Source organism: Ambystoma mexicanum, chromosome 9, assembly GCF_040938575.1.
Source record: "Ambystoma mexicanum isolate Mex_15411 chromosome 9, UKY_AmexF1_1, whole genome shotgun sequence".
Taxonomy (NCBI): domain Eukaryota; kingdom Metazoa; phylum Chordata; class Amphibia; order Caudata; family Ambystomatidae; genus Ambystoma; species Ambystoma mexicanum.
The window spans coordinates 398,922,431-399,066,609 of record NC_090931.1 but is presented as its reverse complement, the minus strand read 5'-3'; the positions used below and the strand labels follow the sequence as shown (position 1 = coordinate 399,066,609).

Sequence of the window (144,179 nt, the reverse complement as noted above, 5' to 3'; positions counted from 1 at the left end):
GCACATATCTCCTCCCACTCCTTCATCTTCAAGGGGGACTCTGCGCCACCTCCTGTGGCCATTGCCATGTTGCGGTTCACAGTTAAAATGTTGCGCACACGCACCCGGAGGTCGTCCCACCTTTTGCGGCATTCCCTGACACTCCGGGTGGTGGTGCCCACCGCACTGACTTTTTGCGCGACTTCGGCCCAGATGGCCTTCTTCTTAAGGAGGGCCTCCCGCCGCATATCGTTAACGAATACTACTCCTGCATTTGCAGCAAGTGTGGTGGTCAGCATCATTAGTTCCTCATTAGTGAACTTTTCTTTGCGCTGGCGATCAGCAGTTTTTTTAAGCGCCTTCGGCATCCTCGAGCTACCCGGTATGGTTCCTGGTCGGAGTTGGCTGGATATATGTCCTGGATGCAGAGGATGGCAATGGATTGTGTTTTTGAAGATGGCCGCTGTGCTCTTTCCCGTTCCTGTGCGACGACGTAATTTCCGGTTCCGCTTTTTAACGGTGTGCGGTAATGGCGGTGTCCGCTATTTACGGGTAGCGGGAGGGCGGAGGCGCTATCGGCGGTTTTGCGTGCGCCGGTAAGGGGCTTTTTGGGGTATTTAGCGGCAGGGCAGAACGGTCATTTACGGCATGGCGCTATGCTCGTGTCCGCGTACTCGTGATGGGACGCTATTAGCGGCCTCTTGCGAGGGCGGACGCGCTAATGCCGCCATGCCGTAAAATTGCGTTTTTTTCCGCCTACCGTGTAATGAGGCCCTGTGTGTAGTGAAGATGGCAGAAGTGGACAAAGTCAGGGTGTTGGTGCTCAGAGATATGTTTGTGCATGGATTACAGCAGTATGCTCAATGCAGGCATGTTGCAAAGAATTTTGATGTTAAAGGAGTGGAGGTGGTGTGGAGCACTGTTCCTGATTGCAATGTACAGGGAATTGTACAGGGAATTGTACAAGTGTGTGAAGATATGGGCAGGATCAACAGTCCCCATGTGGTAGTTTTGCACTATGGTGCTTTCCATTTGGGCTATGTCAGTGCCCCTACATTGTTGGCAGATTTGGAATACTTGGTTCAAGCAGTAATGAACATCCTTCCAATTGCCAAAGTAATTTGTTGACCAAAAAGTGTGAAGGATCATTTGAATAAATATCATGAGCTAATTAGTGCATTAAGCAATGCATTGATATAAATAGCATTCTATTATGAAGTTCTATCCAGTATACTAAGCAACTCATGCAGAAACTTAGGCAGTGTGTGCAGTATACATGATGAAGGTGCAATATTCATAATCTAACATGTAATAAGTAGCTAATAAAACCCACTTAATACATAATTATACTTAATACAGACAAAATACAATGAGACAACAACACATACAAATATGAGTATATACAGGGACAGAGAAGTAAGCAAAAAAGCAGAAGTAGTAGCAGAAAGAGTTCATAACCTAACTGATTATCTTTATGCAGAGAAATGATTTCTCTGTTTGAAAGCTGCTACTTACTGTATGTATGTGTATCAAATGATGTCAGTGAACCCTAAGGAAAAGAGTGTGAGTACAATGTATACAAATATGAGCATATACAGGGAAGGTATAGTAATAAAAATAAAACTATGAGAAAGTTCTGATAACTCTAATGATTATCTTCATGCACAGAAAGGATTGCTCTCTTTCAAGCCTGTGTCTTCCGCTATATATATGTTTCATATGATATGACTTGACCCTAAATCTACAAATATAGTACCTTTTCAATGTTTACTTCCTGACTGTTCTGAAGAAAACTATGTGGCTTAGATATGTCAGTCAAGGAAAAAAAAGGGAGAGCCAGCCATGTGATGTCATCAGTGATGTCATCAATGACATTTGTGATGTCATCTTTGATGTGCTGGGTGTTAGTGTTAGCAGTGCACGGTGGTGCGAGTTATGGTTGCTTATCTTACCATAACTGCCGAATTTCAGGAGTTTTTCGGTTTTACTTTGAACCATAACGTAAAAAAAGGACTGGAAACAAATCCGAGTTACATCGGCACTCCGGCTATGATAAAAGCGAAAGGCTGGATGTCTCCAATAAATCCACACACAGGCTTGTGTACCGTGCAGTCAAAGTGTCCTTTATTATTTAAAATACATGGACAAAGGAGGCAGCAGCGGTCTTGGATGCAAGAAAGGAACAACGCGTTTCACCCTACTCGGGCTTCGTCTGGTGTACCAGTGGAAACATACATCCTTTACTTGTCCATATGTATATATATATTGGCGCTTGCCACAATCTATTCACTATAAAGCTAGCCTCAAGATTACTTTGTCTGCTTGCATTTCTCTTGCATCTGTATATGTGTAAAATAGCTTGATATCTTCATCTGTTTCTGTGACATAAGTTACTTCACCTTGATCGCAAGATGTCACTTATCCTTGATACTTTCTTGATGCCTTATAGAATATTTGCATTCTCGGAGCTCTGCATCTCTTCTAGGTACGTCACTTCAACTCTGTGTGACGTCGCCATTCTTCCTTACCATTTATTTGCTTTACTTCTTCAGGATCTTATTTAAACAACCATCATATTTCCTCGTATGCAGATGTGGTTTCCTCAATGGGAATCTTCCCTCTAGGATTCCCTTTGTTCTTTGTTGTTTCAACTGCTCCGTGTATGTCACATACTCTGGCTTCCAACATACAGGCAATAGGAGTGGAAAGGTTGAGGTGGGCATACCTGGCTCCTCCTCTACACTCCCCCCTCTGGGGGATTCATCGACCACTCTCACATCATCCTTCACATCTAGGCATTCAGGTCTGAACAAAAGCTTCTTTGGGATCCATAGCTTTATGACACTCTTCAGGCATCCTGCTGTTTTCACATGCACATCCCTGTTCCACTTCATATGCATGCATTGTCCATTTGGACTGCAATAGATTCATCTTCCTACATACTTCTTATGATTCTTTGGATACAGGAACTTCATCCCCTCAGGTGCATGAATACTGGCATTCAAAAATTCTCTGATTTTTTCATCTGTCAGGTCTTTGGCTTTCCATCTTGGTTCGACATCAATCACGATCTTTATACCTATGGCTTTCTTTGCTATCTTCTTGCATTGTGAGATTATCAACCTGATCACACAAAATCCAAGTAATATCACTATGAGGGGTCCAAGCAACTTGGAAATGTCTGCCATCCATTGTGGAACCCATGAAAAGAGTGATCTAAACCAACTGTCATCAGCAATGTCTTCAACTTTGTCTATCATCTGGCCATGGAGCTTCATCAGCATGCCTGTGGCCTCTGTCAAGGTTCCATTCTCATCATCATGAGAAGGTATAAATGTGCAACATGATTCTCCAATTTTTGCACAAACACCTCCATAGCTGTAATCATATCCAAGACATATCTGTTCTGAAGAGTCATCAGTCGCGTGGCTCTCATCTTTTCTCTGATTACATTGAAAGCCTTTATAGTTGTGTTGATCATCTGTAGTAATTCCCATCTGGTAATCTGCAGCCATTTGTTATTTGCTCCAACCTGGATTCTCGGCATGAAAATTAAGGTGAATATTGATGAGGTCTGGCTGAACAGCCTGTGCTCATATGGAATAGCATCAAAAGCTTCTATGGATTTTGCTAAAAAAAGTTCTCTCTCTTCATCCTCTTCATCAGCTGCACAGATCTCTTCTTCCTTAGGTGAGCATCTGCTTTTGGAAAACTGTCAAGGTGTAGGTCACTTTTTGGAATCGCCAGTGCTGAAACACGAACATTCACTAATGAACATCGTACTCCCCAATCCTTGGGTAGCTTCATGTACGCCCTGGATCCACAAGCCCAATAATGATCCATGATTACAACTGTTGCATGTATCATTCCTGGTATATCAAAGTTTCAACCACAGTTGTGATTCTATCCAACTTTTCTTGTACCATCATTTCTGAAGCACAGCTTTGAACTTTCCAGAGGCACTATCTGCAAGGGTCCTCCTCTGTCTTCGACCCAAGTCAGTAGCTTAGCAAGTCTTGGCCATAATGGCTTACAGCCATTCTGTATGATGTCAATGGCAGGTGTGTAACAACCAATGACCAACCAGGCTCTGCAGATTACCACTCCTCACCATCCTTCTGGCGATAACACTGATTCTGCAGATTTTCCTGGATTCTCCAGTCTTTTGTTTACCTCTCATTTGATTCCAGCTCTTTTCACTCCAGGCTTCTCGTATCTGATCACATGATTCTTACTATGGGCTCTGTTTCTTGTATTTTTATCTTGGATGTAGTCATCTTCATCTGGATCTGTCCATTCACTTGCCCATTTGAGGTAGGCATCTCAGCCCATGAACTGGTCTCTCGTTTTGCAAAGTGCTATGTGCGACAGACAATGAGCAGTCTGGACATCTATTTTGATAGCTATGCAGATCTTGGATTTTCCCATACTATACGGCAGGAGTGCACACACAAAGCATTCCTCCTTCAAAGTTTTTCTTCCCACTTCCTTCATATGTTGATTCCATATGTTATTTCCCAGGTGAGCTGTACTGTCCAGGTAATCATTAAGTTTGAAATCATCCTCTTTGATGCTTTTTTTGGGCCTCATCTTCTCATGTGACCTTCCATAATCATTTCATGAAGTATGTTAGCATATTTCCTTCTAGCTGGATCAATTATAGGAACACTTATCAGTGCTCCCTGAGTAGGAGAAAGTTCAGAAAGTTTCATGCTCTCAACATACCACTAAGGCATACAAAATGTCTTGCAGAATCTCCATGTGTGACATTCTTTGCGGAATCACCCGTTGGTTATTTGACACAGCACCAGGTGTAATTGCATACATTACCTTTGTAGGTTCAACTTCTAACAGCCATTTTTCTTGCCTGTCTTGCCATGCCTATCTCTTGCGCCGAAAAAGAGTCTCTAAGACACTTCTTGCAGGTGAAGCATTGTTAGTGACATTTATCTCAAATTCAGGCAATTTTTCATCTTTCTTTGGAACAGCAATAACTACATAGGGTCTTGGCTGCCTAATAGTTGCCACGATTGTACCTTCCTTCTGATCAGGAAGATTCACAGAAGTCTTAGCTCCATGTACATCAACGTAGTACGATCTGTGTACTGTGAGTGAAAACAATATAATTATGAACAAAATGCAAGCAGAGACGTCTCTGTGCATCTGGCATTATGATGTTACTACTAACACTTCCCATCTTTATTGCCTAAGGAAGGAAAAAGTAACTTTAATTCAGCAGGATTATGTACTACTTCTGGAAGCTGCTGACTTGACTTGACAACTTGTCCTTGATCAGCTGTCTGCTTACTGGATAACAAGAACAAACTCTCGATGTATTCCTGGAACCAGTCTTTAACCAGATGAAATACGGATGCCTCTCCAGCAATAAGAAACCCGACTTCAGTAAGTCCAGATAACTTCAACGACATTCATCGGTTCCCAGTAGATTCCTCAAATCTGTCTTAGACCAGATGATATAATTAATTTCTTTCAGCATGAAACAAAAGTTCTGTCTGAACAGCAACCTCTCAATCTGTCCCTGGAAGGAAAGTTTCACTCTAACCTCGGAGTTCTCTTGGAATAGGTATTCACTTGTGATATGATACCTCTCAAGATTTCATTTAGTGCTGCATTGTTTCTCAGATCTCTTAGGAATGTCTGCACATCAGTGTGTCTCCCAACAAGATGAAGGTATTCTTCAATCAGACAATAGAAGACCAAACTGACCAGTCTGTGTGTGTCCTCAGCTGATAGGGGCATATGTCCTTTCCCCACTCACTCTAGTAGCTGCAGTACTTGCTCGATGATTTCTGTGAGCAACCGCCTTATGTTTGGACCAGTCTTAGGATCTTGAATAAAATCATAAACACTAGTAGTTCTCCCCACAATTGCAGGGTATGTGCGCAATATAAAGAGAAAGACTTTGAATATAACCCATGAAACGTTGTCATTGGGAACCACCATAAGCAAATCCAAACAGGAAGTCAATGAGACATGAATAAGGGTACTGCAGCATCTTCTAATTTTCGAAAATTAGCCCATGACTTGCCATTTTCTTCTTCTTATTAAGGCTTAAGCATGCCTCAGTCCAAAGTCAACAAACTCCTGTGGCTTTAAGAAAAAACGATCTTCCCTTAACCCTGAAATGACTACACAGAGTGTTCGAATCAGCTTTCCCTTAACTCTTTTATAAGTGGCTAAAAGAGTGTCCAGCACTAAGCCACAGTCCAACAAACTCTTTTCTTTTACTCGACAGCCTCTGCATCCTTCTTCCTCATCATAGACCTTGTCTGCATTTGCTGAGGTTCTTTCCTGATGCCTGCTTCTGAAGGGGCTGGGGGCAGAGGGGTTTCTCCAGGATAGATTTTTACGTCACCTAGAAAAGTCCAAGCGCGTCTGCCTTGCAATCTGACTGCAGACGGAGTGACATCTTCCACAATGAAAGGGCCGTTAAATCTGGGCTCATGCCACTTCCTTGTGAAATTGCGGATAAGGACTGCATCTCTGGAGAATAGTTTGGGAAGATGTAATTCTTGAACGCCACTTGTTGAAGCATCTCCTTCTGTGTTCTGTACTGCCCCACACCCTTCTTGCCATAGCTGAAGTGAAATGACAGAGATACTTGAAGTCATACACATAAGATAATCAAACTGGAGCTGTGCAAATTGCTTTTTCAACTCATCAAACCCTTCTTTCATTTCCTCAGTCCACACAATTTTTTTCCTGCATTACCTGTGCTTTCTTTAAAGCCTGCAATAAAGGCCTGATATATAAACTGTAGCTAAAGACCCATGCTCTGACATAATTACATAATCCCAGAAATCTCTGCATGTGTTTTTATCGAGTGCGGCTTTGTAGTTTTCAAAATGGCCTCAGCTCTCTCAGGAGTAACCTTTTTTCCTGCATGTGAAATCAATTGGCATATGTACAACACCTCATGTTGACAATACTGTAACTTCTCTTTGTCAACCTTATATCCTTTGTCAGCAAGTGTAATCATCAGCTGAACAGAATCATGTCTGCACTCTTCCTCTGAAGTGCTGCAAGCTAAAATGTCATCTACGTATTTCACCACAACACTTTCTAAATCAATGTTGGTTAAGTCTATCTGGAGAACTCTATTGAAAATCGATGGAGACTCACAATACCCTTGAGGTAATCTTGTGCTTTTTAACTTAGTCTATCTGAACGTATATTACGTCAAAATCTGCGAGTCTTTGTGCGATGGGATTGAAAAAAAACATTTTTCAAACCAATCACAGTGAGATATCGTGCTTCAACAGGTATATTACATAAGATAGTAGCAGGATTAGGAACTAGAGGGAACTCATCCTTTACAATCTGCTTTATCAGTCTTAAAACTTGAATTAGTCTCTACAACCCCTTTTTCCCCCTTTTCACAGTATACATTGCCGTATTACAGTGTAACTCTGACGTAACTAAGATACCCTGATCCATCGTGGTGGAAATTATCTTAAAAATACCTTCATCTGCCTCTGAAGACATAGGATATTGTCGTGCTTGTGGTAAAATTGCTCCTGGTTTTAATTTAATCTTTACTTCTCCAACCCACTTCAACAGGCCTATGTCATAAGGGCCTGTGGTCCATAATGAAGTTGCCACTTTCGCCATATCTTCATCAAAATTCTCAGGATGTTTTTGTGCTAACATCATTTTCTGAGGAACTTCTCATTTGATTGCTCTCACCCAATAAGTAATACTCATGTCAAATATCACTTTGTCATCAGATGGATGATCTCCAAATAGATCCTCATCAGTGATGTCAGTCAATCTGTAACCTTCCCAGATGGCAATTATTGCACACCATCATCTGCCCTCATGATCATTCCCATCAAGCAAAGCCATTTCACCTCACACTATGGCTGCTTGAAGCTCTAAGGGAAAACGTGTCCCTCTTCTTCAAGCATAGGTATTTTTGGTCTAATCAAAAATTCATCAGGTATTCTCCCAGTTCTGCCTAGTATGCCTGGTAGCCATGTCAACAGAATGTGTACTACATAATGAAACACCTCTGGTTCTAAAGGCATTGCCTGCATGGCCATTTCTCCTGCAAATGCCATAAAAAATGTGCTCATGTTTAAACAATGAATTCCTGGTGTTGAACACACTATACCTTCATCATTAAACAAAATTGTCATGTTCAATTTTGTCATTATATCTTGACCCAATATGTTGACAGGTGTCTGCCTTGAATATAGCAATGGCACGATATGTCACACTCTCCCATTGAGAGTGGTCATTCTTCAGTGAAAGGAACTCTGTAGCTCCTGTAAAACCTTGGGTATTCATGGCATTTCCAGACATCGAAAAGTTTCCCTCTTGTATACATGAGCGCGTTGCACCTGTGTCTACAAAAAACGAAAAAGATTTTCCTCTTATACTGACGTCTACCCTCGGTTCCTCGTGAGGCTTCAGCATCACAGATAGTATTGAACACATCAGGTCTCCCAGTGAGCTGTCTATTGCTGGTACAGCCTCATTCTGTTACCTGTAAAAGGATTCCCTTCATCAACAGTGATATCCCCTACTCTATGAGTCATTAGCTGTCCTGTGCTTGTACTCTGCTGAATCTGCATGGGAAAATGCTGCAACTGCCCATGTGGTGGATTGACTGCTACCTGCTGGGTTTGCAAGCCTTGCTGCATTCCTGGCACTTGTTGCTGCTGCATCGTTTGATTCTGAGCAACCCATCTCCTCTCTGCAGTGAATACGCATGTGGGTATGTAGTCCCCCCTCTTAAAAACTGGCTGTTTTGCATGAACCCTTGACTTCTACACATATGAGCAAAGTGCCCTGTCATACCACATATCTAACATGTAGGAGGTCTCCTAATCTGCCCATTCTGCATATTTCGACTCTCATTCTGCATATTTTGAAACCCACCTTGATTATTCTGGAAGCTTCCCTGATTATTCTGCCAAGTCCCTTGATTATTCTGAAAACCTCTTCCTCAAAATCCTCCCCTTCCTCGCGGAGCAAATCCATTATTACCCTGATCAAACTGCCTTTGGTTATTCACCTGAAGCATATTTGCGGTCTGCTGTGAATTCGATCTGTCTACTCTAGTCAACATTTCCCCTTCAATGGCATATTTGGACAATTTATTCTGTACTAACTTTGCCTCTTCGCTTTTCCTAGCATCATCTTTCTTGCGATTCTTTTCCTGCAAGAGTCTACAATAATGCACAATTGTCAGCTGAATCTATGACCACAGTTTGGCTTCTATACCCTAACCTCTTGAGCTGCTTCTGTACAGGGTCCAGCAGCCCTTGGCACAATACATGATAGAACACAGGTATAGATTTTCCCCAAGATTTGCGTGTCCCCAAGCTCCTCTGTTCTTGAAAATTCTGAATGTAAACAAGCGGATCATCCCAGTCTTGCATCTTTTTCGTCAATATAGCTCCCAAATCCGACGTGTCAGGATACAGTACTCTAAGCACTTTCCAGATTGCCGCTCTACAGTTATTGAATGGTGGTACATCCTGAGCAGTGTTAACTGTAGTATGACCAGCATATCCTGCCCTTGACCACATGTCATCAGCTCTCTCACCAAGTATGGTGATCAGGAGACCCTTAATGTCCCCTCTAGCCAATGTGTTTCCTCCTGTAATTTTCTCATGTATCCATTTCTCAGTGCCAGAAGTTAAACTCAGACGTTTACACCATAAATGATCCTTGTGCATCTGGGGTCATGGTATATACTGTGGTCTGGCCCCCCTTTCTCTAACAATAGAAACTGTGAAGCCCCAAACTCATTTTCATTTTTCATCATTTGTCTGTCCACCGCAGGGACAATATTCCCACATCGCCTTCTTCCTGGCAGCAATCTTAACCTGCTCACATTTGGTGGCGACACCCCCCTATCACCATGGAGTTGCCCTTTAGGTCGGTCTGACTGTGTCAATGGTTCTGACGCCCGAGGTATAGGTGTGTTTAACTATGACCATCTTAGTTCCTTATCCATTGAAAAACATCCATCAGGACCACATACATCCCCTCTCTCTTCTCCAGGGAAGGTGTCTCTGTCTTCGTCTGACATTTCTTGTGCCCAACTCGTGCAACTTCTCTCCTCTTTGTCTTTGTTCAGAGTCAGTCTACCTAAAGACAACTCCTTCTGTCTCGTACTGCATGAGGCTCCCTCTGTGTCATATAGCTGCGTACTCTCGAGTTGATCATTTTTTCCCTTGCCGTTTGATTCTTTCTGGGCTTTCATTTCATGGTATACTTTATCGATCGCTTCCCCAATGCTCCTAGAGTCAAACTCATCATCTAGATTTACTCTAGACATGCCTGGCAATGACTTGCATTCTGGAAAGAATTCCTCTTTGCCTTACAACCTCAATGCTTTTACGATTGAATTTAAGCAAAATCTGACCACCCATCCATTTGTTCTGTAGAAGTGCTAACTCATCAGCTGTATCTCTTTTTCCCATCCATCTCTTTATTTCTTTTCCTATATCTAGAGATGTGCTTGCTTGATTACTTCTCTCTTTAAGGTGTCTCTCCTTGTCCCTCGGGACCTTAGAGATGACATCTCTCTGAGTATTTTTCTCTGGACCCTCGTCACTGCTTTGCGTAGGCTACTCATATGCCAGGCTGCTATACCCTGTTGCTGCCTTAAGCTCCCTCAATGGGAATAACCCATTGTCTTTCTTGTTTTTGTCTTCTATTTCAGCTGGGGTGGGGGGATAAGAGGGCTCCTCATCCCCCTCTTTGCATACATTAAGTATCCAATCTACATGAGGCGGCTCATCTCGTTCCTTGTGGTACATTTTCCAAAGCTCTAAGCTTATTTGCTCCATGCAAATATGTCCTCATATGCTGCAGGACTGCCTTTGATAGTGACCCTCTTTGTGGCAATGGCATAAACATCTTGTCTGCGATTCCTTTAACCAATTCCTCAATATACTGTCTAAACTTGGGTGCATGTTTCAGTATTTACATGCAGAGGTGCTTAAATGGAGTAATATCCTCCATTCTCAACTCTTTACTCTTAACCTGTTTGACACTCACTTGCTTTAATCACAGATTTAAAAAGTACAATTCAGAAAAATAACACAATATGAGCATGCACCACTTGTTGCAGGCTCCAATCCATTTAATCACACTTTTTACTTTAATCTTACTAAAGAACAACCACCAAATTTAATTTAAAACAATCAATTTGTTTTTTCCGTTTATGATATTTTTTTTTCACATACAACAAACATATAGACTCGACCGGTCACATTTATTCTTCTCTACAGTCTTCTCTAAGATCTGTCTTGCCCTCTAAAATACTCCATACGGTGTTTAAATTAACCTCTTTAGATTCATCTTTAATCAAATCCGTCTTCTACGTCATCCGCTACGAGACTCTAGGTTAAAGTTATTTCTGATACGTTATTTAAAATGCAGGTCAGGGCGTACTCTCTTATTGTGGCCTCACTCACGATACCTCTATTGCTTGGCCACACTCAAGTCAATATCTACTCATTATATACATATAACACGCTTATTCTCATGTTATGTTTATCCCACCTCCCTCCACTACTCACTTTTTTCTTCAGTCATCACCCATATGTTTTGCCAACTCTCTCAGTTTTTACTCGCCACTCTCATTTTCGTTTTCCGACTCTCAGGATCATACGCCTCTTTTAGCGCCTCTTCAACCTTCTGTTCGATCAGCTTCTCGTAGGCTTGGGAGGGGATTCTGTGGAAACCAGGGGACCCGTCACACTGCGCTTGCAAGCTTTTTCAAATTACACTGACCATTATCTATGGGGAGCTTCACGTCCTTTAAGCCGAATGGCAAAAGTCGTTCGATATTGCCGGGACTCTAAAATGTACTTATGTCAATGGATCTGAACCATCATCTCTGCTACCAAGTGAACTGGATAACCCAGCCCTGTAAGATGAGTAGCAATTACCCTGGAGTTGGACAGGGATGCAGATTTTTATTCATACATCAATAATCAAAATGACTCAGGTAGTTGGCAAAAGGAAAACAGTTTTAATATCAATTATCTAAAACAGGGAGCATAATGAACATCAAAAAATATGTTCGACCCTCTTACTCAATGCATTCTAGAAAAAACTGAGATCTTATACACAAAACACGTCATCAATGACGTCATCCTACGTGGCAAACTACAATAACCTATGAGTATGGGGTATTGGATCTGGGTGAACATCTAAGTATACGATCCATACTAGTCTAAATAAGTGTGAATATGTGATTGGTTACTTAACATCAGGTGGGGCAAATAAGCACTCCCCTAAAAATGACCACTATGAACGTCACTAAATACACAGCGTTCCATTGGTTGACACAACTATTGGACCCCTAAATAGGCAGTCCTCTACAATTGGTTGGCACTTTAACCTCTGTCATTACTTTTCCATTTACGTCTAGCAGCATGCAAACTGGCCATCCAGGTGCTGGTGAGCTTGCTTTAACCGTTGCTTCCCACCAATTAGCATATCAATATATCATCACCTCAGTGGTCTACTGTCAATTAGATTTGAAGCTCGGCCTTGAGAGTGTTCTTAGCTCTGAGAAATTCAGGGAGGGAAAGCACGCTCTGCCCTCGTGCATAGGTGTGACCATCTCGTTCGTCCAACTCCATCCTTCCATGTGACTAGAGACCATGGAAACGAGCTTCTAGTGCATTTTAATACTATTTTTAGTAGACCTCTGACGTCTTCCTTGTTTTGTCCATGCCTTGTGAACAGGAGTTCTTTTCTTTCACATGATTTATATCCAATGTCAGTTTACTCTAGTTTGATAAGACCTTGGCTTCTTTGGCTCATACAGCCTTGTCGGCTGAGATTCACTTTGTAATTCAATTTGCTTTTTAACTGTGACACTCTGGAAATTAGGCTTTTCTGGCCTTTTTGCTGAAGTCCCGCACTGCTATAATGCGTAGTGGAAACGGTTCCATGTCATTTCATCACGGGATGAAACAACAATGTGTTTTTCTCCATTGATATTTCAAGGCGAAAAATCATCATTTTTTTTTTTTGGAGGGGGGTTCCCCCCAAACTCCATCCACTTTAATTATTTAACTATCCCCAAACACCCACACCCCATCTATATATTTTTTTAACCCCCCTACAAACAATGATTAGTTTTCGCGTTGAAATATCAACGGAGAAAAACCCATCGTTGTTTCATCCCACGATGAAAGGAGGGTGTACCAGTGGAAACATACATCCTTTACTTGTCCATATGTATATATATATTGGTGCTTGCAGCAATCTATTCAATATAAAGCCAGCCTCAAGATTACTTTGTCTGCTTGCATTTCTTTTGCATCTGTACACGTGTAAAATAGCTTGATATCTTCATGTGTTTCTGTGGCATAAATTTCTCCACCTTGATCCCAAGATGTCACTTATCCTTGATACTTTATTGATGTTTTATAGAATGTCTGCATTCTCTGGGCTCTGCATCTCTTCTAGGTATGTCAGTTCAACTCTGTGTGACGTCACCATTCTACCTTACCATTTTTTTGCCCTGCTTCTTCAGGAATCTTATTTAAACAACCATCATATTTCCTCGTATGCAGATATGGTTTACTCAATGGGAATCTTGCCTCTAGTATTCCCTTTGGCCTTTGTCATTTCAACTGCTCTGTGTATATCACATACTCTGGCTTCCAACATACAGGCAATAGGGGTGGAACGGTTGAGGTGGGGGCACTTGGCTCCTCCTTTACATGACACTAGAAAAGTTGGGTGTGGGTCCGAATATGATACGGTAGATTAAATTATTGTATACACAACCACTGGCTAAAGTGCTAGTTAACTCCTGTACATGTGAACAATTCCAAATGGGAAGAAGCACCCGACAGGGATGTCCCCATTCCCCTATCCTAGTTGCTCTCACCATTGAGCCTATGACGGATTTTATCAGGGAGATTCACAGCCGACGGAGAGTTCGACTGGCTGGCCCTTCTGAGATAATTTCCCTACATGCTGATGGCATGATGCAATATGTCAGAGACCCTCACATTAATCTGGACCCCATTCTGCAGGACATCCAACGAATCAGCAAATTCTCCGGTTTCACTATTAACTTTTCTAAATCTGAGATATTCCCACTTACGGATAACACCCATGATAGCCGAGGTGCTTTCCGTTTCCATTGGTCCCCTGACCACATTAAATATCTGGGGGTGATGGTTCACAGAAAAACTACCTAGTTACTCCATGACAATTATGATGCAGTCAGGACTCACATGGAAAACAAGCTTAATAGATGGGAAACTCTTGCGCTTTCTACTGCTGATAAACTCTCGCTTATTAAAATGACGTTACTACCTAAGATGCTATTCATATTTGTCATTGTCCCAATATGGCCAGGGAAACCCTTCTTCACCAAGATGCAGGGACGCCTCGCACAATTCCTATGGCATTGCCGAGCTGTCTGAAAGAAATGAGTAGAGGTTTCCCTTCCATACGAGAAGGGTGGATTCTCAGCATCACATCTGGATCTACTCTGAATAGCTGCACAAGCACAATTTGCCACACATTGGTACATCTTAAAGCAGACCCCTCCCAATGTTAAATTGGAAATGCTAGCTGCAGGACATACTGACTTAAAGACTCTGCTACTGGACCGACAATATAAAGATGACTGCCTGTACGACCTGGTTGCCTCAACACTGAGAGCATGTAGGGCAAAATTTATCCACACTAGGACTGATTGCCCATATTACAGGTGGCTTCCTCTTTGGAAATTTCCTGAAATTAGACCAACGTGGGATAGAACAGTACAGACGAGGTGGGAGGGATTGGGTTACAGAGCATTGGCAGACCTGTTCCCCGATGGGAAATTCATTACACCTTCCACATGGAGACCTGGGCATAGGGGTTCATGGTTGCAGCAGCTCCAGTACTACAGGATCCGTATGGCAGTGTCAACCAGATGGCCTGAATATCCCTGTGAACCCCCAGAGATACCAATACTGGCATACATTGCCAACTCTGGGGATTGCAGGCACATCCTATTTACTCTTTATAAAAAGGTATTAGAAATAATGTCTTCCCCCACCCCACGGCATGTGGGCGCTGGCCGAAGAAATGGCTGTAGACCTCATGAAACCCAGGCCATTGCAGACTAGGGCATGAAGAAACAGCAAGATATGATGAATGCTATATAGAAGATACTAACCAATACAAGGTTATGTGTAATCCACTTTGAGACACTGTTTTCAGTAGCTATGTATGAACTATATTTATGATGATGCTATGAACTCTCTGTTGTAATTTCTAAATTGCTAATTATAAATAAAGGTTTTAAAAAAAAAACGTAGGGAAGGTAGGCCAACGGCCTGAGCATCCTGACATATCATTTTGTGAACACTTCTTTCTTTTTCATAACATTGTTTCTCATATTATTTGATTTTTATAGGTAAGGATTGGCAATAGCTTTATTAGTATAGGCCCTTTTATTTTTACAAGACACCACTGGGACTGCGGTATTATTATTTGATGGTCGTAGCTTGCTCCCATCTGTAGATTTAGAAGTTCATAGGCATTTTTCAAACCCTTTTTGAAGTTCAATAAAAACCCTTGAACTGGGGTCACTTTTGTCTGTCTTACTGTTGATACCATGCCTTACTTACACCTCACAATCCTATTCCCCTTTGTATCATCAAGGATATTTGTCCTCATATTGTTCATTTACTGACTAATGCAATGAATGACTCATTTTTTATTGGGCTGATTTCTGCACCACTTAAACACATGACAGTTAATCCTCTTCTGACAGAGCCTTCTCTGGACCCGTTGAACACAGCTAACTTCCAGCCTATTTCTCTTCTCCATTTCCTTATGAGATTCTTGAAATCTTTGGAGAACTTCTCTTGAGGAATCTTCCTTCTTCCATGCATATCATTGTGGTTTCTGCCCAGGACGGGGGACCAAGAGTTTGCTGATCTCCTTTATGGACCATCTGGCACAGGCACATGACAAAGTTGGCATCAGCGCCTTGTTGCTACTTGGTCTGTCTGCAACCTTTGACACCATCAATCATGATGTCCTGCTGGATCACCTGGTGGGCCGGCCTCTCGGGTACCGTCCTGGCCTGATTTTCTTCTTTTCTGTTGGACCACCACCAGACCCTCTCTCTAACTCCATTTCATTCTCAGGCGCTGGCCCTCATTTGTGGTGTTGCCCAAGGGTCCGACATCTCCCCGGTCCTATCTAATGCCTATGTTCAACATCCGTCCTAACATATCTTCTCCCACTGCTTCCTTTGCTATTCATATGCTGAGGACACTAAGACCCTGGTCCGTCTTGACCTCTCTATTCCTGAGTCGGTGGCCAGGTTTCATGTCTGCTTGGAGGCTGTGGGGTAATGAATGTGTAACAACTGGCACACGTTGAATGGCAAGAAGCTTAAGGTGCTAGTGGTGGGAACCTCTCTGCATCTTCTTTTTGAACCCCCTGATTTCTGGCCATCCTCTCTTGGTCCCTTCCTTTCCTCTTTCTCAATTATTAAATATCTTGTGGTGAAACTTTCCTCCACTCTTTCTATGGAGCCACAGGTTGGCACAGTGTGTCAGCGGTGCTATTTTCAGCTGAAACTCATCAAATTATCCCTTTCATTCTGGCAAAGATCTCTACCCCTGTGGTCTCTGCTCTTGTCACTTCTTCTATTGACTATTGTAACTCTCTATTCCTAGCTCAACCAGACTACTTTATACAATGTTTACAGGTTCTTCAAACTTCCACAGCACGGCTGGCTTCCTCCACACCCCGCAGCACCTTTACATTTCTCTAGTCTTACAGAAACCCCATTGGCTCCTGGTAGCCCAACATATTAAATGTAAAGCTCTCTGTATGGTATATCGAGCCTTTTACAGCCAGGGAGCTGAATATCTACAGGAACCAAATTGCATCCTTATGTCACAGGCCAAGCTCTGCAGTCCGCAGCATGTTTAGTGTCCAATCAACAAGATTAAGCACAGTGAGATTGGGGGCTTCTCCTTCTTAGTGGTAGCTGCTGGACTATGGAATTTTCTACCTTGCCCTCTTCGGGCCACAGTTAACCATCTATCTTTCCGCCATGCCCTATAATCTTTACTGTTTTAGTTTAATTTGTCCACCCCTTGTTGAGGAGTTCCAAGATGCCTTCGGGGGAATATTGCGCTTAATAAATAATAATAACATAACATAACATAACATAACATAATGACTTCCCAGTTTACAGTTACTTCCACATTGTTGCCAATGTTTGTTGATAATCCAGTCAATGTATGGCTTGATTAAACCTTGTCTTCATATGAAGGGCTAAGGCAGCCATCAATTTCGACTGTAAAGAAAGTGTGAAATTCATATTTCCACTATCTTTTCTATAATGAGCCTATATGAGCTCATACTGGGCATTAGAATTACTTGCAGGCTAGGTGCATACACATCTGTCTCATTCACAAAGCCCTTAATCAGAAACCCTCTAATGTCTTTCAAACATTGTCAGCTCTTCCACTATACAGTCCTCTGGTATCTTCTTTAGCATTTCCCTGCTGAGCATACCACTGTGGGTAGCAGACCATTTTGCAGCTGACCAAGGAACCCATCTGCACCTGCACCTGCCCCCCCCTGAGCACCCTACTTCATCAAAGGAGCCCCCTGCAGCCTCTACAGCCACCAGGACCACACGCGCCAACATTTCCCAAAAATAAAATGTCGGGCGCGATGCGGCCCGTAAATGAGGCTAGGCGTCCAAACCGTTGCTAAGCAACGGCATCTAGCCTGCATTTGAGGCAAACATCCGCCGGCAGGCGGAAGCCGGCGGCCACCTTAGGCCAACATAAGGCCACTTGCCCTGTTTGCCCCTGTTCGCCACAGTTCAGCACAAGTTGACACTCCAATGCGAACTATACTGTATGAACTAACTTCTACTGATAGGTACCTGCACATCCGATGTAAGTAGCACATTATCTGTACCTTAACCCAGTATTGTGACCTAATGTATGCTCCTACTCTAGAGCAGCCAGCAATATTCCATCCTGTTTTAACAGTGTCCCACCTATGCTCAAGCCTACACGCCAGCCTAGTGCCTTCCTAAGCTCCTCCACTGTGCGCAGCTCAATACTATAATCTGCACCAGGCCGCACAAACAGGCCTTCTTATAAACCTCTTTCCTAACTTCCCACGCTGATATTCCCATGGCGCTAAAAGGTCTAAGCAGCTCCAGATCAGCACACTGATTGTTGCATTTAGCCTATTTTTGCCCAATACTTGACTGTTGCATTTAGCCTATTTTTGCCCAATACTTGACTGTTGCATTTAGCCTATTCTTGCCCAATACTTGATTGTTGCATTTAACCTATGCTGCCCAATACTTGACTGTTGCATTTAGCCTATTTTTGCCCAATACTTGATTGTTGCATTTGACCTATGATGCCCAATAATTGACTGTTGCATTTAGCCTATTTTTGCCCAATACTTGATTTTTGCATTTGTCCTATTTTTGCCCAATACTTGATTTTTGCATGTAGCCTATTTTTGCCCAATATTTGATTGTTGCATTTAGCCTATGCTGCCCAATAGTTGACTGTTGCATTTAGCCTATTTCTGCCCAATACTTGATTGCTGCATTTAGCCTATTTTTGCCCAATACTTGATTTTTGCATTTAGCCTATTTTTGCCCAATACTTGATTGTTGCATTTAGCCTATTTTTGCCCAATACTTGATTGTTGCACTTAGCCTAAGCTGCCCACACCCAGCCCACTCTGCCGAATATCTAGCCCTATGGTATCTATTATTCGATCGATGCATGTAATAGCAGGCCCCAGCTCAACTAGCCACAACACTATGTACTCTCATCTGCCAACACCAATCTCTCGAGCATCATTCTTTAATCTGATAGCTCTATTTATTACTATTATCTACATCTCCATGCCCTCCATACAGCCCCCAGAGGGCATAGGAGCCCCCATATGCAACCTATCCCCAAATCGCCGTACAATACAGCACAGAGAAACCTCAGACTCCGGGCACGACTACCCAAAATATTCGAACCGGTCAATAAATATAACATTAACCTGGATCACCTACAACCAAAACTACCTCCACCTCTGGAAACCACCGTTCCTCCTCGCCGCAAACCCCACCCTAAAAGAAACAAGCCCACGACTAACCAACCTACCACCGCCAACCTGTACAGTTAGAACCTGACCACAAAGGCGCATTAATCAATGCTAGATCCTTAGTTGCTCATGCTACAGACATAGCACACACTATCCTGGAAAATGACCTTGACTTCATCGCCATCACTGAATCCTGGCTCCATGAGGCAGCAGGCCCAGCACTAACATAAGCAGTCCCAGACAACTACACTATCCTTAGAGCTGATAGACTAGATGCACGAGGTGGTGGAATAGCGATCATCTCCAAAACTAATCTCTCCATGAGAATCACCTCTACACCCGAACCTTAAATCCTGCGAGTCTCTTTCCATTAAACTACCCACCGCCAACTCTCAAACACCAAATATCCATCTCCTCTACAGACCCCCAGGACCAATAAGCACCTTCAATGAAGATATCACTACTGTTATCTCTGAGAAGCTAAAAAACTCCTCACAAACCCTAGTGCTAGGAGACTTTAACCTAAGGTACAATGATATCAATGATCACCAGGCCACCTCCATAGCCAACATCCTGACAGAACTAGGTTTCACGCAGAAAGTGAATATGTCCATCGATACCAAAGGGAGAACTCTCGACTGGGTTGCCAGTCACAACTGCAACCTCTCCATTACATCCATCGCCCCCCAAATATGGACTGACCATCACTTAATTTCCTTTACTCTCAATACTAAAAGACCCACGGTTCTAGCACCCCCCACCGTACCCACATTAACCAGAAACAAGAAAAATATCACAGCGGATAATATCTTGCCCCATATCCTACCTAATCTCAACTCCTTACCAGACCATACCGACCCAGGTCTCCTAGTGGAGGAATTCAACAAAGCTATGACCAATGCTCTTGACAGCATTGCTACGCTTAAACTTAGGAACAGTAAACCAAAAAAGCATCTTAACTCCTGGTTTACACCTCACCTAAAAAACTTAAGACTACAGAAAAGAAAACTCAAAACGGTCTGGAACCGTTCTCCCACTGCAGAAAATAAAACTAATCTAATAAATATCTCAACACAATACAAAAAGGATATCATCCTGGCCAAACAAGAAACGTATAACAACCGGATTACCCATGCTAATTCTAGTATGAAGGAGCTCTTCTTCATTCTAAAAGAATTGGAAACCCCTATCGCAGTACAGGATGACTCTATTAAAGAAAAAACCTGGTGCACAGACATTCAGCTGGCACTAACCAACAAAGTAGCCAACCTCCAAACCAAAATGACTCTAAAGAAAGCTACGCTATCAGCCCAAACCCAATTTCCCCTGAACAAAACACCTGCACCAAAACCCAAAGAACTCACCCAATTTAACTTCTCTAAGGTCTCAGTGCTCGAGGTAGAGAAAACTATTCTTGCACTTAAACATCTAATTGCAAAGGAGACCAATGCCCAGCCAGCACAACTGATCAAGGACGCTGCTAAAGATCTAGCTCCCTTCATCACCAAACTTATCAATGCCTCCTTCACTACGGGCACAATCCCGTGGAACTTAAAGGAATCCTGGGTACTCCCCCTTCTGAAAAAACAAACACTGGACCCTAACATTCCCACAAACTACAGGCCCATCACCACGGTGCCTTTCTTATTAAAAATACTAGATAAGGTAGCATACACCCAAATTCAGAACTTCTTTAAGGTAAACCATCTCCTTGGCGCCCGCCAATCTGGTTTCCGACCTCAACATGGCACAGAGACTGCCCTTATTGATTTAAAGGCCCAAATAGACTCACTCAGAGATGAGGGTAAATTAGCACTCCTCCTCTTACTAGACCTATCAGCTGCCTTTGACCTGGTGGACCATAGTGTCCTTTGTAATCACTTGGACTCTGCGGCCCACTTTTCAGAGGAGGCCATAGTCTGGATACAGTTATTCCTTAGTGACAGGACTATGAGGGTGTTCTCCCCCTCAGCGGCAGCAGACCCGATACCTATCACCTGTGGAGTGCCTCAGGGATCTTGTGTCTCGCCAACACTCTACAATATCTTCACCAAGCCACTCTTTGACAATCTTGACAATCTGGGTATCACCTATACCAATTACGCAGACAATACCCAGATTCTCCTACCACTTACCGGGGATTATGTGGAAGATCTGGCTTTGGTGAACGGAGTCTATAGCATCGTTCAGGCATGGATGGCCAACCATGGCCTATGCCTGAATGATGATAAAACAGAGCTCATCATTCTGGGTACTACTGCTCGCATCTCTAAACTCAACCCCAATTATTCAGCATTCATCATCGATGGGAACACCATCAAGGTCGCAAGGGAAGTAAAAATACTAGGTGTCTATCTCGATCCGACCTTATTCTTTACCAAACAGGTAAACGCATTGGCCTCATCCACGGCCTACACATGTAAATTAATTCGACCCGGGAAACAATTCCTATCAGATGACAGTTGCCTAATTTTATCCAGAGCCCTTATCCTCTCAAAATTAGATTATTGTAATTCCCTCTACATAGGGGCATCTAAACAAACCATCAACAGAATTCAAGTGCTCCAAAATAATGCACTTAGAGCGGCCCTGCATATTCCGGGAAGAGTACATATCTCTGAAATAAGACGGAAACATAAATGGCTCTCTCCCCAAGAAAAAATCAACCTCAAATCTGCCTCCCTCATCCACAAATGTTTAAACAATAAAGCCCCTAGCTACCTAACAGAACGATTTACCAGAAAAAACTCTACTAGACCAACAAGAATAACCAGCCCTAACTGCCTTCTAGTGCCCAGATTTAAACTGTCCACTATTGGAGCGTCCAGCTTCCCAGTTAGGGCAGCTCAATTGTGGAACTCCCTACCTCAAGCACTTAGATCTGACCTTATGTTCAACAATTTCAGAAAAAACACAATAAAATGGCTCGCTGAGAATGCTATGTAACCCTCATTCTACCCATGCACTTACCGCATGTATTGTACCTGATATAGATCTGCTATCTTGTTACGTCAGCCTGCTGACTTGTCAGCTTACTGCTTTACTTGTTCTCTATTGCCTAACCCTCATACTGTGGAGCCAAGAAAACTGTTCTACCATGCTCTGTATACTTGTAACTTGTGTAAACTTGTAACTTCTGTAACCAAGCTGTAAGCCCTCTTGTCACATGCGCCCTGCTACCTCTGGGTCCGGCGCGCTCAATAAATAAACAAACAACAACAACAACAACCAAGAATCCTCTAGATGTCCAACAGCAGAGCAAGGAATTGCCATCTTTACTTCTGTAAAAATATGAAATTCTAAGTTGGCACAAAGTGTCCTGTTCGATAGCACTAATACATGGTTCATGCAAGGATGTTCACCGTTCAAATAGTCTTACTCACAAACCCACTCATCACACATAAGCTGCAGTTTAGTGCTCTATTCAATTTTTTGGACTGAATCGGATCCACAGAGCCACCAGAAAATTTCGATTTGACTGCTTTTTGAAAATAATGACTTGTAGCTGTTGTCAAACCCATTTTGAGCTTGACAGAAATGGCGGTCTGGGAGCTACCCATTCTTCATCCACTTACCATCAGCATTGTCCTAATCAACCAATCCCTCGGTGTCATTTGTGATTGGCTTTTCTTTCAGATAAATCCCATGCTGTCACCTACCATTTTGCCAATATCAAGGAGATTTTTTTTCCGCTGAAACATTTTATGAATTACCAAATATTGTGCCTAGGCTGGTAATTCTACTGGAATCACTGGCATACTCATTTACATATTTAGCACTGGTTGGGCTGGCAGATTCATTGCTGGATTTAGAATACACTGATGGCATTGCTAATGAACATTTTTGGAGCCATTAAGATTTCAAGGGGATTTTGGAGGATGAAGCTTGAGCTGTCAATCTGATCTAGTAAATCCTCCAATATTCGGATGCAATGTGGTGAACTTATCGTCCAGCAACACGCTCTTCCTCTTAAACTCTGGAAAAAAAGGGCATTAACAGAAATATCGCCAACAATGTATCACACCGCCCATGAAATTGGGTATGAGGCTCACTGTGTTCATCTTTCAGTTAGCTAAACGAAAGGCATGTTCTTACCCATCAATCGATGCAACTGTTTAAAATGAATTTGGTCCAATCACCTGCATGTTAACTTGAATGGCAAACACGTCTCAACACCATTGTAAGTTTATGAAGGTATATGTGTCAATAGCCAGTCTCATCAGGATGCATGTTGTTATTTTCAGCGTAGACAAGGCAGCTGTTTCATCCCATCACAATGTACCACAGAAGTGGTCGGCTAGGGGAGCGTGTGACAGTAAAAAGCAGTATGGGAGCCAGCCAATATTCTTGTCCTTGAGAAAAAATGTCCGATGAAGCAGTGGCAGAAACAGGTGGTAAGGGTGGTGGTAACCCTCCAGGGGCCCTACTCACTCCCCACTGTGCCCGTATCTGCCTCTCACATAGCTGACACTTTACAAACTTAATTCTAACGAGAAAATCCAGCATTTTGGCCCCAAAATGCTAAGCATCCAAGTTGATCAATAGACACCCAGTTCCTTGTGTGTTCAAGTCATTTTGGTGGATACCACCGCTCCCTAAAATATTTCCAACCCCCTCTCTCCTCACCCAAAGAGAAGATTCACCATTGCAGATGACCCAAACAGAAGAAGTGTCTGCAGTGTATGTGTGCGTGTATGTAACGCAGGCTAAGTGTGTGTGTCTGTGTGTGTTTATACATGCAATACACGCACATGTGTGTATGGTAGAGGTAGTAGCAATGCAGATATCTATTGTCGGTAAGCTGATTGAAAGGAATTTCCTGTGACCATACATCCTAACATTGATAGATTGTGTTCTGAGGTCCATGAAAGTGTTGTATTGAGATTACTATTATCATGGACAGGCAGGGGGCTCATCTGTATGAACGTGATTAGCAGCAACTATTAATAACAGATATAGATTGTGGTTGAAGATTCATGCAATTGACTTACAGTTAACATTACTGGATTGAATAGATTGTGGCCGCAGCTTCATACTAGCACTTTAAAGACTATTTACCGGCATTGATAAATTGTGGCTGCAGCTTCATGAAAATGTAGTCAAATACTCCTCCCTCTGTTCTGTTAGTGGCATGGCATTTACTCTAGGGAAAACTTTATACATAATATGGCTTTTTATTTAGTTTTTCTCAACAATTGTGCTGTAAAATGGTCAATTTGAACACATTGGCCGATTCATGGAATAAATGTGCGCCGAAAATCCCGGCGCAGAGGGGCCAATACGTGCGCTGCGCCGAAAATTAGCGAAAAGCGCAGGGAAACCAGCGCACGTCGATTCATGGAAGTCCGTGCGCAAGAAAAGCAGAGGACGTGCGCCGAAAAAGCGCGCGGCGCAGGCCGGCGCACAGGTCAACCAACGTCGTGCGCCACGGCCACTGCGCTATCACTGCGAGCGCAGCGCACAGCTCTAAAGTAGGCGGAACACAGGGCGGGACACTCGGAATGGGGAATAAAATGGGGCACAACACTCGGAATGGGGAAGAATGTGGGCGGCACGGGGAAAGTATAGGAGGCAAGTGCGCGGAACGCCCACACGCTCGCATACAACACGTATTCATGGAATAGAATAGGGCAAAAAAGCGCACGCTCAAAGCAGCGCACAGGCACAAACAGGAACAAACACGACCGCCACAAGAAAGCAGGCGGTAGCGTCTCTGCGCCTGCAAGAAATGTGCGCTAAAAGGTGCGCCAACAAATAGCACCTATATACAGACATGATCAATGTCCAATACTGTGGCCCTCCAGGACAAATGACGTACAAAGGGGTACCCACAAACACAGACACACGCTGAGAGAAAAAATAAACGTGTGCGTGCATACCGGGGTGCGCGGGAAGTTGCACACGCGATATGGCCGGGTACGTGGATTACAGGGGTGCGCGGGAAGTACCACACGCGATTAGTCAGGGTACGTGGATTGCAGGGGTGCGCGGGAAGTTCCACACGCGATATGGCCGGGTACGTGGATTTCAGGGGTGCGCGGGAAGTTCCACACGCGATATGGCCGGGTACGTGGATTTCAGGGGTGCGCGGGAAGTTCCACACGCGATATGGCCGTGTACGTGGATTTCAGGGGTGCGCGGGAAGTTCCACACGCGATATGGCCGGGTACGTGGATTGCAGGGGTGCGCGGGAAGTTCCACACGCGATATGGCAGGGTACGTGGATTTCAGGGGTGCGCGGGAAGTACCACACGCGATATGGCAGGGTACGTGGATTTCAGGGGTGCGCGGGAAGTCCCACACGCGATATGGCAGGGTACGTGGATTTCAGGGGTGCGCGGGAAGTACCACACGCGATATGGCAGGGTACGTGGATTTCAGGGGTGCGCGGGAAGTCCCACACGCGATATGGCCGGGTACGTGGATTTCAGGGGTGCGCGGGAAGTCCCACACGCGATATGGCTGTGTGCTCCCAGGCATTACCTGTACACCCTCCACGGCCCCTGCAGGCAGCACACACCACAGGGAACTACCCTGCACACCTGCTCATGTCTCCCACCACCCCCACCCCCCATCCACCAGGGACACCCTCCACCAGGCCCCCACCCATGTCTCCCACCACCCCCACCCCCCATCCACCAGGGACACCCTCCACCAGGCCCCCACCCATGTCTCCCACCACCCCCAGCACTGTGGGGAACCTGCCAGCAGGCCCCCACCCATGTCCAACCCATGTCTCCCACCACCCCCACCCCCAGCACTGTGGGGAACCTGCCAGCAGGCCCCCACCCATGTCCAACCCATGTCTCCCACCACCCCCACCCCCCATCCACCAGGGACACCCTCCACCAGGCCCCCACCCATGTCTCCCACCACCCCCAGCACTGTGGGGAACCTGCCAGCAGGCCCCCACCCATGTCCAACCCATGTCTCCCACCACCCCCACCCCCCATCCACCAGGGACACCCTCCACCAGGCCCCCACCCATGTCTCCCACCACCCCCAGCACTGTGGGGAACCTGCCAGCAGGCCCCCACCCATGTCCAACCCATGTCTCCCACCACCCCCACCCCCCATCCACCAGGGACACCCTCCACCAGGCCCCCACCCATGTCTCCCACCACCCCCAGCACTGTGGGGAACCTGCCAGCAGGCCCCCACCCATGTCCCCCTGGCCCCAGGTCCTGACGATACACAATCATGGCAGTAATGGCCAGCATACCCAGCACAAACACCCAGGCAAGGATTGCATGCACCCACATAGTGAATGCAATCACATGACACAACCCCAAAGGCAAGTATGCAAAAGAACACATGTCTGTCACACACACATACACAATGGGTGCAAGTGAATGTCAAAACCCATATCATGACATGTAAGAAACCAAAGAGAAAATAACACAAGTGTAAGATAATATAAAAATGTATTAAAAACACAAATCAAGTAAACCAATAAAACATACAACTATGTGGCAAAGTAAATAAAAGGTCCATGTCCGAGAACAAAAATGATAAACCAAAAAACAAAGGATTAAAAAATCAATATAATTTGTCCAAAGCAAAACCATGTAGTAGGAAATCAAAGAAAAACCATTACGTCATGGTGTAAACAATAAAAAAATTAAAAAATGTATCTCCCAAAATATATCAATATATACAGGAATGTTCCAGGGTCCATGAGCCCAACAGCACAAATGAAACCTAATACTAACTAATAAAATAAATATGTACAAAAAAGTGGCCATTGTCCGAGCGGTCCAAAATAATAAAAATAAATAAAGGAAACCTAGCACTAACTAACTAAAAAACTATATACAAAGGCAGCGGGCTAGTCCTGCGGCTCACTTGGTGATGCTGGCCAGGGCATCCTCGAACTCCATGTCAATGTCCTGGAGGCGGGACTCTGTCCTGGCCCCGAGGTCTCGCAGGGACAACCCCATGTGCTCACCAAAATCCCTGCGAGCCTCCTCGAGGCACTCAGCCCGCCTCAATGCCCGATGCATGGAGATCTCCGCCCTGGCCATGGAGAGCCGCTCCTCTTCCGCCCGCTGCCGCTCCGCACCTTTCCGCTGGCCAAACTCCTCCCACACGGAACACACCGCCATGCCAGGGTTGCCCTGCCCTCCGGCCGATGCCTGCCCCTCTGATCTTGATGGCCCTGAGCCATGATGCCTCCCACGTCGAGCCCGCTGCTGCCTCCGACGCCACTGCCTCTGCCAGCACGACGGCATCCAGGCTGATGGTAACCACCGACGCCGTCGTGCACGTGCCCTGCCCGATGATGCCGGCACATCTTCCATCTGCTGGGGTCCACTTGCTGTGTCGTCCACCCCTGCTGGACCTCCGACTCCCAACTGTGGCAGGGATGGGATCCCCACCGAGCTGGCTGCATTGGTCGGGGCAGGTCCACAGGGGGCCATGGTGGCATCTGGGCCGGAAGACGGCAAGGAGAACGACCGTTGGATAGCCTGCACAGAGGAGGAGAGGGCCGTCAGATTGGCCAACACATGCAGGAACCCCCCGAACATGGCCGATCCCAATTGGGCCACGTCGGCACGGTGGACTTCGTGATGACGTGCGTGCTCCTCCCGGGAAGCACGCACGTCATCACGAATCACAGCCGTGCGCATCGCGACCCCAATCAGGACCTGCTCCACGCGGCCAGGGGTTCCCACGGCCGCAGGTGGAGGGGAGTCAGTTGACATGGACATCCCCACTACCTGCGGACGGGCCTGGGACGGGGCATCCCTGCTGGTGCATGGTGGTGCACTCACAGGGTCAGGGACAGCGACATGCACAGGCACCTCCACGGTGACCTGTGCTGCCTCCTGCCCCTGGCCCTGGACTGCACCACTTGCACCAGCAGGGATGCTCCCACCAGGCCCCATGTGTGCACCAGTGTCGGCCTCCTCCTCCTCTGTGCAAACCACCAACCTGGATGGCTCCTCACCGTCTCCCGCCGTAGCAGGCCCCTGTGGGGGCTCACCCACCCCTTCCGCTGCAGCCGTGGGGGCATCCCCGCCGCCTTGCTCCACAGCGCCGTCTCCGCCCTCTTCTTCACTAGCCGCTGCGTAGAGGGAGACAAAGGACACAAGCATCAGGCTACTGTAAAATGGTCCCCTAGACAGGAAGCAATAGCAGATGAGCACCCCTGTCAAAGTACACTTCCATCATGTCCCTCCACAACACATGGGTCAGTCCAGGCAAAACACACACAGTAACAGGCATGGTGCATGCCATGCACATTTCCATGCATGTCCAATTGACTCTTGAAACATTCAATGATATGTGACTCACATGCATCATGGCTCATGCATATCACATGCACACACTTCACCTCAGTCACATCCATCTGGCCCCAAACACAACGAACACAGGCGAAACAAGGGTTAGTTGGGTGCGTCACAGAATCTGTGCATTGTCACACACATGTGTCATGCATCCATGGCATGCACAAGTCACAGACACGCAGGTCAGGCACACAGACATGGCTACCATATATGTACCTGGCATCAGCACCCATCCTTCACCCCCATCCATGTCCAGGTACAGAGACTGGCATGCTCTCATGTCCTAAATCTGCATAGGGCTCCCCATGCCACATTTCAACACATGCAACAACCATGTGGGTCACACATCACTGGTCGCACATGCATTACCATGATGTCCCTGCACACATACATGCATACATGGCCCATGGCACACATACAGGCAAGTATCATAGAACCAGCACACCGCAACATGCCCTGTCTCACACAGTAATGCTTGCACACTTACCGCTCAACTCCAGACGGGCCTCCCTCTCAAGGACCTGGGCGTGGAGCGCTGGGCGTACGCGTTCCAGGACCCTCTTCTGGATGGAACTCATGCGGCCCCGGCCCCCCTCCACGAGGCGCCGGGCCTTCACAAGGGTCCTGGACCTCAAGTCCTCCCAGCGCTTCTTGATCTTCTGGACGTTGCGGGTTGCCACCCCCTCCGCGTTGATGGCAACCACACAGTCGGCCCAGATCCTCTCCCGTCCTTCCTTGCTGGCGCGGGACGATCCAAAGAGGGCATCATACTGCCCCAGGACATGCTCCACCAGGACACCAACTTCGGTGGCAGTGAAGCTGGTGCCCCTCTGCCCCTCTGGCCTGGGGTTGCCACTGGTGCCAGATGTCGAAGTGCCCGACATGGCAACCCCAGAGGCAGGTGTGGGTGGGCAACTGGGTCCTGGGGCTGGGCTGTGGAGCGATGTAATCCCAGTTGGGAGTCTTCAGTTCCAGCAGGGGTGGACACAGCAACTGGACCCCTGCAGATGGCTGATGTGCAGGCACCAAATGGCAGGGCACGGTGGCAGCAGGCAGGCAGGCAGGCAGGCAGCAGCAGATAGCACGTGGGAGGCTGCTCAGGGCACTGGGGGGGCAGTAACTCGGCCTTCTGGGCAGGAGCGTGGTGTTCCGTGTGTTTTCGGGTGGCCAGCTTGATACGGAGTGATTTGGCACGTGAAATTCCTGCACGTCAGCGTGAAATCCGAGGAAAGGGCCTTAGCGCGTAAGTGCATCAGCACGCATACGCGATTCTATTGGACCAGAGTCCCTCACCGCGTAAGCGCGTCTGACGTGATCCGCACGGGCGTTCCCCACTCAGCACGTGATGACGGAGCACACGTGGAAATACTGCACGTCAGAGTGTCATCGCGTGTAATTGGCCAAAAGTGCGCGTACACGCGATTGGCCAATGTACGTGTATTACATCGCGTGTAATTGGCCAAAAGTGCGCGTACACACCATTGGCCTATGTACGTGTATTACAGGGGTGCGCGGGCACTTACACACGCAAGTACGTCAGCGCACCTGTATGCCTGCTGCGTGGGAATTTCCACACGCTATTGGAGTGGGAACTAGATTCCAGGGGTGCGAGGGTCACACGCTCGCCTAGAACACGCGCAAGGCATTAATTTGCGCACTTATCAATAAACAAGCCAGATGCCAGGATGAACATACCGTTCCTAGCAGCAGTGGCAGTGGGCTACCAAAGGAGGAGGAGGAGGAGAGTCAGGGCCAGAATATTCACACCCAGAACCAGCCTATTCGGGATGCCTGATGACCAGGTGTATGGGAGGTACAGGTTTCCAGCACACATCATACTGGACCTGGTCAGTGAGTGGGAGGATGACCTCACATCACCCACCCTGTGCTCCCAAGCACTCAGCCCCCTGCAGAAGGTCCTGAATGTACTGCACTTCTTGGCCACTGGATCCTTTCAGCGGACAAGTGCCATAGTGGGTGGTGTGTCACAGGCCACGCAGTCACGCTGCCTACACCAGGTCTTGAACATCATCACTGCACGGCCATCAGTCCGCAGGCACATATATCTCCCCAGGACTCATGCAGAAAGGCGGACGTGCATCCAGGAATTCTATGGTGTGGCTCAATTCCCCAAAGTGCTTGGTGCAATTGACTGCACACATGTGGCTCTACGTCCACCCAGGGCAACAGAGCACATCTATAGAAACCGCAAGCACTGGCATTCCATCAACGTGCAAGTTGTATGCAATGCCAAGGGAATAATCACATCAGTATATGCCAACTATCCCGGGTCCACCCACGACAGCTTCATCTACAGAATGTCTACACTATGCCGGGACCTGGAGGCTGGCCAGCATGGAGACACATGGCTGCTTGGTGAGCATGAATGCCACTGCACATGCATGCATGTCAGATACTGGGTCATGACACAACACCACTAATGATACCCATCACCACCTCCGCAGGGGACAGTGCCTACCCTATCAGCCCCCACATGATGACCCCAATCCGGAACCCCACCACGCCACCCGAGGTAAGGTACAACACAGCCCACATTGCAACACGGGGCATAGTGGAGCGCACATTCGGAGTGCTGAAGTCACGCTTTCGCTCCCTTGACCGTTCTGGCGGGCAGCTGTTATATGCTCCCCGAATAGTGTGCAGGATCATAGTGGCAGCATGTGTCCTGCACAACGTTGCAACACGCCGGGGCCTGCCCGTGGACATGGTGGTGCCCCCACATCCACAACCACATGCACGCCCGCTGCGCATGGGAGGGGAAAGGGCACGGGGGGTGGCAGCCCGTACGCAACTGGTGGCCAACTTCTTCACCTAGGAATCACAGTGCTGGCTAGTGCACACTGCTCTGGCACATACCATCTGACAATCAATGATGACACTACCTGACAATGTCACAAAATTACTCGACAATAAACTGTCAGATACACATCAGCCTGAGATTGTTAACATGGAAGTGTCACTATGTGTGCACCCCTACCTACACATACACCAGCAATGCATCACAACGAGAAGACACAACTCCATCAATCAAATATGCATTGCCACAGGCGATTCACTACATGACAACATTGCCATGTCACCCATTCCCTTCACAGTCCCGCCACTGAGGACACCATGTCATGGTATGTGAGAGCAAACAAACTGGCCATCACAACATGACACCGGTGTCACAAATAGCAGTGCCCCAAATGGAACATAGCCGCACTTGAACAGCTAACCGCGCTGGAGCCACTACTACACACCTGTGTAAGAGTAATTTCAATCAAATTACACACCAACCCACCCTGAAGCCCACCCAAACAAGACACAATGCATGTAATCAATGGTAGTCTCATTACCTGATTCTGCTGGTATGTCCTCACCGTCCAGATGTACAGTGATGGCGCCACGCAAAAGTGTCAGTGCACATCTACCGACATGTAGTCTGACTCCAGAGAGTATGCCCGTGTGAAGAACTGTGTGAAATACCTGCAAAACATGAGCAACATATGTAAGTAGAGGCACATATCAAACCATCATGCATAGTTAGGTGCAACAACAATGTACACTATGAATGTCTACACAGTATTGACTATGGACTGGCCAACAGCTCATGGGAGTCCAATGTCACCGTGTAATTTGCTGTCACTTGGGCACACCCTTTGCAAGCCCATGGAAACGGAAGCAGGAGGGGTGTGGATGTCTGCTACCCAAGCATCTAAACCAAACTCAGGACAAGCCTGCATGTGCCCAGCCACAATACAGTGTATGCCCAGGTACCCACACAAGGCAACACTCTTGGAAAAGAAAAAAGAAAATTGAGAAAAAATGGCCATGAAAGGGCCGGCGGGGGGGGGGGGGCACCTATGAGGTCCGAGGACAGGATGCACGCCACAATCCACCTGTGTGGATCATGGGAAACTAAAACACCCCATAGGCTCGTGGCCCACACGGCTACTCTGTTGTGGGAGATGAGTCGCTATCGCTCTGGCCAGACCCTGCAGCTGACTCAGGAGGTGGGGGAGCTGCCTCAGAAGATGGTGTGACAATGGGAGGCAGCCCACGCAAAGCACGAGTTTGCTCCTCCATGGCTGCAAGCAGGCGGGTCTGGTAGTTCTGGTTCTGGGTTATAATCATGCGGAGGTCCCCATGCAGTAACTCCCGGGATGACCTGACCTCCGCACGAGTTGCCTGCATCTCGGCCGAGAGCGTCCGTGTCAGACGCTCCAGCTGCTCCTCTGTCCTTCTATGGGATGAAGCCTCAAGCTCTAACAGGGTCGACCTGAGGTGACGGAATTCTTCCCTCAGGCCTTCCCTGTGGCGCTGGGACTCCATGGAAAGTGATTCCCGCAGAGTCGCCAGTGCCGCCCGCCTGTCCTTGTTGGACGCCAACATATCCTCCCTGTGTGCCTGGCTGATGGACTCTGTAGCCTGCTCCAGTCGCTCCATCAGCCTTTCTGGGGGGACAATGGAAGTGGCCACCCTATCCATGGCCTGTGCAATCATCTCGGATGATGCTGCCTGTTGGTTGGCCATACCGTAGATGGATTGCTCCCAAGCGGTATTGCCAGGTGGCATACGGCCACCACGTTGACGGGCACCACACCTGCCTGGGGCAAGGCGGACTGCGCCTTGCTGTGCCGGCAAGGCCTCAGGCTGCAGGACTGCATTCCCTCTCTGATCTGCAGCCCCAGGAACAGGATCAGAGATTGTGTGGTGTGGCCCTGCATCCGTAACCACCGGAGGCTGAGCTGCCGACACTGACATCCCCATTGAGGGCAATGGCCTAGCTGCAGGTGGGTCGGACAGAGGAGATTCTCTCCCAAGAACACTCACCTGCGACTGCACATAGGTGTCATCCTCCGAGTCTACACCTGAATACTGCTCGGGGGAGGAACCCCCAGAGACACCCCTCGACAGCACGACCTGCAGCACTTGTGGGTTTTCACCCACAAACACACCACGTCCCTCACTTGTGGAAGGTCGGCCCGGGTTGCCCTCCTGGGACGGCTCAACCACCACATCCCCAGCATCAACAAGTGCTTCGTCCCCTGCAAAGACATGAAAGAGAAAAATGGAAACAGGCATTAGCACCATGGCATGCAACAAGGGCTGATGAACAACAGAGGCAGTAGTTCTACGACACATGTCCCACATGACTGGGAGACCTCCTATGCATTCACCATCACTGGGTCTGTAGGGGAGGCTCAGGGCATACAATGTACAGATTGGAGAGCAACGCCTGCTCACCATGCTGCCTAGCACTGCCATCACACATTGGCCGGTGATTGCCATGTCAAAGGCACATGCCATCACACACATGGCATGTGACATAGCCACCAAGTGAAGAGGGAGAGGAGGGCAACTTTTTTGGATTTCTACCACTCTGGTCCTGACATTGCATCATCACATCAATAAGTTGACATGTTGTACATGGATCTGCTAGTCCAAATTGGCCACGATGCACAGTGCCTTGTCTACATCAACAAAATGCAGTAAACAATGAGATTCCACCTCCCCATCACCTGTAAAGGAATCATATAGCATTCGTGAAGCACCGGTCCAGAAATGTATGAAGGTACAGCGGAGCACTGAGGGGTGGTGGGGCAGTAGGGGATGCCAGTCAACAATCCTACTGGTGCTGGTGTCATTCATGTCACGCAAGTGCAGGGGTGGGTGGCACAATGATGTGCAAGGGGAAGTGGCGGCTGGAAGTGCTGTACAAGGTAAGTAGGACTTAACGTCAAGGGCAGATGGTGTTAGGCGCAGACAAGTGCTGGGGGGGGTGGCCTATAGGGGTACAGAGACAATCATGCAGTGCTGTGGGCTCGGAGGGGACAGGGGAGGTACACACTGCATCTGGCTCGGCAAGGTCCTTGCAGATTTCTATCTGTCCTGCAGAGTTGTCACATGCCGCAGATATGTGCCCTTGGATTGGGGATCTCATCTTGGTGAAAAGGGTGAGGCGCTATTGCCTTTGGAGCATGTGGCAGGCCAGTTTGCCAGAGGATGAGCATGATGCAGGACATTCCCTCTCTGCCACCCGGCACCTGTGGTCTGGGTTCACATGATCCGAGTCATGCCAGGACTCTGCATTGGCATGGGGCTTCAGACAGGTGGTCATGACCGTGGCAAAGACATCCAGTGTACCTGACATAGAGTGGAGCATGGAGTGGGCCCTGTCAGGATGGGAGTGAGCCTAAGGGGGAGCTGGATGGGGGGGAGATTTTGGCAGCATGAGCCTCGACTGACACACACTTCATGGGTTGGAATACCAAGAAGGTGTGTGACAGTGGTGAGGGTGGCTTTGCCTGTGGTGTGGTGAGGGTGAGCTGGGAGGAGAGGAGAATGTGATCACTCCAGGAGAGAGGAGTGCAGAGATGGACGGAGAGGGGAAAGTCAGATGAGATCAGAGCATCAAGAGTGTGCCCTGCAGAATGAGTAGGGACAGACGGGAGTCTAGAGGGTGAGAGGGAGTTGCTGAGGTCACAGAAAGGTCACGTGGGGGGGTCAACAAGCATGCAGGTGGATGCGTACAGCAACAAGGAAGAGGATTTCTGTGTCTGGGGACATGAGTGAGGAGGAGAGGTGAGGACACTCAGAAAGGAAGTAGTACATTTGACCAGTTTTCCCAGACACAGTACGCACAGTTTGTGAATGTCAAGGTGTGGTAGAGAGAGACGTCACACAAGCCATTCCAGAGTGGAGTAGGTCTAAGTAGGAGTGACAGTGGCAGGAATACCCTCAGGGAAGCCAAGGGCACACCCCCCCTGCACAGTAGTGGCGGGCAAAGGAGAGGGTCTCCTGAACATCAGGTAGGAGTGTGTGAAGGATGCAGACAGAGCTGGCCGTCAGACATGTTTCCATGAGGCCAAGGATGTCAAGGTGCATAACCTCATGTAAGTGACAGATATCGGAGGAATGCCTGATGCAGCCGCAGTGAAAGGAGTGTAATTGTGGAGGAGGTTGACAGCCTTGGAGGACTTACGGGGAGTGCTAGAGATCAGAGGTGCAGCATGTGTAGGAGTTGGAGTGGGAGGCGGAGAAGGATCATGGGAGGGTGCAGGGAGGCAGTGCAGGATTGATGAGGAGAGAGGAGGGGGGACAGCAGGAGAGGTAAGGAAGTTGATGAGATGTGGCTAGCATTTCTCAAGGAGAATGAGGTTGGCCTAAGGGCCTTGGACTGAGATGCTCCCATTACCATGCACATCAATTGTGGCCTCTGAGGATTGGAAGGAGGCCAGGAGTACACCCCAACGGGTCCCACCATTGATGGTGGAAGAGGAGCAAGGAGAGAGGACAGGGACCATGTGAAGGGTCTATGGGACAGGCAAAGGCATGTATGAGCAGATGTCAGTGAGAGTTGGCTTTGAGTAGGCTCAGATGCACTTGTCAGCAATAGGGTGGGTCGCATTGGAGGGCAGGGTGCCCTCATTTGACTGTTAGCAAGCAGGTGTCGTGAGTCGGGCACGATGGTCTGAACTGTAGAAGTCAGGGAAGATAGACCATGAAGAGCAGCATGGAGTGTGAGGGAATGGGGCTCGAAACCAGACGGTACCAAAGCACACAGGTAGGAGGTGGATGTCAAGGCAACATCCACAGTATGACAGCATGTTGGTTGGCATTTATATACAGAGGACGCATTAGCATGTGGTATCATTGCATGTCAGGCATGTGAAGATGAAACTTGATTGGCTGGGGGAAAGTATAGGAATGGTATGTAAGACATCAGATGAATAGACAGGGGAGTATGAGCAACAATGTAGTGACAAAATGACAATTCAAGGGCAACTTCCATGGTGTAGGGCCATATGTGCACTGTTGCCAGTTGGGATAGTGCTGTGGGCAGATGGTGTTGCACTGAACATACTGGATGAGGCACATGGGTGCCACTATCTACTCTGCCACACACCCCCTTGACAGGCACCCAACATGAATGCTTCACACACACACCATGCACATGGATAATACACACATGCATGTGCACTCACCGGATGATGCCTCGTAATCAGGGAGATCTCCCACACCTTGGAGTTGTCCCTCGGTGACGTAGGATCCAGCTACGGACTCGTGTGGTGTGAGTTCTATTTCCTGTGCTGGGGACCCACCTCCAGTCACCAAGGTTGCGGCATGACTTGAGGCCAGCTTATCCTTTGCCCTGCGCTTAAGGTCATTCCAGCGCTTCTGGCAATCACTAGCTGTGCGCCTCACTACTCCAAGGGCACTTATTCTGTCAGCAATGGTCTGCCAGTGTGCCTGGCGTCTGGCATGTGTGGTCTTGGACCCTGCAACGATGACCATTTCCCTATCATGATCTGACACATACTGAACAAGTGCATTCAGTTCGGCGTCTGTGAAGCTTGGCTTCCTTGATGGGCCGGACTGTGCAGCCGTGCCTGGGGAATCAGCCTGTGCCGGACGTGCACTCTTCCTCTTGCGCTTGGAAGGGGGTGGGGATCCAGAGTGTCCTACGCCGCTGTGGACACTAGGGGCAGGAGCCGTGGTGGACTCAGTACTGGGTGTGTGGGATTGCACACTCAGCATGGGAGTAGGTGCAGGCATTGGGGGTAGTGGGATGGGGTCAGGCCTGATCTGAGGTGCATGAACTAGGACCGACACAGTCTTGGCAGGGTGTATGAGAGGTGGGGTGGATGGAGCCACACCCTGGATACGGGGGCCAGCAGATGACCTATCTGGCATAGATGCGCGTGCCCTGATGACACCAATGTGCACCGGTGCACGTGCAGTGGACCTGCTGACCTGGATGTCAGCGATGGGATCACCCTCGGACAGGTCTGCTGCCACAATGGGCTGGTCCAACAAGGGCTGATCAGGGTTGGTATCAGCCACATGACCCTCAACTGGGGGGGGGGGGGCATGGGTGTCCCTGACTGGTCCTCCAGACTGGGGGGGACAGGGGCACCCTGCAAGTCACAACCACGTCCCCTAGTGGATCCTCCACGGCCACCACGTGTGGCTCGGCCACCTTTGCCACCCTTACGGCTTGCACGCCTCCCAACCATGGCACTGATGTTATTGTGCGTATGGGAGTCGGTGTGCACAATTGTCCTGGGCAATTGGGTGTCAAAGGGGTTGGGTACCAGATGGTATTCGTACCCTATTGCAGTGGCAAGGCTATATGACACCCCTGGGGAAAGATGACGGGTCACGCAACGCACAGGCACCCCAGAAAAGTTAAGGAACATGCACAATACTCCTCCTAGACCACGTGTGCTGATGGAAAACCCTGCACTACGCTGTGGCATCCAGTAACACAATGAACGTATGCGTGTCACACGCAGCCTAGAATGACCTCTGAAGGGGTAGGCTACACACGGGGCAAGCACAGAAGTTAGATACGTGCGTGACTCACCGTCTGCCAGGTAAAAGAGCGTGAAAAATGAGCGCGTTTGGTTGGCAACACCCCCGCCAAAAGAAGATGTGTACGCTGTCTGAGGAGACAGGACAACAGTAGAAGGGGACACTGTTTGAGGGAACAGGCCCAGGTAAACCAGTACAAGAGGAAAAAGAGAAAAAGCTGTCAGAGGTAACAGGGAGTACGAACTGGAAACGCCGTGAAGTAAATCGCGTGTGAAACGACAAGAAGTACAGAATTCACCCACTCGCTCTCCACGAAAAGCACGTACAAGGAAATGGTGTTCAACACTACCTTATATACAGGCCCACACGTACAGCGTCACTTACGGCGTGTACGTGCTTGGCCCATGTTCACCAATCACACGCTTTGTCACTCCTGCGTGTAGATCAATTTTCACCAATCACACGCTTTGTCACTCCTGCGTGTAGATCCATTTTCACCAATCACACGCTTTGACACTGCACGTGCAGGTAACTATAGACGCACATATGCTGGTGACGGGTTTTCGCGCGATTCGCTGAGTGTGGGGTTTTCACGTGCAAAATCACTCCCTATCAGGCTGTCCACGCGTCCAAACACGAAAGACCACGCTCCTGGCCAGGAGGCCGAATTACAGTCCCCCAGAGCCCTGAGCACGCTCCCACCTGCCATCTGCTGCTGCCTGACTGCCTGCTGGCCACGTGCCCCACAGTGCTGGTGGGTGGGGGTGGTGGGAGACATGGGTGGGGGCCTGGTGGAGGGTGCCCCTGGTGGATGGGGGGTGGGGGTGGTGGGAGACATGGGTGGGGGCCTGATGGCAGGTGCCCCTGCACTGCTGGGGGGTGGGGGTGGTGGGAGACATGGGTGGGGGCCTGGTGGAGGGTGCCCCTGGTGGATGGGGGTGCAGGGGGACATGATCAGGTGTGCAGGGTAGTCCCCTGTTTTGTGGGCTGCCTGCAGGGGCCGTGGAGGGTGTACAGGGTACGCCTGTGAGGGCCCACCCAGCCTATTCGCGTGTGATAATTCCCACGCACCCCTGTGATACACGTACCCTGGCCAATCGCGTGTTGAACTTCCCGCTACCCCTGTAATACACACACCCTGGCTGTTCGCGTGTGATAATTCCCGCGTACCCCTGTGATACACGTTCCCTGGCCTATCGCGTGTTCTACTTCACGCGTACCCCTGTAATACACGTTCCCTGGCCAATCGCGTGTTGAACTTCCCGCTACCCCTGTAATACACGCACCCTGGCTGTTCGCGTGTGATAATTCCCGCGTACCCCTGTAATACACGTTCCCTGGCCTATCGCGTGTTCTACTTCACGCGTACCCCTGTAATACACGTACCCTGGCCAATCGTGTGTTGAACTTCCCGCTACCCCTGTAATACACGCACCCTGGCTGTTCGCGTGTGATGATTCCCGCGTACCCCTGTAATACACGTTCCCTGGCCTATCGCGTGTTCTACTTCACGCGTACCCCTGTAATACACGTTCCCTGGCCTATCGCGTGTTCTACTTCACGCGTACCCCTGTAATACGCGTTCCCTGGCTGTTCGCGTGTGATAATTCCCGCGTACCCCTGTAATTCACGTTCCCTGCCTAGTCGCGTGTAGTACTTCCCGCGTACTCCTGATTTGAAGATTGCCCGCTTTGCTTTCCTTGTTTGCCTGCCCTGTGAAGTGGTCCAGGGTTAGCGCAGCCCTTAGCGATGATTTAGCGATTTTGATGGCTTTTCCTTGCGCGAGGGCGTTCTTGGGGGCGTTACTGGCGCTGCTGCAGGCTCGCTGCGATTCTCTGCGCCACGGCTGGTTTGGGAGCATGAAATCCATGAATACGCTGTGCGCGGAAATCAGTTTTAGCGCACGTGCCTGGCGCAGACTATCGCAGGCGCACGCTGTGCGCCAGCCGCGTGCGCTACTTGTGCGCTGGATTCTATGAATTACCCTGATTTTGGAAACATTTCTAGTGGGATAACCCTCCCAATTTCCTCTACTTCATTTTGGACTCCTTGGCTGAAATATGTAGGCCCCTATACTGAAAGTTTTCACCACCCATGTCTGACCATGAATCTCTTAGAACCCTGGAGCACACTAAGGAGCAGTATGTGTTCCCTGACATCAAAAGCTCCCTCTGCCACCGAGATAAAGAATAATGCGTGAGAACGGAATTACAACTGAGGAAAAGGAAGATCAAGAACAATTAAGCACATTCATGGGCACATAAAGATAGGAGAGGAATAGGAAAACACACTAACGACACTGGGCTTCTCTGTTGACTTATAGTGTATCCCATGTTCTGTGACCTGGATGTATTGAATCACAATAATGAATTCAGCAATGGAGAATGTATTCTGTGCCAAAGGTGTCAAGGGTTCCTGATGGTACACCAGTCAGTTCCATGTCACTGCTTTGTGGGCAGCTGTATCTGAAAGGACACTCTCAAAGGGCCAATGCCCCAGGACTCAACCTAGCCAAACCACTGGAAGAATTTGGTAAAATTAACTGTGCATCTATTGGAATCTCTCACTGTTACGAGATAGAGGGTCACCAGGGGTTTACAACAGGTATATAAACCAAACACATGTATATTGCACGGCCCGCAGCAGCAGCTGTTTAGTTATGTTTAAGTTGCTAAACCCATAGGAAGACCACTTTTTGGGCGGCTTATAACTTCGCTCCCCCTGGGCGGATCCTCAACAAACCTTTCAAAAAGAGTATATTGCCCGCTCTGAATTGTTTTGGCAAGTTTGGTGAGGTTTCATCAAGGAGGGGTAAAGCTATAGGGGCGGTCCCAATAAAATGTGTTTTCTCCATAGACTGAATGGAGAAAAACTGCGCACGCATACAGCCCAAACCGCTGGATGGATTTTCACCAAATTTGCGGCAGGAGCAGAGGCTGTAAATTTGGTGAAAATCCGTCCAGTAGTATTTTTAAAAACAGGTAAAATGTAGGTCCCAACAAATTTGTGATAACTGACTACGCTCTGCGGTCCCATTTCCCTGTTCTCTCATTGGCCAGAACTCTGATTGGCCCAGGGCGGGGCGTGATGTCTGCAGACATACAGCGTGCCCACTGATTGGTTGGAGGGAAGCGTGATGTGCATCATAATTTTCGGAAAACGCCCGCCATGTTGTATCTAAGGATAGTGCGGCAGCGAAAGGGGCTCCAAAACATGCTTTGAGGCATCTGGTTGTGGGAAGAGGTGCTGGAAAGGATGGGGGGAGAGAAAAATGGTTCATATGATGTATGTGATTAGGTGGAATAAGACGCTAGTGTGTGCGCAGTGTTCCTGAATACTACGGCAGTTTGCCGATAGTTTCTCGGGCGAGCAGCTTCTGTGGTGACTGCAGGCAGCTTTCATTAGGGTAGGATAGGTCATGAGGTGATCAGTTTATGTGGTGACTGCAGGCAGGCTTAATTAGGGAAGGGGATTGCAGATGATATGGGGATGTTTGTATAGGGTGTATTGTGCTGTGTTGTGTGTGGTAAGCCCCTAGACTCTTGGGTGCATGCCCATGCACCCAAGAGTCAGCCCACTGGTTGCAGGTACTGCAATAGTATGTGTACAGAAGTGGACAGGGCTTCAGGCGGCTGGCTTATTGGACCCAAGAGTGTGCCGATTGGTTGCAAGTACTGCAATAGTACGTGTACAGAAGTGTATAGGGCCTCTGGTGGCTGGTTTATGTGTGTGGGTTGTGGGCAGTGCACAGATTGTTGGGTGCATGGCTGGAGGCTGTATGCTGTAGGCCATGCACCCAAGAGTCTAGGCCCTGGCCACAACCACTGCAACATAATATAGCCATGTTGACAACATTGTGATAGTGGTGTACGGAATGCACAAATATATGTACAGAATGCAATTTGCAGATTACGAGGAAGTAAGATACCAATAATGGTATCCTTGCTGTTTGTATTGTTGAGGGTGTATAGTATTCTGGTTTATTGGAGTGAAGAGTGTGGTGACTGCTTGTATGTATGGGAATAATATTTGTATATAATTGGACAGGGTTTCAGCTTGTTGGTTTATGTGTGTGATTTGTGACCAGTGTACATATTGTTGGGTGCATGAGTGTGTTATGTTGTGGTGATTGTGACCAACTACTACAGTGTTGGGTGCATGGCTGGAGATGATGGACTCAACAGACCAGGAATGCGCCCACTGGGTGAAGTGTTGGAATACTATTTGTACAGAATTGGACAGCCTTTAGGTGGATGGTTTATGTGTTTGGGTTGTGGCTACTGGGCAGATTCTTGGGTAGTTTGCTGTAATATGATGTATTAGTTGTGGGCAGTTAATAGAGTTTTGAGTGAGTAGGGCCGCAGGTGGCTGTGTTATGTTTGGGGGTTGTGGTAACTGAGAAGATGTTTGCATGCGTGGGTGTATTTTGTTGCAGTGCTTGTTGCCAGGGCCTAGACTCTTGGGTGCATGGCCTGTAGGGTATTTTGTGGAGATTTGGGGCCTGACGGTTTTTTCTTACCGCCGAAAAATAACTTAGCAACAATCACTCCTTGTATTCAGATTGGGCCATGTACAACAATAATACAGTGGACATGCATTGTTTCAGCACCCAGACATGCGTATTTGGTATGCGTGGTTGGTATGCGTGGTTGGTGGTATTTTGGTGAGCATAATTCCCTTGTTTTATTTGTGGCCCCAATATCCAGAATCCCTTATTTTTGCTTAGATTTTTAGTGTAATCACTAGAGAGACCTCAGGCTTGCATTTCTGGAACACCACATTTTCATTTTTAGTGTGCCACCATGGGCAATTTCTCTCTGTCTTATCTACGGCAGCGAGCTATCATGTGGTATTTTCACTATCTTATATACGGTAGTGAACTATGTCCCGGGCCTCCCTTTTTGCCGACTCATAGACCTCCGACAAACTACAACACACACAGTTAGTTATAACTGCTCATACTGAATTACATTGTGCACACGGCTGCAACCAAATTTGATGTTTAGCTACCTTGAAAATGACAATTGCACTGTCAAAACATCTCCCCACATCATCAGCACTGTTTTGGTAAATATAAAACACACCACCCGTCTGCTTTCAAATATTTTTGTGTATTATAAAAGTTGCATTTAAACACGATCTCACTCTTTACAGAAATAAATAAAATAGCACAGTAACAGCATTGTCTGTGATACACTGAAAAGAGAGTGGCAGAGACAAGAACTCAATTTGCAACATTAACATGTGATTAAAGCACAGGAATCTCCTTTCCTACACTGACTGAATATTCTCGTACACACTCAGCCCCCACACTTCTGTATTTACCTTATCTGTTCAGCCTGAGTTTATTTCAGCTGTTCTCTTTCTGAATGTGGCTCCCTTGAAGATTAACCCCGGTGAAAACAAGCGTCTTTCGTTCTCAAACCGGGGTTATTGCCTGGAACTCTCAGCTTTTGCAGCAGGAATGCTCCAGCCAGGAAAACAGGTCCTTCTCCCAGCTCTCCAAATCCCGACTGTCCTCCCCCTCTCTTCAAACTCCCCCCAGCAAAACTCTCATCACTGCCTCTAGCATGATACTTGCTATGACGCTGCTCCAATCAGAAATTAATCATGCCATCTCCTCCCTCTCTACACAATGGCTCCTTTTTACAGTAACCATTTGTAACCAACTGATTTCCTGTACCTTCGAGTCCTTGGCTTCCTGTAGTTATGTGGACAGAGCAGCAGAGAAAAAGAAAAAAAAATGAATGTGCGTTTAAAAGTTCACTTTCAGAGTAGGCCTATTTCTGCATTGGAGACACATTTTTATTAGTGGGTTATGTTAAATGCAGTTTTATTAGTCAGGTTAGTTATTAAGAATGTTAGTTATTAATTTTCAAATGTGTCTCTTGCACCATAGGCATTTCAGGTGAAAATAGTGTGCATTTTTGAAAGTGCACGTGTGCTTTTAACTGTAAAAATAGATTTGCATCTTATATGTTAAAATCGTTTTTGACTGAATAGCCTGTCTTTACTTATATGTACATGTTAATCTGGTAACACATATAGCAATGCACCACACCCATGTGGTGGTGCTGCATAAAAAAAAATTGCTACCTGTGCAGTAGTGCTGTACTCTGTGCTGTAACACGCCAAATATCCTTACATACCCTCCTTTTGTTTTTAGAACTTGGCTACAATCCAAGCCAATTCCTAAAAACAACTTGTTCTTTTTTTTTCTTTTAAAATGCATGTGTATTGGGATATCTTTCTCTTCCTGACGTAGCTAGTAAAATCAGTAACATTTTCATTTTTACTGATAGCACAATCAACCATCCACCCATGATTAGCACCAGGACAGCCAAGCCCACTATTGAGCGTTCCCCCCAGGTTCCCCAATGAAGTCTTTCCACTTCTATTATCCCCAGATTACTAATTGTAATATTGTTTTTTTCTCAAATTCATTTTTATAACATGTCTTTCTTTGTGATTCAATAAATATTCCACATCCGGATCTATTGGAAAGGTATCCCTTTGAAAAAAATCGATATTTTCCACTTGTCTTTCCCAAACATCATTTGTTACATGAAACAATGTTAACCCCCCAATTGACACAATTGTATCCTTTGGAACCTGTAAATAAAAAACATTATATTTCACCTGTTTAACCACGTATGTTCCATGGTTTAAATGTACTACCGTCATGTTCTTTAAACAGGTGCTGATCAACCATTTACCTCTGATCACCTTAGCCTGTGCCATTTCTTCACTCCCCATATTGCTAATAATCACTTCACATCCCTCTGATATACTTGGGTCAGATTTCAAACCACAAATAGCATCTGTGGCATCAGGAACAAACGGTTTACCTGGACACATATAATTTTGTTCTTTAAACTTTACACATGTTTCCAGGTTTGGTATTAAATAAACTTCAGGTTCCCATGACTGAAATGCCACCACTTCTGGAGTCTTAATCTTAATAAATTTGTCCTCTTGCCAAAATCCCACGTTGTGTACCCACTTCGTTTGATAAATAAGTTCACGGGCTACATATGGGATGCATAGCAAAAATCCGATCTCTAGTCTTTCCAAGTCCACATATAACGGCATTGCATTACCCATTTCGAATGCAATTTTTACCTGTATTATATCAATTTCCCTCCTGGTCAATCTTTCCATCATTTGACGAATAATATCCTGCGAAACAAAATACAAGGGGATATGTCCTTGAATCAATTGTGAAACTGCAGTTTGAACTTCTCTCATATAATTCGTTAATAGTCTATCAACAGGACTCATTATGTTCAATATTTCATTTAAAGTTCTGTCATGCTTAAGTATTATTTTAGTCGCCCGTTGCATTACATCCGCTTGTTCATTTAGAATGATTGCAGTTTCATTTATGAATCTTACTTGTTCATCCAGTCCCCCTCTAATTCCATCTAATGTTTTTGTATTATTTCTAGGTCAATACTCAGTTGTTGCGCTTTAGTACTCAGTGTTCCTACCGAAATAGAATTGGCTGTTGATATTGTGGTACCTATTATGGCTCCAACTATAGACATTACCAATGATATCGCGAGCATCACCGCACCTCTCTTTCCTCTCTTCTTCTTAATGTCTGCTGAATTCACGAATGTTTTTTCCAATTGCATTAATATATCTCTTATTGACTGCTTAGTGTCCTCTTTTCTTATTTCCAGCCACTCTTTAGTCTGTTCAATCTTAATTCCGGTATTGTTCAAGTGTTTTTCAATCAAAATCTCAGGATTCAATGGTATGTATATATTTTGGAAAATCATCCTTCTATCACTCATGATGAATCCTGGTGTCTCTTCCACCGCGATACCAGATGCTGGTCCAGGTTCAATGACAACCTGTGCTTCTGAATTCTTGAAGATCCCTCCAAATATCATCATCATTAACCATATCATCGGTATCATCTTCAATGCTGATCGCTTTGCAGCCTTGGTCTTCACCCCTCTTTGGGGCTTTCCCGGAATCCGCCCACGTGGGCTCCAGGACTCCATCGTCTCCCGTGGGCTCTGATCCCGGAACCTCCGACCAAATAATGTTAATTTTCTAAATCAAATAGAAAATAAACAAATTAAGTACATAGCACAATACTAACTTCACCCTTTAGCCAAAAATAAAACATGCTTGGTAAAAATATTTCGTTTTTTTTTTTTTTCTGAAATTAAACACAAGTTAAAAGAAAACAAGCACATATAAAACAGCATTCAATATTTAATACATTTTCTCTCTGCACACCAACTATGAGCTTCCATTATATATATTTATTTATTTATTTATTTATTTTATATTATATATTTTTACATATATTATAGTGTTTATGTGCCATTATAACAATCAACTTTTTAACTTCTTTGTCACTGCCTCCTGATTGTACCCATTTATTTTCTCTTTTTGTGTTCAAGGGACTTTATCTGTTTCTACATGCTCAAGCTGCCTGATCTCATGTCTGGGATGGCATGGTTTGATTTGATTTACATGGACAAACTGCTCTATTGCCGTTTCACCTTCATTGTTCAAAATTTTATAAACTACAGGAGAGACCTCATCTATAATTCGAAATGGCCCCTGCCAGGCTGCTAGAAATTTATAATTTTTCTGTTTACTTTTTCCGAAATGAAACTTGTACACCTGATCCCCTACACTGTATTCCTTTACTGATGTCTTTTTGTCATAATAAGACGTTGCACTGTCAGCAGCTCTTTCCAGATTTCTCTGCACAAAAGCAAATGCATGTTGCAAATGCCTCCTCAGTTCATCAATATATTCATGAACTGTGGATGCACTCACAAGTGTCTGCTCATGTGTTCTGTATAGTAGGTGTTGTGGTAACACCATTTTCCTACCTGTCAAGACCTCATGGGGGCTAACACCTGTTGCTTTGGCAGGAGTTGATCTGATTGCCATCAAAACCAACGGTAAACGTAAATCCCAGCTGGAACCTGCTTCTGCCACAAATTTCTTTAAAATATCCATAACAGACCTATTGCTTCTTTCAACTGTACCTGAAGACGCCGCCCGATATGCGATATGTAGTTTCCTTTTCACACCTAGTATTTGCCATACCTTACTCATTAGAGTACTTGTGAAATGACTTCCTCTGTCTGACTCAATTCTTTGTGGCAACCCAAACCTTGAGAACACATGGTTCACCAGCAATGTGGCTGCTGTTTGCGCACTACAATCTGGTGCAGGAATGCATTCAATCCACTTCGACATCAAACATACCACACTCAAAATATAACTGTGTCCCCACCTCGACCTTTTTAAAGGACCTACATAGTCTATTTGCAAATCTGACCATGGGAGAGTTAGGCCTCTTTTCATCAATGGTGCTCCATGCATTGGTGAAGCAGGTTTAAATTGGGCGCATACTAGACATCCTCTAGTATATAATTCCACATCTTGGGACATATGTGGCCAGTAAGCATAACTCTTTTAGTATTTCTAATGTTTTTTGTGAACCTCTATGGCCTGCAGTTATGGCATCATGTGCATGGTGTAGCATTAGTCCTCTGAATAAAAGGGGTACTACCCACTGTATTTGTCCTGTTATGGACTCTCTAATCATGAGTCCATCCTGTAATCTAATTCGTGTTTTGTTCTTTAATAGCACCCTCAACTCTTCTTTTCCCATACAATCATTTTCTGTTAAAGAATTTTGTTCAGGATCTATCAAATGATTATAATAGATTCCCAAAATTTGATCATTCTTTTGTGCCTCAATCAAATCTTGGTCTGGCGTGTCATGACTCCACTGCACCACCGGTTGATCTACCTCCTTTGGTGCTTTAGAACGTGTGACTGCATCAATTTGTATTTCACCCATTAAATAATCAATAGGTAGCAATTCTCCCATCACAGCCCCAATCTTAGCCAGGTGGTCTGCCTTATCATTTCCCTCCTTATCCTCTCCTGGTGTTTTTAAATGCCCACGAATTTTTCTCCAGTATATTGTTAACTTATTCTCTGACACCAATTTGTCTATGGCTTGTATCATTTTTCCATGCTTAAGTGGCTTTTTGTTGTATGTAACCATGCCTCTTGCTTTCCAACCAGGCAAATACTCCACAAAGCTATTCCGTGCATAGTCAGAATCAGTCACCGGGACAATTTCACTGAACTTTTTATCAACTGCAGTAGCAATTGCTTTATAAATGGCTGCCAATTCCGCCACATGACTGCTCCTATCTCCAATCCTCATCCCTATACTGGGGACACCTTCACATTTCAACCAGACATTTTCTATTCCTGCCACTAACTGTTTATTACTGTCATTTTCAATGTGAAAAGCACAACCTTCCACATATACAGTTGGCAAATCCTTGCATGTTTTTTCATCAAAAGCTTTGTGTGGTGATTGTTCAAATTCCTGCAAACTAGTTTCCACTTCCATTTCATTTGGTATTTGTTCAGCTGCACAGTCATGTAAGTCAGCTAACCCTTGAGCAATTGGGTTCTTTTTATTTTGTCCATATCTCACTTCGACCGGAAAACCTTGTAATGCCAGCGTCCATGAAGTGATTCTGGATTGCGCTAGATTACCTGATCTAATTCTTTTACTCTCTAAAAATTGCAAAGGTTGGTGATTTGTTTCAATAATCACCTTTTCTCCCTGAACAATGGGGCGGAAATGTTGTAGCGCCCACACAGTGGTTAATAGGGCCTTTTCACATTGATTAAATTTCATTTCAACTTGGGAAAATGCCTTACTTGCATATGCAATGGTTTTCTGATTCAAATCGTGTTTTTGTGATAACACTGCTGACATACAATGTTCAGAAAAACCTATTTCTATAAAGAAATCCCTGTCCTTTATGGGGTATGCTAAACATGGTGCCTTTACAAGACATTCCTTTAATTTAGCCACTGCATCAGACTGCTCTTTTTCCCATTTCTGGGGAGTATTAAGTTTAAGCAGTTTAGTCAATGGTTGAGTGATTTCTGCATAATTTTCAATGAACTTTCTGTTATAGCCTGTCATCCCTAATAAACTTTTTACTCCTTTCACATTTTTAGGATCTTTTAATCTTTGTATGGCCTCTATTTTCTTCTTTTGTGGATTTAGCCCATGTTCAGTCACTTCATGCCCTAGAAAGTTCACTTTTTTCTTGCACCATTGTGCTTTTTGCAAAGATACTTTGGCGCCTGCTTTCTGCAATTGGCTAAGTACATGTCTTATTTCATCAAAATGGCTTTTCAGGCTTTTATTTTTTATCAGGATATCGTCCACATAAACTATTGTTCGTCTTTCCGCTGCATCCGGCATGGCCTTTCTCAAAAATATGCCAAATTCACTCCCACTATTGATGTACCCGAACGGAGCTCTAAGCCAGGCATATTGAGTCCTGTCAAATGTAAAGGAAAATAAATGTTGTATCTCCTCTGCCAATGGCACGCACCAATATCCAGAGGTGAGATCTAATGTGGTAAATACATTTGATCCATGTACCTGAGCTAGGCCCTGATCAATGAATGGCAGTGGCCATCTAGAGACTGGTACTCTTTTATTTAACTCTCTCAAGTCTGCACACAGCCGCCATTGACCATTTGGCTTTAACACACCTAAAATAGGTGTATTGGATGTGCTATGAATGGGCCTGATGATTACCCGCGATTCCAAATTTTTAATAATCTCTGCCAATGATTCTAAACATGCCAGCGGTAGTCTATACTGGCGTACAAACACTGGATTTCTGCTACACCCTTCTGGTAGTGTGGCCACATGTAAATCAGTTAAACCACAATCATAAGCATCTTTTGCAAATACATCCTTAAACTCCATAAATATCTCCCTCAGATTGTCCCTATCTTCATTGCTTTCAAACGCATTCGCTAAGGAGATCTGCTCTTCTACCATTTTGGAAAATTCTGGAAAATCTTCTGGTAAGGGAATCTCGGCGCTTTCCTCTAACTGTGTGGCTGTGTCTTTTTGTAAAGCTGCCACTTTTAAATATTTTGGCATATCAGCTTCCACTTCAATGGGCTGATTTTCTGTTTCATTTTCATTTAAATTAAATATTATGCAATCCTCTTGATGGCAGCACACTGTCTCATTTGAATCATAAGGATACACAGAATGAATTTTAAATATTCCTTTGGGCTGAGAGTCCAGGTGTCCTGGCAACTCACCCTTGGCATCTACATACTTTTCAGGAATATTTCCAATCACCATGTTATTTAAATCTGCCGTATAATGTGATTTTTGTATGGCCATTCCTAATGGGGAGTTTTCCTCTAAATGAATATCCTGACAACCTTTATTATTTACCATAATTTTTACAGATCCTTCACCAATATCTACCAATGGAATGTATTCATAATCCAGGCCTTGCTGTTTTATGGATTCATTCAGGCATACAAATGCATCAGAGCCTTTCATCTGCTGTCCATTTTTGCACTTCAGTGTTATTGCAAACTGTTTTGTAAATGCAGGAATAATAGTATATTTCCTCATTTGTAATTCGATTGCATAAGGAACCAGTTGTGCACAATGATAAGCCCTTCTTTTGTCTTCAAATTCAGGTGCCGGACCACCTAGGCGTGACCATATTTTTTGATTAAGGAAATCTAACACCATACACATTCTGTGCATGATGTCATTGCCCATGTAAAATTCATTTTGTGCTCCACTCACTATCCATACATTATGGTAAATTGTTTTCTGCCCAATGCTAATTTTAAGCATGCATCTGCCTGCAATTCGGTTTTCAAAGTCTGGACTGTCCAACCCAGAAACATATTGGTTTTTAATCCTAAATCTCGGGATTTCTTCCCTCTCCATTATTTTTTGCGACACTTTCTCATTAATGAAACTCCTTTCATGTTCAAGCGCTAAAGTTGCTTTTATTGTTTTAAAATAGTCATTTATACCAACATGAACCCATGGTTGCTCATCTTCCATGTGTATTTCTGCCAGAGTGGTAATGTGTTTTTCTGAATCTGTTTTAAGAGCAATATTCTGTTTGCATGTTTTCTCTTTTAAATAAAAACGTAATGTGTGCTCATCTATGGCAGTCTGCCAATTTTTCCTTGGGTCCAAGTATATTTGTACAGGTAGTTTTTCATTGTCGCTCTGCATTTTGTCTTGACACATTAATATAACAGTGACACTAGGTATGCAGCTATTCTGGAGATATACCTCCACAGCATCATTTGTTTTGGCAACGGTGTGACATTCATTTATATTGCTGTTTTGTGATTTTAGTTTCTTAGGCCTCAATGGTTTTTTGGTTAAGGACCACAGCACTCCATTCACCCCATCTATTAGAGGAGACAATCTTTTCAGACAATCTGTCCCCATCAGAAATGGAATTTCACAAATAGATGTGATCAATACCTCTTGTTTCATTCTGTGCTTTCCTATTTTTATGTCAACCTCAGTAACACCTATGATGGGCACCTCCTCCCCATTAAAGTTATGCACTGGGCCTTGATTTTCCTTCACTGTGATCTGACTCCGTGGGGGTCTCCCTTCATTGATACTCTTTACCAGCTCCTTGGACATAATTGTGGCCTGTGCGCCAGTGTCAATCATAGCAAAGGTGTGGCATTTTTCTTCTACATTGATGGGTGCATAATATCTGTCCTCAACTTCCTCTAATACACATAAGAAATGTGAATTCTTACTGATTTCAGGGCTCCCCTTTCTCAGGTCTTTTTCACTTTTGGCTAAACACGTTGGTAAATGGAAAGACATGTTTCCCTCCTTTTTACCCATTTCTGCGCGAGAGACTTTATTCATTTCTCCATGATCAGAGGTTTTTTGGAGTGTGGCCACTGTTCGCCCATCCATCTGGGTAACATCAGAGACCACATTACAACCTTCCAACTGAACATGTGTAACAACATCATTCAGCAATTTGTCATTTTTTAATTCTGTGCATTTGTGATCATTTAGTGTGATACCAGCCCTTTCAGCCTCTTCAAAAATATGTGTCTCAAAGAATTCTTCAGGTAATTGACTTGTACCCTCCTTGTGAGTATTTCCTTTTTCTGTCTGTGTTTGGTCATTGTTTTGCTTGCCCAGGGAAGGAGCTATAGCATCCCCACTTACTCCCTGTCCACTGGTATTCCCCATGCATGAGTCATTTTTCTTAAGTCTGTCCCTTTGTTCTTTTGGAATTCCTAATGTTTCTTTTTCATTTGTACAAATCTTTACTGTTTTATTTAGCTCTAGGTTAAACCGTACCTCTTTTTTAGAAGTATTTGCACTTTCTGTCACACGTTCATTTACTGGCACTTTCACATTTAATCCATTAGGCATCTCAGAGTCGTTATGCAAAATTATATCAGAGCAATCTGTCATTTTGCCACTGCAGTTATCATGAGTATTTAGTCACTTTTCGGAAGCCCCCCGGTCATTGCTATGGCCATCAGCCCCGTCTTTGGAAGGTTGTTTTTGCGCTGTACAGAGCTTTCCTATTTGCTCAGCTAACATTTTCACTTGGGCCTCAAGGCACTGGAACCTTTCCATCTCTCTATGATCCTCTTTCTGTGGTCTAGGTCGATATTGGTTGTTTTCCCCCTGATTGGATCTATTCTGATACCTCTCAGGTGAATGATGTCGGTTGGGATGGTTTCTGAACTCTTGATTCATTTGTGGAGGGGAGCGGGTTGCACCCATCCTTTGATTTTAGTCCCCTGGTGGGGAATCATTGTACTGGCGTGGATTGTAGTTCACGTTTTGCCTCATGTCCTGTCTCTCAGATTGTGGGTACTGGCCCCTAGGTTGATTTCCATTATCAGTAAATCGATCCACATATCGGGGCCTATCCTGATTACCATATATCATGGTGTTGGGATCAAATCTGCTCTGTGTCCCCAATGACTGGTAGGGACCATCATGTCTTTGATCTTGATTTTGTCTCTGGTTATTGTTCATACCTGCCATATCAGGCCGATATCCTACCCGGGGTCTGTCCCCTAAATACCTAGGGCTGATGTAGCTCTCTCTATTACGAGGATCATGTGATTGGAACATTGGTAAAGGAAATGGCGATCTTTGTTCAGGTGTCACATTATTTTTACCTTGGCTTTGAGCAGACTCAAGGGACATTTTGGCTGACCTGATCTCCATTACTGTGGCTGAGGGTTCTTTAGATTTAGGTCTAGTATCTTTCATTTTATCACTTTCTCTACCCTGACAATAGAGTACCTCATATAGTTTTGTGCTTTGATGTACAATCCATTCAAGGGACTTGTCACGGTCAAATTCACGGACCAATTGGGATATGATGTCTTTCTGTAGCCCATAGAAGTATGCAGTTTTAAACTCATTGGAATTTGAGTCAAAAGATACATCAAAGCGAGAAAATGCTCTTTTTAAGTCTTGTAAAAATTGGCGAGGGGATGTATTAGGTCCAGCAGTAATTGTGTAAGCGACTTTCTTTGCCTCCTGCAATGACTGAAAAGGAGAAAAATGACGCCTAATTTCTTTTTCAAACTCCAACCAGGTCATATTCTGCTGTTCATTTAATCCCCTTATGATGCTGGCCATCGGGGCATCTAAAGTTAAATGAAAATATTGTCTGTACTGTTCCTTAGGTATCTGGAGTGCTTTAAAAATGTCATGCACCGCTTCTAAGTGATCCTCAATGCAGCATTCACCTCCCTTTTTAAATGGTTTGATCAGGGCTTTAATGGATTTCATTATTTTTATGGGGCTACTTGTTGCAATGCATGGAATTGCACTATTTTGTGATTCAATCCTGTTTTCAGGTGTATGAGATTGGTGGCTGCCCCCAATGGGAGTATCAAATCCCCCAAGGGCGCTGCAACCAAGTTCAGTCACCGGCCCAGTCACTGGAGCACTAGCTCTTTGGGCAGAGCTAGAATTCACCTCCACTCCATTGAATGTGGTACCCTGCCGCCTCTCCTGGGACCTGGGAATGCACATTTGCTGTTCTAAGTCCTTACACTTTTTAAGGAATCTGTTGGCTTCATTTTGCAAATAGTTGTTTTCATCACTCATCTTATTAATCACCTCCTGCATGTCGCACATTTGCATTTGGCATTCATTGAACTCTTTATTTCTCTTGTCTCTTTCTTGAATCATTTTAATCATTTCTTGTTCTGCGCTCTGGAGATCACATTCTTTTTCACAATGTTCTTTTTGTAAAATCTGCATTTCTGAAACAACCTCATCTTTACCCTGTCTAATGTGGTCCACTAAGGCTTTTAAGTGTACCAATTCTTGCTCACTATCCTCAAATTGTTTCTTGCTTTTGGATAACTGAGTATCAAAGTCTCTGCATTTTAATTGCATGTCTTTTTGGCATACATCCAATTCTGCTCTCAACATTTCCTGATTTTTACTTGCCCCATCTAGTTCAGTCTTTAACCTGTTAATTAGCTGAGTATCATTCTCCTGCATTCGCAGGGACTTATTTAAAATAAACCATATTTTGCCGCGTAGCCGTATTAAACAGTCTTTCTCTGCACTTTTATCGGCTGCATTCAATAATCTTGTAAGGCAGACCTGAATTATGCTGCCTTCTGCAAAAATATTGTCTAGTTTTTCTTTCTGCACCTCACCCTGAATGCGTTCACGCCATTCTAACATGCTATTCGACGACCAATTTCCATGTGCAAACAACTTTGCCTCTAAATATTGCACTAGATCTGAGAATGTGGTTTCCCTTTGTGACATTCTGAAATTCGTTTTTAGTGGCACACTGCTATTATAAAATGGGTTCCCTTTAATGTGCAAATGGCAGTGTGAGACACGCTTGCCACGCCCAGTAGGTACTCTATGATCACTTTCCCGGCCTGCAACGCACCATAAATATGTAGGGTATTTTGTGGAGATTTGGGGCCTGACGGTATTTTCTTACCGCCGAAAAATAACTTAGCAACAATCACTCCTTGTATTCAGATTGGGCCATGTACAACAATAATACAGTGGACATGCATTGTTTCAGCACCCAGACATGCGTATTTGGTATGCGTGGTTGGTATGCGTGGTTGGTGGTATTTTGGTGAGCATAATTCCCTTGTTTTATTTGTGGCCCCAATATCCAGAATCCCTTATTTTTGCTTAGATTTTTCGTGTAATCACTAGAGAGACCTCAGGCTTGCATTTCTGGAACACCACATTTTCATTTTTAGTGTTCCACCATGGGCAATTTCTCTCTGTCTTATCTACGGCAGCGAGCTATCATGTGGTATTTTCACTATCTTATATACGGTAGTGAACTATGTCCCGGGCCTCCCTTTTTGCCGACTCATAGACCTCCGACAAACTACAACACACACAGTTAGTTATAACTGCTCATACTGAATTACATTGTGCACAGGGCTGCAACCAAATTTGATGTTTAGCTACCTTGAAAATGACAATTGCACTGTCTAAACATCTCCCCACATCATCAGCACAGTTTTGGTAAATATAAAACACACCACCCGTCTGCTTTCAAATATTTTTGTGTATTATAAAAGTTGCATTTAAACACGATCTCACTCTTTACAGAAATAAATAAAATAGCACAGTAACAGCATTGTCTGTGATACACTGAAAAGAGAGTGGCGGAGACAAGAACTCAATTTGCAACATTAACATGTGATTAAAGCACAGGAATCTCCTTTCCTACACTGACTGAATATTCTCGTACACACTCAGCCCCCACACTTCTGTAATTACCTTATCTGTTCAGCCTGAGTTTATTTCAGCTGTTCTCTTTCTGAATGTGGCTCCCTTGAAGATTAACCCCGGTGAAAACAAGCGTCTTTCGTTCTCAAACCGGGGTTATTGCCTGGAACTCTCAGCTTTTGCAGCAGGAAAGCTCCAGCCAGGAAAACAGGTCCTTCTCCCAGCTCTCCAAATCCCGACTGTCCTCCCCCTCTCTTCAAACTCCCCCCAGCAAAACTCTCATCACTGCCTCTAGCATGATACTTGCTATGACGCTGCTCCAATCAGAAATTAATCATGCCATCTCCTCCCTCTCTACACAATGGCTCCTTTTTACAGTAACCATTTGTAACCAACTGATTTCCTGTACTTCGAGTCCTTGGCTTCCTGTAGTAATGTGGACAGAGCAGCAGAGAAAAAGAAAAAAAAAATGAATGTGCGTTTAAAAGTTCACTTTCAGAGTAGGCCTATTTCTGCAGTGGAGACACATTTTTATTAGTGGGTTATGTTAAATGCAGTTTTATTAGTCAGGTTAGTTATTAAGAATGTTAGTTATTAATTTTCAAATGTGTCTCTTGCACCATAGGCATTTCAGGTGAAAATAGTGTGCATTTTTGAAAGTGCACGTGTGCTTTTAACTGTAAAAATAGATTTGGATCTTATATGTTAGAATCGTTTTTGACTGAATAGCCTGTCTTTACTTATATGTCCATGTTAATCTGGTAACACATGTAGCAATGCACCACACCCATGTGGTGGTGCTGCATTAAAAAAAATTGCTACCTGTGCAGTAGTGCTGTACTCTGTGCTGTAACACGCCAAATATCCTTATGTGGGCAGTTAATAGAGTTTTGAGTGAGTAGGGCCGCAGGTGGCTGTGTTATGTTTGGGGGTTGTGGTAACTGAGAAGATGTTTGCATGCGTGGGTGTATTATGTTGCAGTGCTTGTTGCCAGGGCCTAGACTCTTGGGTGCATGGCCGAAGGCCGTAGGCCATAGCAGACTAAGCACAGGGAGTTTCTGGCACCTCCCTCACATCCTGTCCACCTCAGACACTCACGCGCAAGAGGGGGTCTTCAGTGCTGAAGCCTGCCAAAGGCAAATGAACAAAGGGACCAAACCTGGTTTGGCGCACAGAGACAAACACTAGAAGGAACTTTCCAAAAAGAAATGGCGAAAAAAGTCAATCGGAACCTGTTTTTACAGAGGAGGCTCAGACGCCATCTCGAAAAACATGGCTCTGGTAGATTTTAGCTACCGGAGGGTTTAAACAGGTTGTGGTCGGAAAAATCATGGTAATACCACTGCCACCAGCATTCTGAGAGGAATGGGTAGCTTTTGAGTGCTACATGAGTTTTCTAGGTAATCGGTACTAGGCATTCCCTCCAGCACGCTGCTGTAAGGCAGTGTGTGCTGGGTCTAGCAATTTAAAAAGACTAGCAAAGTCAATTTAACTTTGCATGCACTGGGAGACAGTAGTCAGTCCCAGAGAAGATGTTTAAACCTTGGGAAGTCTGAGAGCATCAATGTGCCACTGCACTGAGGGTGCTGTGTGACACACAAGAAAAAGATGATGCCTATGGCGTTGTCTAAAACTCCATATCCAAAGAACACAAAAGTAAAACACACATCAAAATACATGAAAGAGTGGGTAAAAAGGCTCATACTCTTTCCAGGTAAAAATTACATTCTTAGCAATCCAGCAAAGTTCCTGGGGGTCCCAAAAGGTAAGGGAAATTAGCATATTTATGTGAATTCTCCCTAACAGCCCAACTTGCCACATCATCGCCCACGCCCGCGCAAACAGGAATATAAACAAAAGATAAAACAGACCTGCTCACACAGAGAGTACCTTCTCTGTCTTGCCATAAATAGTATTTTGTAGGTGAATATTTCAATAATACATAAAAAATAGTGCGCAATGTTTCAAGTGCTTTTATTTTTCAAAGAATGTTCACAGTAAATTGTAAGCTCCATGAAACAAACAATTTTTTAATTTTGCGTGTAACTTGGAGCTGACAATGTTTTATTGTCCTTTTGTGTCCTTGTCTTGCCGTATGGCAAATTAGCTAAACAATTCAATAATGGTCCTTGGTGTGAGAGAACACAAGTCTTTTTTGCATTTTGAAAGGTGAAAGTTCTTGTTTCTATGGCTTCTTGCATCATGAATGCTAACATGTTGCTCCTTATTGCCGGAAACACAAATGGACATGTAGGGCCATATTGATCGTCCCAAATAACGGTGAGCAAAAAAGCACTGCTCATGGAAATCCTGCACTGTTGGTTCCAGAATCCGTCTGTTGACTCTTGGAAGCTGTTACAGGGGCAGTACGGTACAAAGTATCTGCGAACGAAACAGAATAACAATACATTTAAGTAACCATTGTTTATTTTAATATAATAAGTTAGCGTATAACTCATAACTGTTCGAAACCTAATCAAAGGCACAACACAGCCAATCTTTAACACACAAATCAAAACAAGGTGAACTGTTTAGAACACGGGTTGCGTACAATTTGAGCCCTGTAAATTAGGCATAGCTCCCATCGGGATGGTGAACCACATGGAGAAAACGAAGCACAATCATGGCAATCATTCAGCTTGAACCCCGAAGAGATGTCATTGTAACGAAGCATGCAAGATTTCTGTTTGAAAATCGAGCACGGTGCAAACAGACAGCATTTATGCCACAGTCCATAAATAATTATGCATACTGCACTCTAGCCTACTCATTTTTAATCCCAATAAAAATGTTATGTAATCTTCAACTTAACATAATTTCAGGAATGTCCATGGTTAGATTGTTCCCACAGGAAATCGCTCTGTACGATGTGATAATACTTGTGTTTTTCTTGCATTGGTATGGGCATTCTTAGACAGTTGTTGCCTTATTCTAGTAGTTGGTGTACCATGTAGGAAACAATATTTGTGTGTCTTTTCAACACTTATTGTTTTTGTGACTCTAATCATTGGGTCATTGGGGAAACAATTGTATAGCAGGCAAACTGATGTATTTGTTGGATGGTTGCTGTATGCTAAGTTGTTCCAGTTCCACAGAGTAGAAGGTATTTTTTTGTGCAATTATATATGTACTGGTGGGTGTTGGGGAGTAGGTTATTCTAATTTTGTAGAGTACATTTTAGGTTCAAGAATATTAAGTAGGCATTTGCAAGATTTGCTGGTAATATCTGCTTTAGAGTAATGGAAGTATCATTGCATTCAAACCACACACATTGCTTTTTAATGTATGCAGTATAGTGACCTGCGCTAGTTGTGGCACCTGTGTGGTAGATTATGGCTACTGTTGTGAAGGCTTTCTTGCCAAATGATACTTGTCCATGTGTGAAGCTAGTAAGCTTGCAGTTGTTTTTGGTTCCATCTGATAGGATAGCATATCTCCAAATTCAGCAGTATTTGGAACAAAACCATCTCCTGGGAGTTCATGCCCTAGAAAATTCACTTTTTTCTTGCACCATTGTGCTTTTTGCAAAGATACTTTGGCGCCTGCTTTCTGCAATTGGCTAAGTACATGTCTTATTTCATCAAAATGGCTTTTCAGGCTTTTATTTTTTATCAGGATATCGTCCACATAAACTATTGTTCGTCTTTCCGCTGCATCCGGCATGGCCTTTCTCAAAAATATGCCAAATTCACTCCCACTATTGATGTACCCGAACGGAGCTCTAAGCCAGGCATATTGAGTCCTGTCAAATGTAAAGGAAAATAAATGTTGTATCTCCTCTGCCAATGGCACGCACCAATATCCAGAGGTGAGATCTAATGTGGTAAATACATTTGATCCATGTACCTGAGCTAGGCCCTGATCAATGAATGGCAGTGGCCATCTAGATACTGGTACTCTTTTATTTAACTCTCTCAAGTCTGCACACAGCCGCCATTGACCATTTGGCTTTAACACGCCTAAAATAGGTGTATTGGATGTGCTATGAATGGGCCTGATGATTCCCCGCGATTCCAAATTATTAATAATCTCTGCCAATGATTCTAAACATGCCAGCGGTAGTCTATACTGGCGTACAAACACTGGATTTCTGCTACACCCTTCTGGTAGTGTGGCCACATGTAAATCAGTTAAACCACAATCATAAGCATCTTTTGCAAATACATCCTTAAACTCCATAAATATCTCCCTCAGATTGTCCCTATCTTCATTGCTTTCACACGCATTCGCTAAGGAGATCTGCTCTTCTACCATTTTGGAAAATTCTGGAAAATCTTCTGGTAAGGGAATCTCGGCGCTTTCCTCTAACTGTGTGGCTGTGTCTTTTTGTAAAGCTGCCACTTTTAAATATTTTGGCATATCAGCTTCCACTTCAATGGGCTGATTTTCTGTTTCATTTTCATTTAAATTAAATATTATGCAATCCTCTTGATGGCAGCACACTGTCTCATTTGAATCATAAGGATACACAGAATGAATTTTAAATATTCCTTTGGGCTGAGAGTCCAGGTGTCCTGGCAACTCACCCTTGGCATCTACATACTTTTCAGGAATATTTCCAATCACCATGTTATTTAAATCTGCCGTATAATGTGATTTTTGTATGGCCATTCCTAATGGGGAGTTTTCCTCTAAATGAATATCCTGACAACCTTTATTATTTACCATAATTTTTACAGATCCTTCACCAATATCTACCAATGGAATGTATTCATAATCCAGGCCTTGCTGTTTTATGGATTCATTCAGGCATACAAATGCATCAGAGCCTTTCATCTGCTGTCCATTTTTGCACTTCAGTGTTATTGCAAAGTGTTTTGGAAATGCAGGAATAATAGTATATTTCCTCATTTGTAATTCGATTGCATAAGGAACCAGTTGTGCACAATGATAAGCCCTTCTTTTGTCTTCAAATTCAGGTGCCGGACCACCTAGGCGTGACCATATTTTTTGATTAAGGAAATCTAACACCATACACATTCTGTGCATGATGTCATTGCCCATGTAAAATTCATTTTGTGCTCCACTCACTATCCATACATTATGGTAAATTGTTTTCTGCCCAATGCTAATTTTAAGCATGCATCTGCCTGCAATTCGGTTTTCAAAGTCTGGACTGTCCAACCCAGAAACATATTGGTTTTTAATCCTAAATCTCGGGATTTCTTCCCTCTCCATTATTTTTTGCAACACTTTCTCATTAATGAAACTCCTTTCATGTTCAAGCGCTAAAGTTGCTTTTATTGTTTTAAAATAGTCATTTATACCAACATGAACCCATGGTTGCTCATCTTCCATGTGTATTTCTGCCAGAGTGGTAATGTGTTTTTCTGAATCTGTTTTAAGAGCAATATTCTGTTTGCATGTTTTCTCTTTTAAATAAAAACGTAATGTGTGCTCATCTATGGCAGTCTGCCAATTTTTCCTTGGGTCCAAGTATATTTGTACAGGTAGTTTTTCATTGTCGCTCTGCATTTTGTCTTGACACATTAATATAACAGTGACACTAGGTATGCAGCTATTCTGGAGATATACCTCCACAGCATCATTTGTTTTGGCAACGGTGTGACATTCATTTATATTGCTGTTTTGTGATTTTAGTTTCTTAGGCCTCAATGGTTTTTTGGTTAAGGACCACAGCACTCCATTCACCCCATCTATTAGAGGAGACAATCTTTTCAGACAATCTGTCCCCATCAGAAATGGAATTTCACAAATAGATGTGATCAATACCTCTTGTTTCATTCTGTGCTTTCCTATGTTTATGTCAACCTCAGTAACACCTATAATGGGCACCTCCTCCCCATTAAAGTTATGCACTGGGCCTTGATTTTCCTTCACTGTGATCTGACTCCGTGGGGGTCTCCCTTCATTGATACTCTTTACCAGCTCCTTGGACATAATTGTGGCCTGTGCGCCAGTGTCAATCATAGCAAAGGTGTGGCATTTTTCTTCTACATTGATGGGTGCATAATATCTGTCCTCAACTTCCTCTAATACACATAAGAAATGTGAATTCTTACTGATTTCAGGGCTCCCCTTTCTCAGGTCTTTTTCACTTTTGGCTAAACACGTTGGTAAATGGAAAGACATGTTTCCCTCCTTTTTACCCATTTCTGCGCGAGAGACTTTATTCATTTCTCCATGATCAGAGTTTTTTTGGAGTGTGGCCACTGTTCGCCCATCCATCTGGGTAACATCAGAGACCACATTACAACCTTCCAACTGAACATGTGTAACAACATCATTCAGCAATTTGTCATTTTTTAATTCTGTGCATTTGTGATCATTTAGTGTGATACCAGCCCTTTCAGCCTCTTCAAAAATATGTGCCTCAAAGAATTCTTCAGGTGATTGACTTGTACCCTCCTTGTGAGTATTTCCTTTTTCTGTCTGTGTTTGGTCATTGTTTTGCTTGCCCAGGGAAGGAGCTATAGCATCCCCACTTACTCCCTGTCCACTGGTATTCCCCATGCATGAGTCATTTTTCTTAAGTCTGTCCCTTTGTTCTTTTGGAATTCCTAATGTTTCTTTTTCATTTGTACAAATCTTTACTGTTTTATTTAGCTCTAGGTTAAACCGTACCTCTTTTTTAGAAGTATTTGCACTTTCTGTCACACGTTCATTTACTGGCACTTTCACATTTAATCCATTAGGCATCTCAGAGTCGTTATGCAAAATGATATCAGAGCAATCTGTCATTTTGCCACTGCAGTTATCATGAGTATTTAGTCACTTTTCGGAAGCCCCCCGGTCATTGCTATGGCCATCAGCCCCGTCTTTGGAAGGTTGTTTTTGCGCTGTACAGAGCGTTCCTATTTGCTCAGCTAACATTTTCACTTGGGCCTCAAGGCACTGGAACCTTTCCATCTCTCTATGATCCTCTTTCTGTGGTCTAGGTCGATATTGGTTGTTTTCCCCCTGATTGGATCTATTCTGATACCTCTCAGGTGAATGATGTCGGTTGGGATGGTTTCTGAACTCTTGATTCATTTGTGGAGGGGAGCGGGTTGCACCCATCCTTTGATTATAGTCCCCTGGTGGGGAATCATTGTACTGGCGTGGATTGTAGTTCACGTTTTGCCTCATGTCCTGTCTCTCAGATTGTGGGTACTGGCCCCTAGGTTGATTTCCATTATCAGTAAATCGATCCACATATCGGGGCCTATCCTGATTACCATATATCATGGTGTTGGGATCAAATCTGCTCTGTGTCCCCAATGACTGGTAGGGACCATCATTTCTTTGATCTTGATTTTGTCTCTGGTTATTGTTCATACCTGCCATATCAGGCCGATATCCTACCCGGGGTCTGTCCCCTAAATACCTAGGGCTGATGTAGCTCTCTCTATTACGAGGATCATGTGATTGGAACATTGGTAAAGGAAATGGCGATCTTTGTTCAGGTGTCACATTATTTTTACCTTGGCTTTGAGCAGACTCAAGGGACATTTTGGCTGACCTGATCTCCATTACTGTGGCTGAGGGTTCTTTAGATTTAGGTCTAGTATCTTTCATTTTATCACTTTCTCTACCCTGACAATAGAGTACCTCATATAGTTTTGTGCTTTGATGTACAATCCATTCAAGGGACTTGTCACGGTCAAATTCACGGACCAATTGGGATATGATGTCTTTCTGTAGCCCATAGAAGTATGCAGTTTTAAACTCATTGGAATTTGAGTCAAAAGATACATCAAAGCGAGAAAATGCTCTTTTTAAGTCTTGTAAAAATTGGCGAGGGGATGTATTAGGTCCAGCAGTAATTGTGTAAGCGACTTTCTTTGCCTCCTGCAATGACTGAAAAGGAGAAAAATGACGCCTAATTTCTTTTTCAAACTCCAACCAGGTCATATTCTGCTGTTCATTTAATCCCCTTATGATGCTGGCCATCGGGGCATCTAAAGTTAAATGAAAATATTGTCTGTACTGTTCCTTAGGTATCTGGAGTGCTTTAAAAATGTCATGCACCGCTTCTAAGTGATCCTCAATGCAGCATTCACCTCCCTTTTTAAATGGTTTGATCAGGGCTTTAATGGATTTCATTATTTTTATGGGGCTACTTGTTGCAATGCATGGAATTGCACTATTTTGTGATTCAATCCTGTTTTCAGGTGTATGAGATTGGTGGCTGCCCCCAATGGGAGTATCAAATCCCCCAAGGGCGCTGCAACCAAGTTCAGTCACCGGCCAAGTCACTGGAGCACTAGCTCTTTGGGCAGAGCTAGAATTCACCTCCACTCCATTGAATGTGGTACCCTGCCGCCTCTCCTGGGACCTGGGAATGCACATTTGCTGTTCTAAGTCCTTACACTTTTTAAGGAATCTGTTGGCTTCATTTTGCAAATAGTTGTTTTCATCACTCATCTTATTAATCACCTCCTGCATGTCGCACATTTGCATTTGGCATTCATTGAACTCTTTATTTCTCTTGTCTCTTTCTTGAATCATTTTAATAATTTCTTGTTCTGCGCTCTGGAGATCACATTCTTTTTCACAATGTTCTTTTTGTAAAATCTGCATTTCTGAAACAACCTCATCTTTACCCTGTCTAATGTGGTCCACTAAGGCTTTTAAGTGTACCAATTCTTGCTCACTATCCTCAAATTGTTTCTTGCTTTTGGATAACTGAGTATCAAAGTCTCTGCATTTTAATTGCATGTCTTTTTGGCATACATCCAATTCTGCTCTCAACATTTCCTGATTTTTACTTGCCCCATCTAGTTCAGTCTTTAACCTGTTAATTAGCTGAGTATCATTCTCCTGCATTCGCAGGGACTTATTTAAAATAAACCATATTTTGCCGCGTAGCCGTATTAAACAGTCTTTCTCTGCACTTTTATCGGCTGCATTCAATAATCTTGTAAGGCAGACCTGAATTATGCTGCCTTCTGCAAAAATATTGTCTAGTTTTTCTTTCTGCACCTCACCCTGAATGCGTTCACGCCATTCTAACATGCTATTCGACGACCAATTTCCATGTGCAAACAACTTTGCCTCTAAATATTGCACTAGATCTGAGAATGTGGTTTCCCTTTGTGACATTCTGAAATTCGTTTTTAGTGGCACACTGCTATTATAAAATGGGTTCCCTTTAATGTGCAAATGGCAGTGTGAGACACGCTTGCCACGCCCAGTAGGTACTCTATGATCACTTTCCCGGCCTGCAACGCACCATAAATATGTAGGGTATTTTGTGGAGATTTGGGGCCTGACGGTATTTTCTTACCGCCGAAAAATAACTTAGCAACAATCACTCCTTGTATTCAGATTGGGCCATGTACAACAATAATACAGTGGACATGCATTGTTTCAGCACCCAGACATGCGTATTTGGTATGCGTGGTTGGTATGCGTGGTTGGTGGTATTTTGGTGAGCATAATTCCCTTGTTTTATTTGTGGCCCCAATATCCAGAATCCCTTATTTTTGCTTAGATTTTTCGTGTAATCACTAGAGAGACCTCAGGCTTGCATTTCTGGAACACCACATTTTCATTTTTAGTGTTCCACCATGGGCAATTTCTCTCTGTCTTATCTACGGCAGCGAGCCATCATGCGGTATTTTCACTATCTTATATACGGTAGTGAACTATGTCCCGGGCCTCCCTTTTTGCCGACTCATAGACCTCCGACAAACTACAACACACACAGTTAGTTATAACTGCTCATACTGAATTACATTGTGCACAGGGCTGCAACCAAATTTGATGTTTAGCTACCTTGAAAATGACAATTGCACTGTCTAAACATCTCCCCACATCATCAGCACAGTTTTGGTAAATATAAAACACACCACCCGTCTGCTTTCAAATATTTTTGTGTATTATAAAAGTTGCATTTAAACACGATCTCACTCTTTACAGAAATAAATAAAATAGCACAGTAACAGCATTGTCTGTGATACACTGAAAAGAGAGTGGCGGAGACAAGAACTCAATTTGCAACATTAACATGTGATTAAAGCACAGGAATCTCCTTTCCTACACTGACTGAATATTCTCGTACACACTCAGCCCCCACACTTCTGTAATTACCTTATCTGTTCAGCCTGAGTTTATTTCAGCTGTTCTCTTTCTGAATGTGGCTCCCTTGAAGATTAACCCCGGTGAAAACAAGCGTCTTTCGTTCTCAAACCGGGGTTATTGCCTGGAACTCTCAGCTTTTGCAGCAGGAAAGCTCCAGCCAGGAAAACAGGTCCTTCTCCCAGCTCTCCAAATCCCGACTGTCCTCCCCCTCTCTTCAAACTCCCCCCAGCAAAACTCTCATCACTGCCTCTAGCATGATACTTGCTATGACGCTGCTCCAATCAGAAATTAATCATGCCATCTCCTCCCTCTCTACACAATGGCTCCTTTTTACAGTAACCATTTGTAACCAACTGATTTCCTGTACTTCGAGTCCTTGGCTTCCTGTAGTTATGTGGACAGAGCAGCAGAGAAAAAGAAAAAAAAAATGAATGTGCGTTTAAAAGTTCACTTTCAGAGTAGGCCTATTTCTGCAGTGGAGACACATTTTTATTAGTGGGTTATGTTAAATGCAGTTTTATTAGTCAGGTTAGTTATTAAGAATGTTAGTTATTAATTTTCAAATGTGTCTCTTGCACCATAGGCATTTCAGGTGAAAATAGTGTGCATTTTTGAAAGTGCACGTGTGCTTTTAACTGTAAAAATAGATTTGCATCTTATATGTTAGAATCGTTTTTGACTGAATAGCCTGTCTTTACTTATATGTCCATGTTAATCTGGTAACACATGTAGCAATGCACCACACCCATGTGGTGGTGCTGCATTAAAAAAAATTGCTACCTGTGCAGTAGTGCTGTACTCTGTGCTGTAACACGCCAAACATCCTTATGTGGGCAGTTAATAGAGTTTTGAGTGAGTAGGGCCGCAGGTGGCTGTGTTATGTTTGGGGGTTGTGGTAACTGAGAAGATGTTTGCATGCGTGGGTGTATTATGTTGCAGTGCTTGTTGCCAGGGCCTAGACTCTTGGGTGCATGGCCGAAGGCCGTAGGCCATAGCAGACTAAGCACAGGGAGTTTCTGGCACCTCCCTCACATCCTGTCCACCTCAGACACTCACGCGCAAGAGGGGGTCTTCAGTGCTGAAGCCTGCCAAAGGCAAATGAACAAAGGGACCAAACCTGGTTTGGCGCACAGAGACAAACACTAGAAGGAACTTTCCAAAAAGAAATGGCGAAAAAAGTCAATCGGAACCTGTTTTTACAGAGGAGGCTCAGACGCCATCTCGAAAAACATGGCTCTGGTAGATTTTAGCTACCGGAGGGTTTAAACAGGTTGTGGTCGGAAAAATCATGGTAATACCACTGCCACCAGCATTCTGAGAGGAATGGGTAGCTTTTGAGTGCTACATGAGTTTTCTAGGTAATCGGTACTAGGCATTCCCTCCAGCACGCTGCTGTAAGGCAGTGTGTGCTGGGTCTAGCAATTTAAAAAGACTAGCAAAGTCAATTTAACTTTGCATGCACTGGGAGACAGTAGTCAGTCCCAGAGAAGATGTTTAAACCTTGGAAAGTCTGAGAGCATCAATGTGCCACTGCACTGAGGGTGCTGTGTGACACACAAGAAAAAGATGATGCCTATGGCGTTGTCTAAAACTCCATATCCAAAGAACACAAAAGTAAAACACACATCAAAATACATGAAAGAGTGGGTAAAAAGGCTCATACTCTTTCCAGGTAAAAATTACATTCTTAGCAATCCTGCAAAGTTCCTGGGGGTCCCAAAAGGTAAGGGAAATTAGCATATTTATGTGAATTCTCCCTAACAGCCCAACTTGCCACATCATCGCCCACGCCCGCGCAAACAGGAATATAAACAAAAGATAAAACAGACCTGCTCACACAGAGAGTACCTTCTCTGTCTTGCCATAAATAGTATTTTGTAGGTGAATATTTCAATAATACATAAAAAATAGTGCGCAATGTTTCAAGTGCTTTTATTTTTCAAAGAATGTTCACAGGAAATTGTAAGCTCCATGAAACAAACAATTTTTTAATTTTGCGTGTAACTTGGAGCTGACAATGTTTTATTGTCCTTTTGTGTCCTTGTCTTGCCGTATGGCAAATTAGCTAAACAATTCAATAATGGTCCTTGGTGTGAGAGAACACAAGTCTTTTTTGCATTTTGAAAGGTGAAAGTTCTTGTTTCTATGGCTTCTTGCATCATGAATGCTAACATGTTGCTCCTTATTGCCGGAAACACAAATGGACATGTAGGGCCATATTGATCGTCCCAAATAACGGTGAGCAAAAAAGCACTGCTCATGGAAATCCTGCACTGTTGGTTCCAGAATCCGTCTGTTGACTCTTGGAAGCTGTTACAGGGGCAGTACGGTACAAAGTATCTGCGAACGAAACAGAATAACAATACATTTAAGTAACCATTGTTTATTTTAATATAATAAGTTAGCGTATAACTCATAACTGTTCGAAACCTAATCAAAGGCACAACACAGCCAATCTTTAACACACAAATCAAAACAAGGTGAACTGTTTAGAACACGGGTTGCGTACAATTTGAGCCCTGTAAATTAGGCATAGCTCCCATCGGGATGGTGAACCACATGGAGAAAACGAAGCACAATCATGGCAATCATTCAGCTTGAACCCCGAAGAGATGTCATTGTAACGAAGCATGCAAGATTTCTGTTTGAAAATCGAGCACGGTGCAAACAGACAGCATTTATGCCACAGTCCATAAATAATTATGCATACTGCACTCTAGCCTACTCATTTTTAATCCCAATAAAAATGTTATGTAATCTTCAACTTAACATAATTTCAGGAATGTCCATGGTTAGATTGTTCCCACAGGAAATCGCTCTGTACGATGTGATAATACTTGTGTTTTTCTTGCATTGGTATGGGCATTCTTAGACAGTTGTTGCCTTATTCTAGTAGTTGGTGTACCATGTAGGAAACAATATTTGTGTGTCTTTTCAACACTTATTGTTTTTGTGACTCTAATCATTGGGTCATTGGGGAAACAATTGTATAGCAGGCAAACTGATGTATTTGTTGGATGGTTGCTGTATGCTAAGTTGTTCCAGTTCCACAGAGTAGAAGGTATTTTTTTGTGCAATTATATATGTACTGGTGGGTGTTGGGGAGTAGGTTATTCTAATTTTGTAGAGTACATTTTAGGTTCAAGAATATTAAGTAGGCATTTGCAAGATTTGCTGGTAATATCTGCTTTAGAGTAATGGAAGTATCATTGCATTCAAACCACACACATTGCTTTTTAATGTATGCAGTATAGTGACCTGCACTAGTTGTGGCACCTGTGTGGTAGATTATGGCTACTGTTGTGAAGGCTTTCTTGCCAAATGATACTTGTCCATGTGTGAAGCTAGTAAGCTTGCAGTTGTTTTTGGTTCCCTCTGATAGGATAGCATATCTCCAAATTCAGCAGTATTTGGAACAAAACCATCTCCTGGGAGTTTGGCAGTCTGGTTTTAGGCCCCAACATAGAACCGCAATCGCCTTGATAGACCCTAAAGCAAAAATTGACTCACTCAGGGACAATGGAAAAACTGCCCAGCTATTGTTACTAGACCTTTCAGCGGCATTTCACTTGGTTGACCACAAAGTCCTCTGCAATCACCTGGACTCAGCCACGCACTTCTCACCTGAAGCCGTAGGTTGGATACAATCCTTCCTGAACAATAGGACCATGCGTGTCTTCTCGCCCTCAGCATCGGCAGACCCCATCCCCATTACCTGTGGGGTTCCACAGGGTTCTTGCATCTACCCACCATGTACAACATATTCACTAAGCCCCTTTTCCATGTTCTTGATGGTCTTGGTATCACCTACATCAACTATGCAGATGATACCCAGATCCTCTTACCGTTGACAGGAGATTATGACAAGGATTTGGCCTTGGTGAATAGGGTCTACCTCATCATTCATGCATGGATGGCCACTCATGGCCTATGCCTGAATGATGACAAAACTGATCTCTTAATCCTTGGCTCTACCCACAATTTGAATAAACTAGGCCACACATATTCCAGCTTCAACATAGATGATAACCTCATCAAAGTTGCAAAAGAAGTCACAACTTTAGGCTTCTACCTAGATGCCTCCCTCTCCTTCAACAAACAGGTGAATGCCATGGTCTCGGCCACCGCCTACACCTGCAAGCTAATTAGAGCCACCAAGCCTTTCCTCTCCACCTACAGTTGCACCACCATGACCAGGGCTCTAATTTTATCAAAACTGGACTATTGTTACACCTTATACGTAGGGGCCAACAAATGTATCATCAACAAAATCCATATTCTTCAAAATAACGCCCTTGGAGCAGCACTGGGCATTGCAAAAAAAAGCTCACATCTCAGCAACAAGAAGAAATGAATTATTAGCTTACCACTAAGACAAAATTCTGCTGAAAACAGCCTGACTTACACATAAGTGCCTGAACAACGTCGCCCCACAGTATCTTATTGAAAGAATCCAGAAACAGTCTTCCGTCCGCCCAACAAGAATGGCCAATTCCAATCTCTTCACAGTACCTAGGTTTAAACTCTCCAAAACTGGAGGAAGCAGCTTCCCAGTTAAAGCTGCTGAACTATGGAACTCCCTACCTCCTGCACTAACGGCAGACAAATCATACCCACACTTCAGATAAAACATTATCAAGTGGATCAAACAAAATGACTGCTAAACCTTTGTACTCCTCTGACAGTTCCACCCCATCATCTCACATTAGCTCCTGTACATATTGTATATTTAGTACCAAGGACGGCCCCCCATCACTGTCTTGTATATTTTTGTATATTTTGTATATTGTATACCTACCTCTCCCATCTTATATTGAATCTTGTCATTATTCTTAACCTGCTGACCCTACCCCTCCTGTACTTACCTGTAAAACCACTGGATAGATGTACACAGCAATGTAACCAAGCTGAAAGTATTTTTGTTTCTTTCTGCTCCCTGATACCTCAGGGTCTGGCATGTATTATAAATAATAAAACAAACAATAAGTTCTGATTGCATTTGTTTTCTTTTACAAATTTTGTGTTTTTGAGGAACCGGGTACATTTTGAGATGGGGTGTGCAGAGTGCACATCGTCTATTGTGCTATACGATGCAAGGAATGTCAGCGTTGACTTTACTTGCATCAAAATTGACTAGAAATAGTCCTTCAAGTGTACATAGGTGTGACAGTGCTACGTAACTCATGCCTTCATTAATGACTGTGCTGCCCATATCAATCAATGCTTGATGTAAGGTTAGACCTTGCGATTTATGAATAGTGACTGTGTATGCTAGCGACAGTGAAAACGGTTCTCTGCGTACATACATGTCTTTGAAAAGAAGGAATTGGGCTGTCGAGCGTCCTATCATTTTAACTTCTGAAAGTTTGTCAAAGTGGATGTTGACAAACTGAATGCTTTTGTCACAGGGTTATGTCTGGAAGCCAACAACTGTACCAAGTGCTCCATTAACTAAACCTTGCTCCACGTCAAGGTTACGCTTTAGCATTACTCTACAGTTTAAACACAATGTTAACATTTTCTCCAAGCCAGCTGTGTTAGAGATAGAGTATTCTAAAGCATTTGTTCGTGCTATGGCTTGTTGACACATAGGTATTGTCATACCGTACACGTCCAGTTTGTCTGTGGAGTAAATTTGCACTAGTGGTTGCATTCATTTCTTTTTTCAGCATTGTTTCATTGAATTGTGCACAGATTGCTAGAGTTGGCATTAAGGACATACAGCTGACATTTTTGTGTGCTAATTGTTCCATGACATCAGTAGCACATGTGTTATGTCTGTATAGCTCATGGATGCGTCTGGTATTTAGGATAGACTGAGCTTCCTTAGATAGTACACCAATCCAAATGCTTTTAAAAATATTGGAGTAGGTGAGGTCTGCAGACTGACGCATGTTTTCAGTTAGTTCTCTGTATTGGAAATGTTGCCAGAGATTTATATTCCCTATGCTTCCAAAGGTTTTACGGCATAGTTTGAGTCCTAAGGTTTTAAAAACACGGTCACCTTTCACTGGTGTTAATTGAAGGAGATCTCTGAAAACATTAACATGATTTCTTCCAAAGAGTTCTTCGTAGTCTATTTTGAGGACCTCTTGCAATCTGTGGTGAATCAAAGCCAACATTAGGGTGGAGACCATGCTCACCTCATCTATTTATTTGTTTCAAAACTCTGCGTAGCTCCATAGCAGTTTCTCTTGAAAGTTTGTAGTAGTCTAATGTGTTTTGCTGTTCTACTGGAAGGAGGCAGCCAAACCTGTGGGGGTGGTTACAACAGCTGGAAGCTTGTTGTTTGTTAATTGCTGGAGGAATTTAGTGATGATCTTTATTAAGAATGTTTTGCCTGAGCCAGCTTCACCACTTCCATACAGCAATGCAGGTTTATAGTGTTGACAGGTACAATTTTTAGTTTCCTGCTGCATACCATGCACAATTTCTTTAGTTACTTCTAGGAAAATGGTACGCTGCTCATTGTTTAGTTGTGATTTCTGTAGAGTAAAGTCTTCTGCAGATAGCTCATACTGACACATGGGCCCTCATTCCGAGATAGGAGGTAGGTTCCGTCCATTACTGGCATGGCACAAATAGCGTGTCCGAGCTGGTAATAGACCGCTAAAAGCGCACTATTAGGAGTTTGCGGGCACAAGCTTTGCGCCATGCCGGTAAAGACCCTAGCGGCATGCCACAAAACGGCAGGAAAACCCTCTACCGGCATGACCCGCACCGTAACACACACTACTGCCTTATAGCAACGCGGCATTAGCGGTGACAGTAAATAGCGGTCACCGTTATTTGCGGTCACCGTTAAAATGCGGAACTGGAAAAAGCATCATCACACAGGAACTGGAAGGAGCACAGCGGCCATCTTTAAAAACACAATCCATTGCCATCCTCACCAGACAGGACCCCTGGCACACATTCGACATACTAGGAAGAAACCATCATCAAGGAGGAATGCCCAAAGCGCCAAAAAAGGGAGCTGCCCACCTCCGAAAGGAGCAGTTCATCCCTAACGAACTCCAAATGCTGGTGGATACCCTCCATGAGCATGCTGACACTGTTTTCAGCAATGACATGCAGAGGGTGGCGGTGATTAAAAAAAAGGAGATCTGGGCTCTAGTGGGGCAGAAGGTGAGCGCCATGGGCAACACACCCTGTACCACACAGGATTGCAGAAAAAGGTGGGACGACCTGCCGCTGAGGGTGCACAGCATCCTCTCGGCTAATAGAAGCCAGGCCCTGGAGATAGGAGGAGGCCCAGGTTCGTCCATGAAATTAATGCCATGGGAGGAGACATGTACGGCCATGATAGGCCCCGAAGCCATAGAAGGGGTTGGAGATATGGAGTGCGGGGCAACGTCATGCGCTGATGGAGGTGAGTGTCCAAAGTCAATACTGCCAAAGCAAATGTTTTGAAAGTCACTGCTAAGGGCTAGCCAACGTGTCATGGCATGGTCGGCCACACCCCCCCCTTTAAATCATGCCGAAACAAGTGAGACCCTGGCTAGTGCCAGGTGCAAGGCCGTAACCTATATGACACGTACCACACAAAGTGGCCCATTCCGTGAGGCACACAGGGCAGTCGATGGAAACAGTGTGCATATGAGCCAGCACAGTACCCGGCCAACATGAGTGACACAGACATATGCATGCATTTACCACCCAAGCATAGAATAATGTGCCGTTCTCCACCCAAATGCCGATAACCCACTAATATCTCATTGTGATATTGTAGCCATGTCCAAATGCTGTCTCTCAAATCATCACTCATGCCGTCCCTCTCTTCCAGTAGCAGACAAGCAACCGGCCCAGCACCTCCAGGGGCCAAGGCAGGTGCCGCCGTCTACTTGCAAGCAAGAGAACACCTGGAGGCACACCACTGGCTCCAGACAGGCCCATGGAGGGTGCACCACCCCCACCCCTACCCCACCCTGTACTGGCGGCAGACACATGCCCTACGCCGCGCTCTGAGGAGTCGAGTGTGGCTGGGGAGATTGCAGCCATGGCCCCCCTCGATGTTGCCGACAGCCCATATCCATATGCGGAGCGACTGAGGAGGACACATATGAAGTCATCCACACCCCTGATGCCCAAACCAACCCCCAGGTCTCCTATAGTGACTCGGGTGAGAGTGACACACCTGAGCTTACTGGGCAAGGAGCAACACAGGGACATGCCAGTCCTGTTGCCAGTTCCCTTTCTGAAGTGCCGGAAACACATGTGAGCCCAATTCCCAGCAGTGCCACAACATCAGCCGTTGATGCAGAGCAGGCTGAGCAGCTCACAGGCCTGATCAATGACTTCATGCAGGACAATCGGCAGGCCAGGGAGGAGTGGCAGAATGAACTGAGGGTGCTGGTCCAGGTCATTACGGACAGCACCAACCGGCTCTGTGAGGTCGTTGGCTGGATAGCAGATGCTCTGGAGGCTGCACATCCTGCACAACAGCCCCAGCAGGAGGACACACCTTCTGCATGCTCCTCCACCCAGACCAGCCCGCGCTGTCGGTCCCAACGTACGATGCGTCGCCAGGACATGCCTCCCCCTGGCTCTGGTAGCGCACAGTGACAATGCTGCCATCCACATGTGGCCTATGTGGTCCTTATGGGACTAGTGTGGGGTTGTTGTGTTGGGAGGGGGTGAGGGTGTGTTTGGGAGTTGTGGTGGGAGGAGGAGGGGGGTGAGGGTGTGTTTGGGAGTTGTGTTGGGAGGGGGAGGGGAGGAGGGTGATGGAGGGTTTGTTTTTCACGTTTGCACCTTCAATTTTAATACAGCGGTTGTTCATCTAAAAAAAAGAGAGTAGACATTCATCATTGCGCACGTGTCATTTTATTTTGCACATTGCATAGTGTACATGTATCCCCACACCCAGTGCCCGATGTCCTGACATCCTCACACCCTCTGCTGACTTGTGTGTCAGACATATTGTCCAATCAATGCTTGCCGCACGGCACGTCCCTCCTGTGCATCGGCACCGTGATGCTGTCCTGCCCCTTCTTCCTCCTCCTCCCCTTCATCATCATCAGGTGGTAGCAGTTCCATGTCAGGGGGCAGGGGAACGTTCCGACGGATGCACATATTGTGTAGCATTACACATGCCATGGTGATCTTGGACACCTCGTCATGGCTGTAGATGAGTGCCCCACCCAACCGACTGAGGCAACAAAATCGTGCCTTCAACAGGTCAAAGGTCTGCTCAATCACCACACGTGTACGGGTATGGGAACGATTGTAGTCCTCCTTGTGCCTGTTCTGTGGGTTTTGGACAGGGGTCATGAGCCACGGCTTCAAGGGATAGCCACCATCAGCTGCATGAGACAGGAATGAAGGTAAGTGTTTGTACATTCATGGCGGACAACTGAACTAGTCTTACATGCCAGCAGGTGATTTCTGCCCATACGCACATGTGCCTGGATGCATTGACCCAATTTTTGGCCCCGCTATGTGTCCTGTGCAATGGAATGATGGAGGGGGTAGCATCTTCAAGATGGTTTATGGTGTGCACTCACATCTTGTTGCACGTGCATCGTATATGCATGCAGCAGTCTTGGGGTAAAATCATTGATGTGCTGTGTTCTGTGAGATTTGGTATTAGGGAGTGTTGGCTGTAGTCAGTAGCATATTCGTCATTCTGCACTGATCAGTACCATGGTGACTTGCAGCACTCCTATGGGTGTGCGGAACCAGTGCCACACTGTGGTATCCCTGTTAGGCTCACTTCAATGCACTCCCAGGGATGACTGTCCTGTGTGGTAATATGCTGGAGGCAGCGACAAAGTGCATATGTAGTGCATAGTGCAGGAAGCCCTTACGGTGTGTGAGGGCCGCCGATGAGTGGTGCATGTGTTGTTGAATGCGGCCTGGTTACCTGTTAGTCATGTAGTGTTAGGTGTCAGCCTTACTTCATCACTGTGGGATTTGGTAGTCATGTGCCGTTTCACTTGCTTTAGGGCACATTGTTCGTTGAGGTGCACATCATGCACTGGCTTCAACATTTCCACCCAGGTGGAGTATGCATCTCCCCCCTCTTCCCAACCACCTCACAATCCCAATGCACTGCCATGGCCCAGTCAGGCAACTCACCAAGCAGCCAGGCACGTAGTCCAGCATGTCGCTCCATATAGCGTGGTAGCGTGGAGTTCTGCAGAACCAAAGAGTCATGAGTTGATCCTGGATATCGGGCACAGCAATGTGTGATGATCTTGCTGGCGTTACATACCATCTGCACGTTGATGGAGTGGTATTGCTTGCGGTTGCGATACGCCACCTCCATGGCATGTGGGACCACCAACTCCACATGGGTGCAGTCGAGTGCACCTATACAATTTGGTATGTCTGCCAGTGCAAGGAAGGCAACTTGTGTATCGAATATCTCCTGGGGAGTCTGTGGTAGGGATATGTAGTCCCTTGTGTGCTTGAGGAGGGCATCCAGCACTTGGGTCAGTATCTGGGAAAATAAGGGTTGTGATATCCCATCATGTGCCCCACTGTGTGCTGGTAGGTGCCTGTGGCAAGGAAGTGGAGCACAGACACTACCTTCAGTAGAGGGGGGGTGGCGGTGTGTATTTCTATAAGGCTCACTATGTCGTCATGTATCAGGTCCACTATGGTGGTGATGGTGTCATGGTCAAGCCGGTACAGGGTGTGGATCTGCTCAGGTTTTAGGTTGAAGGGGGTGGCTCTGATGCGAGGGATTGGGGGCAGCCGGCGTGGTAATGGTGGCTGCACTGATAGGGCATGCTGGGCCTGTCTCACCCTCCTTCTCCTCCTGTGTATCCTCTGTGGTGGGGGCTGTGGTTGTTGTTGCTGTTGTTGTTGCTGCCTTGCAAGCAGGGCCTCCAGCTCCAGTAGTGCTACTACTATTGTTATCATCTTGGTGTGGAGGGGGTATGGTGTGTGGGGGTGCTCCTTTTGTGCTGTGACAGACTCCATTGCCTCCACCATTGCTGATTGTGTGCACCTTTGGCTCTTAGAAACACTGTTCAGGGTTCTTTACACCTTCTCAGAGATGCCGGTATTTACTCCATGCCGGTAAGGTACTTTTCGGCCTTCAGTAGGCCGTTATTTACATGTCCGCATGGCTTGTAATCAGCTCCAGTTTACGGCATGACGGTAATGCCGGCATGTTGTGTAGCGCGCACGCGCCTGGATTGCTATTTACGGCATCGTAATGTACGATGCCATAAATAGCAGTCTGGTTGGTCAGAATAGCCCGCAGTGGTAAGTGATGCCGGTAATCCTTTACCGGCATCGCTTTTACCTTACCTCCAACCTCGGAATGACCCCCATGGTTTTCTCTACTTCAGTCATCGCTAATTCTGCCTCATTTGCTATGAGTAACTGTCCAAGTGGTTCTTGGCTTCCTGTCAGAGAAGGTTAACTGCTCTCAGGAGTATCTATATTTAGTTCTTCTTCTTGTTGGTGTTCATTGTTCAACAAGTTTTGGTACTGCGTATGGTTTATATCTGTTATGGTGCTTTCACTTGCATTGAAAGCATCTTCACTAGAGGCAGGGGTGTCTAATAAATCTTTGTCTATTCTCCATGGTTTAAAAAATTGCAGTAGGGCGTGTAGTTCAGTTCTTTGTGTTCAGGAGTTTTTAATGACAGCTTCATATGATTAATCAGGCTGCATTAGGTTAGTATCACTATGCTGCCCTCACAACTTTTGACTTTGTATTTACCTTTTTTCTCATCTGGTTTAATGTTATTTTTGTATGAGAAGATTTGGGCTATGTTGTACAGGCACATGGTTTCTAAAGAAGTACTCCTGTTTGGGTATTATGTGTCCAATAAGTTGTTTTTTCTAAATGTCCTGGCTGTTGGGATCATTTTTGGCTATTGTTTCTATGTCTTGGTATGATTTGAGAACTCTTTTTCTGGATGCAGCAGGAGCAAGGCTTAGCCACACTATGTTTTCAGGTTTCTGATATAAGGCAGTGCCGGTTAAATGGTTTGCGGCTTCGTAGCAACCACATTCTCTATGGGAGAGCATTTTTATGCCAAAGCTGTACAATTTCTGTGACAGTGTTTTGTCTTATGATATGTCATCCCAGAGGTCTTAAGCTCCGTTTTCTCTGCTTTGGTTAAGTAGGCTGTGACATATCATGCAACTGCAGTGGAATTGTCTGCAATGTACTGCACATCTATATTTATATATTTATAAATGATTGCATTGTAATTATTGATGTGCTTTGATGTTTTGGTTCTTTTCATGCAGTATGTGTTCTTAGGAGATTCGCCTTTCACACTGTGTCTAACCAAAGACATGAAGCAGTTTACTTGTCCTGTTGCTGTGACTGGTCTAGGCTGGAGAAACCAAAGCGGTATTTGGTGTAGTATTTGCCTTTTTTTATATCTGCGCTGACAATAATTGCCACACTTGTGTCTTTAAAACTGCAAAATGTGTGCATGTAGGTCGCTATGTGTACTTTCTGAAGGGATTTCGCAAGTGACATATTTGTGAATGAACTGCAAAACAGTTGCATCACTCTCCTGACCACATTTAGGAGCATTTTTAATCCACAACAGCATGTGGATGTGTGGTGCTCCTCTGGCTTGATATTCTTTTCTCCTAAAGAAGGGTTCCACTTCTCTGAGGGGAGGAAGTGTTTTATTACAAATGAAGTGCAGCATGGCAATGAAGCGATGATGGAAGTACCTTGATACATTTACAGGATCAAGAGAGCAGAGTTGTCCTGGTGTTTCATGTCTATGTGTGTTTTGTTTTTGTTTGCTCTGCATAGAAAAGTGTGCAAGTCTTCCCATGCATACTCTGCGCAACTTAAAGTGACAAACCATGTGGGTGGGCCAAGGTTGCGTAGCATACACTGTACTTGCTAATGAATGTCCTCTGAGTCCTGTGCATTTGCTCACTGCTCAGGAGTCCATAGTTTGTAGTATTTTCATTTTTTCGTTGTCATTGGCTTTCACATAGTGATTGAGGAACGGATGCAAAGACTTGATAGAGTTTTGGCATATGTTACATATTGATGTGCATGGCTATTTGTAGATGGGGCGTATTGGGTCGGTGGAATGGAAAGTTGATTCTAAGTTTGATGGGGATATTTGTGAAAGCAGTGTTTCTTCTTCCATTATGGTATTGTCTACCTTTTCATACCCTCACCCACTGCTATGTATGGCGTTTTGGTTTGTTTGCTCTTGTTTGTATGATACTTCATTCAAATATGGCTCTGTGCTGGTGGTGTGAAACCACTGAACTGTCCAGATATTGCCAAAGGTATCTATGCTGATATTGTGTTTGTTGCGAAGTACTGGTTGTAGTTTACTAATTCATTTTGTTAGCGGTTTTATTCTGTTGAAAATTAATGCAAAGAATTTCCTTTTGAGGAGCATTGCACTGTCTACAAGAGATTCCGAGATCAGCTTTCTGTGGTAGGTTTTAAGGGTTGAGCATGATTTTTCCGCTGTATTTATAAGGTTCAGGAACATTTTTTGTAAAATTATTTTTTTGAATGCTTACTTGTAGCTAAGTTACCATGTGTACGTGCTCTGTTAGCAGTAGTGATAGTTGCAATCCTTTTAGTATTTTTATTTTTTATTTTTTACATTTTGAAAGAGGAGTTAAAGTTTGTTTCCAGTTAGGAGCTTGTGTTTTTGTTAGTGACTGTATTAGCTGTTTTGTTTGAACTTTCTGTACAAATTCTACTAGAGGCGGATGGCTATTTTGTATGCTTTTAGGTTGATCTGCTCTATTTCTGCATTGTTTTCTATGGAGTTGCTTTTTGATAGGCATTTTGTAGTATCTGTTGGAGAAAAAAAGGAAAGTGTGGGTGTGCAGGTTGTGCAATGTATATGTGGGCACTGTGTATGAGCGTTTGAAAATGAGGGTAGTCAAACACATAGAGATGTGTGATTGTGTAATGGGTTATTACTTTATGTTGGGAAGGATGTATTGGTATCTGTGTGTTACTATAATGGGGGTCAGATGAGAATAGTAAGTGGGCACCTGTTGAGGGGCAATGGATAAGAATGAAGCAAATACTGTTGGGTTGCTGGAATTGTGATATCCTACAATACAAGAACACTGCACTGTATGACTAAGAGGCAGAGCACTACGATAGCATTGCAATTAATTTGTTGGATGTTGAGGGTAGCTTTCTTCTGCCGTATGAGGTGCACTTTAGCAAGTGTGTGTGTGTGTTGATGTAGGACTATTTAGTTTGTAAATGGATTAGTGCAAGTTGTAGTAAGGTGACAAAAGGTTCGGAAAGATGTACAGATTGGAAAGGAGAATGTTTTCATGTGTGCAATTCCATTCACTTTTCTGCAGATATATCCTTGCTACATGAGTGGAGCAATCATTTCATTTGTTGGATTTATTTATCCAGATTTCCAAGAATTGTACTGTTCTCAATGCACACATACTTGTTTTTGCTTTTTAAGTAATGGTGCATTCTGTGAACTGTGCAAGGTAAGTGGCAAGAACCCTGTTGACATGCATGCAATGTATGTACTTGGTATGTTTTGGTATGATACATTCAGTTTTCCTTTTCTCCATGCATTTTAGGAATTTTATAGGAGATGTGTTAGTATTGGAGGAGGTTGTAAAAATGACAGAAGGAAAGAAGAGAATAACAGTTTGAACATTACAAATGGGGTATATGGGTAAATGAAAGCTTTCAAAGCACATAGCATTGTAAGTGCCACTTGATCATAGGTGATGGGACAAATGACAGTAGGCTTTTTGAGTAGGTTATGGAGGGTAACTGGTAGGTACCCTGTTCACAGCACTTATAACAGATGTGTAAATGTACTGTACAAAAAATATTCATACCTGTAGTTTTTGTTGATGGATGGAGAGCTGGATGTATCTGGAAGCAGAAATCTTGGATAGTTTTATAGTACTTTTTGATGGAGGTGCTTTTCAATCACAGGAGACCTATACTCTGAGTGTTTAACAGTACATCTGGAGTGTTGAACAGAAGTTATAGAGTTAGATGTAGAGGTCTTGGATGTGATTGGTCGATGGCTGTGTGACTGCTTACCAGTAGCCAATGAGATAGTGGTGTAAAGTGTAAGTGGAAAGGGAAGAAGGGCTGTTCTGTCTTACAAGATCCGCAGACAACGCGGTTGTCCGCAGATCACATGTGCTGCATCTGGGGATTGTTAGCATGATTGGCATGGAAATGGGAGTGTACTATGGGCATTATCCAATCAGGTGTTCAGGGTGTGCTGAATAGGAAAGGATGGCAATACTTTGTTTCATTGCTGTGTTGGTTGTCTAGTGAAGATGGCTAGAGTTACTCTATGGATAACGGGAGATTCCTTTGTATGTGATCTGGAGAGCTATGCAAAGAAAAGAGGGTTTCCTGCAGATCTTGGTTTTCCGGGCATGGAGGTTTTATGGACAGTGTGCCTGGCCGCAATTTGCAGGCACTGCTTGCTTTTTGTAGAAACATGGCTACTTTTGGTCGTCCTGGTGTTTTAGTGGTGCACTGTGGAGGAGAGCATTTGGGCTACACTAGTGCCCCAAGTTTGGTTCCTCTATTGAAGTTGTTCGTGGAAGAGCTAATGTTGCTTTTCCCTAGTGCAAAGGTGTTTTTTTCTCAAATAATACCAAGAGCACTATGGAACAATCCCAATGTCTTCAATCCCCAGCAAAATGTTGCAAGGTGCCTTGTTAATAGCGGCATGGATGTGGTTTTGGGAAGTGCTGAGATGTCTGTTTTCTCCAATGAGAACATTGATTCCCTTAGTGCGCAATACTTTACTGGAGATGGCGTTTCGTTGTTCTTCCTTGAAAATGCTTGTTTTTTTGGATATCCAGGGGATGCCTTGCACAAGTTGATGTAAGGCAGCAAGGAGGAAAAGCAGAGAAAGAAAAAAGCCCTGAAACAAATAGAAAATAAAAGGTGTTTCTTCAGTAGCACCTAAAAAAAATAAAAATAAAAATAAGGCTCTTCTCAGAGCCACAACTAAAGAGGAAATACTCTACCCTGGTTGAAATGTGTTCCCCCGCCCCAGCGCAAAGCACGATATGTCCGTGAACACAATGGTATTTCGAGGATCGCACAAGCCACATCTGGGGCTTTTGAGGATGGCAGGCATGGAAATTGGACTGTGGAGGCCAGGGGATTGCTCAATAAGGTTTCCTGGGTGTGGTGTGTAAGGAGAGACTGTGGCAGAAGGTCTGTTTGCAAAGAGGCGTGCAGATGCCCATGGTTATGGCTATGTCGTTCAGGAGGCAGAGTGTATGGATTTTGGGGGACTCCTGGATACATTGGTTGGAAGTGCCTGCAGAACACTGTGGAGTGACTGCACATCTTGGATTCCATCATTTGGAGGTCCACTGGTATGGAGTGCGTGGAATGAAGTGGCTAAATTTGGTTCCTCTTTGTGCAACTTTGGTGATGATCGATCATCCTGACATTATTATTATTCATTGTGGAGGGAACAGTTTAGGACATGTTACTGGAATTTCTCTGCAGTTTGCAATAAAGGAGGCACTTGGCAAGTCTTGGACATGTTTCCAAACTCCCGAGTCATTATTTCTCACATTGCCCAAAAACAGATGTGGCTGCGTTCTTCTTCATTTGGTCCGCAAATGGAGAAAGCAAGGCACAATATCAACAAGGCTGTTTGTGCGTATTTTTGAGAGATGTTGGCATGTCCTCCTTCCACAATGAAAATATTGCGTTTCGTAGCACAAACATTTTTTGCAGAGATGGAGTCCATCTTACTGATGCTGGCAATCAGCTTTTTCTTCAAAATATCCAAAATGCATTGCATTCCTTTTGGAAAGTACAGGAACATTTTTCCAGTAGGTGTTGGCCACTTCAACCCTTCCAAAAACAAACACCACAAAAAGGCTCTTTTCAGAGCCACCACTTTGTCCCGGAAAAGAGTGCAATGTTTTTGATGGTACCACACCTACATTTTCTAGAAGTCCACGGACTACCGCCCGGCCTGCGGACTTACGCAGGCTGTGCGGCGTCCTGCATCATTTCATTGGCAATTCTATTTTTAAACTGTGAAAGGTTTTTGTTGTTGTTTTGTATTTTTTGGGGGGGTTTTTGCACACAAGACACAAGGAAAGGAAGAGAAGGGAGGGTAGGGAAGGGGCATGAAGCACAGAGATAAGAACAGGCAGTTGGAGAGAGGAAGATGTTCGGTGGGCCTTACTTACTTATGCTCCCGGACCGAAGCCTCAAAAGCACTTCGAAGTTGCTCCCCCTGCAGAGCAGCGCATCGCAGTACATGCACAATACAGTGACCTTCGAAAGGTAAGGGTCTGCTGCGTTGCGTATGGCCCGCAAGGCTGGTTCAGGGATACGCTGCCCAACAGAAGTGTCATTGTGGTGTCAGGAGCAGATACAGAGGATGCTGCTGAGGAACTCAACCTACTACCTTGTTCGAAGGGAATGACCCTCCGAACTGCAGCCTTGTGGTTCGACCTCAGGTGTCACCGCATGGAGGTGGGGCAAGCTGTACAACCCGGTTTGCCACAACTGAGTACCATCTTGCACTCAGTGCCGTTCACCTTGTTTGCACAAGCTTTGTGCATGTTTCCAACGGTGGTAAATAGCCTCCACACCCAAGACTTACACTGCTTGCAGGCAATGGGGACTTCTTCTACCTCATCCTCGCTCTCCTCTTGATCCCTTTCTACTTCACCACACCTGTCCCCTCTCCAGGCCCTTGGAAAGTTGTTGGTGGTGGTGGTGGTGAGGGAGAGGCTGTGGGTGCTGCTGAGGTAGAGACAGTAGCAGCAGACTTGGTTGCCATTAGCTCCAAAGGTAGAATTGAGCAGAAAGCAATTCTAGCAAGGACCAATCTGGAACACTGTTCTGGCACAGCAGCAAAAGTAGCACAGCAGAGAATATTTCTGCAGAAACCAATTGCAGCAGGAAGGAGCAATCTGGACCACTGCTCTTTTCTGGCAAGCCATAAACAGAATGAGGAGCAGCTCTGGGGTGTGGCCTTTTATAGGTGTGCTGGGGAGCGCTTTGAACCCAAAAGCAGACCTAGAAAGTTACCAAAAATGGTCAGATTGCCAGGGGCATAGTGTGGGACCTCTGTAAGGGTGGATTTTCACAGTAAAACACCTTGTATTGGCCAAAAAAACACTTTTTTTTCGATGTCCGGGTGGCCGACTATGTCCACAAATAAGGGACAATGCTCAGCGTTGGTGCGGTCACATAGTGACATTGCAAACGTTCTCGAATGGGATGGCTGCTCACAAGACACCTATTGCGCGGTATACATTGTGCACATGTGAATAGGTGTCCTAAGTACAGGGTTGGGCTCCCTGAACTAATTAAAAGTTCAACACACATGCGGCAGACATTTCCAAACAGGAGCAGTGTTTTTAGGACCCAGGAGGTGAGATACGCATTTGTGCCCAGGTATCTGTCAGACATGGGTGGGCACCTTGAACTAATCAAAGTATGTCACAACTTTTTTTGGACATTCCGGACAGGGGCGGTTTTACCAGGACACAGAGTATGAGATATGCAAGCACGTAGGTGTCCGCCGGAAGAGGCAAGGGTTCCCACAACTAATTAAAGGTGCGTCACAAGTTTGCGGACATGCGGACAGGTGTGGCATCCTAATGAGACCTCTATTTTGATTGTGCACAGGCCAGACAGGGGCAGTGTACGTAGGACACTTACATTTTGCATAATTGTGGGTATCCCGGACAGTGCCGCGCTCTGCGGACTTATAACAGGATTTTAAAAAAAAGGAAAATACACACTCACGCACACAGCAACAGTATACATATACACCTTTATTTTCACACATACATAGACACAATTAGGAAAGGGAAGGGGTAGCTGAAGTGGAGACATATACAGGGCAATTGGGATTTTCTATAAGTTGGGCATCAGGAGAGGGAAGGGATTGGGGTCTCATCGTAATGTCTTTCTTTAGAGGGAATTCATGGGGATGGTTGGCTGGGATTGGGGCATGGGGTACAGATGCATGTGGGGCAGTGGTACCTGATTGTTTCCATAATATGTCCTTGTACCAAATCTTTTAAGTTGGCAAAACTGTTTAGCAATTGCTCAATTTTTGCATCCAGGCTGTCTAGCTTATTATTTACTGAGTCTGTTTCATTTTCTTTGCGTGCATGCCCTTGTGGAAGAGGTGCTGCTTCTGGTGCATTTTCTTCATTTCTTGTATGAACTGTTAAACAAAAAAATATCTGTCAGGTATATATGAAGCAATGTGTATTAACTGTCAAACTTTTCAGACTGTGTTGTGTACCAATGGGGTTACGGTTTTCACTCATTTCATCGTGAGGGAAATTCTCTTCCAGCCATTCTAGGGTGCTTGCCATTTCTGAGAGAAAAAAAAAGAAAATTATTTGTTTCTATTATTGTACACTGAACCAACTGTGCAGTCATGGGAACACATTGTGTGTACTTACCAATTAGTAGTGTAGTTCTGCTTTCAGTAGTTTGCAGTTCTTCTGATAACAGTTCCTTCTTAGTTTCTATGTAAAGCAGCACTGAGGTAATATTGTTGGAAGCATACGTTATTTTTGTTGTTGGTGCATTCCATTATGGTGCATACCCCATGCATTTGTTCTGATCCTTTCATAAGTACAGAGTTTGTAGACCTACTGTATTTTTCATTGTAATTCACGTATGTGGTGCAGTTTGTATATGTTCAGTGTCTTTGCAGCATGGTACAGCAATGTGAGAGAACCCCTGACCTTTTGAGCAGTTTGGATGATACCCAATGTCGGCGGATAGTCGCATAGTCCGGGGACCCTGGTGCTATCAGCATGGGGGCGGGGGTTCCGTATGTTGAATGGTACATCTATACAAATTAAGGGTATCCTGGTAAAAACCTATGAAATTCAGTGAAAAAAACGTTGTTAAAGGGACGTTATGGTTAAGTTGCGCTACTAAAAACCTATCAAATTCAGTGAACAAAATGTTGTTAAAGGGAAGTTATAGTTACTTTGCACTAATAAAAACCTAGCCATATTATGGTTACAAGTAAAATCAAAAATCACCAGAAATTCACAAGTTATGGTAAGCTAAGCAACCATAACTCGTGCTACCACAGTGCACTGCTAAGACTAACACCCATGACATCAAAGATGATATCACAAATGTCATTGATAACATCACTGATGACATCACATATGCATTTACTTTTCATGAAATGTCTGTGCATTATAATGTTGCCACACAACTGTCAGAGGTCATTGGGAGAATTATCATGAGCTAATTAGTTCATTAGCAATGCATTGCTATTAACATCATTGTGTTCTCGACGGCCCGTGCCGACTACCTAAGGTTTAGATTTAACCTATGTTGTACCCGCGAGGTACTCTGTAGGCGTAAAGTGATCCCAGCTGAGAAAAACTATTGTAGATATTGTTTAATGTTGGATGAAAATGAAACCCTACAGGTTAGTAAATGCCATGTTGTAATGCTGCATACCAAAAGTACAGACAGTTCTTGCTTGTTCCCTACCAACGCTCTCATTGTAAGCAAATACCACCAGCCTGTTACGGGTCCCCATAAAGTCTATGCCAAAATGAAAACTTTTGGGTCTGTACTTTAGACACATATTATGACACACCTCCAAATCCCCAGTGTTGCAAAACTCAGTGAGCTCATTCAAATATTTTGTTAGCACTTTGTTGCACACTATTTTTTGAAGGGCTTTGCGAGCAGGGGACAAGACACTTTTTCCTGTGTTCCAGCTCAGATCTCAAAGGTCAATGTTGGCACGTGTGATAATACTTGTTATATTCCCATGAGTGTTTTTTGTAGAATGTTAAAGCAGTGATTGCCACTTTTCCAAAAAAACACATCTGAACCCTCACACATTTTCGAACACCTCCATAGATGGTTGCAGGTGGAATTGAACCATTTTAGAATTTCTTCACATCCATTTTTTCCCAGCAGCTTTCATTTTCTTGGCTATTGATTTCAACGTGTGCCATACATCAAATTGATGCTGCTCTCGCATGACCTTTGCAATGCCAAAATGCCCACCCATGGCTATCAAATCCATTTGCAATCCCTTTGAATGCAGAAGTTCAATGGATTTGATGAAACGATAATTCTCCATGCCTACAGATGATTTATATTCTGACACTTGTGCTACAACAGACCTCGCTATTTGTTTGGGCGTCCATGTCCTAGAAGTGGTAAGTGCAGTAATTAGCTAGAAATCCAGGACTGTCACACTGTCCATCACCAGCAATCCTGCATCTTTTGCCTGCAAGAGCATTGTCAATTGATTCCAGGCATGACTTAAAGCAGGGAAGAAGACATTTCTCTGATCGCTGTAAAATGAAGTTTTAGCAATGAACTCAAGTCCTTCAGGTTTACAGAAACTTGACATCTTTCTAAATATTGATCCGCTGAATAATAGAGCACTAGAATGAATTACATTTCCTGCTGGTACTTTGCCAAGAATGGGTTGAGTGGACTATAAAAAAGGTGAATGTTTGTGCTTTTATGTTTATTGAATGTTTAGTGAATGTTTGTGAATGAATGTTTAGTCTTGGGAGGATAGCTCAGTGGCAACATGCTCGCCTTGGAAGCAAGACATTACGGAGCAACACAGGTTTGAACCCCGGGTCGGCGCTTTGAAACCTCTCGGTATTAAGCGTGTTATAAATAACCTATCATATCATATCACAAAGCTCCCCTTGATCTTCAGGTTGGTTCCACTAACTTTGCCATTAAAATTAACTAAGGGGCTCCCAACAAGTCCTCCCACATTTTCCAAAGTGGTATTTAATCATTTTTTTTTTAAATTGCAAAAAGGCAACTGTCAAAGACAATGTATTTGGGCTCACTCAATAGCCATTTGTCCTGCTAAGTGCTGCATTCTGATTTGTATGAATTCCTCCTCGCTACCCATGGTGCAGTCAGGGTCTTTCTCCTTTTCATTGATCAGTTCATTGATAAGTTCAGAAGATGCCTCTGTTTAAGACTCTGTTGGAAAAACAGGGAGCTATAGATCTTTATATTGCAGCAATCCATTCAAAGGCGTAGATTGGGTGAGCGGATTGGCAAGTAATGATGACGCCTCTACTGCAGGGTCTGTCAGGGATGTCATTTCACCAAAATGCCAGGGGTAGCGGAAGTGACATCACATGACCCTTGACCCCCTGATGACATCATAGAAAACGATGTCATTTGACCCCACCCCGAAGTGATATCGCGGGAAGCAATGGAACACGACCTTTCACCGGTTGACAAAACAGAAGTGAAATCACATTGCATTGTACACTACGAAAAATATGTTTACAATATCACTATAATGTGATGTACATTTCATACAAGAATGGATCGCCATATGTATCGTTAAGATCAGTGTGTATAGGCCCATATTACCAAATTACTGTGAATGCAAGCAGACGTCCATGACCAAATGATAATAATGTGTTATTATATAGCACTTACGCTTAAGCGCTTTTTATAGAAAAAATATACACCCAATATCACCCAACCTGTGTTGGTACTCATTTATCGACCTCAGAAGGATGAAAGGCTCAGTAGAGGCATTTTAAAACAGACTAAATCAGTAACTCACCCCCTGAAGTGTGCCTGAAATAAACCTTTAATGAGGCTGGCAATTATTGTATAGAATTCCAGAAAGACACATTATATCGTATTCCTATTCTTTGTTATTTAGGGTCAGTGCTGAAAGTGTTATGGCATTCCTGTTCTTATTTTTCTTGTTTTTTTAAGGGGCCTGAACAAGAAAGCCAGCCACTCAAGAAGTAAAGAGTCACATGGTGCTGGCCACAGCCCAGAGGCTTGCATTACCAAAAAAAAATGTTTTTAAAAAATAAAGATTTTTTTGTTTTTTTGAGGTCGCAAGTGAGACCACAGAGGTCGCAAGGGAGACCTCAGAGGTAGCATTTGCGACCTCTGGCGACCCCTAAATGACGTATGTCCATGGGGTCTGTCAGTTCATATGGACATTGTGTGCTGTAAGAATGATCCATTATTTCTTTGCATGGCTCGCTGGTGATAGTCCCCTGAAATGCCAGCCACTGCAGATGGGCATCCAGAGTCTGAATTTTGGGACTACTATATATCCCTCTTGGGCCACACTCCAGCCTCCTGCCCCATTAGTAATTAATTGTCATTCGCAACTGTTAGACCCTTTTTCATTGGTGCTCGAGGGAAGAGCATGGCCCCCAGCCTGACCCTGCATGTAGGATGTGCTTCCTCGCAAACTGCTGTAGGTTATCATGTGTCCCCGTGTGCGTGCAGGCAGCATGTCACAGAGGAGGCACAGGGGACGCACACATTTCACCCCATCCCTAATCCTCGAGTGCGGAAAACGGCGCAACCAACGAGCACTTTCAGGCGCGAAAAATAGCAATCTGAAGCATGCACATGAAAGCTTCTGCAAAGCGCACCTACTGCTTGAAAAGCTCCGACCCTGCACACTTATATGCGAGCCCCAGCTGCATTTCCCTTTGCTGCATCCCCAACCCTACGTTTTGTTTTCTGGAGCTGCCCTGTGTTCTCCTAACGTGCGGCCCAACCCTGCTGGCGGTTTCAACCCATCCTTCCCCCTCCGTACATTCCCTCTATCTTTCACCCAGGATCACTGTAACGCTTGAATCTGGGCATGATATGCACGGTTCAGCGTTTATATTAATCCCCCCCCCACACACCCACAGATCTAAATGTGCCTTCTGGCCTCGCACTGTAACACTAAACAATTGTGCATAGGCGTGTTATAAATTGTCTCATCATGCCCATCCGTGCCCATGCGGTGCAGCGCCCGCCCACTGCACAGCTCTGAATTTGCCTTCCGGCGTACCATCGGAAACACGCAGAAATTGTGCATAGCACGGCTCAGCGTTTATATTATTTCCCCCACACAGATCTAAACATGCCTTTTGGTTCGCACTGGAACATGAAACACGTGTGCCTATAAATTACATTGGTGTGTTACAAATTAAATAACCCCATAATGACGAACCACAGAATACGCGGGCGGCGCCTGCATCGCCCTGCCTCCCTGTGTCCGACCTCGAGGTGCAAGCGTAAGGCATCTTGAAATTGAGCTTTTGTTGAAAGGCAACTCGAAATAGAAGAAAGCGAATTCGGAAACGCGAGGCGATTGTTTCCCCCTGGCCTGCAGCTTGGAGGCCGGACTTGAACTATGCACCATCCCTTGCCCCCAACCAAGGGCACATTCTTTGTTCGGACCCATAACATCACACACAATGAAATGAAGCGATATGCTGAGCATAAGCAACTGTGTGCCACTTAGTTCCTTTCACCTCCAACACTCCAGCAACCGTCTCCTTTCTACCCCCCTTTGTACCCCCCACCCGTAGCGTAGGCCGTAACCTTGCCCCGTCCTCCGCTTTGTGCCAAAAATTAAAAGTCGGTCCGACCGCGGCGTGGCTCCGCTCAGAAAACATGCATATAGCGCCATATTGGTAGCACACGCCTAACCCGGCCATTTGTCCATTATTATGCCAATATACATTATTCTTGTTCCTTTCTCTTGGCCCCTTACTTTCCCCAACCAGAAAGGTGCAGAATGAGACATGTTTCCTTTATGGCATGAAAGGCAGCAGATTTTATTTTCACACATATAATAAAACACATCCAACATATGTGATGATAGATCCGAAGGCACAGCGACTGCTCCGTGTCCAAAAGCTTGCTTCCCCCCTTTTCACAACACAGTCCATGGGAGGCCCAACTCCCCCAACCCTTTCGTGCCTGAGACCTGCCTGCCCTTGCAGGTGTTCCTGGGCTGGGAGAGCGACGTTTGTTGGGGGGAAGCTGAGCCTCTCATTGTTACCACCAGACGCCCCTGCCCTTAGGCTCCCAAGAGGCGCTGGTCCGTGAAGAGCGCAGGCCTTTCCTGCTTCCTCCTGGCTCATTCGGAGGCTGTCTTTTGTGCTTGGTCGCCCAAACACCGTCACACCGCCTTGCTGCCCTGCGACGTCAACGGCCAGGCCTTGCCGTAGCTGTCCTTCCTGTAGGGTTGGTGGGTGGAAAACAAAATCCTCCTTCCTGCTGCAGCAGGCAACGTCCTTTGCCGGAGGGGCTGGATACTCCCTGCCCATGCTGCCCGCTGTTTATATGGGGCTTAGCCCGCCGCCTTTCTTTGTTGGCCCTTCGCAGGCTTTCCCAGCGCTTGGCGCGCTTCTCCTTGTTCCTTCCCCCTTACCCAGGGGGGGAGGGAGGTGAGGAGGACCCTGCCCGAGTTACCAGGGTGCCTCCTCCATTTTCTTTGTGTTTTTTCCGTCGTCACCATCATAACCCAGCCATTTGTCCATTATTATGCCAATATACATTATTCTTGTTCCTTTCTCTTGGCCCCTTACTTTCCCCAACCAGAAAGGTGCAGAATGAGACATGTTTCCTTTATGGCATGAAAGGCAGCAGATTTTATTTTCACTCATATAACAAAACACAGCCAACATCTGTGAAGATAGCTCCAAAGGTGCAGCAACTGCTCCTTGTCCAAAAGCTTGCTTCCCCCCTTTCACAACACAGTCCATATTAGGCCCAACTCCCCAATCCTTCGTGCCTGAGACCTGCCTGCCCCTGCAGGTGTTCCTGGGCTGGGAGAGGGCCGTTTGTTGGGGGGAAGCTGAGCCTCTCATTGTTACCACCATACGCCCCTGCCATTAGGCTCCCAAGAGGCGCTGGTCCGAGAAGAGAGGAGACCCTTCCGGCTTCCTCTTGGCTCATTCGGAGTCTGTTTTTTGTGCTTGGTCGCCCAAACACCGCCACGCCACTTGGTAGGTTACTATCCACCGTGGCTCCCCCTCTCTCCAGCTTCCTTTTATTGCTCCAATAGGACCTGCTCCGGGACACTTCTGCCCCTGCCACCTTTCCATCATGCTCCACCTTAACCAGGGCGGGCCAGCTCCGGGACACTTCTGCCCCTGCCAACTTTTCATCATGCTCCGCCTTAACCAGGGCAGGCCAGCTCTGGAAAACTTCTGCCCCTGCCACCTTTTCATCATGCTCCGCCTCAACCAGGGCGGGCCAGCTCCAGGACACTTCTGCCCCTGTAACCGTTTCATCATGCTCCACCTTAACCAGGGTGTGCCTGCTCTGTGACACTTCTGCCCCTGCCACCTTTACATCATGCTCCGCCTCAACCAGGGCGGGCCAGCTCCAGGACACTTCTGCCCCTGTAACCGTTTCATCATGCTCCACCTTAACCAGGGTGTGCCTGCTCTGTGACACTTCTGCCCCTGCCACCTTTACATCTTGTCCCTCATACCGCACCCGCAATAGGTTCCTCACCACTTTTATTCAGCAAAAGCTGCCCAACCAACTTATCTTTGCTCTGCCTGCCCTTGCAGGAGTTACCATGTTGGGAGAGCGCCATTCCTGCGGGTAAGGATGAGCTGTATTCATTTTGCTTGATTTTCCAAGACCAACTTTGCCTTCATTGACCCTCGTCTCACTCTTATCCCTTTCTTTCCTTTAAAGGAAGGCTCCCCTTTTCCATACTCCTTGTCATGTGGGCCCAGTTCCCCCGACCCCTACTCCTTAGCGGATTGCTTGCCCTTTCAGGAATTTTTTCGGGCTGGGGAAGTGCAGCTCCTGACTTGGGAAGGCTGGGCCCTTCCTTACTTCTATTCCTTTAGCAGGCTTGAACGGCAGCATTGGACTTGCTGACCTGATAAACCACACTCCAACCCCGACAACCTACAGTGCCAACACTGTAACTGCTGCCTTGCTTACCACCTTACACCTTAACACCTTACTTTCTAAATGAACCCTGCTTACCTCCCCTTTTAGCATGGTAACGCCTGCCACATGTCCCCAAGACCTATCTCCAGACACCCCGCTACCAGACCTTGCCATGACATGGTACCCCACCGTGTCCCGTGTCTGTCTGCCTTTCCATGCCTGAACATTTAGCCCCCTTGGCAAAATTACTAGCCTTATGCAACTCGTCTCTGGCTGAATAGACCGCAAATCAAGGCTCGGTTCTCCCCAGTTAAATGAAAAGCATTGAATATCTTCTTTGAATTCATGAATTAAAGCTGAGCTTGGGGCTCGAACCGCAGTTGTTAGTTTTGCAGGACAGACACTTCACCACTGCACTATATAACATGAACAATTACAAAAAAGTGAAGGTGTAAAGGCCCTTTTTGATACTGGGTGTTTCGGGGATTTGTATTGGTTCTTGGAGGTTAGAAATGCACACCTTTTAATGTTTTCCAAACAACATTACACCTTGACCTGCTAATTTCTGGTGATGTCACATCCCATTGTATTTGTTGACGAGTCCCCCCCACTTTAATGTTTGGACTTGACCCCGGCAGCAAATTGCACTGCTGAGTACCCAAACTGGGCACCGCCACAGTCCACCTCACCCCAAAGGTGCTGGTTTACCACAAAATTGGGCACCTCAACCATCCACAACCTTCACCCCAAAGGTACTGGTTTACCCAAAAGGTGTTGTATACAATAGCCCCGACACCCAGAGTTGTCTTATAGAGTTACCCCACCTACCAAGCGCTTCATCTTGTGTTATGTGGCTCTGGCCGAGAGAAAGGGAAAAGGAGGGAGGGTCATGCTAGCTTGGCCCACCAGTCTCCATTTGTCATGGCCAGGTTATAGGCTTACTACAGTTATGCTGAATAAGAAGAGTGGACTAGTTTACCATGTCCCTGACCCGTGGACAGACAGGTTTATAGTGGCATGTAACGGGGAATGGGCAGGCAACCTGGGTCATGCACCGCGTACATTCTTAGAAGCCTCTGGGTATCGCGCGCCTTCCAAATAACCAATGAAATAATGGGGCAGACTAGCCTAGGCATGCTGTGGGGCACCACAATGTCTTCACTCAAGTATTGCCCCCTCACACAGCCTCTAAATCATCTGCTTGTGCCCCCTCCCCTACTGACCCCTTACTCCTTGAGGTTAGTGACTATTCCCTGGATTTAACCCTGCAGCCTTCCAAAATTCCCCTGGCCGCCCACAATCACCCCGCTGCTAGCGGGGTGCCCCGTCAGCCAACATAAAAGTGGCACATAAGACAAATTGAAACCTGGCTGTAAACATGAAATATTCCCTTAATGACACCTGCAAGACACTGCATTGCTCGCCCACCCCAAATGGCGGCAGTTCGCAAAACTGCGGGACACCAGTGTTGCTGCTGTCCTCTTCCCATGAAGAAATGGGGCCAGCACAATAACCTATTACAAACCCTGTTGAGAGTCGTCCTTTGGCCCACCAGATTGTCCCAGCTCAAACTGTAAACATCACTCCTCGTTTAAATGAAACCATTGCATTCTACTGCATTGTTGGCCCTCAACCCGAGTCCCGAAAACATTGAGCTAACTGGAACTCTTCCTGCTGCATCACATGCACCCATGCCCTCCCAAGGGCTGCCCCTCTAACAATCTTCCCACGTAATACAAGGCCCACTGACAACCCTATTATACACGCCACACACACCCCATAATGGCTGCTCGTTTCCCTCACCAAAGAAGTCTGGCGTAGCATTGTGAAATGTCAACAACAAAGGATTCTAGTCTGGTTTAAGGGATAGAATGAAAGTCCGGGTCCCGTGTTGGTCTCTGGTGTTAAGCACGTAATACTGTAATGTTAATTAATAAGGCTTCATACTGCACCAGTTCCACTTGGAAAGGAATGCTTGACAACGTTGGGAATGCATTGACATACGTTCTCCTTTGCCTGTTCCCACTAGGTTTAGGGGAATCTGTTATATATGTAAGCATTTCTGAAATTTGCACGTGTATTGAAATGCTCAGACATGTCCCTTGTTTGCCCGACTAAGCAAAGGAGGGGGGGAGGGAATTACAAGAATGTAAAATCAGGACACACTAATTCTGATGCCTTTTCTGAGAAGAGGTCTAGTTTCCTGTTGCAAATAAAGAGATACACTAACCTATGCCTGCCTGCCTTTGGGCCTGAAAATGGGACATGCGGAGCAACTGAGACAGACGAATTTGCTCTTTGTGGAAAAGTTCTGTTTTTGTGTGAAGGACATTAGAGCGGGGTTTGTCTAACAACATGAACACAAACCTGTAGTTGTCTGGCAAGATACTGCCCGGACAGAGGACACTTTAAAGTCCCTGCTATGGTGTCCCGCTCAAAGGGCACTGGAGCAGGACACACCAGCTACCTGGAACACCCGGACAGTCAACGCAGCTGCGATCACCCTTTGAACCTGCCCTTATTGGCCCCCAAATGGGAACAACAATGCTGACTTGCGAGACAGCGCCCGCCTCCTTCATACCCCTACCACATTGCGTCCCCATCATACCATAAGGCCGCGCCTGTATCTCATGCTGCCTCCGTGCAATTCCCCCTACCTTGCGTGCCAAATTTGGTTTACCGGAACTGCAGGAAGGCACCCTCTACGTTCCGACAGCACTGAGCTATCTACTGGGGTTTGGGTTTTTGGTCGTATTTACCAATACCTTTACATACACCTCTAGTTTGTCACCAAAGCACCCTGGGCAATCAGTGCCCCTTCTGTTCTCCACTTCTGACACAGACCTGCAAAGAACTTTGTTTGTGCCCGAACTAGCAGGGAGCCAACCTATTCGCATAACTACATGAACCTTGCCATGTTAATTGGGCAAGCCGAAACGTCCTGGGACCAATTCACCCACCGGTGTTGTTTGGTCCTTATAATAATTTACCTTTGGATTTATTTCAGTGACGTTGATACATTATTTTGGTCACCCTTTAGCCTGGATATGCTAGACCGATCCAAGGTCATCATTTTAGAGGAGTAACAAGTTATGTTAGCTCCTTTTTGTTATAAAACATGCTCAAACTTGCTTTTATACCATGTTGAACAATGAGAACAGTATGTATTAGAAGCATTTTTTGTTCTTGTGTCTATCTCTATAATTGTCACTTTGCAGCATATTCATGCATCAATTGGTTTGATTTTGATTTATGTTCTCTATACAGTTTCTATTCATTTATGATTGTCAATTGTGCAGAATGAGTGCACCCTTGTATATTGTATTTGTATTTTCATAAAACAAAAGTTGTAGTGGATGAGGGCAGCAACTTAATAAAAGCTGTACCTCTCCTTAGTAAAAGGCAAGCGCATGTGTATTATCATTTTCATGTACCTCTACCCATGGATACGCACAAATATTGCCACCATTGGGCAGGTAATACACAACAGATTCTATTTGCATTAAATAAGTTGCAATTACCTTAAACTATCACAGCCAGGACAACACCTCTCCTTTTGTATACATGTTAATTGGGCAAACTTCCCAACAACCCATGGGAACCTCCACCCTAAAGACCCTGTGCGCTCCTACCTCAAATCTTATGACATGCATAAAATGCGCTAAGAATAGTGGAGGTAACAATTAAGCATTTACAGTATAGCACAACCCAAGGCTAACCCTACGTCATCAGCCATCGACCCTCCCATCATGAATCATGCGCTCTGGTGCGTCTCTGCCGCAACCCCCGAACTTGGTCAAAACTTGCACACCCACTTGCAGTATCTCTGTACCACTCCCGTATTGAATTTGCAACAAATCGCTTGCTAATCCCTTGCATGGGTTTATGCCCTTATATGTGGTACATGCGTGCAGCTCCAAGTTCCTCATAAAGCCGGTTATAGCTCCCCAACAGTTTGTGCCACCGCCATGATCCCGGCTCCCCATTCCTGCTGCTGTTATAATCACTCCCGACCGGCCCACTAGCAGCATGCTTGACGGCCACTCCAATGCTTGCTGTACAACGTACCAGCCATCTTCCTGACATTAGAAATAAGTTCCCTCCGGTATTCAAAAAGGCCTACCATAACATGCAACACCGGCCCAAAATACTTTTTCGAAGTCCCCGCATTGGAGACTCGAACCTGAGTGCTCCTGGTATCGAGCCAGTGCAGCATTGCGCAATCTATGATGTGTTGCCCCACAGCGTATTTTCCCATGTGGCGATTTTTACCGTTTTCGCTGCATAGCATGCGAACAACCCTTACAACGCAACGTCCCTCACCCGGGAAGAACCTGCCATATCCATTGTTTCCGACGTCCTCTTTTACCGTGCTCCCCTATTAAGCCCCACCTTGCATGCCTTCAGGGAATTAACCTGCCTACAATGCCAAAACCTTCCCAGCAATGGATTTACCTCCTTCCTTGCACCGCTCCTCCAAGTTACGATCCCCACTCACTGGAACCGTCCACCTCTTTCACTGGAACTTCTGGATGCTTCAACACCGGACCACTTCCCTCAGGGACACAACACGAACGAGAGGCAGGGAAACAAAATCCTCCTTCCTGCTGCAGCAGGTGACGTCCTTTGCCGGAAGGGCTGGATACTCCCTGTCTATGCTGCCCGCTGTTTATATGGGGCTTAGCCCACCCCCTTTCTTTGTTTTCCCTTCGTGGTCTTTCCCAGCGCTTGGCGCACTTCTCCTTGTTCCTCCCCCTTACCCAGGGGGGAGGGAGGCGAGGAGGACCCTGCCCGAGTCACCTCGGTGCCTCCTTCATTTTCTTTGGGTTTTTTCCATCGTCACCTTCATTGCGGCGCATCATACACACCCTCTGCCTACGCCGCTGTGCACACACGCTTCACTTTTTACTGCCAAGTTGTCTGCTAAGATGTTTTTTTTTACTGCCAAGTTGTCTGCTAAATTGTATGCTACATGCCTACCTTCTGCTACTTACTACTCCTATCCTAAACAATGCTGTTAATGCTTTAATACCCACACTCAAATGCATGTTTGTATTACACTAATTGCCTGCTGACTGAGATTTGCTACACTGTTGCAATATTGACTGGCTATAACCCCCTGCCTCAGCACCCTTACGCATGCCCGAGGACCAATTTAGTTTGACTTGTTCTACCTGCCTATTGCCTGTGAACAACTGCACTTGAGCGACACTGATCGCCTCAAAATTTGTATTGCCTGAGTATCATTTGCACGCTTAAGGTCCCTTCAGCCTCTACTGTAGTCTACTGTACAATAGTGGTCGTGATATGCCGCTGTGCGCCCCTGCCAGCCTCCTCCTCGCACACATTGTCACAATCTTGCCATTTGTCGGCACACACCGTGTACCACATATCTTCACTTACGAGACTTTCATGCACTCCTCCTGCACGCTTTACCCACACTGACCCACAGCACCACACCACTGTCTGACCACCCTTCCGCACCCCTCACACCTACTCACAACATCATGACTAACCATTTTACCGACTATCCCCTAATCCTTATCTCAATGCACCCGCCTTGTGGCTTCAACATTTTGCCACCAAACTTACTCCCAATCAACCATGCTCAATCCAATTTAGGAATTTTAGGCTCAGATCCAGATTGCCTCACATACCATGTACCCAGCGCAACACACATCGCCACTGCACCATCCGCCTGATCCCAACTACGCAGGTCCTACCTGACCACCCTGTGGCCCCCCCTAACAAAGAATTAAAGGGAGCCCTCATCAATGCCAGATACCTCACGGCCCATGCTCTTGACATCGCAGACCTTATCACTGCCCAAAACCTTGACTTCATTGCCATCACGGAAACCTGGCTACATGCTGCCTCAGGCCGGCTCCTGGCCCTCGCCATTCCAGATGGATACTCCATAATCAGAAATGACCGCCAATCCAACCTCTCCAAAGGTGGCGGCGTGGCATTCATACGTAGGGATAACATTAACATGAGACTCCCTCCCAACACTCCACTTAGCTTGGCCGAATCTCTATCAGTTAAACTTTGTTTATCACCAACCAACACCGTATCACTGCACCTCATCTATAGACCACCAGGACCCCTTACGTCCTTTTCAGAGAACATTATACCCATCCTTACCGACAACATCAAACCTAACTCCCAAGTGCTGTTATTGGGTGACCTCAATCTTTGTCTATCAGACCCCAAGGATCTCCAGGCCACCGAAGTTGCGAGTAATATCTCCAATCTAGGTTTCTTGCATCGCATTCTTGAACCAACTCACAAGGGCAGAACGCTCGACTGGATTGCAGACTTAAATTGTAATACGTCAATAAGCTCCAATTCTGCATGCGCCTGGTCCGACCACCATATCATCATCTTTCACATACCAGCTAACAACCCATGCCCTAAACCCAACATAGCACCCCCATTCCCACAAGAAACAAAAAGGACATCACTAGGGAGAAACTACTCCCCCTCATCTTACCAATTCTCAACAACTGTGCCTCACACCATAACAACCCTATAGTCCTAGTGGACACCTTCAATCAAGCCTTGCTCACAGCTATCAATATCATAGCTCCCCTCAAACTAAGGAAAGCTAAACAACAAGCTCACTTGAATTCATGGTTTACACCACAATTTAGAGCAATACCCAAAGAAAAACGTAAGGCTGAATCTCTATGGAAAAGACTCCCAAGAGCGACTAATAAAGATAACCCCTTTATCGCATCCCTCAACTACAAGGAAGCGATTGCACAAGCAAAAAAAGAGACTTACAACTTACGCATCTCGCAAGCAGAATCCAACACAAAAGAGCTATTCAAAATTCTTAAAGAACTAGAATCCCCTTCGCCCATCCCTGACACATGTAGCAAAGATAGTACATGGTGCAACAATATTCAAAATGCGCTCCTCACTGAAATAACTACCTTACAATCCAAAATCAATGCTGAACAAAATGACCTTCTTACCTCTAAAACCAAATTACCAGCAGCCAAGCTGGCCACCCCTTCCTTTATTCATACCCCATTCAGCTTTGTACCCCTCACCATCCCTGAGGTCAGAAAAATCATTAGTAAGCTAAAACCTTCAAACTGCCAAGGTGACTCCTGCCCTGCACCGATCATTAAGGAATCGGCTCATGATCTTGCCCCTTTCATCACTTCCTTTATCAACTCTTCCTTCCACCATGGCATCGTCCCTGACAATCTCAAGGACTCTTGGGTCATCCCCCTGTTGAAAAAACCTACTCTAGACCCTTCGATACCTTCCAATTACAGACCCATCACCACAGTCCTGTTCCTTCTAAAAATACTTGACATAGCAGCCTACCTCCAGATCCAGAAGTACCTGGAAACTAACAATTTACTTGGTACGAAACAATCTGGCTTTAGACCAAAGCATGGAACAGAGACAGCCTTATTAGATCTCAAAACCCAAATTGAGGATTTAAAAGACAATGGCAAATTGGCCCTCCTACTACTTGACCTCTCAGCTGCTTTCGATTTGGTCAACCACCAAATCCTTTGCCATCATTTGAAATCAGCTGCCCACTTTTCTGAAAAAGCTACTCATTGGATTACCTCCTTTCTGGATAACAGACACATGAGAGTTTTCTCACCTACCTCTTCAGCTGACCCAACCCCGGTCCCCTGCGGAGTGCCACAAGGGTGTTGTGTATCACCTACACTTTACAATGTATTTACCAAACCTGTTTGATGAGCTTGATTATCTGGATTTTACCTACACCAACTACACAGATGACACCCAGAAACTCATTCCCAACACTGGTGATTACATGGCCAACTCTAAAGCCCTAAATGACATCTACCAAGTCATCCAAGCCTGGATGGCCCAACACAAGCTCTGTCTCAACGACAAGACAGAGCTCCTCATTCTGGGCACCCAACAAAGACTCAACAAACTAGCCCCATCTTTCAGCACCTTTAATATTGATGGCCATTCCATCAAAGTGTCTAAAGATACTAAAACTCTGGGAATCTATCTCGATTATACACTTTCACTTAACAGACAAACTAATGCGGTTGTTGCGGCCTCTGCTTACACATGTAAGCTTATCACAGCTTGCCGTCCATTCCTCTCCACACAGAATTGCATTACTTTAGCCAGGACACTAGTTATGTCCAAACTCGATTATTGCAATGCACTTTAACAAGGGACCAACCAACGTAACCTCAACAAACTCCAGGTCTTTCAAAATAATGCCATTAGAGCAGCCCTCAACATTCCCAGATTTGCACACATCTCTGAAACAAGGAAGAGACTACACTGGCTTCCAGTGGCCCAAAGGATATCACTGAAATCCCTGGCCCTTGCACATAAATGTGTAAACAATCAGGCCCCTATCTTCCTAGCCTCTCAGTTCTCACAGTACATACCCTTACGATCTCTTAGATCTACCCAAGCACACTGTCTGACCATCCCCAGATACAAACTTCAGAAAGCCGGAGGTGCTAGCTTCCCAGTTCTAGCCGATAAACTCTGGAACTCACTGCCACTCAACATCAGATCCTTACCCTCTCCAACTCTATTGAAACAAAAAGCTAAGCTTTGGCTATCCGCCTCGTTCGACTAATGTTTTACATGCCACCTGACCTATCGCCTACTGTATGACAATAACCCTTCTGCCTTTTCGGCACTGTTATTTACCTTATTTAATATGTTACCTATTGCACTAGTGTAAGACTGTAAATGTAACCATTGCCATATATGTACCTGTTTATTCTAAGATACGCGCCTGGTTGCCTTCGGGTCTGGAGCGCTATACAAATAAAAAAAATACAAATACACCGCGGGTAAATGGACCAACTGAATCTCGCCCCTTGTTGGTCCTTAAAATGTACCCCACTCACCAGCTCCCAGGCCATGTCCGGAAGGCAAAATGCGGTGCGCAAACGCCTTGAGGGAGCACCCAGCAGTACAACAAACAGCCTTTTCACAACAAACCTTCTCCCCCCTTTCGTGGGAAAATGGTTATTGGCCTCCAGCGGGCAGCCCCTGATGGCTGAAATATGGCGGAAAATGCTGTCGGACATATGCCTTGCGGAAAACTCCACACTTTGCCGGCCTGGTGGAGGAAATGCCCACGTCCTTCAGGCCTCGCGGCTCCACACCATACCTTATGATCTGCCTGATGACCTTTGATAACGCACTTGTTGCAACTGCTAAACGACCAAGCTGCTTGTTGCTGTTATTCGACGGTGGGGGGCTGGAAAGAGGCTGTGCTCCAGGCTCCCTCCGTATTTGTAGGCGTCAGTCCCCAGGGCAGGCCGGAAATGGCCGCCCTGGGGATGGCCCGCCCCCTACTTCTTCCTGTAGGAGCAGAGGGGGGAAGTGAGGCCGCCAGGGGCAGCGTGGGGCAGCCAGAGTGGCGCCCCGCTATGTGGGAAGTCCCCTCAAGCACCTCCTGCAGCGGCTGGGACCTCCCCTTTCTCAGCACGTTCTCCCCCGGCTTTCTCCAGAATCAGAATGTGCCCGTTAATTGGTGCGATTGTGAGGATAATTTTATAACGTGGTCTGGTGTCAGTGCTGAATATTTCATTTTCTTTTGTAGTCAACCCATGGGACTCTAATACCACGTTTCATTTTGCAGCATAAGCGCGAGTGCAGGCTCCTAAATCAACGGGTTCTTTCACACACACTCTTTTGTTTTTAATGAGGATAATTGAGAAAGTTTCAGTTCAAATACACCCGACGAGTGCCTGCCTGACCTGAGAGGGATCTTTACACTGCAAACCTTTTCAGCTGATGTGGTGCTTTCTTTTCTGGGTGAACCTTTAATGAGTCTGGTATGCAAGTTTATTCGAAGCTAATGCACTGCCTGTGACATATTTAGAATCAATCTGATTTGTCAAGTATCCAGTCTCGACCCCAATTTGCTAAAGCAAAACGCTTTGACAAATGTCATGACCCTTATGTAGAAAAGCAGTATGCCCCAACACTTCTTTGTATCCCAATTTACTAAAGTAATATGCGCCTGCGTGCGTTCTGACCCCTGCGTTTTAAATCAGTATTCAGCGGCGCATGGCCTGACTCGTCTTTAATTCAGTCTGCGAATCTGGAGCGCATCCAGAGCACCAATAAATTACAATTTATTGCCCAGCTATCATCGCTGACATATTACAGCTGCATTAGCTCATTCATCAGAGTGAGTTATGACTGTATATAAGCAGAAATAATAAACACACCTTGACCAGGAAGAGTGTGTCTTCCTCGGATTGCTCACTCTGCTCAAACTAAGTGCAAAGCCCTGACTCCAATAGTGGCTGCTTTTGTTAAGTAACGCTTCTATAGAAAGCCATTGGACGCAGACGCTAAATCTGAAACGCGTTGTACTGTCAGTGACGTCAAGCCAGTGTGCATTCCAAATGACTGTTTAGAAGTGTGGCTCTGAGGGCCCGATTCTAATCTTGGCACAGTGAGCGTGCTAAGTAGCACAACTCACTGCGCCATTGCTTGTCGGCCAGGCACCACTGGTATTCTCATGTGGGCCTGGGCGTCTTTGCAAAACACGACAGTGCTTTCGCTGTAATCCGACTGTTTCTAATGGAAACAGGCGGATTGCAGAATCTCGGCAGCATTTTCGTTGAATAACGAGGGAATCGTTATTTAACGAAAATGCTGCCGATACACCAAAGTGAGCAGCTTCAACGTTGCAGGATGTTGAAGCTGCTTACTTTGGTGTATAAGAAAGTGCTCATATACACCCGCGCGGTGTACATGAACACTTTCATTTACATCAAAGCCAGCAGCTTCAACGTTGCAGAATGTAATGCTGAAGCTGCGCGCATTGGTTTAAATAAAAGTGTTCCTATACACCCGTGCTGTGTATATGAACACTTTTATTTACACCAAAGCGAGCAGCTACAACGTTGCAGGATGCAACGTTGAAGCTGCTCGGTTTGGTGTAAATGAAAGTGTTCATATACACCTGTGTGTTGTATGAACACTTTCATGTACACCAAAGCAAGCAGCTTCAATGGTTAAAGCTGCGTGCTTTGGTGTACATAAAAGCGTCCATATACAACACAGGTATATATGGACACTTCCATTCACACCAAACAAGGCTTCTTGGGGCACTCCTCCGTACGGCACCAATTGTGTACCGTAGTTCAGCGCCAATTTCAAGCGCTTGCGAAATTGGAGGAGTGCCACAAGGATAACCATGCAAATGCATAGTCAACGACAGTGCCGGTTGCTAGGTCGGTTTCCAGCCCTTCCTAGCAACCAGCACCCATATTCCTAAAGTGGCGCAATCATTCCAACTTCGGAATATTGCACCACCTTTAGAATAGGGTGTAATTGCCGAAAAAGTTGCTAGCCCTTTTAATGACATTTTCGTCAATTACCACCCAGTTGAGAATCAGGCCCTGAGTGTCATGTTTCCATAGCTACTGCAGATGCTTGCAGTGCATGCGCCCAGTCCAGTGAGCCCTCAGTGTTCAATTCCGTCAGTTCAGCCTGACCCCTCACACCTGTCAACGGGTGAACTCGGGTGAGCTCTTTAAAATCTGCAAGGAACTAGCCAATCCTGCCACAGTATCTACCTCTCCTGTACCTTCCCAGGCCGTCTGCACGGCACTGGCTTCTCACTTCATCTCAAAAACCCGGGACATCCTGTCCTCACTCTTCTCCTATCGCCTCCATCCCTCCATTCCCTGCTCTTCCTCTGGCCCTTCTGCAGCCACCCCCCTCCCTCCTTCTCTGCCTTTCCCCTTTTCTCAGCTGATGAGGTTTCTAGACAAGTCCGATCTATGAAGTCTCGTCGAAACAGGTTCACCCCTGTTCCTCCAAAGCTATCAAGGACCACATCGACTCCCTGGCACCTGCCCTAGCTGATTTCTGCAATCACTCCTTCGCCACTGGAGTCTTCCCATCCCCCCTGAAGCACTCCCTTGTGCACCCTTTTCTTAAGAACCCTCTGCCAACCCGGCTAACTATCGCCCAGTCTCCATCACTCTCTTCCTGGGCAAGTTCCTGGAGAAACTGGCCATCTCCCAACTCAATCTCCACAATGAATCTGTTGGTTGTCTTCATGACCATCAGCCTAGCTTCAGAGCTTCCAGAAGCACGGAAACTGCTCTCCTGAACATCTGTGAAAACCTGCTTTCCAACCTTGACTCCAACACCCCGTGTGTCCTCATCTTGCTTGATCTCTCTTCTGCCTTTGATACTGTCAACCATGCCATCCTGCTCAACCGTCTCCATGATAACCTGGGTACCTGGGTGGTTCCGTGCGGACTACGGCATCCAGTATTCCGCGTTAGTGCTCGAGTCGGACACTGTGGTCACGTGACACGCACGGAGCATTGTCTCGCGTCCGTTTGCGAATAGTATACTTATTCTAGCTTCTCACATGGATCGGGTGCTCCTTAACTGAGTATTAGTGCCAGTTTCGTAGTGTTTGTATCCCGATATTTCTTAGTTGTGAATCCTGTCTTTGACTTCTAGGCCTGCTACTACGGACTAGCCTTTTGGATTGCCCCTGATTTCTGGTGCCCGGTTCCTTTGGATTGATTCCCGATACCCCTGACGCGGCATACGTTTACCTGGATTTCAATTTGCTTAGTGTCTGGTTACGTTGCTATTTCGGATCTCTGCAACCTGGTGTGATCGCTCCTGAAACTTGGTCAAGTACCTCCCGATTCCCGCTTGGGCCCCTTTTGCCTACCTTTATTTCCGTTCTTTCAGTCTCATTTCATTCGCCTCCTATCCTTGCTTTTACCCTTCCTCCACACCTCCATACACGGACTCACTTACCTACACTTTGGGATGCTTTGCTGAATTCCGAGGATCATTCTGTTTGGAGATCAGGGTGACTATTGTGGACGCTCTCCTGTTTTCTTCTTTGGTCACTCCTCCCACTAAGACCGGGACGCTGTGCAGAACAATAAGGACTGTTGTGGAACTGTTCTTTTGGGATCGCAGGACCTCTTCTGTAATTTCTTTTCTGCTTCATCCTGTGTGGCCAAGTAGGTTTCGGGTCTTGTTCTTCACGGAGCAGATAAGAGTGGGAAATAGGGATGGTTCCTGGCAGGGTTGGTACCTTCGATCAAAAGTACTGAACTGCTGTTATTGTTGTTTCCTCTAGCTCTGTTTCTGCTGCTCCTGCCTTTTCACTCAAGCCCCTGGTCTGTCATGTGTTTTTTTGTACTCCTGCAAACTGCGCTCTTGTGAGGAAAGTCTGGTTGCAAATTAGCTCCAGGCTAAGAGGGGGGTCATGGTAAGAACTGTCTACGTTTTGACAGATTAAGGAGCCTGCCTTTATAAACCTGTGAAATAGATCTGGGGCCGGATCCATTGCAGGCACTCATGCAAGCCTTGTCAGCCTTGCGTACTGATATGGCATCAGCCCATACGACTTTAAATCAATGTATGGACATGTTACAGAGCTTTATACAACCGTTACCTCCTGATGAGGAGTTTGGTGCGGCTGCAGCAGTTACAGACCCTCCAGCACCCCAAGCTACCCCTCCTGATCCGACCCCACTGGTATTGCCTGGGCCTTTTCCTCTGGCCCCGCTAGAACGTTTCATAGGAGACCCTAAAACATATCACACTTTTGTAAACTAGTGCCGTTTGCATTTTCTTTGTCGACCCCTGGCATTTCCAGATGCCAGATCGAAAACTGCTTTTGTTCTGTCCCATTTGGGCGGGATGGCAGCTGCCTGGGCTAACCCTCTTTTAGAGGTGGATGACCCGGTTTTGTATAATTCTGAGGCCCTCATCCAATCTATGAATGCAATGTTTGACATGAGACATAAGGCGCAGGCCTCTGATCTTGAGTTCCTTGCCATCACTCAGGGGAAAACAGACCTTGTAACCTATCTCGCTCGTTTTAACCAATTAGCGGTCGAAAACCTTGTGGCCGGAACAAAAGAAAGCCGCTTTCTTTTACAAGGGCCTTTCAGACGAGCTTAAAGATGCCCTATCAGTAGTACCATCAGTTCTATCCGTTTTTTCAGAACTGGTGGACCTAGTCTTGCAGGTTGATGCCAGACATCAACAGAGACGTGGAGAATGCAGAGTCCCGGATCTCCGCATCTCAGGGAAATCGGACGCAGGTACTACTAGCGCTTCTGGTGAAGCGGAAGCCATGCAAATAGGGGCTATCAGAGGACCTTTATCCAAGGCGGAACGGGAAAGACGCTTGCTTCACTACCTTTGTTTCTATTGTGGCCAGTCAGGCCATTACATTCATGTCTGTCCCAAAAGACCAGCTAAGTTGACGGGAAACGCCAAGACTCATCCTTAACCCGAGCCTGCAGGACGAGTCAACAGATACAAGGCTCAGGAGTCAGTTGTTTTGCCTCTCACATATTTCTTCCTATGTGCTTTTCCGCTCCTGGTTCTGAGTCATTTTCCAGCCCTGTCATGATTGATCCTGGCGCTAGCGGAAATTACATGGATGTCAAATTGGCTGATCGCCATGGATTGCCTACCATCATCAAGGAGGTCCAGGAGGAAGTACATGCCGTTGATGGTTCCCATCTGATATCAGGTCAGAAAACAGAACAGACGGTGCCTCTTCGGACGTCAACATCCGAAGGTCACTCAGAGTACATTACGTTTGACCTCATCTCAGCCCCACAGTTCGGGATTATACTCGGCCTTTCTTGGTTACAAACGCACAATCCTTTCATTAATTGGACCTAACAAACGGTGCATTTTTCCTCTGAGTTTTGCCGTAAGCAATGTTTTGATTCTCCAGTTATTCCAGAGCTCTCACCTTGCTTAGCTATGGTTGCTAACGTTTCCTCGGTTAGTGCCACATTGCAAAAACCTACCTCGGAATTACCTGCAGTATACAAACAGTATATCAATGTCTTTGACAAGAAACTGTCTGAAAAACTTCCTCTGCACCGAAGTTATGATTGCCCGATTGATTTAGTCCCTGAGGCAGTGATTCCACATGGCAGAGTTTACTCCTTAACACAAAAAGAGGAGGACCATCTATGAGAATACGTAGACAAATCCCTACGGCTGGGGCATACTGTGCCATCTCGCTCTCCTGCAGCATCTCCAATCTTTTTTGTACCCAAGAAAGAGGGGGATTTACGCCGTTGCGTGGACTATATAGCTCTTAACAAAATTACTGTCGAAAACCAATATCCGCTGCCTTTGATATCCGAACTGCTTGATAAGTGACCACTTCCACCATCTTTACCAAGCTAGATTTAAGAGGGGCCTACAATCTGGTCAGGATACAAAGTGGGGATGAGTGGAAGACCACGTTTAAAACCAAGTTCGGTCTATACGAATACTGTGTAATGCCCTTCGGCCTTTGTAATGCTCCGGCCACCTTCCAGCATTTTGTCAATGATATTTTCAGGGACATGCTGGATTGTTATGTAGTGGTATATCTGGACGATATCCTGATTTTTTCTGACAATCTGTCTCAACACATTCAGCATGTCTGCTCAGTTTTGCAACGTCTACGGGAAAACTCCTTATGTCCAAAGCTGAAAAAATGCGTTTTTCATGCATCATCGGTCGAATTCTTAGGTTTCAAAATATCAGCAGAAGGGGTGCATATTTGTGCTTCCAAAGTCCAGGCAGTGCTCGAGTGGCCTGTCCCCACTTCCGTAAAAGCCCTACAATCCTTCCTGGGCTTTGCAAACTTTTATCGCAGAACCATTGTCTCCTTTTCAGAAATTGTAGCTCCCCTTACACGCCTTACTAGCCCTACAGTTCCGTTCATATGGAATACTGATGCACAGTCGGCTTTTCAAGCTTTGAAAGAGGCCTTTACAACCACGCCTGTTTTACAACATCCAAACCTGTCTCTCCCATTTATTGTAGAAGCTGACGCCTCTGCCATCGCAATAGGGGCTATCCTTTCCCAAGTCTGCCCTTCTACACAGCAGATGCACCCCGTGGCATTTTACTCCGGAAAACTGTCACCTTCTGAACGCAATTATACAATAATGGACAGGGAATTTTTGGCCATACGGGCTGCGTTTAAGGAATGGAGGCACCATCTTTTGGGTGCCCGACATCCGGTTACGGTATACACCGACCATAGGAACTTGCAAGCTCTATCGCAAGCAAAGTGTACTAATGCCAGACAAATACGCTGGCACCTTTTTTTTCACAATGTTTAACTTCACCGTGACCTATCGCCCCAGCCCTCTACATGGGAAAGCAGAGGCTCTGTCCCGGATTGGTACCGATTGCACCGCCGATAAACTGGTAACGCAAATTTTACCATCTGGGTCAGTGGTCTGTGTTTGTGCGCCCTCTTCATCTCTTTTGGTTCAGGTCCAACGGTGGGTCAAGGATCATGTTTCCTCTCTTGAAGAATTGGGGGCTACACTGGTGTCAGGTCTTCCCTATGTTCATGACCTCTTGTATTTGCCAGATAATAAAACAAGGAGAATGGCTCTTGAGTGGTCTCATGATTCCAAACTGGTGGGACATCCAGGCCGGACCATAACCCATGAGCTATTAAGCCGATGCTGTTGGTGGCCCGGGATGAAAAAGGAAGTCAATCTGTACGTTGCCACTTGTGCCATCTGTACTCAGTGCAAGCATCAACCAGGTAAACCAGTTGGTCTTTTGATGAATATGCCATTGCCTCCGCACCCGTGGAGCATGGTTACCCTTGATTTTGTGGTGGATCTTCCTATGGTCCAGGGTATGATGGCAATACTAGTAGTAGTAGATAAGTTTACCAAGATGGCCCGATTCATTCCATGTCATGGTATCCCATCTGCCTCCCTGTTGGCCTCTTTGTTCTTTGACAATATAGTCCGCTTTTTTGGACTTCCCACAGTGGCCATATCAGATAGGGGGTCGCAATTTACATCACGTTTTTGGCATGCATTAACCAGCGCCCTAAGCATTGATGCTCTTCTGTCTTCAGCATATCATTCGCAGACAGACGGCCAGACTGAACGTACTAATGCCACCATGGAACAGTACCTCTGTTGTTTATGTCTGCAACACCAGTCGGATTGGTTGTCTGTTTTGGGGATTGCTGAGTTTGTATACAATAACTCCCGTTATTCATCGGTCGGTTGTTCTCCGTTTTATGCTCTATATGGCCTACACCCGAGGGTTCTTCCAGCTGTCCTTCCTTCTCTGGACCGGGTTCCTGCTGCCAAGAAAGTGAGGGATTCACTGCTCTCTGTATGTACCTCTATTCTCTGTCACCTCCAAACCGCTCAGCATCGCACTAAGGAACAGGCGGACAAGCATCGCTCCCCAGCCCCTTTTTACGCTCCAGGTGACCGGGTATGGTTGTCGACCAAACACCTTACTCTTCAGGGCAAGAAGAAGCTTCTACCGTCTATCTTGGCCCCTATGAGGTCTTGCATTGCATCAATCCATCTGGTGTTCTTTTTTACGAATCCCTTCAAGTTGGCATGTACACCCTGTGTTTCATGTTTCCTTACTCCGGCCTTATGTTTCTGGCACCCGGCTCCCTGTATCTCCTGCTCCATTGAGGGTGCAGGGTGAAGAAGAATATGAGGTTCACGCAATTCTGGATACTCAAGTAAGGAATGGGATACGCTCTTATTTGATCGATTGGAAGGGCTATGGTCTGGAAGACAGGACTTGGGAACCAGCCTCCAATCTACATGCTCCTCGGCTTTTGCTCCTCTTCTGGCATGAGCGACCCCAAACATGGCCACGACAGCTTGCGAGTACCCCTCCAATCACCTGGAAAATAACTTGGCGTCTGTGTCAACGCCGAAAGCGCGGTGGTTCAGTGCGGACTACAGCGTCCATTATTCCGCGTTAGTGCTCGAGTCACACACTGTGGTCACGTGACATGCACGGACCGTCATCTCGCGTCCGTGCGTGAATAGTCTACTTCTTCGAGCTTCTCACACGGATCGGGTGCTCCTTAACTGAGTATTAGGGCCAGTTTCGTAGCATTTGTATCCTGATATTTCTTAGTTGTGAATCCTGTCTTTGACTTCTTGGCCTGCTACTACGGACTAGCCTTTTGGGTTGCCCCTGACTTCTAGTGCCCGGTTCCTTTGGATTGATTCCTGATACCCCTGACGCGGCATACGTTTACCTGGATTTCCTTTTGCTTAGTGTCTGGTTATGTTGCTATTTCGGATCTCTGCAACCTGGTGTGATCGCTCCTGAAACTTGGTAAGCACCTCCCGATTCCCGCTTGGACCCCTTTTGCCTACCTTTATTTCCTTTCTTTCAGTCTCATTTCCTTCGCCTCCTATCCTTGCTTTTACCCTTCCTCCACACCTCCATACACGGACTCACTTACCTACACTTTGGGACGCTTTGCTGAATTCCGAGAATCATTCTGTTTGGACATAAGGGTGACTATTGTGGACGCTCTCCTGTTTTCTTCTTTGGTCACTCCTCTCACTAACACCGGGACGCTGTGCAGAACGATAAGGACTGTTGTGGAACTGTTCTTTTGGGATTGCAGGACTTCTTCTGGAATTTCTTTTCTGCTTCATCCAGTGTGGCCAAGTAGGTTTCGGGTTTTGTTCTTCATGGAGCAGGTAAGAGTGGGAAATAGAGGTGGTGGCTGGCAGGGTTGGTACCTTCGATCAAAAGTACTGAACTGCTGTTATTGTTGTTTCCTCTAGCTCTGTTGCTGCTGCTCCTGCCTTTTCACTCAAGCCCCTGGTCTGTCAGGTGTTTTTCGTACTCCTGCAGACTGCGCTCTTGTGAGGAAAGTCTGGTTGTAATTAGCTCCAGGCTAAGAGGAGGGTCGTGGTAAGAACTGTCTAGGTTTTGACAGGTGTGCCGCCAATGACCTCTGCCTTAATGCCAGTAAGACCGAGATTTTACTTATTGTCACACCCACTCCATCCCTCCCTGCAGCTCTCTGGTCGGCCTCTCTTGGCCCTCTTCCTGCTCCCACCTACAATGCCAAAAACCTCAGGGTAATCTTCGACTCCACACTCTCCTTCTCTCCTCACATCTCTGATGTCTCTAAGAAGTCACACTACACGCTAGACCTCCTCAGAGGTATTCTTCCTTTCCTCTCCTTCCCCCAGAAGCTCACCGTCTCCCGAGCCCTGGTTCTCTCTAAGCTGGACTATTGTAACAGCCTCTATCTAAATCTTCTTGCCTCTACCCACTGCCCTCTTCAACTTATCCAGAACAGGACTGCGGGACGTGTCCTTGGCCTCAAGCCCAGGGATCGTATCTCTCCAGGACTGAAATCTCTGCACTGTCTCCCAGTGGCTGAGAGGATTAAGTTAAAAACCCTCTGCATTGTCCACAAGGCCTTCTGGGGCTTGGGGCTGCAATACCTTCAACTCTCTCTTCACAAATATCTTCCTTCTCGAGCTCTTCGCTCATCCTCCTCCAACTCCCTCAAGGTCAGTTGGTTCTCCAAGCAACAAGTTGGTGGTAGCTCTCTCTCTTCAGCAGGGGCCTCCCTCTGGAACAGCCTTCCCGCCTCCCTGAAACTTGAGGAGAACCATCTCCGGTTCCGGAAGCACCTCAAAACCCTCCTCTTTGCTTCTGCCTTCTCTCCCCCTCACCCCTGTTGAATTCCTGGATGAAACTGCACTGGCTACCTGGCCACCCTTTGTGATCTTTGGCCCAGGCCCCGCCAATTGTACACCTGAACTGCCTCCATGGCAACCCCCGCACCTGGGGACTGTTATTCTGTATCCCTACAGTCCCCATACCCAGACTTATGTCTGCTCTTACCTTGCACTTGCCACCATCTGGCCATTTTATTTATCTTATTATTCTACTATCCCATGTACTGCACTTTCCCCCTTCCCTTCCCCCGCGCACTTTCCCCTTTCCCCCTTCCCCTGCACTTGCACAATCTGAATGACACCTGGCCTAGTAAGTTTGTTGTCTGTCTTCCCCCTGTTTCCCCCTCGCTTGCCTCGTTGCACCTCGAAACACTTGTGTATAGGCGCTTTATAAATGCCATATCATATCATATATCATATCATGTTAGCAGTTCCTTCCAAATGACCATCTAATTCTTATGCACAATGTTTGCACTGAAGTCAATGTTTTTAACAGGACAGTCCAAACAAGATCAGCAGAAGCCTCTCCACTGCTCACAAGGCATCAAGGCCATGCACCTTACTGGACCTCACCACCATTGGCTCTTTTGAAAAATTGTTCCTGCCACTTCCTATTCTCCTCAACGTACACAGCACTTTTTGCCTCATCTACAGACCACCCAAGCCCAACACAATCATCATTGAAGACTTCACAGACTTGTTCAAAACCATGGGTGTTACTAGGTCTGGAAAAGATCCAGGGCTATGCTAATGTAGGGACTGTCGAGACCCGTGGCTAGCTAGCCTTTTGGTTGTAGCGGCTAAACTTCTATCCCGGGCTACAACTAAAAGACTTAGGGCTAGAGCCCCCTCAGCCACCTCATAGCAATGCCTCTGTTCAAAACCCAGCACTGGCCAATGAGCCGGCTCTCGCTGGATACAAGATCCGGTCTAGCCAGATCTCGGGATTCTGCCAGAGTCAACCCCAAACAACCCATGCCATGAGCGCTCTATGCCGGATTGTTTAAAAAAAAAAACGCTTGCCCACTATGGTATGGAGTAGGGGGTACAGCAGCATATTGGTGCCATGAGCAGCACACAGCAGGACACCAGGCCAAAGCCCTAATGATGGCTGGGATTGCATCCAGTGCCATGCCACATGATCTTGAGGAGCCGCCACCACGATCATCTTTGAAAAAGTGTGAGCCCGCAAATAATCTGCTCTGCCCCACTGTGCGAGCGCACTGTGCACACAGAGTAATTTGCTCTGTGTGCACAGTAAGCTGGCACCGTGGGTCATATTGGATCGCTGATCCCACCAAGCACTGTGCACATGGAGCAGATGACTCAGTGTGCACCATGCGCTCTCACAGTGAAACAGATTAGATCCTTTGCAGGCACACACTTTTTTAAAATTCCCTTTATAGACTTTGTTTTGCCATGGAGGTGGAATTGATATATAGTGTGCAATTTGAAAAAGAAGCAGCATGAAAGAAATTGTGCCGCTTTGAAACTATTTTGAACATTTATTTTGATCAGAGGTCAACTGCCAGCTCTGCCCCTCTGAACCCTGCCCCCTCGGTTTCCGCCCCTCCTCATAGCTCCACCCCCTGGCCCTTGTGGGATCCCCCTCCACATTTTTTCCAAAACCACCACTGTCAATACCATGTCTCTCATGCATTCCAATAACATCTTCTTCGATGACTCCAACTTCCCTGGCAACCCAACAGCCATGTCAATGAAGGAACATCTCCACTGAACCTCACACGGTGCACGGAAGACCTAACTCTCAGGAAAGGTAATAATATACTCAACCTCCTTATTACTGCCCTGCGCAACCTCCATTGCAGCTTGACAATCCTGCTTCATTCTGCAGTGCATCTGACCTCTCCCTGGTTAAGGAACTCCATGCTAGACAGATAGAACTGATCAACACTGCCAAGGCCAACAACTATCAAAACAACATAGCCAAGGCCAACAGTGAAAGCAGAGCCCTCTTCAAAGTAACAACATAGCCATGGACAACAGTGAAAGCAGAGCCCTCTTCAAAGTATTCAAGCACTGCTTTAACCCTCTCCCCAATCATCTGTCAATCACTATGGACATAAGTCATCAAGCGCACCCATAGGAAAACCAGCGAACAAGGTTTCAGATCACTCAAGAACTTCCTAGTGCAATCTCTCATGGAACACCTCAGCAACCTCCACCTCATGTACCTCTGATGAACCAGGACTGTGTGTCACTTCTCCAAGAACTCAACACAACCCCCCGACCAACATCAGGTGGTTTGCCTCAGTAAAACAATGCAATATCTAGCCTAAAGCTTTTGCATCTTGGTACACTCAAGATCTCAATTTCAGCAAACAAACATTCAGAAAATAAGAAAAGACTTGGCAAACATTCTGCAGTGCATCTGACCTTTCCCTGGTTAAGGAACTCTGTGCTAGACACATCAAACTGATCACCACTGCCAAGGGCAACTACTACCAAAACAACATAGCCAAGGCCAACAGTGAAAGCAGAGCTGTCTTCAAAGTAACAACATAGCCAAGCCCAACAGTGAAAGCAGAGCCCTCTTCAAAGTATTCAAGCACTGCTTTAACCCTCCTCCTAACCCACCTTTACTGCACTCCATCAAAACATCCACAGCCATAAAGTATTTCTTCATCAAGATCAGCATGATCAGCTAACACATAGACACCAATGCCACAGCTGAGAGCACACTACATATCCCATCTTGCAAAATCACAACTATTGGGACAACTTCCAAGACACCCACCATGAAAGACCCCACTGCTACTCTAGTATACCTCATGGCCACATTGTATGCAGACAACATCCTCCCTGCCTCTGTACTCACACCCCTTCTCATTGAGGGACTCCCCCCTTACCCGACAATAATCAACATCTCTGTAACTCAAGGCACCTTCCCCTGAACCCTCAAGATCGGACAAAACCTCCTGCATGTTCAAAAAAGAACACTGGGCCCTGACAACCTCAGCAAAAACTGCCTATCACCCATCTTTCCTTCATAGGTAATATCCTTGAGAGAGCAGTAGCCAAGCATCTCCTCCAACACATCGAAGTCAACAAAGTCCTTCAGTCGTATAAATCTGGCTACCAATCCATGTGTAGCACAGGATTGGCTACCATCAAGGTGGTGAATGATGCCCTTTAATACTTGATGATGGTCATCCTTGCCTACTGGTTCTTCTTGACCTCTGAGCATAATTTGACACAGTAGACAACCGGAAACTACATTGCTGCATGAGAATCAGATAGAATGTCCTCATCGGGTTCAAACCTTACCTTGCTAATCGTCACCAGTTTGTACTCATTGATTCCTTCAGATCATCACCTCTACCCATCACCTGTGGGTACCAAAGGGATCTATCCTCACTCCTGTGATCTTACATCTTTACATGGAACCAATCAGAATTCTCCTGGCTCCACACAACATCAACATTCACCAATATGCAGATGACACCTAGCTATACCTCAAGATATCCTCCATCAAAGACATCTAGAGGTTCAGTGCCTGCCTCACGTTGAGTCGGTCCCAGATGTCCAATGCTCACCTGAACCTCAAACCCTCCAAGACTCAATATCTACTGATGACCAACAACACCAAACACCCTGACATCCAGACTTGGCTCTCTGCAATGAACATTCTAAGAATCACATCCCAGCTGGCCACATGTGCCAAGTTCATTGGGTCTGACCTCAACAGAAACCTCTCCTTCAAACAGCACATAGCATGGACGACACAAACCAATTGGTACTAACATTTCCTCCAGTAGAAAATCAAGCCTTTCATCTCAGAAAAAATTAACTTCAGATCTGCAGTTCAAACCTTGGGCCTCTCCCTCCTGGATGTGGAAATGCCCCTTTAAAGTCCATCCAGTGACTACACTTGCTCCCCTGGGATGTGCCCTGCATGCGGAAGCACAACTCAACAGAGGACTGCACACATTTGACCACATTATTGCAATCCTCATCAAACTGTGCCGGGTCCTTCTGCAAGCATGTATCATCTACAAATCCTGCATCATCATCATCTACAAGGTTGTTGCCCTGAAGTCCCCAATCTACCTCAGGTGGCCTATGATCAAACAGAGTAAGGTCACATGCAGATTGAAACACTGCAGGTGCAGGATGGAAGAAAAAAAAACAGAAACCAGGTCTTCTCTGCCTATAAACCAAGACTATGAAATCTCCTCCGCGCAAACACTAGACTCATCCTCTTGCTTCTAGATTTCAGAAAGGAGCTCATGGCTCATCTTTAAAGAATAGCTCCTCCTTTTCACTTAAGTCCATACAACCTCCACATCCCGCCCCACCGTACCTGACACTGGGCAATCTGCTCCCCACTGTTACCCTTGCCCTGCGTGCTTGTAGATGTATCCCTGTTGCCTTCACTGTGTCCTTCCCTCGTGATGTGAAAGTGCTCTGTTGCTTTCGAAGGTAGGTCCATGCTCAATAAATACAAAAATAATAATAATAATAATAATAATGATAATAATAATAATAATAATAGTAATAATAATAATAATGCTAATAATAATTAATAAAAGACATCAGTGCAAACGGTTTATGGTTGAAGTTTCGTATCAAAAGATTGGAAAAACAAAAGGTTTGAAACAAAAGTTTAGAAAACAAAAAGCTCGACATATTATTTTTAACATGCAAAAGTCAATTTCTTTCTAAACCAATCCATCGACAATAGTGATGGATTGGTTTCAATTGAAATGCACTTTTACATGTTAAAAGTAGCATTTCAATGCTGTTTTGTTTGTAACGTTGAAACGTTAAATGGAGCTGTCCAGTGCTGAAATTACCGGACTGGACACCTCCATGTAACATTTCAAAGTTATTTGTGTATATTGGCATTAAAATGCCTTTTTTTTAACTTTGAAACGTTACATGGAGCTGTCCCGCCCTGTAATTTCAGCTCTGGACAGCTCCATCCAATGTTTTAAGGTTTTAGTGTATATTGTGGGGGTTCCCCCCTCAGACCCCCCAACCCCCTCACTACCCTCCCCCCCAACCCTAACCCTAACGCAAATTTCGATAGGCAAACCTTCGATTTTTTTTCAATTAAATTGTCATTCGAAACTTTTGTATTTAAAAAAAAAGATTAGAAAGTTTGCTTTTCGAAACTTTAGTATTCGAAAAAATGACTGGACACAGTGCAAACAACCAATATAAATAAAGTGGATGAAGGAACACTTGGTTGATGCATTTGTACTACTAAAATAGCACATGTATAGCTTCAATTAAGCCTTTAACTATCAGTAGACTTGTAAGAGATACAAGTGGTGTGAATATTAACTAGGTAATGCATTTCATCGGCAACTCAGACTCCTGTTGAAAGTAGATGTACGTGCACAGTTGTACTTCAGCATGGGCATATACCTTAGCAATGATGTGAGACATTGATGAGAATTCATACAAACCAAATAAAGTATAGCTTGAATGTGTTACCTCGCATTACATAGCATAGCATAGGCATAGTGTAGATTTAGTATAGGGGCAGACACATTAACACTAACCCCTAACATGCTAATCATGAACCTATAGCCCAATAATATAATTACGGATTAGAAAGGGTGCAATCTTAGGGTGAAAACTGGGGGATGTAGATGTAGACCGGAGGCACAGACTATGCAATGCTGTTTAGAAATAAAATGCAGGAATTAAAACTACTTTTTCGATCGGGATGTGATGGCAAGGAATTTGAAGAATCATTCTGCGCAAAGCAGCCATTGTTTGAGCTGCTTGCACAGGAAGCCAGAATTAAATATGTATTTATTTATTTAGCATGTATTTCAGCGCACAAAGCCCAGAGGCATCTAGGCGCTAGTTACAGATAGTGCATGTTTGCATTTGGTAGTTACAGGTAGGTACAATTCGGGTGCAGCGCAGGGCTGTGAATGTCACATTTGGTAGTTACAGGTCGGTCAAATTCAGGCACAGCGTAAGGCTAGGTGGGTCACATTTGGTAGTTACAGGTAGGTGAAATTCAGGCCCAGCGTAAAGCTGGGCAGGTCACATTAGATGTTTACAGGCAGGTACAATTCAGGCACATCTCAGGGCTGTGATTGTCACATTTGGTAGTTACAGGTAGGTATAATTGAGGCACAGCGCAGGACTGTGTGGGTCACATTTGGTAGTTACAGGTAGGTATAATTGAGGCACAGCGCAGGGCTGTGTGGGTCACATTTGGTGGTTACAAGTAGTTCAAATTCAGGCACAGTGCAAGGTTGGGTGGGTCACATTTTGTAGTTACAGGTATGTGAAATTCAGGCAAAGTGTAAGGCTTTGTAGGTCAAATTAGGTGGTTACAGGCAGGTCAAATTCAGGCACAGCACAGGACTGTGAACGTCACATTTGGTAGTTACAGGTATGTAAAATTGAGGGACAGCGCAAGGCTGTTAATGTCACATTTGGTAGTTACAGTTAGGTAAACAATCAGGAATAGCGAGGAGGAGGATCAATGAAGTTAGTAGAGGGAACTAGCTTACAGAGAAAAAGTTAGCTGCTCCATTGAAATCAAGTGTCAGGGTGAGTGAAGTTCTCCTCAGCCTCATGTTTTTCAAGTGGGAAGTAAGGGAGCACCCTCAGACCTGACCAGGCAGCAGACAGGGCCTTGAGGTGTGGGCCTTCGGGTAGGGGGCTGGCTTCACGCCTCCCACCGTCACATTGGCTGTATAAAGATTGCGACAGGACAATTAGAAGCCATGTTTACATTGCTCCCATTGCAACCCTTGAAGGCACTCCAGTGCTGAGGAAGACGGCAGCCATTAACATACAAAACAACAACTTGCCAGTGAATGCCGTTCCGAGGCCAGGTGCCAGGCACAGGTGCAACGCACATTGCAGCAGTGCCCTGCATATATGTTGAAATTACACTCACTGGCAGTGGTGAAATTCGATGAGAAGAAAAGAAAGCACCATCGATCACGTTCCATAAGGAAAATGGAGACTCCAGTGTGCCCAAAGTTCTGCAGCAGGTTGGTGGAGCAGGGAGGAGGCGACCCACACGCTTCCAGTATCAGGAGAAGAGAGGCCATTTCAGGGAGCAGACATGGCCTTGAGGTGTGGGCCTTGGGGTAGGGGGCCGGCTTCATGCCTGCTGGTGTCCCATTGGCTGTATAAAGATTGTCCCAGGCCATTCTGAATCCATGTTTACATGGCTCACATGGCAACTCTCAGATGCACTCCAGTGCCGAGGAAGAGGGTGGCCATTAAGAAACAAAACAACAACTTGCCAGTGAATGCCGTTCCGAGGGCAGGTGCCAGGAACAGTTCCAATGCACAGTGCAGCAGTGCACTGAATATACGTTGAAATTACACTAACTTTACATTATTTTACTTTCCTTTACTTTAAACATTTATAGAGCGCAAACCTTGGACCCGTAGGCATTAGGGCGCTGACAAACAGAAACACAAAGCTCTTGCAAGGAGCAGGCGAGGAAGCTCGAGTGGGGAGAAACCAGGAGGAAGATTAGACGAACAGCCACGATTTTAGCTTTCTCTTGAAGGATTCCAGATCTGTCTGACATTTAAGATCCAGTGGAAGGTTGTTCCAGACTTTGAGTGCTACGATGTAGAAAGCTCCCTTTTCTGCCTTCCTTGTTCTACTCCTGGGTAGCATAAGACATTCCTGATTGCTAGATCTAGGGGATCTGCTGTGTAATTTTTCCACAATGAGATCATGCAAATAACTGATGATAATGCCTAGTCGCATTTAAGTGTAATCATACAAGGAGGCAGTAGCGTACACAGGCCTCCACCGGAACCTAGTGCAGTGCTTGTCTGGCATCCGAGACGTGGTCTCTGTGTTGGCCTGTTTGATAAAACGTCTTAGGTGAGCTAAAAGGTTGATGTAATAGGCCATCGCAGAAACAAGGCTCCCAACATGTGCCTTCATTGTGAGCTGCTGGTCAAAGATAACACCCAAGGTTTTAACATTCTTTTGGGGGGTTATCTTGACATCTCCCAGTTGAAAACTCTCTTACCTAGGGCCCAGCTTGGATAACATGGACTCCGTCCCAATGATCAACACTTCTGTCTTCTCCCTGTGCAAGGCCAAGTTGCTTCACACCATCCAGTTCTCAATGGAGGTATAGACTCTGTTTAGTTCTGCCTCATCCCGAGCATGAGCACCAACCATGGGGACGACACACTGCATGTCGTCCGCATAGTTGTTAAGCATGTTCCCCTGCTGATCCAGCAGGGCAAAGAAGGGTGTCATGAATATATTATGAAGGCAAGGAGAAATAAAAGCACCCTGCGGAACACCAAATTCAACAGAAACCGGGAGGGCCTCAGCCTCCTCAAAAAAGACTCTGCTTTTTCTATTGTTTAAGAAAGGAACGATCCAGCGTACTGCTGCTGGGAAAAAATTAGCCACTTCTTCCAACCTGGCGTCCAATATTGAGTGGTCAACAAGGTCGAATGCAGCCTATAAATCCAAAAGCATCAACATCGAAAAGAGACCCTTGTCCACACGGTCCAAAAGCCTGGACATCGATTCCAATAAAGCCAACTCTGTTCCATATCCCACTCTAAATCCTAATGTTGTCAAACATTCAGAATGCGGAAGTTATTCAGATTTTGGGCAATCTGCCCGTATGCAACCCGGTCTAAAATATTCAATAAAAATGGCATGTTGGTGATGGGCCTATAGTAAAGTGGCACCTCCATAGGTAAGCTGTTTTTTTTTTTAGAATAGGAGGGACCCACGCTTGTTTAAGATTTGTCGGCACATGATCTTCCAAATGTGAAACATTCACAAACTTGCAAATAGCTGCCAATAGTGTTGGTGAACATGTTTCAATAATCATGGCCGAGCAGGGGTAACCTTTACATCTGGCGATTTTGAGTTGTTTTACTACATCTGACAGTTCATCAACTGTAATGGTGGAGAAATTAAACTTGGAAATGAAGGTACTTGTTTCAAACGACTCTTTCCTAACCTCGCTAGAGTTAATAGGAAGGTTGTCTTTTCTGAGCACAACATCTGCTCTGATACCTATCAGTTTATTAGACATGGCGTCATGAATATCCTGGCACCAAACAGCATCCTTCACTAATTGACCAGCATTAGGAGAATTTGTGGTTTCTTGTTCTTTGAGTATCTTGAAGAGTTCCTCGACCTCTGACTGAGCATTCAGGATTCTTGAATTAAGGGAATTTTTCTTGGCATCCACAATTGCCAATTTATAAACCTTGGCTGTACCTTTATAGGCTGCCAGCGCACTAAGAGCAGGGGTTTGTTTTCCAATGATAAAATAATTTCAGGGTGGTGGATTTTAATTTTTGCAATTTAGGGGAGAACCACGGTTTTATTTTACACTCTCCCTAATTTTTCTGAATTTAAGAGGAGCCAAAGAATGAGTAATGTTCTCCAGATTGGATAGGGGAGTTTTAGACATCCCTACCATGGAGTCTTGGGGAGAAAGTTTGATGGTCGGGCTCAATAGGAGTTCAATTATTTCCCGCGTGAGCAGCTTAAAATATCTACCGAATGAGCCATGTGATCCCTTACCCTTCAGTTTCTTGAGAATGTCAGCCTGCATGGTGAAATGTAAAAATGCATGGTCTGACCACAGGCAGGAAGATACCTCTAGGTCCTTAGTAGTAACGTTAATGGAAGAGATCCAGTCAAGTGTATGGTTAAGATTATGCACAGGTGAACCGATCAATTGCTCAAAACCAAGGTTGGCCAGGGCTGCCTCTAATTCCGCGGCTACAAGATCTTCCTTGTGGCCCAACCAATGGTTGAAGTCACCTAGTAATATAAAACTGGAATTGGGGTTAAGGATAGACAGCAGATGGTTGGAAAAAGCCAGCGTAAAGTCTTATGTCAGGGAGGGGCTCTATGGATAAGAAGAAGATTCAGTGTAGATTCTGCATTAAGTCCTATTTTAACGAGTAACAACTCAAAGCCGTTCATGATAAACCCACGTATTTCCCAAATAGTTAATGAGGATTTAAAGCTCAGTGCGTCCCCCCTCCCCCACTGTCCTGCCTTGCCATAGCATATCCTTCAAGTATAGCAAGACTAAGAGAAGGGCCCCACAGCCCTGTGACCCCAAGTTTCTGTTATCGCGCACACATCGATGTTCATATCTTCTATGTAAGTGGGGACTAGTAGGGCATGTTTGACCAGGGATTTTGTGTTGGGTAGCAAGAAAACTAAATTGTGGACAGGCATAATGTAGCGGCTACCCTTCGGCTGCTCCAATACTCCCCCCGGTGGATCACGTGTGGCGAGTCCAGACAGAACTGCTGGTTCTGGACTAGCATTAATAACACCCCCCTACACTCCCTGTGCAATATCACAGGAGGTGTTCAGGGTCGAAGACGAAGCAAGAGTGCACTTCATCCATAGAGGTGATTATGTGCAAAACAAGGGTTACAACAATGCAAAAGTGTCAGTAGTATTCATATCATTGTTACTCAGACTGGGCGGGCGAAAGAGTGAGAGAGACTTGCATACAAACGGATGGGACAGCCGTAAGGCATCCATCGGAACGCACCAGGACTTGAGTGGCCAGCGTAAGCTCAGGAGGGGTGAAGATGTTCCTTGCCACAGCAATTGCAACAAGGACCTATGCTAAACCCATCAAGAGACGGAGAGGACAATCCTGCACGCGCTGGCACAGTGCTGAGGACTACAAATGTGCTGGGAATTGTAGTTCCTAGGCTAGTAATGTGCATCCAGAGCAAACAAACTGCTCTGATTCAAATCGCACAGCACAGCTAAAGAAGATTAGGCAAAGAAAGTGGTAGCGCCAGACACAGCAGACACCACAAGTATTAAAATGAATAAAAGTATTAAAGGAGAAAGTGCTAGAAATCAGCAATACAAATTAGTGTAACTAAAAGGACAACAGTACGTCAGGTTAATAAAGCGATCTAAGAGGCAGGGGACCAGAAGGAGCCTTATAAGCCGGCATAGACCGGCTAGCTCGCTCGCGCCGGCGCGTTCGCTACTGAGTTGTGCTTAAACGAGGCTAAGGACTACCAGGCTAGTAACGTGAGTGTAGAGCAAACAAACCGCTCTGATTCAAATTGCTCAACTAAAGATGAATAGGCAAAGGAAGTGGTAGCGCCAGACACAGCAGACACCACAAGTATAAAAATGAATAAAAGTATTAAAGGAGGTAAAAACAATGTTAAAACACCAAATTGCTAAAAATCAGCAAAACAAATAGAGCAACTAAAAGGAAAACGGTACGTCAGGGTAATAAATCGATCTCACCAGCAGTGGCGCAATTCAATGAGAAGAAAAGAAAGCACCGTCGATCATGCTCCATAAGGAAAATTGAGACTCCGGTGTGCCCAAAGTTGTGCAGCAGGTTGGCGGAGCTGGGAGGATGCAACCCTCATGCCGCCAGTATCAACAGAAGAGAGGCTGTTTCAGGGAGAAGAACCAAACTCTGAGCAAGGGTGACTGTGAAAAAGAAAAGGGACTACTAGAAGGTTCCAGTAGGCTTGGTCATGCAAGAGGATGTATATAATTGATGGGATGACATCATTTCCAGGAGCTGGAAAAACATATACTTTCTGAAAAAAGATATAGGAGAGTCTTTCACTTGGGGTGAAAGAAGCAAGGAAAAGTTTCTGAAATTGCTATGTGAATAAATGCAGTGCATCATTTGTAACATATTGTGAAACCAGCAAGTGCAGCTAAGTGGGAATATGTGTTGTTTATATATTTATTTATTTATTTGTATAGCGCTATAGCCCGCGGGAATCAGAGCGCATTACAGAAAGACAGGACATGAGAAGACAGAGTACGGGACAGTGGTGGGACCACACATGTAGGACAGTTCAATCAGTGTGCTAGAATTTATGGGTGTCTGGCCAGGAGTTATTTGAATAGGAAAGTCTTTAGTTTCTTTCTGAAGTGTATGTAGTTTGTTTCCAACTTCAAGGTGACCGGTAGTTCGTTCCATTTAAGGATACTTCTGCTCGTGATGGCCTTGCCTAGACCTTTCATCTTTTTAGCTGGAACAGTTTGAAGGAGGCCTTTATAAGAGGATCTTAGGTTTCTGATTGGTTTATGCCATTTGAATTGCTTTTTTAAGTATGCAGGGGCTTTCCCATATAGGCATTGATGGACCAGTGTGAGAGACTTGAATATGATTCTCTCCTCGATGGCCAACCAATGCAAGTCTCTTCTGTTGCTTGTAATATTCTCCCTTCTTGACTTGCCTGTGATAGTCTTAATGGCATTATTCTGAATCACTTGGCATTGCTTCAGGCATTTGTTGTTTGCACCCAGGAGCAGGGAGTTGCCATATTCTAGTCAAGAGAGTATCATAGCTCTGGCTATAGTGGTGCTGTTTTTCTGATTAAGTAAAGGTCTGATTGTTTTATAAGTTTTTGGTGGTATTGGCAGTTTCATTTCAGGTAGGCTGTGTGGGCCTCTGCGCCCAGTGAGGCCTGCAGGTAGACGCTGATCGTCTTCACCTTCCCTGATATTACAATTTGTGCGTTTTTGATATTGAATGAGGAGTAGACCCAAAGATCATTAACTCTGTTTTGGTACCATTAAGGCACATCCAATTCGCCTTCATCCAGCATTCAATGATGTAATATATATAGCTGTTAGTTTTTCGCTGTCTTGCCTATAGTCTCCACTAGGTTCGAAGACTAATTGAGTGTCGTCGGCGAAGTTGGTAAAGAATATGCCAAGTTGGGTCAGCATAGTACATAGGCAACGTATATACAGGTTGAATAACAGGGGGGAGAAGCTGGCTCCCTGTGGAACTCAACAATCCACTAGTTTAGTTTGGGAGGCATGATTACCCCCAAATGATCCTGGATTGTCTGTCTTGTAAAAAGGAGGATACCCACTCAGTTACCTCTTGCGAGCAGTTTCCTGAGAGTTCCATGGCCTCTCGGAGCCTCGTATGATCAAGCAGATCAAAGCCTGCCGAGAGGTCTAATAAGCACCTAAGTCTGCAGATCTAATAGTGCCGATTCAGTGCTGTGACCAGTCCTGAAACCCGACTGTTGAGGGTGCAGGAGATCGTTACTATCCACATAGTCTAGGAGCTGTTCAGTAGCAATTTTATCCAGTATTTTCAACAAGAAATTGAAATTCGTTATTGGTCTTAAATTTGCAGGATCTTGTTGGTCTAGTTCTGGTTTCTTAGGTAGAGGTGTAACAGTGACTGTTTTAATTATGGTAGGTACAATTCGATCCCTAAAGGACACATTTACCATTCTTCTACGAAAAGGAGCAAAGATATTGGTATTTTCAAGTATTAGTTTTGGTGATAACATGTTTTCTGTGTATGAGGTGCATCTAATACTTGAGAGCATTTTCTTCATCTCTTCCAGTGATATGGGTGTGAATTGAAATTTAGGATTTTGTGATCCAGGCTTGGTCTCACTTGGTTTGTCCGAAATTAGTGGGTTACTGTTCTGGCAATTTAGGATGGTCTCTCTAGTCTTGATGATTTTGTTGTGGAAAGCCATTTAAACCTTCTCACAGTCTAGTTCTGTTGGTTGAAAAGGCAGGGTAAGAGCCTTGGGTTTATCGATGGCTTTGAGGATCTGGAAAAGTTTGCCGGTGGAGTTGGAAGCCGTGCTGATGAGTTCATTGTAATGATTTTTCTTGAGTTCTATGAGTTTAGTCTTGTATCTGATATCTGTGTCCTTCCAGTTCGATTTATTTGATTCTGTGGGATCTTTTAGCCATTTCCTTTCTAGGTGTCGTTTCTCCTTTTTTAGTTCAATGGCATCGACATTGAACCATTTTTTATGGTTTATGTAGGGCCTAACTTGTTTATTTTTCAAAGGAGCATGGCGGTCTAGTAGTTCTTTTATACATTGATTGTATACCAGTATGATATCTTCACATGGATCGTCATCCCTATTAAGCATAATTTTGTTTATTCCTTCTCATAGAATGGTGCTGGTGATTTTTTTTAAAGTTTCTATCTAGTACTATTTTCAGTGAGTTGCTTATTTTCGCAGTTTTTTGTTTTAGGGTAAGTAGGGCTTCAATTTTGTAGTGGTCTGTCCAGATACATGGATACGTTCCTAACATTGTTATGTCTGAGTTGTTTTTAATTATCCAGTCAAGCTGGTTCCCAGTGACAGCAGTGGGACCTTTGTTGATTATTGTAAAGGCACAGTTCTTCCTCTAGATTAATAGCTTCAGGGTCAGTGGTGTTGCCCCTCCATCTGTTAATATCACAGAGGAGGATAGTCTCTGTATTAGGTGTTTTAAGGTTAGTAAAAATATTGATCAATTTGTCATTTAATTCAGAGATTAGGGATGGCGGCCTATAGATGACTATTATGTCTGCACAGTCATTGTGGGTGGGTGTCAGTTTAAGATGTATAATCTCACAACCGGTGCACTGTATGGGAGAAGCGAAGAGTTTAAGGTTTTGTCTGGCAATTATGGCCACTCCTCCACCTTTCCCGGTTTCTCTATTTTTGGAATAGATGGTGTAATTGGTTGGCACTGCAATATCTAAGGTGGGGCCCATTGGCTCTTGTAACCATGTCTCAGTGAGGCATAAGATGTCCAGCTTGTCGTCTAGAATATAGTCATGGATCTCCTGAGCGTGCTTAGTCAGTGATCTGGTGTTAAGTAATGCAATTTTAAGTTTGGGAAATTCAGATTCATTCAGCATGTGGATCTCTGATACAGGTTTAGCATGAAGAACTGGTGTTGGTAAGGTGCAATCATTTAATGGTGTAATGGATGTAGGGGAATCTAGTCTGGAGCTGATGTAAGCTTAGACTAGCCCTTGGTTCTGTAAGGTAGTAGGATGGGACAGCAGTTGGCAAAGTTTAGGATACCCCATACCTGCAGATTGAACACCGATTTATGTGAGATAAATCCAGCAGAGTTTCGTGCCTTGAGCCGTGGGACGCCGTGGATTGGCGTAGACCGGCTTCATCGCTGAAGCGCCTGGCATTTCCTTAAAGCGACGTGCGAGCTCTCTGGGAACTGTACTTCCTGGCTGTGTGTGCGTGCGTGTATGCCCGAGGAGGCAGGAAATCCCGGAAATGCACAATGAGATTCAAAAGTAAATGTCCACTTGGTGCTTGGAGTTAGATCTCATACAGCAACCGCAGTGGCAGCCAGAATAAATGCAGACTTTTTAGAAATTCTGTTGCAAATGAATTCAGTCTTTAGTTATAGCAAAATGCTAGCATTCATTCAGGTCTTTGTAATTTTCAGTTTCCCAATTTAAGAATTCAAAACACGCTCTGTTGTTTCTAGGTGCTAAAATCACAAAGGGTGACTGAGTTTCTAATCTAGATTCAGCTTCTAGTTTCAACACGTTAATCAATAACAAGGCAACTTCACAATGGCACGCTGCGCGATGCTAGCTCCTAGTGCCACCTGAGGCAGACTAACCTTGTTGTTCTCTTCAGATTGCTTTCAATGTTACAATGATTGCACAATGTGCTTAATTCTGTGTTCTTTTGTTCTAATCTGCAGACAATCTATAAAGTGTTTTATAAAATAACGAACGCTACGCATGGATGGATTTTTTTGTTGTTGCATGTTTATTTTGTATGGTGTAAAGAGAAGTATTTGGTAAAATTATAGCTACAAAAACAGGATAGAATTAGAGTTCCCTGCATAATACGAAGTCCGGTGATGTCCTTAATAAGTGTCCAGAATAAAAAGGATACTAGTTGCAGTGAGCTGATCAGAGAATCAGAGAAACGCTTAAGACAGTGCATGAGATTGTAGAAGCCTGAAGATATAATATCCCACAGACTGCTAACAAATAATTCTGGCATGCCACAACCTGATGTTACTTAAGCAATGAATCCTAACATTCAGGGGCATTACAGGGTCAGGTAATGCCCCAGGGCTGAGTTATAGGCCGGAGCGAAGCGAGAGCTGTAAAGTTCACTCGGGACATTATCAGACCCAATAATGTCCCCACCCAGAAAGGTGTATTGATATTAGCAACCCTGCATGCTTACCAGCATGCTAATCGTTTTACTTTTTTAATTTTTTCTGTTTTTCTTTTAAGTTGAGGAATGGCGCAGGTGCTGTTTCTCAATAAAAAAAAATACAAACCAAGATGGCCCCATAGTCAAAGGAGAATGGGATTAGACATAGTCCCTCCTACCATTCTATGACTTCTATTGCTGCTGGGGTGCGGGCGGCGCGTGTAAGCACCAGGACACTGAGTGCTGTCGGAGAAGGACCAAGCAGCTTCAGGTAAGTGGGGAGGGGTTGAGGTAGAGTAGGAGAGGGGCCAGAGGAGGTGAACATTGGGGTTTTGTGTGGAGACAAGAGGGTGTGGGAATATTTACATGCTGCATGGTGGTGAAAAAGTCACATCCTGATGCTTAGGGGGCTCATAACGCTGTATTTACCATGTGGTAAAACCCACATTCTGAGCTCCCTGATTGCCTGGGAAGGCCCTAGCCCACACTATAGGGTACTAATGCTTCATAGAGCTAGCTCAAAGAGATTCCAGAAGAATGTGTTATGAGCGGGAAGGAGCAGGACGTGGATGAGAATGACCTTAGGGATTAGTATTGCTGTGGCAGCCATTTGGAGGCTAGACCACCAACTATCACCCACAACCTGCGTGTCCCTTCTCACACACATTCTCCCTTCATTCTGGCTGTAGTCCAGTGCAAAGGTTTCAGCTTGTAGATGTCACGTAAGTGGCACCTAATAAATAAAAAGTAAAAACAATTGTACTACATGGGCTGAATCTGCAATGCACAGTGCAATCCACAACACTATGTCCTATCTAGACTGGAGCTTTAAAAAAAGGCACACTCCACAAAATTATTTGTTGCTAGATAAGTATCAGCAAAAGGTTTTGCTATACCTTGTCATTCCAAGTTATCTCACAGATGAGTGGAGATTGTTCTAGTTCTTTATGACCACATTATTAACCCTTGACTGTGATCATCCTTGTTTATGAAAGCTAGATATCTACATTTCTGTAGGTATGACTCACAAGGGTACGGCATCTATAAAATGGACAGAGAGTGCACTTTTTTGGATGCCATATTTTTGATAAGCTGGGGTTGCTTGTGTTCTCAAGCAGAAGTGATGTGACTGGGCTGGACCTACTTTTTTGGATGAGTCCAAGCCAGATTTGCATATGGTGGCTCACCTTTTGTGATGGTTTAGCAGGCTGAAAGAGAATAGTTTGGAATGTGGCCTAGAGCAATGGCGAAAATGATGATTCATTCCAAACCTTCCATCATTTTTCAGTTCTATTTACCATTTTAGGAAAAGTGCATATTACCCTATTCACAAAGGCGTCCTGCACCTTTTTCTGATGGCTGTTTTCTGTTGCAAAAACGATGAATTGCCTGGCCCTCATGAATATATTAATGCCAAGTACACACATCAACATTAATCTATGCATAAGTGTTCAGCACTCAGATGAGTGATGGGCAAAACGAGCTTGCAGACAAATGGGTTCTTGCACTTCTGAAGCCAGCAGGAGCAATGTAAGTTCCACATGGAGCTTGACAAATAAGACAGTGTGATACACCTCATCAGCAAGCATTATAATTCTGAAACATCGTCAGAATGCCAAGGCATAAAGCAGCAACACCTCCATTAGTGTAATGTACAATATTACTGTGCTTAATGTTGTACCTTAATGCACAGTAACTAAACAAGCTTTGCTGTGCATTAGTAAGATGGGTGGCAGGGGGAGGCATGCTGCCCATCATTAAATAACTGCAAAAAGATTTAAAAATATGCATATTACCACAGTGTGAACCCTACTGTATACGTTAACATTCATCACACTGTACATGTTAATAAGGGTTTAATAGCACGTACCTCAGCACGCGCCTGATCGCAAAAGCGGCGATAACAAGGTGCCTGTCCGAAAGTTGTACATGAGTAATAAAGGTCATCATGAAAAAAATGGTGTCCTTTTATCATGATAATATTCAACTCGGACCATGTTCTTAGAAATGCACGAGGCCTGGTAACGCCAACAGCACAGTGGTGTGGCTGTAAAGTGGCCTCGAGGAGATGGGACCACAGCATACGCTCAGCTGCCAGGCCATGCGGAAAATGGCTGTCCCAACAATACATACGCTTTGACCCCAATATTATATGTCTATATTACTTTTCAAAAGGTAAACACAATCAACAACGTAAAAAAAAGCCCAATTCAAAAAGCATTGAGGTATAGTTTGAGTCCAATTCCCATGGTTGCTCCATTTTTGCTGCTGAGCATAAAATCAACTTCACATCCAATGTTGTGTCTATGCAACCCACAGAAGTACGCAAAAGCTTTAACACCACCATTGTACATCACGGTATGCTTGGCTAAAAGCTTGCACATGGCGGTACAGTTTCTGTCTAGAGTCACAATGAGAGATCGTGGATAGATGCCACTAGTTTCTGTTTAGACCAATGTATAATTACAAATAAGAAATCATTTTTCCCTGGTGCTGCTAGTGGACACACGCCGTTGTTATCAGGAGAACAGAGTGTATCTCGTGTCTGCATATATTACAAATGTCGCTGACAAGTGGTGTGTAACTGTTCACTTAATTATCTAGGTTTTGGGGTGGGCACTTTCCTAACCCTACATGAATTTCACTGATCTCTTTCGTATGCCTAAATATCCACTCTCGAATAAAATTCCTGCATAAAGAGCTGGCTCCCTAGTGCACTTGTGCAAATCACCATGATATCCTTTATCAGAGACGGGGAGCACAGCCCTGACCAAGTAGAAGCGCAATCTCCATAGAACTGCAGCTATTCCCGTAAGACTGAATAGAGCAACTCTCAGGCTACCACATTATGCCATGCCTCTCACTCTGTACAGTACAATTGCAAGAATTTTATCATACGCAGTGACACATTCCCCTGCATAAGCCTGGGGTGATGGATGGGGTGACCATGGGGACTACTTAATGATCCCCGGGTTTAAGTCAGGGAATTGTCCCTATGACTGTAAAGACGCAAGTCATGTCCCTTTAACGCAGAGGTCTTCAAACAGTGGGGCGCGCCCCCCCAGGGGGCCGCGGCTGCATTACCAGACAGAGCAGCATGAAGCGAGGTGGAGCAAAGTGCTTGCTGTGTGACTGCTTTGTGAATGTGTATGTTTGTGTTGGTTCATGGAGCTGATTTTGGGGAGTTGGGGGGTGGGAGGTTGGTACAAAAAAGGCATTTAAAAAAAGCCTTTGTTGCACAATCCCCCTACCCACCTGCCAAAATCAGGTCTCCTTTTCAGGCGCTGTGGAGCCCAGGGTACAGGGATGGTATTTTTTTACTGGACTTCTATCATGGATGTCCAGTCAAAAATACCATGCTTTCCCCCTGGGCCCTCCAGCGCCTTTCATACACATATAATCATGTTCATTGAGTTAGGCACTGTGGGGCCCAGGGGACAGGGATAGTATCTTTTTACTATCATAGATGTCGAGTAAAAAATATCATGCTGCCACCTAGGCCTCCCAGCGTCAATTGCAAACTGTTTGGATTTTTACCCAATTTTTTTTAAAGTATGCTCTAAAATGCACATTTTTAACCCATTATTTTAAAAGAATTCCCAGATGGAACACACCCTGTATCCCCCTTGATTGGTTTGGGCTCCCTCGCTGCGCTTGGTCACTATGGCATATCTAGGGGAAATATTTATGCCCCTCCACTTAAATTCACCAATCGCCACTGCCCCTGGGAATGTGCTGGGAGCAGGGTGGGGGATCCCAGGGTCTGTGGTGGGAACAGGGTGGGCGGGAATCATGGGATAGTGGTGGGAGCAGGGTGGGGAGAGCCCAGTGTCTGTGGTGGGTGGGGAGAGCCCAAGGACTGAGTATGAGTTGGATGAAGGAGCCCAGAGACTATGATGGGAGCAGGTGGGGGACCCCAGAGACTATACTGGGAGCAGGGTGTGGTGAGGGTGCGCAATAGTTCATAGCCATGTGGTCTTACTGTCCATTTGGCATTTTTGTGGGGCCCAGCATGCACACACTCTGCTTAGGAGGGCACAGGCCTAAACACTTTGAAGACCAGTGCTTTAAGGGAACTCCAGCCATTGAAAGAGGGTGGCCGGCGCTGAACCAACACACTCAAGAGGCACCCAGCTGGGAGACAGTGGCCCGGGCGGCAGCCGCCCACCGTAGAGCCCCGAGAAGCAGTGGCTGCGGAGTCTGACCCGGGACACGGCCGCCTCGGCGGGGGCGATCCTTAAGCGCAAGAGCATCCTCGATCAAAGGGGTGGTCCCCGGGCTACGGCCATCCAGATTCTCCCTGTCCCGAGAGGAGGACCCACGGCACCGCATCGTGGGAGGCCCTGGTGGGGAGGAGCTGGAGGAGTGATCGCTCTCCCCTGGGGCTCCTACCACTGGAACAGCGACACCCATCACGCGAGTAAAAAAACATGAGTGGTTCACAGAGGAACTCCTCGAACAGAAAAAACGCAAAAGAAAAAGGGAAAATGAGTGGAATAAAGAACCCACATCGGACAAGAAAACACTTTGGAAAATCAGTGAGAAAACCTATAAAAAAATGATAATTGAGGCAAAAAAGAACTACTATGATAAACAGATCTCAGTGGCAGCCAACTCCACCAGCAAACTCTTCAATATATTGAAATCTATTGATAAACCAAAAGGCATCACCTCCACATTCTCGCCCACACAAGAAGAATGTGACGCAACTCAGATAGCATTTTTTAACAAAATTGATAAGGCCAGGAATATTATAGCCAAATCCGAAGCGGCTACCAAGTCACCCACTCAAGATTTACCAAAGGAACTTACTCACCAGACGCCCCAATTTAGGTTCAAGCCCATTACTGCCAACGACATGATACAAGCCCTGGCATCCATGAAACCCACCACTTGCGCCGAAAACATACTCCCGGCCAGCAATCTCTTAGACCACCCTGACATCTTTGCACCAGCCTTAACCAAAGTGATAAACTCATCTTTCCGCGATCAAATTGTGCCTAAAAGTATAAAATGGGTAACAGTCACCCCCCTTGTTAAAAAACCGAATCTAGACCAAAGGGACCCAAACAACCTAAGGCCCATAACCAATTGCAACTTTATACTTAAAATAATGGACAAGATTGCCACCACATATCTCCAAGAACACGTAGAAGGCTCAGACTTCCTCCAACACCAACAGTCTGGCTTTCGACTAGCACATAGCACAGAAACAGCTATGCTGGATCTACAGAGCAAGATGCTCAACATCATTGATCAGGAGAAAGCTGGTTTGCTCGTTCTCTTGGACCTGAGCGCTGCTTTCGACCTATTAGATCACAACCTGCTCAAGACAGCGCTAAAAAAAACAGCAAACTGCTCAGATGAAGCAATGAGCTGGATCATGTCTTTCCTACAAAACAGAACATTTAGAGTTCATTGGGGAAATCTATTCTCAATAGAAAAAGAAATCACCTGTGGAGTCCCATAAGGTGCCAGCATGTCCCCACTCCTGTTTAACCTCTACATTAGGTTTCTATGCATAGTCCTCGACAACATCAACACGTTCTTTACCAATTACGCTGACGACACTCAGCTGGTATTGAATTAAGTGGAGACCATCAAAAGGACAACAAAAAGCTAAGCCTAGTTTTCAACGCGGTAGAGCAATGGATGGACCAAAATTGGATGTGCCTAAACTGCAACACAACAGAGCTTATGGTCTTTGGCTCCAATCTTGTCAGATCTAAGCTCCATCCTGCATACAACACCTTCACCATCAAAAACACCCAAATTAAGGTTCTGAACAAGGTTAAAACCCTGGGGATGATGCTAGAAGCATCCCTGGGATCAGATGCTCAAACCCTTTATGTTAAAAAAATGTGCTCATACCACCTGCGCCTACTAAAAGCCATAAGACCCTACTTATCTGAGGAAAATAGCGCCACGGTCGCAAGAGCTACCATCTTATCTCACCTAGACTATGGCAATGCCCTAATTCTAGGAGCTAATAAAAACTGCCACCACAGCTACCACGTTCTGCAAAACAATGCAGTGAGAATCATTAAGCAAAAAACCAGGAATCAGCACATCAGCGAAGCCAGGAAGGAACTTCACTGGCTAAAAATTGAAGAGAGAGTCCAATTTAAATCCCTCACGCTCACGCATAGATGTATTTTTGGCAAAGCCCCTGCATACCTGAAAACTAAAATCATTCCATACAAACCTACGAGAGAGCTAAGATCAGCCGAACAAGGTCTGATAGTGGTAGCTCCCTTCAGACTTAAAAACGGGGCAGGTAAATCCTTCCCTATAACCGAAGCAGGCCTTTGGAACAACCTCCCTGGCCAGTTAAGGATGGAAGCCAATTACCAATGCTTTCGCAAACAACTGAAAACCAACATCTTAAAGTAATACATATACTACAACCTGCCCAATTACGTATGCAACCCTAATGTCTCGTGTTACGTGTTTTATTGTCTTACTTTTTGTCTTTGTGTTCTTGTCTCTGCGCCCCGAAGCTCGAGAGCTACTGGCGCAATACAAATAAATAAATAAATAAATAAATAAATAAATAAAAGCCAGAAGCCGCGGATCGATCCCCAGGGAATTAAACCGCCTGCAGACCTGTGATACACTCCCTGTGTGAGCCCAATAACGAGTTGGATGGGGAGTGTTCTCCTTCATTAAGGGCAGGACAGCCTAGCCCTATCCCAGCACGATTGTCTGGGATCTCAACAACACTTGGGCTGGTTGAATCAGTCAGCGCCCTCACAACTTCCGGCATGCCGACACTCCCTCTCCCCGGCTCCCACTGCAGGGGCCTACATCCGGGTCTTGCACCTGAACAGCCTCCTCCTGCAAAGATAATCTGTGGAGCTTGGAGCTCGGAGCGCTCAGCCCTAACCGAAAAGTTTGCACGCAAAACGCCCATTAGAGCCTGGGGGAGGTGGAAGCCACTTGTGCGCCCACTGCTACGAGGCACAGGCTTGAAGAGGTCCCTCCTGGAACCGCTCCAATTAAGTGCAGTTCTCTCTGCCGCCTACCGGTGACCCACCATCTACATCAAGGCAAGGAAGCGGGCAACAGACCTTTCCCTCCCACTGAAGAGCCCTCCGGACGACTCAGAGTGGAAAAAGCACCCTTTCCACCCCAGGTTTCCAGAGCACTTGCTGGCGATCAGGCTTGTAAAACGAGGGGGGCGCAGCAGCTACTTGGAGCAAGACTTGAGCCACCTCAGGGGGACAAGGGAAGTGAGCCAATATATCACTATCAAACGTGCACCTCGGCTGACCAGTCTCACATACCAGGCCCAATGGTGAAGAATGGCAAATCAGCAAAGCAGGAGGACATAGCGGTTCTCGTGAGTGGCTCCACCTCAGAAAAGGCAAGGAAGGGGGACGCGCAACAAGAATCATCTACCGGGGCCGGCATGAGCCCAGAGCAATCCGCCACTAAAACAGACTTAAAGGACCTACTTGACGCCCTAACCAAGGAGATCCAAAAGGGCACTGAAGAGGTCTCAAAGAAGATCAAGCTCCTGGACAAAAGAGTAGCGGAAGTAGAGTCACACACAGCGGAGTTGAAAAACGAGTGGTGTGACCAGAAATCCGACTGGGAGCAAGGGCAAGACAAACTCACTGTCCTGGAAGCAAGGTGCGAATTGCTGGAAGTGAAACAGGAGGACGCAGAAAATAGGTCACAGCGTAACAACATCCACCTCAGAGGCATCCCAACATCTGTCTCGGACTCAGGTCTGGAAGGATTCATGTCAGACCTATTTATATTTATCATTACGCTCCCGGGCGGTGCACCAGTTGAGTTGGACCGTGTACACAGAACGATCCCGAGGCAATCCTCCAACTCCCCGCCAGACGTCCTGGCAAGAATCCACTTCTATAAAGCAAAGGAGGAGATCATAAAAGAAGCTAGGTCAATGCAGCAAATCAATTTCAGAGGCTCGACCATCCAGCTCTACCAAGACAAACTCCACCCTCCAGAAGTGGAAGGCTCTCAAGGTGCTAACAGAATGGCTGCGAGGCAAAAGCATTCCCAACATCATTGAAATTATCCTGGGAGGGAGCCCAGCGGCAGATCCGTTAGCTGAAAGATGCTGAGAAGTTCTTGGGCGTCAGTGGGGGTAGCGACCCCTCAGAGCCCGAAGATGTCCCCCAACACGCCCACAGGAAACCATTGGGAACATCATGGATAAGAGCCAGCAGAAGACGCAGGGTCTGTGGTCCCCCTCGGAGGACCCCCACGCCGGACTGATCACCTCAGGTGCCACATGCAGCTTGAAGGTCAGAGCTCCCCCATTGGGTGTCTTCAGGGCCCCCCCCGCCTGGGCTTTCGCCCCTTCTGTTCATGAATTTAAGGGGGTCCTGGTGTCCGAAGAGGCTCAAATGGCCCTTTGTGGGAGCCACCCACTAATCGCCGCTCCTTCTTCTGACGTTGCAGAGATGCTGCCACCCTTGTCTATGTTACGCTGGGCCTGGTTGGCCTCAGTTGCTCGGTGCCGGAGCACCGTCAGTGGCCCCGTTAGGTGGGACGTTGTTATTCCTACCAGTTGGCAAAATTGGAGAGGGGGAAGGTGGGAGAGGGGAAGACATGGGGTTAAAATGGAGAGTGTGGGCGCAAGTTCTCCTCACCTCACATTTTCAGTTACAAAAAGCAACACGCTGACACTGACAACTTTTCTAGGCACACACAATCAGAGGATCTCCCCAAAATCAACATACGCGTTCTCTAGCAGCGCAGCACTCGCAGCGGATCCCATTATTGAACTCAATGGGGACAGTTGACGAAAGCGAAATTAAGATCCTCACGTGGAACGTCCAGGGCCTTAACTACCCAGGGAAGCGCAGATCCATTGAGCACAAATTGGGACTACTGGAGGGAGATGTGGTCCTACTCCAGGAGACACATCTGCTGTTGGCTGATGAAAAGCGCATTAAATTTAATAGATACAAAAAGGGATTCTTCGCCACATCTGGGGAGAAAAAGCGAGGGCTGGAAATTTTACTAAGCGAAAGGGTCCCCCTGACAAGCATCGCAGTCAAAAGAGACCCAGGTGGGAGATTCCTACTGGTAATAGGATACCTCATGGAGCGCCCAGTTACCATAATCACGGTTTATTGTCCCAACTCTGCCCAGGACAAATTTATCACTGCCCTGATTCCCATAATCTTAGCCTTCGCAGAGGGGGTCCTGATCATGCGTGGGGACTTCAACCTAGTTCCGGACCCTGTGGTAGACAAAACCCTCCCCCCGTCCAGAGTAGATTACGCACATGCCCTCTCCATGGCTAGTCTCTTCAGGGAAACGGAAACTGTTGATGCGTGGAGACTGCAAAACAGTGGATCAAGAGACTATACACATTACTCTCACGCACACAGGGCCTTCTCACGATTAGACCTCCTCCTGGTCTCGGGCATTATCTACCCAAGCCTGGACAAAATAACCATTCACACTCGGACAATTTCAGACCATGCCCCAGTTACCACAAATCTAAGTATTACGGGTTCCCCTCCGGCCCCCAAAAGATTTTGGAACCTGCATGACTCCATCCTCCTGGACGAGAGCATAAAAAGGGAAACCGCTGAATCCCTCACCAACTACTTCACTGAGAATACAACTCCCGGCACTGAGTTAAATACGATCTGGGACGCCATGAAGGCAGTGATTAGGGGCACTCTCATTAGGGCAGGGGCGGAGCAAAAAAGGGTCTCCAAAATAGCTGCAGCCAAATTAGAGGGCGAGGTGGTATCGCTGGAAAAGGAGCTTCAGCCCCAGAGGTCACGGAAAACCGAGCGAGCATGGAAGAGAGCTAAAACAGCCCTCGAAATGCACTGGGCGGACCGTACGGCCAAATCGCTAGCCTACACCAAACAATTTTACTATAGTAAAGGAAATAAGCCAAATAAAATCCTAGTGTACAAACAAAAAAGAGTCCACAGTAGGAACAACATTCTAAGCCTCATTGGAACCGATGGTAGAACTCTTTAGACTGAGAAGGATAAAATGGAAGAGCTGGTGAATCACCATAGAGCAGTGATGTCCGGCCCACCCGCACGCCGGGAGGGCTTGCCCAGCCATTCACCTCCCCATAACCCGCCCCTTGCAACCTCCCTTGCAGCCCTAGAAAACCCGATTTCTTCAGATGAAGTTATGGACGCCATTAAGTCTCTAAAAACACTGCGCTGGGTCCCTATGGGCTAATAGCAACATTTTATGACACCTACTCCCGCATCCTGGCACCACAACTAACCGCTTTGTTTAACTCCTTTCTGTCCACGGGCTCAGTTACCAAAGCAATGGCATAGTCAGTAACAGTGCTAGTCAAAAAGCCAGGGAAGGACCCGAAACAGGCCTCCTCCTACAGACCTATAACCCTTATGAATAACGACAGAAAAATGTTCTCGAAAATCTTACCAGCTAGATTGAGGCCGCATCTCCCAGACATAATTGCCCGAGACCAAACAGGGTTCATCACGGGTAGGGGAACACAAGATAACATCAGGCCCACCATAGACCTGATAGAAAGTGCGTCCAGGACTGGGGAGGGCATGGCAGTATTATCACTAGACACACACAAAGCTTTTCATCTGGTCGACTGGGGTATATTGGCAAGGTTCTAGCACACTTTGGGATTGGCCCGAAATTCTCAATTGGAACCGCACCACTCAGCTCCGCGTCAACGGCGCTAGATTGGAGCCCATCAATATAACTAGAGGCACCAGGCAATGCTGCCCCCTATGACAGCTTATCTTTGCCTTACCCATGGAGCCTTTCGCAAACAGCATCCGTCGGAACCCAAAAATCAAAGAGCTCACAGTGGGAGAACACAAGTACAAAATCGCTCTATACGCAGACGATGTGCTTGTCACAGCAACGGCGTTGAACACATCCCTGGGGCCTCTATGGGAGGAAATCGAGAAATTTAGCCGGGTCTCTGGGTTCAAGGTGAATTCCTCAGCACTACCAATAAACCTCACCAGTAGGTAAAAGCAGCTCTTAGCCTCACTCTACCGATCCCATGGGCAGCAGCTCTTAGCCTCACTCTACCGATCCCATGGGCAGAATCCACAATTGACTACCTCGGGGTGCGGGTCCCCAAGGACATTACTCGCCTGTACTCGTGCAACTTTTCCCAACTCCTAGAAGAATTCTGATGAGAACTGAACCAGTGAGAGTCTCAAGAAATCTCCTCGTTCGGACGCATCGCTGCGGTAAAAATGAATCTGGTCCCCAGACTACTACACCAATGTGCAGCACTCCCGGTAAATATCCCAGCAAGTGAACTGACCACACTACAGATGAACATCCAAAAATTCATCTGGGGTGGGGGGAAAGCCCATAATCGCAAAAAGGGTAATTCTCCGGAGTAGGGTTTCTGGAGGAATGGGAGTCCCGGACGTGACTAGATATGCACATGCTGCCCAACTCTCCCATGCATATACATGGTTCCAACCAATTGACCAACCACTGGACCCAGCTGGAAGAAGCCTGGTGCCCGGTGCCCCCAGCAGAGCTCCCTCACTTGCCCCCGATAAAGGCACACGCAAATCAGGACTCACTCTTGGCAACACTCACGACCACTAGCAGTTGGAAGGCAGCAGTACGAAAATGGGGTAGCAAAGCCCCTAGAGGGCGACTCACCCCCATATGGAACAATCCAGACTTCACTCCGGGCAATTCCCCATTAGGATTTGCAGCATGAAAGGAGGGAGGCCTGGGGAAAATATCTGATATGTTAGAGGGAGGCTCCCCCATCACATTTGAGCGGTGTAAAGAGAAGTTTGGGGTCGGGGAACGAATGGTTCCACTATGCCCAACTTCGTCACTGGGTCTCCCACAGAACGGTCAGGGAATGCGGGGCCAGAGAGTTAACAGCACTGGAGAGTTCACTACTGACCACCGCCCCTAAGGGCAGGATTTCAACACTGTACTGGCTGCTGGACCGATCGAACCCTGAAAAGAAAGAAAAGTATATGCTAGACTGGGATAGAGACCTTGGGCGAGAGATTGAATTAGAGGCGTGGGATAAGATCTGGTCCAGACTTCATAAGAGCATGCAATGCATCTCCAACAGGGAAGGAGGCTACAAACTCTACTACAGATATTACACTACCCCAACACAGCTGAACAAGGCCAACTCCGAAATCCCCCCAAATTGTTGGAGAGGGTGTACCTCTACTGGCTCCTTATTCGACCTGGTGTGGTCTTGCTCGAAAGCCGAGGCTTACTGGAGGGAGTTGATTGACCAAATAAGGGCAATCACTGGGCCATGGGATCCCGAAGTTGTGCTCCTGGGTGACACGGGGGGGGGGACTACCCATTAACGGGGCAGATACCACGGCTCTGCACTCATCTCCTACTCGCAGGGAAAGTTGCAATGGCCAGGCTCTGGAAACACCCAGACGGCCCCTCGATCCCCCTATGGTGGTCAAAGTGCTGGGAAATAGTTGTGGCTGAAAAAGTAACTGCAATACGGACTGGAAACCTGAACTACTATTTGAACACCTGGGCGCCATTCATGGACTACGGCGAAAAATATCCATGCCTCACCAGAAGGCCCCCCCTAATGCGTTGGCTCCAATAGGGTCCGACCCGGCAATATCGGGGCCCGGGATGATCTGCACAAGGACCTGAGGGCTCCAAAAGAGCATGACTATTACCAGACCGCCGATGAGCTTGATCCTACATGAATGTGCAGAGTGATTTGTCTGTCTAAATGCGTGATTACGCAATATGATGCTTATGTTATTGTGTTTTCTATGTAAACCCTAATAAAATGTTTAATTGAAAGAAAAGAAGGTTGTTTAAGCAGAATAGGAGTGGGAGTAGGTAGAGGATGGATACTAGGGGAGGTGGAGAAGGAAGGTGGGGCTGAGTGGACCATACATAAGTTGTTAGAGGATGTTTTGAAAGAGGTAGAGGGGGAACAAACTCAGTAAAATCAGGAAATGATGAGTGGGAGATATTTGTTGTGGAGGCTGGTGTCATTATACTTTAGGCCTTGGATATGCATTGGCTTCAGTTGTACAACAGCCATTATTGTCACAATGATTTAGGAGCTGCACCCATGCTGGAAAGATGGAGCAGAACAAGCAGTGATTGGATGGCAAGCCCAAAAGGCTATACAAGGATAATGTAAGTCACTGTCCAAGACAGAGGTATGCCCACCTACACACCCACATTATATCATGAAGATAAGTTTAGCTTCCTGGGAAACAGAATGCCAGTCACATGAAAGGTGGTCCATTGGTTAAGCACTACTATGTGTACTGTAAAGATTGTCCAAAGGAAGTGTCTTATGTAGCATGTGTGGGCAAGCACAATTATACCCTCACGGGTCTTCCTTTAAAGCCATGATTCCAGGATGTGCTGTTGATAAGTTTGTTAATGTAATCATTGTGTAGAAATGTATAACACCCCTTAGGATTTTGTGTTCAGGGGCCAATATTTTGGTGCACAGATAATATTCTGGTTTCCCAACCCATTTCTGCAAAGCTGTATAGAAATAAAAATGTTCTCTGCCTTTGCAGCCTATTTACCTATCGGATTATTTGGTTATGCGCCCCGGATTTCGACATTTGATGCCATCATTTTATGTTATGTTATGTTATGTTAAGGAAAAGTTGCAACTGTGCCTGCATTTATTTGCGGCAAGATAAATTACTGGTGTATTTCCTTTTGCTATGAATGACAAATCCAAAAGTTCTGTTGTATTTGATAAAGTTTTTTATTTTGAATTTTCAGCCCCTCTTGGATGACACGTGTTTCCTCAGAGGAAACCCGACGCTTGTAGCGCGAGCATCAGAATTTTCAGGTGGGATTGAGCCCAAGACTAAAAGTGCTTCATTTACAACAAGAACATTATTTTTTGTGTGAACCGTAATGACACATTAAAGGCCCGGATTTGAAAAAGGCGCAGGTTGTACGCCAAAACACGTGTCATCCAAGAGGGGGTGAAAATTCAAAATAAAAAGCTTTATCAAATACAACAGAACTTTTGGATTTGTCATCCATAGCAAAAGGAAATACACCAGTAATTTATCTTGGCGCAAATAAGTGCAGGCACAGTTGCAACTTTTCCTACAGTTTACAAACGGAGTAGAGGAACTCAGTGTCTCCGTAGTGACCTACACTCATGCGACAAAGAACCAACCACAAAAGACAAAAACCCTAAAAAGGCCAATAATCACCAAGTAACCCCGATTTGGTTGCAAAGGTACAGGCCTATGATATCTCAAAAAAGTTCCTCAAAGTTAGAAAACCTATATTATGTTAAGTTGAATTATGCCGTGCACTGTTGCCATTAGCATGGTCTCCGGGTGCTCATGGGGCTCTGTAAGAAAGAGGGCGAGGTGGGTTAGTGAGGGAAGAGGGGTGGGATAGAGGTTGTGCTCTTCTGTTTATGTTTGCAGAATCAGGAGAGACTGGTATCAGTGCGTGTTGGCTTTCTAAGTGAGTTTTGATTGTGTGCACTGGCTTGCTGTATCCGTAGGGGTAAGGCCCAGTGTCTGGGATTGTTTGTTTTATGCAAATGTTGTATATGTTGGATGTGTATTTTGTGTGTAGTTTGGCTGGCATGTGTGGTACTTGGAGCAGGAGCAGGGGTGGTTAGTGCATTGCTACCCTTAAAATTCTCACAGTCCAATTCATTGGTTACCTTCACAAGTCATCTAAGTGCGGCACATTTGCTACCCTCATAAATTCTTCTAAGTGTATGGCTAGCTTTGGAGCGCAGCAAGAATGGTGTCTATGTTCTAATTATGCACTGACTTCAATCCGTGGCTATGTACTAGATGTGTGACTAAAATTAGAACAGTTGCTATCCTCGAGATATTTACCTAAATTTAATACAGCAGGTATATGTTAACCATGCCTCGGATTCACAGCGCCCATCTGCGATAGCAATGGAAGTAGTGGAATGCTTCCCTTAGAATCCCTGCATGCACACAAAGGATAGGTAAGGGGCATAATTGAAACCTCTAAAAGGCATTTTGGAGGAGAACTGTCAGTGAAGGTTGGTGTGTCTCCTTGGGCTGATTGAAAACTGTGATTATTTCGTTATAAGGCATGATTGGTATTCAGATAAAATTAAATGGGGAGGTAGCCATTATTTATTAATTCATTTATATTATTTTTTTATTTTTGCATTTGTATAGCGCACTACAGCCCAAAGGCATTGAGGCGCTTTTACAGGAAGTGTGCTTAGTCAAAATTGCGGTTACAGACTGTAATTGCTTAGTTACAAAGAGGGAATATACATGGTGAAGATTACGGTTACAATGTGGTTACTTGGTTACAAAGTGGAGGATCAGAGGTGCTCAGATGCAAAATACAATACAGTTAGGTGAAGTTCAGTGTGCACTGATGTTAACCGATCAAACAAATAGCCTGGTTTTGTTGGCTTTGCAAAAGGCTAGGTGAGAGTCAATGCTCCTATTATGCATTGATGGATGCCAATAACTAAAGGATTTAAATGGTAGCCAGAGAATAAATAGTGGGGTACTTAAAACACAATGCACAGTTTATGAGAAATATTAGAGTGTCACAAAACTGGATACTGTGATACTGACAACAGTGGCAAGGGAGAGAAGGTGCAGGGAGTGAGAGCCAGGAACAAATCTGCAAATGTTAATACTTTAGTTTCAATGTAAAAGAAAATAGAAACTAAAGTCAGTAGAGCATATAATAAAATGTTAAAATGTAATAGTTATGTGAAGAATCCTTCATCAGCTACCAACCAGAAACCTGTAGGTACATGGAGAAATGGAATATAATACCTAAATGGGATAGGCATTGACTCCTGTGATGAGGCATTTTGGCATAATTAAACATTTCCACTGAAGAGGTTCTCTAGAAGCTAAAAGTTCATCGATCAAACCAGAAGAATTGAAATATTTTTAAATTGCTTCACAGAGGTTCTAAGAGGTTGCAGGATTCAAGATCATGGGTCAAATATGAAATTATGCAACAAATTAGAAAAGGTTCAACAATGTAAGAAGGAAAAAACTGTTTGGGACATATTTATCTCATCTACCCATGACTAAGTTGTGTCCAGAGCTGACTGAGGCTAATTAAAATGGAAGAAACAGATATGGCTGGGAAATAGGATATTATCAAGAACATCTGGAGTGGGGGTACCCCCAGCACAATGAAAGCACAAGTGACGTGACGAGCGCAAGAGGCATAACCAGCGCAAGTGATGCAAGTTTAACCTCAGCACGCACTCTTTGAAAGTCAGCAAGCGCACCACCCCAAATCCAAGCTCTGCCTGTCAGGCACAAACTTCATTCACCATCAGCCCCTCCTGTTTCCACTCAGGTGTAATTTGCAGTGACAAAACTGCATACCCACAAGCCCCATTGCGAAAGTGTCCAAGGGTATGCACTGATGGAACTGGTAGCTTATACTCCAGGGGATTTGAAAAATGTGTGTTAAGAATTTCTGGTTATGGAAAAGGAGGGGAGCCTGAGAAGTTTCCTGAGGAGTTGCAAACTGTAATCCAATGTTATAATTAGGGCGTCCTATTTTCAGTATTTTTTTTTTTTTCCAAATGTTATGGTGTATTTCAAGGATTTTCAAAACTTTTTTCAAATCTGTGTTTATAAGGGCTTACTTATTGTTTAAAGAAATCGAAGACAACTGTGCTTTTCCATTGTAGACAGACACATATCTTTTATTGCTGCAAGTTCATAATGCATATTTTATCTGAAGCAAAACAATCACAGATTATGCTAATGCATCCATTGATATCTCCTTGTATTTTTGGACTTGTGATCCAG

The 144,179-nt window shown here is 45.4% G+C and overlaps 1 long non-coding RNA gene across 1 annotated transcript; it reads right to left on the bottom strand.

The window, feature by feature from the left end:
• Positions 1-67,243: 67,243 nt before the first annotated feature.
• On the bottom strand, positions 67,244-126,428 carry LOC138489646 (uncharacterized). The gene is made up of 2 exons (XR_011274848.1): positions 126,296-126,428; positions 67,244-67,668 (listed from the first exon to the last, which is right to left on the bottom strand). It is a non-coding gene; the product is annotated as an uncharacterized lncRNA (long non-coding RNA).
• Positions 126,429-144,179: the final 17,751 nt, after the last annotated feature.